The 103,007-nt window shown below is 48.9% G+C and overlaps 6 protein-coding genes and 1 long non-coding RNA gene across 9 annotated transcripts; 1 reads left to right on the top strand and 6 right to left on the bottom strand.

Annotated features, from left to right (window-relative positions):
* Positions 1-5,863: 5,863 nt before the first annotated feature.
* On the bottom strand, positions 5,864-13,130 carry LOC149443151 (uncharacterized). Its single transcript, XM_089655855.1, has 7 exons — positions 11,419-13,130; positions 10,415-10,585; positions 10,201-10,298; positions 9,894-10,112; positions 8,995-9,201; positions 8,740-8,878; positions 5,864-7,139 (listed from the first exon to the last, which is right to left on the bottom strand). Exons 2-7 carry the CDS (start codon positions 10,446-10,448, stop codon positions 5,893-5,895), a joined length of 1,944 nt encoding a protein of 647 aa, XP_089511981.1. The 5' UTR covers positions 10,449-10,585; positions 11,419-13,130; the 3' UTR covers positions 5,864-5,892.
* Positions 13,131-16,899: 3,769 nt separating this feature from the next.
* Positions 16,900-18,341, bottom strand: LOC149443150 (uncharacterized). Its single transcript, XM_089655889.1, has one exon. It carries the CDS (start codon positions 18,339-18,341, stop codon positions 17,196-17,198), a length of 1,146 nt encoding a protein of 381 aa, XP_089512015.1. The 3' UTR covers positions 16,900-17,195.
* Positions 18,342-18,479: 138 nt separating this feature from the next.
* On the bottom strand, positions 18,480-19,298 carry LOC149443149 (uncharacterized). Its single transcript, XM_089655901.1, has 3 exons — positions 19,070-19,298; positions 18,757-18,981; positions 18,480-18,633 (listed from the first exon to the last, which is right to left on the bottom strand). Exons 1-3 carry the CDS (start codon positions 19,202-19,204, stop codon positions 18,484-18,486), a joined length of 510 nt encoding a protein of 169 aa, XP_089512027.1. The 5' UTR covers positions 19,205-19,298; the 3' UTR covers positions 18,480-18,483.
* LOC149443148 (uncharacterized) lies at positions 19,243-21,136 on the bottom strand. The gene is made up of 3 exons (XR_016306699.1): positions 20,043-21,136; positions 19,668-19,808; positions 19,243-19,555 (listed from the first exon to the last, which is right to left on the bottom strand). It is a non-coding gene; the product is annotated as an uncharacterized LOC149443148 (long non-coding RNA).
* Positions 21,137-24,879: 3,743 nt separating this feature from the next.
* LOC149443146 (uncharacterized) lies at positions 24,880-78,166 on the bottom strand. The gene is made up of 11 exons (XM_089655803.1): positions 78,113-78,166; positions 75,950-76,120; positions 75,307-75,833; positions 75,045-75,183; positions 72,546-73,788; positions 28,454-28,605; positions 27,868-28,337; positions 27,582-27,788; positions 27,308-27,502; positions 27,069-27,204; positions 24,880-26,535 (listed from the first exon to the last, which is right to left on the bottom strand). The coding sequence occupies exons 2-11, from the start codon at positions 75,978-75,980 to the stop codon at positions 25,373-25,375; spliced, it is 4,263 nt and encodes a 1,420-aa protein (XP_089511929.1). The 5' UTR covers positions 75,981-76,120; positions 78,113-78,166; the 3' UTR covers positions 24,880-25,372.
* Positions 58,298-61,839, bottom strand: LOC149443147 (uncharacterized). The gene is made up of 4 exons (XM_089655887.1): positions 61,593-61,839; positions 61,277-61,476; positions 61,012-61,153; positions 58,298-60,820 (listed from the first exon to the last, which is right to left on the bottom strand). Exons 1-4 carry the CDS (start codon positions 61,675-61,677, stop codon positions 60,099-60,101), a joined length of 1,149 nt encoding a protein of 382 aa, XP_089512013.1. The 5' UTR covers positions 61,678-61,839; the 3' UTR covers positions 58,298-60,098.
* A 7,915-nt stretch (positions 78,167-86,081) lies between the features above and the next one.
* Positions 86,082-91,452, top strand: LOC149443145 (uncharacterized). 3 transcript variants are annotated; one of them, XM_089655860.1, is made up of 7 exons: positions 86,082-86,165; positions 86,969-87,092; positions 87,209-87,603; positions 87,680-87,895; positions 87,972-88,169; positions 88,265-88,403; positions 90,014-91,452. In XM_089655860.1, the coding sequence occupies exons 2-7, from the start codon at positions 87,008-87,010 to the stop codon at positions 90,916-90,918; spliced, it is 1,938 nt and encodes a 645-aa protein (XP_089511986.1). In that variant the 5' UTR covers positions 86,082-86,165; positions 86,969-87,007; the 3' UTR covers positions 90,919-91,452. The 3 variants fall into 3 exon arrangements, with proteins under 3 accessions (XP_089511986.1, XP_089511987.1, XP_089511985.1); XM_089655861.1 differs by having other exon boundaries at positions 86,876-87,092; positions 87,509-87,603; XM_089655859.1 differs by having other exon boundaries at positions 86,876-87,092.
* Positions 91,453-103,007: the final 11,555 nt, after the last annotated feature.

Below are 103,007 nucleotides of genomic sequence, written 5' to 3'. Positions count from 1 at the left end.
TTCCTGCCTACAGGGCACTTCTACCCCCTTCTTGCCTATCGGGCACTTATACCCCCTTCCTGCCTACCAGACACTTCTACCCCCTTCCTGCCTACAGGACACGGTCACCCCCTTCCTGCCTACCGGACACTTCTACCCCCTTCCTTCCTACAGGACACTGTCACCCCCTTCCTGCCTACAGGACACTGTCACCCCCCCTTCCTGCCTACAGGGCACTTCTACCCCCTTCCTATCGGGCACTGTCACCCCCTTCCTGCCTACAGGCCACTTCTACCCCCTTCCTGCCTACAGGCCACTTCTACCCCCTTCCTGCCTACAGGACACTTCTACCTCCTTCCTGTCTACCGGACACTTCTACCCCCTTCCTGCCTACCGGACACTTCTACCCCCTTGGTGCCTACAGGACACTGTCACCCCCTTCCTGCCTGCCATGCACTTCTACCCCCTTCCTGCCCACTGGACACTTCTACCCCCTTCCTGCCTACAGGACACTGTCACCCCCTTCCTGCCTGCCGGGCACTTCTACCCTCTTCCTGCCTGCCGGGCACTTCTACCCCCTTCCTGCCTACAGGACACTGTCACCCCCTTCCTGCCTACCGGACACTTCTACCCCCTTCCTGCCTACAGGGCACGTCTACCCCCTTCCTGCCTAGAGGACACTTCTACAGCCTTCCTGCCTACCGGGCACTTCTACCCCCTCCCTGCCTCCCGGGCACTTTTACCCCCTCCCTGTCTACCAGACACTTCTACCCCCTTCCTGCCTACCAGACACTTCTAAACCCTCCCTGCCTCCCGGGCACTTATATCCCTTTCCTGCCCAGGCCAATTCTCAGCTTTCAGCGCTGTCGCACTTTGAATGACAATTGCGCGGTCATGCAACACTGTACCCACATGCAATTTGTATCATTTTTTTCACACAAGTAGAGCTTTCTTTTGGTGGTATGTACTCCCCACTGAGGGTTTTATTTTCTGCAAAAAAATTGAGAAACAAAAAAGTTTTTCTTTGTTTCTATTATAAAATTTTGTAAACAGGTAATTTTTCTCCTTCACTGATGTGTGTTGATGAGGCTGCACTGATGGGCACTGATAGGCAGCACTCATGAGGTGGCACGGATAGGAAGCACTGATAGGCGGCACTGATGATGCTGCACTGACGACACTGGACATTGATGGGTGGCACTGCTGGGCACAAGTGGGTGGCACTGATGGGCACAGGTGGGTTGCATTGGTGGGCGGCATTGCTGGACACTGATTGGCAGCACTGATGGGAACTCATAGGCGACACTGAGGTGGCAGGGATAGGAAGCACTGATGATGCTGCACTGATAGGTGGCACTGACAACACTGCTGAACACTGATGGGTGGCACTGCTGAGCAACACTGATGGGTGGCACTGATGGGCACAGGTGGGCGGTGCTGATGAGGTGGCATGGATAGGCAGAACTGATAAGAGGCACTGATAGGAGGCACTGATGGGTGGTAATGACTGACGACACTGCTGGGTACAGGTGGGTGGCACTGCAGGGCACAGACGGGTGGCACTGATGGGTACAGGTGGGTGGTACTGATGATCAGTGCCAATCACTTCTGACAATTGCCAGTTCTCGGCAGTTCTCTCCTCATGCTGTGACAGTGCAAGGAAAGTGCAGCCGATAACCGGCAACTGTATGTACCCGGAGATCTCCTCTGTCATTGGACACGGCTGATCACATGGTGGGTGTTTACCGTATCTCGTGATCAGCTGTGTGCATAGGACACAGCAATCATCTGTGGCGCCGGGTGCACGCCGATGGGGGCGTGTTCTGGGAGAACGTCCATGGACTAGACAACCGCGCTGTAGCCGTCTTTTGGTCGGGAACTAGTCAATCTACGTTTGCAGTGGCAATTGTCGCTCTTCCCCCCCCACACTGTACACTTCCATATTACAGTCTTCATCATGTCCATGGATACGGGCTATCCTCTCTGCTGTGCTCAGTCTTGTGTCTCTTTCTGCCCCAAATGCCCAGTTGGCCAACTTCATCAAGACCAGATCCTTTGGCACAGCACCTTGGCGATTTCGTCTGTTATAGATCTCAAAGTCTGGAACTCGGGGCCCATGGACCTCAACAGGCCCCACTTTTATGGTGCGGGAGTGAGCTTCCTTTCCAGACGTAGTCTTATGCAGGCCATAGATGGGTCAAATCCCAAACTAATTTCCTTTCGAAAATCGGAAATTTAGTGCGTTTTCTAACCCGATGGCGCCACCATTGATTTCGAAGTTCAACCAACCAAGCCTTCAATTTCTCCTCGTGTTGCTACAGAAAAGAATTTTCATGGCCAAGAATTTTCTTTGTACCTCCAGGTCCCAGCTTTATATTTCTTGCACGGTTCTCCCATCGTTGATTCAAAATTCATTAATTTTCCAAAAATTTCCAACATGCCCGATCACTCAAATTTGATGGTCATATGAAAATTGCCCATTTCTGTGACCCACCAATGGTACGAAATTGGAAAAAAAATCACTCAAATTTGATGGTCGTACGAAAATCGGCCTTTTCTGTGACCCACCAATGGTGCGAAATTGGAACAAAAAGTCTTAGAAAACTCTTTCAGAATTCGACCCGTGTGTGGCCGGCTTTAGATTTCCTTGCCTAACCATTCCACCTTTCTGTGAATCATCCACTCTTTGGACTTCCATGTGAGCATCCAAATTTTCAGTCCTTTAATCCTTTCACGGCCAAGTTCGCCCGACGTATGGACCTCATGGTGAGGGGGGGAGGGCCTTACACACACTCATGTGTACATCTGACAAGCAGACTCATGCCGATTGCTTCCATTCACCCCCGATAATGCCCATACCTCCCCCATCATGTAGGCTTTGCCAAGCCCCATCTGTAGGCCCAGGACGGGCATAGTGGGTGCCGCCGGGCAGACACACGTGACCTGCCCTCCCCTTTTTGCTGCTGACCCAGAAGCAACATATAGAACATCACTTCTGGGTCCCCGTGTCACTACGGCTGGGAAAGAATCGAATGTGCATGCAAGACGTTCTCATTAAAAAGAGAACCTGTAACCAAAAAATCATCACATTGGAGTGATATTTCCAGCACTGGACCTCCTCCATAAAGCCAAACTGATGACCTATAGGGGGCTTTTAAAGCACAGGCATCAATCACAGGACCCGTGGGCCAAATCCGGCCCTCCAGGCCATTTCACGTGGCCCTTGCACCTGCAAGTACCCCCTTGTCTCTGCCCCCACCTTGTCTCAGCATTCGGCAGCAGAGAGGACAGTAGAACTCCTCTGCCAAATCCTGCACCTCTCAGTGCAGCTTCAGCACCCCCTCATCTCCGCCTCCCCTGGTCTCAGGATTCAGCAGACTCTGGTAAGGGCCTCCACTCCTTCTCTGGTCCTCCTCCAGACCCAGCACTTTATGCTTTCCACCTCTGCCCCCCAAAAAGGGTGCATGGGGATGTTAAGGAGGGTGTGGGATTCTTGACATTCTGATGTAATGGGGGGGTGGGGTACTCTGGACATCTAGTCTTACAGATACAACCAGCCCTTTGAGGGCCACCATAATGTTGATCCGGCCCGCCATGACACCCCTGCTTTAAAGCGTTGCCTATGGAAAATTTAGGGTATTGACGTTTGTTGCCATTTCACATTTAAGGTTTGACATGTTGGGTATCTATCTACTCGGTACAACCTCACCTTTTATATTTTACCCCCCCAAAAAATGGGTGTCCGCTGGACACAGCGGAACAACGATCGCTGTACAGGACCTCTGTGCGAGGTCCCGATCATGTGATCACTGATTGGCCAATCAGTAATCACATGAAGAGTAGTAAGCAAGATGTCACTTCCTGACATCATTGCTTACTACTTGTGAAAACTGTGAATGATCACCGAGATCACATGGTACAGGGCCATTCACAACAGCCTTGTACTATGTGACAAGCTGTGACCTATCACAGCTCACACAGTATTTCTCAATGGCTGCATTCTTGCAAATGAGAAATGATTGCTTTTACAGCCTTTATGGGTGTAAAACCAATCAGTTAAAAAAAAAAAAAAGTCTTCATCACCCCCCACAAGTAGAAGAGTGTCACTATGGTGACAGTGTGCTGCTAGGGTCACAGTATGTTAAAAAAAAAATATATATAAAAAAAAAAAAAAATGTAAAAAATGTTTTTAAATTATAATTTTTGGTTATGAACTAATTGGGTTTTTTTTTTTACTAAAAAGATAACTGAATACATTTTGGCCAAGATTTATGAAGAAAGATTATTTATTTGCAACATTTTATAAGAAAAACACTTTTTTTCAAAATTTTTGGACTTCCAGACCGGACACTTTACCCCCTTCCTGACCAGGGCAATGTTCAGCTTTCAGCGCTATCACACTTTGAATGACAATTGCGCAGTCATGCAACACTGTACCCAAATTAATTTTTTACCATTTTTTTGAGACAGATAAAGCTTTATTTTGGTGGTATTTATTCACCACTTGGATTTTTATTTTTTTTGCTATGTAATGAAAAAGTCCAAATATTTTGAACAAAAGTGTTTTTTTTTATAAAATTTTGCAAATAAATAATATTTCATCATACATTTTTGCCAAAATGTATTCCGTTATCTTTTTAGAAAAAAAACAAAAAAAGACAAATTAGTTTATAACCAAAAATTATAATTTTTAAACATTTTTTTTTACATTATTATTTTATTTTTTTATATTATTATTTTTTATTTATTTATTTTTTTACATACTGTCACCCTAGCAGTACAGTGTCACCATGGTGACACTGTACTACTTGTGGGGGTGATGAAGTTTTTTTTTTTTTTACTGATTGCTTTTATACCCATATAGGATGTAAAAGCAATCATTTCTCTTTCTCTCTGTGTGCATTCCTGCACTCATTGAGAAATACTGAGTGAGCTGTGATTGGTCACAGCTTGTCACATGGTACAAGGCTGTTGTGAATAGCCTTGTACCATGTGACCTCTGTGATCATTCACAGATTTCACACATAGTAAGCAATGATGTCACAAGTGACATCTTGCTTACTACTTTGCATGTGATCACTGATTGGCCAATCAGTGATCACATGATCGGGACCTCGTACAGAGGTCCCGTCCAACGATCGGTGTTTCACTGTGTCCGGATGACACAGCGGGCACCGGATCGCGGTGCTGCGCGCTCCCAGGGAGCGCGCACAAGCAGGGTGCGGGGAGGCCATTCATAAACGGCCACCCGACCCTGTACTGCCACCGTCCGGCCGTTTATATACAACGGCCGGTCGGGAAGTGGTTAATTTATATTGCAAAAAAAACAAAATTTAAATCCCAGTGGTGAATAAATACTACCAAAATAAAGTTTTATCTGTCTCAAAAAAATGCTAAAAATTTCATATGGGTACAGTGTTGCATGACCACGCAATTGTCATTCAAAGTGTGATAGCACTGAAAGCTGAAAATTGGCCTGGACTGGAAGGGGGGTGAAAGTGTCCAGACTGGAAGGGGGGGAAAGTGTCCGGACTGGAAAGGGGGTGAAAGTGTCCGGACTGGAAAGGGGGTGAAAGTGTCCGGACTGGAAAGGGGGTGAAAGTGTCCGGACTGGAAGGGGGAGAAAGTGTCCAGACTGGAAGTGGTTAGTAAAGAACACCCGACCTAATCAGCACTCCTGAATCCTGAAGATACGCCTACTGATACATTGTAACAAAACATATAAAACCATTGTATCAAAAAACAACAAGGAAGGAAGAAAAGAAAAAAGAGAGACAAAGTGGAATAAAAAGAGAAACAAAGTGGAATAAAAAGAGAAAAACTGGAATAAAAAGAGAAACTAAGAAAGAGAGAAAGGAATAGTGAATAAAAATTATGAACAAAATTATAAATATAAAAGTATTTTTTTTTATTTTACTCAGACCAGGAAAGTTCGTTCTCCTTGGTGTCCAATCTCAGATGACTGTAAACAGAGGACTTCTGGGGGTTACACTTCCGCCAATCAGAACAGGAATGTGGATCTACCTCCGTGTGCAACCTCACATGTGTGTTAAGACCGGACTTCGTTTGAAAACATTTATCGCATTTGGGACAGGAATACGGCTTCTCCCCGGTGTGTGATCTCAGGTGGCTGCGGAGGTTGGACTTCTCTGAAAAACGTTTCCCGCACTCAGGACAGGAATGCGGCTTTTCCCCCGTGTGCCATCTCAGATGGCTGTGAAGGTGCGAGTTCTCTGTAAAACGTTTCCCGCACTCAGGACAAGAGTATGGTTTCTCTCCCGTGTGCAATCTCCGATGATCAGAAAGAGAGCCCTTTTGTGAAAAACATTTCCCGCACTCAGGACAGGAATACGGCTTTAACCCAGTGTGGGACCTCTGATGTAAAATAAAAGGTGATTTTAGTGAGAACTTTTTCCCACACTCAGTACAGGAATACGGCTTCTCCCCCGTGTGCAATCTCTGATGCAAGGTGAGATTGGACTTCTGTGAAAAACATTTCCCGCACTCAGGACAGGAATATGGCCTCTCCCCTGTGTGAATTCTTTTATGTGCATCAAGAGTGGGTTTCAAACTGAAACATTTCCCACATTCAGGACAGGAATATGGCTTCTCACCTGTGTGAGATCTTTTATGTAGATTAAGACTAAATTTAGTGTGGAAACATTTCCCGCACTCAGTACATGAGTATTGTTTCTCACCTGTGTGAGATTTTTTATGCACACTAAGACTGCAGTTAAAACAGAAACACTTCCCGCACTCAGGACAGGAATATCGTTTCTCCCCCGTGTGTGATCTCTGATGTATGGAAAGGTTGGACTTATGTGAAAAACATTTCCTGCACTCAGGGCAGGAATACGGCTTCTCCCCCGTGTGAGATCTTTTATGCACATTAAGATTATATTTGAACCGGAAACTCTTCCCGCACTCAGTACAGGAGAACCTCTTCCCTATTGGAAGGCCGGCCCGGTCCTGCACAGTCTGAGGGTCCTCAGGATACGAGGAATCCGATGGTCCATCTACACTGGGTGGTGCCGGATGGACATTGGAGGGAGCCGGGTTTTCTCCTGGACTATACTGTGCGATGTCCTCATCTTCTACTTTCCAGTCTGGAGACAAAGTGAGACAATCCTCTGAAGTTTTCCTCATCTCCCGGCCATGGACTAAAATACAAAGACAAAGAGGATTACTAGACAGGAGCCACACCAGAGGTCAGAGAGTGAGGATGGGGGGAGGACAACGAAGAGGAAGACTGGACTCATCCTTAAGACCACCATCATTGGGGTATTGGCTCTTCCCACATCCTGAAGACCACCATCATTGGGGTATTGGCTCTTCCCCCATCCTGAAGACCACCATCATTGGGGTATTGGCTCCTCTCCCAACCTGATCCCGAAGACCACCATCATTGGGGTATTGGCTATGCCCCCTATTCTGAAGACCACTATCATTGGGGTATTGGCCCCTCCCCCATCCTGAAGACCACCATCATTGGGGTATTGGCTCCTCCTCCATTGTCACTTTTTGGTTGGAAGATGTGATCACATTATTATCACATGTAACAGTCTGTGCTCCAATCACATCATCCGATATAAAAGCTGGTAGGAAATGGGGGGAACAGAGGAAAAGACATATTATGTGTATATCAGAGTGCTGAGGTCAATGTGTATATATCGGAGTGGGGGGAGGGGGAGAACAGAAGTCAGGACCATGGAATGTACAACATGGAGTATATAGTGCAGGGGTCAGGAGTATGTAATGTACAACATGCAGTATATAATGCAGGGGTCAGGAGTATGTAATGTACAACATGGAGTATATAGTGCAGGGGTCAGGAGTATGTAATGTACAACATGCAGTATATAATGCAGGGGTCAGGAGTATGTAATGTACAACATGGAGTATATAGTGCAGGGGTCAGGAGTATGTAATATGCAATATAAATGATAAACTATCATCCATCTTGCTTGAGGTGATTGTAGCCATATTAGTGCACTTGCGACAGGAAAACATTAACGTCACCACTGACTATTAAACTCCAATATTATGACTCCTGGCCCCTGCACTTTATAATTGAGTCCTGTCTATGATACTTTTTTTTATTTGCACTAACATAGAAGCTCCAGGACAAGCTTTCGGGGTACGTCTGTACTGCTTGGACTTTGAAGAAGGTGAGAGACCCCAAAAGCTTGTCCAGAAAATTTTCCGTTAGTGCAAATAAAAAAAAAGTATCACAGACAGGACTCAATTATAAAGTGCAGGGGCCAGGAGTCATAATATTGGAGTTTAATAGTCAGTGGTGACGTTAATGTTTACCTGAGACAACCTGCAGAGGTCCCACCCCGCTGCCTCCCATCTCCTGAGACTGCACTCAGTGACTTGGGTCTGAGACTATACAGACATATCCCTCCACCCGGCATAGCCAGCACACAGAGCAAGGAACCCCGGGGGAATTACTATGTCAGAGATCTTGTTAGACCCGCGATGGGGCAGAAGGCCCAAGGTACATGCCCCGGGTGTCTACATTGAGGAACCCCTATGGTGAAAACCAATATTTTGCTGCCAGCTGAACCCCAGAATCTCCATAAATCCAGCCTAGAGACATAAATTGTGTCTGCAGCACAGAGAAGGAAGATTATCCGAGAGAAATCCAGGAATACAGGACGGGGAACACAGCTCAGGAAAGTGATATCACCCCACCCTACTCTGCACCAATCAGTGAGCAGTATGGGTGGAGGAATGGATTTCGTGTTCATGACCCACCTGTGATGAACTCTGTAGGAGTGTCCTCCTCTATAAATGTCCCCGTTATTCCATCCTCCTCCATAGACTGCTGATCATCCCTCACATACGCCTCTTCTTCTGATTTCACCTCAACTTTTATATCCATCAGATCTTCACCCTAAACCAAGAAAATTATAAAAATGATCATCTCTAAAAAAAAGAATCTCCTGATATTACATATTGTAAACAAAATCCACACATCTCCATGAGTCCTAGATGCTCCGTCCCACCAACCTTGTAACTGTGAGGGATGGTGTGATCTTCCTGTGTGGAATCCCGGGAATACAGAGGACGGGAACATCTCTCTGGTGGGTTCCTGGTATTAGGTGGCTCCATCATATCCTTGTGTCCTTCTGGAAACTCCTCCATCACTCCATACACCTCATCCTCCTCTTTATACTCTTCTTTAACATCAATATTATCATCCCCGAGGATTCCACTCTGAATATATAATAAAACATTCATTGTAACAAACATGCTGTGTATAAATCACAACCACCAGTGATTGTTCCTCATCTACCTGATGGTGGTGAGGGATGGTGTGACCTTCCTGTGTGGAATCCCGGGAATACATAGGACGGGGACATCTCTTTGTTGGGTTCCCATGGCTGGATCCACCTACCTGATGATGGTGAAGGTTGGTGTGACCTTCCTGTGTGCAATCCCGGGAATACAGAGGACGGGGACATCTCTCTGGTGGGTTCCCATGACTGGATACTCCAAAGACACAAACTATACACTGTACAGTTGAGGACTTTTGAATAAGCTATGGCCAAGTCTGTACTTGAGACAAACAGAAGACTTCAGCTTACAGACAGCAGTAGTAGCAGCAAACTAGAGCAGAGTCCCTTCTAATAGGAGATGCACAAAGCCCTTTGGAACTGCAGCCGGGGTCCCATTTAGCTAGACCCGCAGAGGACTCTCAAGCACCAGAGGTGTTTAAGCAGCACAGTGTCTCAAAGATCCTTTTCACAGGCCCAAGGACAGATGGCTGCCTTCCTCCATGATACCAGACCAAATCTTCAGTAGACAGCCCCTCAGTCAGTTATAGCAGGACCCAGGTCTCAGCATTCAGGCCCTCAAGAAGCAATCAAAAATCTCTCTGGTGGGTTCCCATGACTGGATCCACCTACCTGATGATGGTGAGGGATGGTGTGACCTTCCTGTGTGGAATCCTGGGAATACAGAGGACGGGGACATCTCTCTGGTGGGTTCTTGTAGCTGGATGACTCCACCATGGTGTCCTGGTACAGATCTTTGGGAATCTCTGACTCCTCCATCACTCCATCCTCATCATCCTCCTCTTTTATCTCCTCTTTGACCTCAACTGTAGAATCTCTCAGGTTTCCACTCTGAATATATAATAAAATTACATCAATGGTAACTGTGCAGATAATGTACAGATCCTAATGATACTATCAGTGATTGTTCCTCATCTACCGGATGATGGTGAGGGATGGTGGGATCTTCCTGTGTGGAATCCCGGGAATACAGAGGACGGGGACATCTCTCTGGTGGGTTCCCATGACTGGATCCATCTGTAGGAAACACACACACTGACTGAATCCATTGTTTCTATGTCTTTATCAGATGATGGGGGATCTAGGTGGATCCTCCGTACTGCTCTCTCCTTTCCAATAAAGTCTCCTCTTACCCGGTGATGTGAGGGGCGGCTGATTGTCCATCATGACGTCCTTGTAGAGGTCCTTGTGTCCTTCTAAATACTCCCACTCTAGAATCTTCTTCTTCTTTCTCTCTTCTATCAGGGAGGGAGGTGGAGGCAATGTGATGTCATATGATCTCTAGACTTCACAGGAGAAAAACTCTAGATTTAATACAAAAATTGGAAAAACATTAGGAGGAGGAGCTGTGAGGTCAGTGTGATGTCATAGGATTCTTTAACTCTGGTTGGAGGGACATTGGGAGGAGGAGCTCTGAGGACACATTCGTTTTCAGGACATTTACTACAAATGACATTTTTCTTCTTTCTTCCTATTGGAATCTTATAAAATAAAGACATTTATATTCCAACCCCCCTAAATATCCCCCCATCCCCCCTAAATAATCCCCCATCCCCCGCCACTAATACAAGTCATATAATGGGTCAGTATAGACTGAGGAGGTGAGAAGGCAATTGGTGGGAAAGGTGACATCTCCACAATGAGGAGAATGTTCCAGCCCCGGAAGTGGGGAATGTTCTGCCCCTGAAGGGGTTAATCTGGGTTCCCACACTATATATGTGTGTATCATCATCTGCTGGAGATAAAAGATGTCACAGTGACTATGGAGGGAGAGGACGGAAGCGACGGTGGAGGAAGAGGACGGAAGCGACGGTGGAGGAAGAGGACGGACGCGACGGTGGAGGAAGAGGACGGACGCGACGGTGGAGGAAGAGGATGGATGTGATGGTGGTTGAAGAGGACGGATGTGACGATGGATGAAGAGGACTGACATGACGGAGGGGTTACTGGGTGCAGGGGCAGACTGACCATTTGGGAACTCAGGCACTGCCGAGGGCCCTGGGTCAGTAGGGGGCCCCATGAGATGCCCCTGGTACCTTTTTCATAGGCTTTTTTGGGTGTGGGTGAGGACACAGGGGCCCCATGAGTTGTCAGTCTGCCCCTGACTGGGTGTAAATATAAAATATGATCTTATTACCTCCTCTGCTGCCACTTCCAGCAATGTCTCCTCTCTACCTCCTCCTGACTCACCGCTCACCCAGAAATTCCTATTTGTACCTAACATCACTTCCTGTCTGTCCCTGACATCACTTCCTGTCTTCCATAGAGACTTCCTGTCTGGGTAGAAGTGAGATTCCCACCTTGTGGAGCTCAGAGGAACTGCAGCCCCGAGAACCGTCTGGTAGTGTGACTTCGGCCTTATGCTGGGTGTGTATGGACTCTATGTGCTCATAGAGGGGTCACCTCCACTCTCACCAAGGGGGACAGAAATATATGACTGCCTAGTCCAGCCTTTCTCAGTCAGGGGTCCTCCAAAGGGTTCTAGGGGTTCCTCCAAAGGGTTCTAGGGGTTCCTTCAGCAATGAACAATTTCTGTCTCGGTAACAACTGACATCAATGATCTGTAAGGGGGGCAGTCTTCCCACTGATGACCATGTAAGAATGTCCTTCCCCCACTGACCACTGATATGAGGGTCCTTCTCCCATCGGTCACCAATGTAAGGGACCTCTACACTGACCACTGATATAAGGGGGTCCTTCTCCCATCGGTCACCAATGTAAGGGTCCGCTACACTGACCACTGATATAAGGGGTCCACTAGGGATGAGCCCCTAATTTAGTTGGTAGAAAGTAGAGATGAGTCAAACATTGGCTGTCCTGGCCCCCTTTTCGACAGGAGCCGAGCATCAGATAGAGAATATTAACAACAGTTCTATATATGAAGGCTTCCCGCTGTCACTTGTTCCTAGAGAAGTGGGAGGTCCTTGCACCCACGTAGTCCCTATGAACCACAGATGCCATTGGGAATTCATGCTACACAAGCAAAGTGGCTGAGGATAGCAGTGACATCACTGCCTAGCTATGGCCACCATTATAGGGCAATGATGTCACCACTCTTTCCACCATTTGTTTATGTAGACAATGCCAACTTGGTGGTACCACCAGGTACAATGCATCCTACATTCATTTGTGTGTGTGTGTGTGTGGGGGGGGGGAGGAGTAGTATCCGTGGGGTCCCTTAATAAAAAAGGAGGCTTCCAGATTCTGATAAGTTCCATTCCTGTAGACCCCCCTATCACCTGGGATTGTGGAGAACAAGCTCTTGTCCTCATTAACACTTGGGCAAGGGGCTCTTCTGGGGGGTCCCTTGCCTGAAGGTCCCAGTGGAAGGAGACTAGAAGGGGGATGAAAACTGCTGGACTGTGTGCTACTTTCTGGACAGTGGGACTGCTGGAACTTGCAGTTCCTTATTGGCTGTATCTACTGCCCTGTAGACTACTTCACCCTGAGGTTCCACAGTGCCAATCCATGCGCTACTTCTCCTTACCATGCACCTACTCCTCTCATAACGGCTGTCTGTGTGGTCCTGAAGCTGTGGCCAGGACATACTGCTCTGCAATTGGCCTGGGAAGGACCTGTGCCCTCTGTACTCTGGACCTCCTTTCCCTGGACACCCTATCTGGACCCCTTTGGCTGAGGCTGCCGTTGGCTGGTGAGTCATCTAAACTCTTACAGTGCCAGGATCTCTGCCCTCTGTGCTGGTCTTGCTGTGCCAGGATCTCTGCCTCTGTGCCGGACTTAAACTCTTGCTGTGCCAGGATCTCTGCCCTCTGTGCTGGACTGTACCTGGTCTGTATCCTAGCCTGCTGTGCTGGATCCCTGTCCTCTGTGCCGGACTTAAACTCTTGCAGTGCCAGGATCTCTGTATCACGTACCTGGTGATGGAGGCCAATGGAGAGAGGGCTTCCCTTGCGGCTAAGTTCCGGACTTCCCTGAGAGTGGGACAGCGGGAGTCAGGCCCAAAGTTGCACAGGTCGCCTGTAGGAGTGCTGGTTGGTGGTCCACTCAGAAGCACAGCTGGTGCAGGGAGATAGGTTTGCAGACAGGAGGCGCCCGTGCGTGGTATGCAAGCCCTTCAGGGATTTAGATGTTTACTGGGTAGTCGGTTCAAGCCAAGGTGAGGTACCAGGTGGGAATCAGAGCAGACGTAGTCAGATGGGATAGCCGAGGTCATACACAGAGGAGCGAGAGAGAGAATATCCGTAAGCCAAGCCGAAGGTCAGATCAGAGGTAAAGCAGAGTAGACAGGTCCAGCAGCAATCCGAGTTGGTAACAGGAAATCACAAGTCAGAGTCACAGGAAACAGGAACAGGGCACGGGGAACTAGAGATCATCCAGCAACTTAAGGAAGTTATGAGCCTCCTTATAAAGGCCGTCTGGCACCAAACTGAGGCTGATGTGTGCTTCTGCGGCCATGCAGAGTACTGGCAGAAATGCCAGACCTTCCAGAACTTCTGCCGTGGACAGGACCCTGATAGTGCCCCCCCCTAAAAAGCAGCCTCCGGATGCCCACCTGGGCTATCGTTTCAGGATACTTGGAATGAAAATCTTGGAGAAGCCTGGGGGCATGTATATTGCCTTTTGGTTCCCAGGAACTTTCTTCAGGTAGGTACCTCTTTCATCTGACCAGGTACTGGATTTGTCTTCCTCGCCTTCTGCAGTCCAGAATTGCTTCAACCTCGTATTCCGTCTCCTCCCTAACTGTTATCGGCAGAGGAGGTGGTTCTATTCTCCCTGGAAAAGGATCAGGAACAGCTGGCTTAAGTAGGGAGACATGGAGATCTGGGTGGATCTTGTATGATTCTGGAAGGAACAGCTCAAACGCCACTGGATTGATTTCCCTCTTGATCCGGAAAGGGCCAATGTACCTTGGACCCAACTTACGTGACGAGCACAGGAGTTTTAGATTGGCAGTTGATAGCCAAACTTTGTCTCCAATCTTCAGAGGAGGGTTTCCTCTCCATTTCCTGTCGTAGTGTTTCTTATAATCAGCCTGGGATTTCAGTATAGACTCTCGGAGAACTTTAGCATGGAGAGTCTGTCCTGCACTGCTGGTACCAAAGCTTCAGGAATGGTGTCAGGTATGGAGGAAGGGTGGAATAGATAATTGGCCCAAAATGGTGACTGGTTTGTAGCAGAATGGACTGAGTTGTAGGCAAATTCTGCCAATAGGAGTAGAGATGCCCAATCATCCTGAGAAAAAGCAGAAAAGCACCGTAAATATTGCTCCAACGTCTGGTTTGTTCGCTCCATTTGCCCGTTACTCTGGAGATGGTAGGCGGACGATAAGCAGAGTTTCACCTTCAGGGCCTTGCAGAGGGCTCTCCAGAACCTGGACGTAAACTGCATCCCTCAGTCTGAGACGATATTACTGGGCAGACCATGTAACCTGACAATCTCTTTGATGAAGGTTAGTATAGTCTCTGGTGCGGATGGAGTACCCACCATTGGTAAAAAGTGGGCCATCTTGGATAGCCGATCCACTACTACCAGAATGGTAGTAAACCCCTCCGAGAAAACGTTCAGGAGTAGGAACTCTGGGTTCCGGAGGTGGTAACACAATAGCAGGAGTGGTGGCAGGACACTGACTGGCAGGTGCAGCTACTGGGTTGGAACTGGTGGAGGGATCCTGGTCAGCAGAAGTAGAGAGGGAGTGAAGACGCCCTTCTAGCTGGAAATATCCTTACTGTAGATCCTTCACTGCTTGGGTAAGTGCCGTCATCTGTTGGCACAGGGCCTCTAGTGCGGAAGCACCTCTCTCGGCCTTGGACATACTGGCTGGATGATACTATCACGTACCTGGTGATGGAGGCCAATGGAGAGAGGGCTTCCCTTGCGGCTAAGTTCCGGACTCCCCTAAGAGTGGGACAGCAGGAGTCAGGCCCAAAGTTGCACAGGTCACCTGTAGGAGTGCTGGTTGGTGGTCCACTCAGAAGCACAGCTGGTGCACGGAGATAGGTCTGCAGACAGGAGGCGCCTGTACGTCGTATGCAAGCCCTTTCCGGGATTTAGATGTTTACTGGGTAGTCGGTTCAAGCCAAGGTCAGGTACCAGGTGGGAATCAGAGCAGACATAGTCAGGAGGGATAGCCGAGGTCATACACAGAGGAGCGAGAGAGAGAGTATCCGTAAGCCAAGCCGAGGTCAGATCAGGAGTAAAGCAGAGTAGACAGGTCCAGGAGCAAGCAGAGTCGGTAACAGGAAATCACAGGGAACAGGAACAGGGCACAGGGAGATAGAGATCATCCAGCAACTTGAGGAAGTGATGAGCCTCCTTATAAAGGCCGTCTGGCACCAAACTGAGGCTGATGTGTGCTTCTGCGGCCATGCAGAGTACTGGCAGAAATGCCAGATCTTCCAGAACTTCTGCCATGGACAGGACCCTGACACTCTGCCCTCTGTGCCGGATTTAAACTCTTGCAGTGCCAGGACCTCTGCCCCGTGTGCCGGAATGTACCTGGTCCGTAGCCTAGCCTGCTGTGCTGGATCCCTGCCCTCTGTGCTGGACTTAAACTCTTGCAGTGCCAGGATCTCTGCCCTCTGTGGTGGTCTTACTGTGAAACGATCTCTGCCCTCTGTGCTGGTCTTGCTGTGCCAGGATCTCTGCCTCCTGTGCTGGACTGTACCTGGTCCGTATCCTAGCCTGCAATGCTGGATCCTTGCCCTCTATACTGGACCTAAACGGTTGCTGTGCCAGGATCCCTGCCCCGTGTACTGGACTGTACCTGGTCTGTATCCTAGCCTACTGTGCTGGATCCCTGCCCTCTGTGCCGGACTTAACTCTTGCAGTGCCAGGATCCCTGCCCTCTGTGCCGGACTTAAACTCTTGCTGTGTCAGGATCTCTGCCCCATGTGCTGGACTGTACCTGGTCCATATCCTAGCCTGCTGTGCTTGATCTCTTCCCTCTGTGCCAATCTTAAACTCTTGCTGTGCCAGGATCTCTGCCCCATGTACTGGACTGTACCTGGTCCATATCCTAGCCTGCTGTGCTGGATCTCTGCACTCTGTGCCAAACTTAAACTCTTGCTGTGCCAGGACCTCTGCCCTCTGTGCTGGACTGTACCTGGTCTGTATCCCAGCCTGCTGTGCCAGGATCTCTGCCCTCTGTGCCGGACTTAAACTCTTGCAGTGCCAGGATCTCTGCCCTTTGTGCTGGTCTTGCAGTGCCAGGATCTCTGCCCCATGTGGTGGACTGTACCTGGTCCGTATCTAGCCTGCTGTGCTGGATCCCTGCCCCGTGTACTGGACTGTACCCCCCGTTTTGTCATACCGCGCTGTACTATATTACCGCCCTGTGTCCCTGGGCTTAGCCTTTGCTGTACCAGATTGTGGCCTGCTACCCACTGAGCATGGATTGTTGCCCTCTGACTCTGGACTAAGTCCCTGCTGTACTAGATTGCTGCTCTGTGCCTCTGGACTTATCCTTTGATGTGCCCTATTGCCCCTCCAGTGTTAGACTTATTGCCCCATGGCCTTCCCCTTATCTGACTCCCCAAGTCAAACTTCCTATCTGTAAATAAGTGTTCCCTGACATTTAAGGGTCTCTTCATACAAAAAAAATGTACAGACTTCTGTTTGTAAAATCTCCCACCACAAAATGAACTCTGCCAATGACAGGTGAGGACGCCATTTTTATTCTTCTCCTGCCATCAATGGCCAACCCGGTCCCACACTTCATCCACGTCTTTGGTGACCTCTGATCTCCTTATGAACTGTTTCTTCCATGATGAAGATCAGCCATGGAGTATATCTGAGGTGTATATCAGGGTGTGCTTCTTCCCCACATGAGAGCTGAGATGTCCAGCAACATTCATCTAGAAGACATTTCCCACACTCAAGGCACTAATACACCTCCAGGGTTGTGTGGGACCCATGCTGTACAGGAAGACAGGACTTCAGTGAGTAACATTTCCCTCAGTCAGACCAGGAAAGTTCGTTCTCCTCCGTGTCCAATCTCAGATGACTGTAAGCAGAGGACTTCTGGGGGTTACACTTCCAACTATCAGAACGGGGAAGTGGATCTGCCTCCGTGTGCAATCTCACATGTGCGTCAAGATCGGACTTAGTTTGAAAACATTTCCCACACTCAGGACAGGAATACAGTTTCTGCTGTGTGTGTGATCTCTGATGTTTGTAAAGATGTGGCTTCTGTGAAAAACATTTCCCGCACTCAGGACAGGAATACGGCTTTTCCCCCGTGTGAGATCTCTGATGTACAACAAAATGTGATTTTATTGAAAAACATTTCCCGCACTCAGGACAGGAATATGGCTTTTCCCCTGTGTGAGTCCTCTTATGTATGCAAAGATTGGACTTTTGTGAAAAATGTTTCCCGCACTCGGGACAAGAATACATCTTCTCACCAGTGTGAGATCGTTTATGCTCATTAAGACTGGATTTATAACGGAAGCATTTCCCGCACTCAGGACATGAGTAAGGCTTTTCTCCCATGTGAGATCTTTGATGTGTAATAAGAAGTGATTTCTGTACAAAACATTTTCCGCACTCAATACATAAATAAGGCTTCTCTCCCGTATGAAATCTCTGATGTATTGAAAGAGTGCACTTCCTTGTAAAACATTTCCCACACTCAGAACAGGAATATTTCTTCTCTCCCGTGTGAGTTCTCTGATGTACTGAAAGATGAGACTTCTGTGAAAAACATTTCCCACAATCAGAACAGGAATACGGCTTCTCCCCTGTGTGAGATCTTTTATGCAAAGTAAGATAATATTTGCAACGGAAACCCTTCCCGCACTCAGGACAAGAGAAGCTCTTCCCTGTTGGAAGGCCGGCCCGGTCCCGCACAGTCTGAGGTTCCTCAGGATATGAGGAATCCGATGGTCCATCTACACTGGGTGGTGCCGGATGGACATTCGAGGGAGCCGGGTTTTCTCCTGGACTATACTGTGTGATGTCCTCATCTTCTACTTTCCAGTCTGGAGACAAAGTGAGACAATCCTCGGAGGTTTTCCTCATCTCCCGGCCATGGACTAAAATACAAAGAGGATTACTAGACAGGAGCTGATTGGTTCCCCCAAGCCAGGACTCCACCCACATTAGGCAGCTTGGTCTCTGAGGAGCTTACAAGTTGAATGGCTCCTCCTGAGCTCCAGGCTCTTGTCAGACAGAGAGATCCAATGAGAACTTTATCATCTGGACCAATCAGTGAGCAGTATGGGTGGAGGAATGGATATAGTGTTCATGACCCACCTGTGCTGATCTCTGTAGGAGTGTCCTCCTCTATAAATGTCCCCGTTATTCCATCCTCCTCCATAGACTGCTGATCATCCCTCACATACGCCTCTTCTTCTGATTTCACCTCAAATTCTATATCGATTGGATCTCCACTCTACATCAAGAGAAGGAGAGAAAATATCATCTGTAAGATAGAAGATTTATTATTGTGACATCACATAGAAAATCCGCACATCGTCTCCATGAGTCCATGTTCTAGATTCTCCATCCTACCAACCTTGTAATAGTGAGGGATGATGTGACCTTCCTGTGTGGAATCCCGGGAATACAGAGGACGGGGATATCTCTCTGGGGGGTTCCTGTAGCTGGATGACTCCTTCATGGTGTCCTGGTACAGATCTTTGTCTTCCTTTAGAAGCTCTGACTCCTCCATCACCCCATCCTCCTCCTCCTCCTCTTTTATTTCTTTAACCCCAACTGCAGAATCTCTCAGGTTTCCACTCTGAATATATAATAAAATGACATCAATGGTAACAATGCAGATAATGTACAGATCCTAATGATACTATCAGTGACTGTTCCTCATCTACCTGATGATGGTGAGGGATGGTGTGACCTTCCTGTGTGGAATCCTGGGAATACAGAGGACGGGGACATCTCTCTGGTGGGTTTCTGGTATTAGGTGGCTCCATCATATTCTTGTTTCCTTTTGAAAACTCCTCCATCACTCCATACTCCTCATCCTCCTCTATATACTCTTCTTTAACATCAATATTATCATCCCCGAGGATTCCACTCTGTTACAATGAATGTATTATTAAATATTCAAACATGCCGTGTATAAATCACAACTACCAAGAATTGTCAACCACCTACCTGATGATGGTGAGGGATGGTGTGACCTTCCTGTGTGGAATCCCAGGAATACAGAGGACGGGGACATCTCTCTGGTGGGTTCCCATGACTGGATCCATCTACCTGATGATGGTGAGGGATGGTGTGACCTTCCTGTGTGGAATCCTGTGAATACAGAGGACGGGGACATCTCTCTGGTGGGTTCCCATGACTGGATCCATCTGTAGGAAACACACTGACTGAATCCATTGTTTCTATGTGTTTATCAGATGATGGGGGATCTAGGTGGAGCCTCCGTACTGCTCTCTCCTTTCCAATAAAGTCTCCTCTTACCCGGTGATGTGAGGGGCGGCTGATTGTCCATCATGACGTCCTTGTGTCCTTCTAAATACTCCCACTCCTCCATTGACTGGAATGGCCGGTACTTATTCTTCAGATGTGTCGATTTTCCACCAATCACCTTTTTAGCCTTTCCTAATGTATCATATAACTTCTATTAGGTGCGGGGGATGGGGGGTTCATGCAGATTTGGATATATTTGTCTTTATTTTACGAACTTAGAATACGATAAAAAAAATCTATTCCTCTATTTTATATATGTGTGTATCATCATCTGCTGGAAATAAAAGACAATACAGTTACTATGAAGGAAGATGATGGACATAACAGGGGATTACTGGGTGTAGATAGAAAATAGGATTTTATTACCTCCTCTGCTGCCACTTCCAGTGTCTCCACTCTACTTCCTCCCGACTCACCTTTCACCCAGAACTTTCTACTTATACCTGACATCACTTCCTGTCTTCCATAGAGACTTCCTGTCAAGTGAGATCCGCACCTTGTGGAGCTCATAGGAACTGCAGCCCCGAGAACCGTCTGGTAGTGTGACCCCGGCCTTGTGCTGGGTGTGTATGGACTGTATGTCCTCATAGAGGGGTCACCTCCACTCCCACCAAGGGGGACAGAAATACACTACATTGCCCCAAGTATTGGTCCGCCAGCCTTCCCACGCACATGACCTTTAATGGCCCCCCGTCTTAGTCCGTAGGGTTCAATATTGAGTTGGCCCAGCCCTTTCCCCATACATGACCTTTAATGGCCCCCCAGTCTTAGTCCGTAGGGTTCAATATTGGGTTGGCCCCGCCCTTTGCATCTATAACAGCTTCAACTCTTCTGGGAAGGCCGTCCACAAGGTTTAGGAGGGTGTCTATGGGAAGGTTGGACCATTCTTCCAGAACCACATTTGTCAGGTCAGGCATTGATGTCGGGGGAGGAGGCCTGGCTCGCAGTCTCCGCTCTAATTCATCCCAAAGGTGTTCTATGGGGTTGAGGTCAGGACTCTGTGCAGGCCAGTCAGGTTCCTCCACCCCAGGCTCCTCCATGTCTTTATGGACCTTGCTTTGTGCACTGGTGGGCAGTCATGTTGGAACAGGAAGGGGCCATCCCTAAACTCTTCCCACAAAGTTGGGGGCATGAAATTGTCCAAAATGTCGCCTTAAAAGTTCCCTTCACTGGAACTAGGGGGCCAAGCCCAACCCCTGAGGAACACCCCCATACCATAATCCCCCCTCCACCAAACTTTACACTTGGCACAATGCAGTCAGTCAAGTACCGTTCTTCTGGCCACCGCCAAACCCAAACATGTCCAAAAGGTCTAAAGGTTTTTGGGTTTCCTTCAGAAAGAATCCAGAAGAGAGGAGCACGAATAGTTCAACACCGCTTTATCAACAACTTTAAAAACACCAATTGGACGCTTACAGAACACCAAAGTATACAGTGAAAGAAATGCGTATTTGCTCCCCAGCTGATTTTGAATGTTTGCCCACTCACAAAGAAATGATCGGTCTAAAAATCATTCGCAAATGGAAGAAACACAAAACAAGTGTCAGTCTCCCTAGGTCTGGTGCACCATGCAAGATCTCACCTCGTGGAGTGTCAATGATCATGAGAACAGTGAGGAATCATCCCAGAACTACACGTGAGGATCTTGTCAATGATCTCCAGGCAACTTGGTGACCACAGTCACCAAGAAAACAATTGGTAACACGCTACGCCGACAAGGACTGAAATCCTGCAGTGCCCGCAAGGTCCCTCTGCTCAAGAAAGCACATGTCCAGGTCCGTCTGAAGTTTGCCACTGAACATCTGAATGATGCAGAGGAGGACTGGTTGGAAGTGTTGTGGTCAGATGAGACCAAAATCCAGCTCTTTGGCATAAACTCAACTTGCCGTGTTTGGAAGAGGAGGAATGCTGTCTATGACCCCAAGAACACCATCCCAACTGTCAAACGTGGTGGAAACATTCTGCTTTGGGGGTGTTTTTCTGCTAAGTTGACAGGACAACTGCACCACATCAAAGGGACGATGGACGGGGCAATGTACCATCAAATCTTGGGTGAGAACCTTCTTCCCTCAGCCAGGGCATTGAAAATGGGTCGTGGATGGATGTTCCAGCATGACAATAACCCAAAACACACGGCCAAGGGAACAAAGGAGTGGCTCAAGAAGAAGCACATGAAGGTCCTGGAGTGGCATAGCCAATCTCCAGACCTTAATCCGATTGAAAATCAGTGGAGGGAGCTGAAAGTTCGAGTTGCCAAACGTCAGGTACGAAAACCTTAATGACTTGGAGAGGATCTGCCAAGAGGAGTGGGCCAAAATCCCTCCTGAGATGTGTGCAAACCTGGGGGCCAACTCCAGGAAACGTCTGACCTCTGTGATTGCCAACAAGGGATTTGCCACCAAGTACTAAGTCATGTTTTGTGAAGGGGATCAAATCCTTATTTCCCTCATGAACATGCAGATCAGTCATCATTCGTTAGACATGCATTTCTGCTGAATGTGTTGTTGCTATTCTGTCTCTCAGTGTTACAATACATCGAACATTCGATTTTTAGACCGATCATTTCTTTGTGAGTGTGCGACCATTCAACATCAGCAGGGGAGCAAATACGCATTTCCTTCACTGTATTAAGGCTGTCAAGGTTTATTTGAAGATGTCTGCAGCACTCAGATTCATCATTCATTCTACTTGAGGGCCCTAGGAAGGGTCGGGCAGCTTCAAAGTCGACCATTGGACAGTAGACCTTTCATCCTTTTACATAATCCTGTGGCTTGAAGGGCGAGGCTGACCCTACTAGGCCTGTTGGGGTATGGCTGCCACCTTTTCTTTAAGCCAAACCCGAGCACTTCAGAGGTGAAAGGCAATTATTTTCCATTGTATACACCATACATATATTTTGGGATTTAATAACATTTCTAATCACATGGAGTTAATCACAAGACCCTCCCCCCCTTACATCAGAGTCCACAGAGCTCCCCCTTTACATTTGAATCCACAGAGTTCTCCCTTTGAATCCACGGAGGCCCGTTATAATCTGAATCTGCAGCATTCTCCTTTAGATCTGAATCTACATACTGTAGTTCCTTTACACTGTCCACAGAGCTCCCTCTTATAGTGTAAGTTGAAATTCTGCAGACTCAGATGTAAAAGGGGATCCCTGCAGACTCAGATGTAAGGGGGAACAATGCAGACTGATGTAAGGAGAAACCTGGGGACTCTGATTTAAGGGGAAACCCTGCAGACTCAGATGTAAGCGGAAACCCTGCAGACTCAGATGTAAAGGGGATCCCTGCAGACTCAGATGTAAGGGGGGAACAATGCAGACTCTGATATAAGGAGAATCCTGGGGACTCTGATTTAAGGGGGAACACTGCAGACTCTGATGTGAGAGGAAACCCTGCAGACTCAGATGTAAAGGGGATCCCTGCAGACTCTGATATAAGGAGAACCCTGCCGACTCTGATTTAAGAGGGAACACTGCAGACTCTGATGGGAGATGAAACACTGCAGACACAGATGTAAAGGGGATCCCTGCAGACTCAGATATAAGGGGGAACAATGCAGACTCTGATCTAAGAACTCTGGGGACTCTGATGTGAGAGGGAACCCTGCAGACTCAAATGTAAAGGGGATCCCTGCAGACTCAGATGTAAGGGGAAACAATGTAGACTCTGATCTAAGAACTCTGGGGACTCTGATGTGAGAGGGAACCCTGCAGACTCAAATGTAAAGGGGATCCCTGCAGACTCAGATGTAAGGGGGAACAATGTAGACTCTGATGTAAAAGGGAAATTTGATATAAGAGGTATCTGGTAACAAGAGCACCCACTTATATCAGAGTTCCCAGAATTTCCCTTTAAATCAGGGTTCCCAGAGTCCCCCTTACTTCTGGGTTTGCAGATTTATGGAACCCTGCAGACTCAGATGTAAAGGGGATCCCTGCAGACTCAGATGTAAGGGGGAAAAATGCAGATTTTGATTTAAGAACTCTGGGGACTCTGATTTAAGGGGGAACACTGCAGACTCTGATGTGAGACGGAACCCTGCAGACTCAGATGTAATTCCCCTTTAATCAGGGTTCCCACAGTCCCCCTTACTTCTGGGTTTGGAGATTTACCCCTTACATCTGAGTCTGCAGGATTCACCCTTACATCCGAGTCCGCAGGGTTCCATCTTACATCTGAGTCCGCAGGGATCCCCCTTACATCTGAGTCCGCAGGGTTCCATTTTACATTTGAATCTGCAGAATTTCCACTTACACTGTAAGGGGGAGCTCTGTGGATTTTAATGTAAAGGGAAACTCTGATGTAAGGGGTGGTCTGGGAACCCTGATTTTAAGGGGGGGGCTCTTATGAGAGAAGGAATTCTGTGAACTGAGTTGTAAAAGGGAACTGTGATGTAAGGGGGTCTCTGCTCACCAAAGTACCCCTTACATCTGAGTCCCTTCCATTGAGTCTCACACTCCCTCAGAGGCAGGAGAAAGGGGGGGAGGGGGGATTTTAGTCACATGCAGGGGATGGATGGTGAGCTCATGCACCTGAGGAAGGCTCAGGCATCGGCATCATTCTTGCAGCCACAGTACAGGTGCCAGCTACTGGGCTGTAAATTTCCCACCCACTCATCCCCTTTCTGAGGAACAGCACTGCTGGGGATTGGAGTGTGGGTGGGCAGACACAGGAGGAGAGGTGCAGGAGGAAGAGGTGCAGGAGCAGAGATACAGGAGGAAGAGGTGCAGGAGGAAAGGGTACAGGAGGAAGAGGTGCAGGAGGAAGAGGTACAGGAGGAAGAGGTGCAGGAGGAAGAGATACAGGAGGAGGTACAGGAGGAAGAGGTGCAGGAGGAAGAGGTAAAGGAGGAGAGGTACAAGAGGAAGAGGTGCAGGAGGAGGTGCAGGAGATAACAATTCTGGCCGTATTTTAATTGTCACAGCAATTTCCTATGATCGTCAGCTCCATCTAGTGGCCACTAGATTTCCCGCACTCAGGACAGGAATGCGGCTTCTCCCCGTGTGAGATCTTTTATGCTCATTAAGATGGGATAGTGTGGAAACATTTCCCGCGCTCAGGACAGCAGACACACCACCATATGATGTTATGGCTATTGGGCGATGCCAAGGATCACAGGAAATCAAAGCTCACATTTCTTGAACACATTTTCCACAAAGTGTCTGTGAAATCTCCCACCACAAAATGCACTCAGCCAATGACAGGTGAGGACGCCATTTTTATTCTTCTCCTGCCATCAATGGCCAACCAGGTCCCACACTTCATCCACGTCTTTGGTGACCTCTGACCTCCTTATGAACTGTTTCTTCCATGATGAAGATCAGCCATGGAATATATCGGAGGTGTATATCAGGGTGTGCTTCTTCCCCACATGAGAGCTGGGATGTCCAGCAACATTCATCTAGAAGACATTTCCGCACTCACGGCACTAATACACCTCCAGGGTTGTGTGGGACCCCAGGAAGACAGGACTTCAGTGAGGAACATTTCCCTCACTCAGGACAGGAACGTGGCTTCTCCCCCGTGTGAGATCTCTGATGTTTGGAAAGATGGGACTTCAGTGAAAAACATTTCCCGCACTCAGGACAGGAACATGGCTTCTCCCCCGTGTGGGATCTGTAATGTTTGGAAATACTCAACTTCTCTCAAAAACATTTCCCACGCTCAGGACTTCAGTGAGGAACATTTCTCTCAGTCAGACCAGGAAAGTTCGTTGTCCTTCGTGTCCAATCTCAGATGACTGTAAACAGAGGACTTCTGGGGGTTACACTTCCGCCAATCAGAACAGGAAAGTGGATCTGCCTCCGTTTTCAGTTTCACATGTGTGTTAAGTTCGAACTTAGATTGAAAAGATTTATCACATTTAGGACAGGAATACGGCTTCTTCCCCGTGTGCAATCTCTGATGATCAGAAAGAGCACCCTTCTGCGAAAAACATTTCCCGCACTCAGGACAGGAATACGGCTTTTCCCCCGTGTGAGTCCTCTGATGTACAACAAAATGTGATTTTAGTGAAAAACTTTTCCCGCACTCAGGACAGGAATACGGCTTTTCCCCCGTGTGAGATCTCTGATGCATGGAAAGATTGGACTTCTGTGAAAAACTTTTCCCGCACTCAGAACAACAATACGGCTTCTCACCTGTGTGAGTTCTTTTATGAGAATCAAGAGTGGTTTTCAAACTGAAACATTTCCCGCACTCAGGACAGGAATACGGCTTCTCCCCTGTGTGAGATCTTTTATGCTCATTAAGATGGGATACAGTGTGGAAACATTTCCCGCACTCAGGACAGGAATATGGCTTTTCCCCCGTGTGCAATGTCTTATGAGTATCAAAAGAGGTTTTGTGTGAAAAACATTTTCCGCAATCAGGACAGCAATACGGCTTCTCCCCCGTGTGAGTCCTCTGATGTGAAACAAAACGTGTTTTTAGTAAAAAACATTTTCCGCACTCAGCACAAATAAAAGGCTTTTCTCCCGTGTGAAATCTCTGATGTGTGGAAAGATTGGACTTATGTGAAAAACATTTCCCGCACTCAGGGCAGGAATACGGCTTCTCCCCCGTGTGAGATCTCTTATGAAGATCGAAAATGGATTTAAAACGGAAACATTTCCCGCACTCAGGACAGGAGAAGCTCTTCCCTGTTGGAAGGCCGGCCCGGTCCTGCACAGTCTGAGGTTCCTCAGGATACGAGGAATCCGATGGTCCATCTACACTGGGTGGTGCCGGATGGACATTCGAGGGAGCCGGGTTTTCTCCTGGACTATACTGTGTGATGTCCTCATCTTCTACTTTCCAGTCTGGAGACAAAGTGAGACAATCCTCGGAGGTTTTCCTCATCTCCCGGCCATGGACTAAAATACAAAGACAAAGAGGATTACTAGACAGGAACTGATTGGTTCCTGCAAACCAGGACTCCACCCACATCAGGAAGCTTGGTCTCTGAGGAGCTTACAATTCCACCCCAAAGGGAACTAGGAAATGGCTCCTCTGATCTCCTACCAGGTCATTTCTTTATTCATGGACCTTAGACAGAGAGTGAGGAAACAACCAGAACTGTCTTTTATAGGAGGGACAGTGATGAGGGGATTATAGGACGAGGGTCCCCACCCCCTCTATCACTCATCGCCATCTTCCCAACACAAGAAGTACTGCACTTCCTGATTTAGTCCATGATTTAGTCATGAACAGCGAGGCTGAGCCCCACCAGAGGTCAGAGAGCGAGGATGGGGGGAGGACAACCAGAGGTCAGATTATCCAAGAGGAATCCAGGAATACAGGACAGGGAACACAGCTCAGGAAAGTGATATTACCCCGCCCCCGCCCTACTCTGGACCAATCAGTGAGCAGTATGGGTGGAGGAAAGGATTTAGTGTTCATGACCCACCTGTGCTGATCTCTGTAGGTGTGTCCTCCTCTATAAATGTCCCCGTTATTCCATCCTCCTCCATAGACTGCTGATCATCCCTCACATACGCCTCTTCTGATTTCACTTCATATTCTATATCGATTGGATCTCCACTCTACATCAAGAGAAAGAGAGAGAATATCATCTGTAAAAAGCTCATATAAAAATACACACATCATCTCTACAAGTCTATGTTCTAGATGCTCCATCCCACCAACCTTGTAACAGTGAGGGATGGTGTGACCTTCCTGCGTGGACTCCCGAGAATACAGAGGACGGGGACATCTCTCTGGTGGGTTGCTGGTATTAGGTGGCTCCATCATATCCATGTGTCCTTCTGAAAGTTCCTCCATCACTCCATACTCCTCATCCTCCTCTTTAACATCAATATTATCATCCCCGAGGATTCCACTCTGAATATATAATAAAACATTCATTGTAATAAACATGCCGTGTATAAATCACAGCTACCAATAATTGTTCCTCATCTACCTGATGATGGTAAGGGATGGTGTGACCTTCCTGTGTGGAATCCTGGGAATACAGAGAACGGGGACATCTCTCTGGTGGGTTCCTGGTATTAGGTGGCTCTATCATATTCTTGTGTCCTTCTGAAAACTCCTCCATCACTCCATACTCCTCATCCTCCTCTTTATACTCTTCTTTAACATCAATATTATCTTCTCCAAGGATTCCACTCTGAATATATAATAAAAAATTCATTGTAACAAACATGCCGTGTATAAATCAGAACTACCAAGAATTGTCAACCACCTACCTGATGATGGTGAGGGAAGTTGTGACTTTCCTGTGTGGAATCCCGGGAATACAGAGGACGGTGACATCTCTCTGGTGGGTTCCTGTAGCTGGATGACTCCACCATGGTGTCCTGGTACAGATCTTTGTGTTCTTTTGGAATCTCTGACTCCTCCATCACCCCATCCTCTTCCTCCTCCTCTTTTATCTCTTCTTTAATATTGACCTGTGTGGAATCCTGGGAATCCAGAGGACATCTCTCTGGTGGGTTCCGATGACCAGATCCATCTACCTGATGATGGTGAGGGATGGTGTGACCTTCCTGTGTGGAATCCCGAGAATACAGAGGACGGGGACATCTCTCTGGTGGGTTCCGATGACTGGATCCATCTACCTGATGATGATGAGGGATGGTGTGACCTTCCTGTGTGGAATCCCAGGAATACAGAGGACGGGGACATCTCTCTGGTGGGTTCCCATGACTGGATCCATCTGTAGGAAACACACACACTGACTGAATCCATTGTTTCTATGTGTTTATCAGATGATGGGGGATCTAGGTGGATCCTCCGTACTGCTCTCTCCTTTCCAATAAAGTCTCCTCTTACCCGGTGATGTGAGGGGCGGCTGATTGTCCATCATGACTTCCTTGTAGAGGTCCTTGTGTCCTTCTAAATACTCCCACTCCTCCATGAACTGGAATGGCCGGTACGTGTTCTTCAGATGTGCTGCTTTTCCACCAATCACCTTTTTGCCTTTTTAGCATTTCCTAATGTATCATATAACTTCTATTAGGTGTGGGGGATGGGGGGTTCATGTAGATTTGGATACATTTGTCTTTATTTCGCAAACTTAGAATAGGATAAAAGAAACCTATTCCTCTATTTTATATATGTGTGTATCATCATCTGCTGGAGATAAAAGACGTCACAGTGACTATGGAGGAAGAGGACGGACGCGACGGTGGAGGAAGAGGACGGACGCGACGGTGGAGGAAGAGGACGGGCGCGACGGTGGAGGAAGAGGACGGGCGCGACGGTGGAGGAAGAGGACGGGCGCGACGGTGGAGGAAGAGGACGGGCGCGACGGTGGAGGAAGAGCACGGGCGCGACGGTGGAGGAAGAGGACGGGCGCGACGGTGGGGGAAGAGGACGGACGCGACGGTGGGGGAAGAGGACGGACGCGACGGTGGGGGAAGAGGACGGACGCGACGGTGGGGGAAGAGGACGGACGCGACGGTGGGGGAAGAGGACGGACGTGACAGTGGAGGGAGAGGACGGACGCGACGGTGGAGGGAGAGGACGGACGCGACGGTGGAGGGAGAGGACAGACATGTCAGGGGGGTTACGGGCTGTAAACAGAAAATCAGATCTTATTACCTCCTCTGCTGCCACTTCCAGCAATGTTTCCTCTCTACTTCCTCCCGACTCACCTCTCACCCAGAACTTCCTGTATGTACCTGACATCACTTCCTGTCTTCCATAGAGACTTCCTGTCAACAAATGAGATCACCAACTTGTGGAGCTCCAGAGAAGTGCAGCCCCGAGAACTGTCTGGTAGTGTGACCCCGGCCTTGTGCTGGGTGTGTATGGACTGTATGTCCTCATAGAGGGGTCACCTCCACTCCCACCAAGGGGGACAGAAATACACTATATTGCCCCAAGTATTGGTCCGCCAGCCTTCCCACGCACATGACCTTTAATGGCCCCCCAGTCTTAGTCCGTTGAGTTCAATATTGAGTTGGCCCCGCCCTTTGCAGCTATACCAGCTTCAACTCTTCTGGGAAGGCCGTCCACAAGGTTTAGGAGGGTGTCTATGGGAAGGTTGGACCATTCTTCCAGAAGCACATTTGTCAGGTCAGGCACTGATGTCGGGGGAGGAAGCCTGGCTCGCAATCTCCGCTCTAATTCATCCCAAAGGTGTTCTATGGGATTGAGGTCAGGACTCTGTGCAGGCCAGTCAAGTTCCTCCACCCCAAACTGGCTCCTCCATGTCTTTATGGACCTTGCTTTGTGCACTGGTACGCAGTCATGTTGTAACAGGAAGGGGCCATCCCCAAACTCTTTCCACTAAGTTGGGAGCATGAAATTGTCCAAAATGTTGCCGTAAGAGTTCCCTTCACTGGAACTAGGGGGCCAAGTCCAACCCCTGAAAAACAACCTCACACCATAATCCCCCTCCACCAAACTTTACACTTGGCACAATGCAGTCAAGCAAGTACTGTTCTCCTGGCCACCGCCAAACCCAGACACGTCCACGGGATTGCCAGACAGAGAAGCGTGATTGGTCCCTCCAGAGAACATGTCTCCTCTGCTCTAGAGTCCAGTGGCGGCGCGCTTTACACCACGGCATCCGACACTTTGCATTGCACATGGTGATGGAAGGCTTGGATGCAGCTGCTTGGCCATGGAAACCCATTTCATGAAGCTCTCTACGCACTGTTGTTTGGCTCATCTGAAGGCCACACCAGGTTTGGAGCTCTTTAGCTATTGACTCTGCAGACAGTTGGTGACTCATCTGGTGGTCATGAATGGACCCATAAATCAGGGAGAAATTGCCCTCAGTGGTTGGTATTATTTTCATATGGATTCAAATCTGGTAAGGGTCTTTGGAGAGGTAAGGTTTTTCAGTAGAGGTACAATAAAATGACAGAGTTGAAGGTACCGAAAGAGTCCTCCAATGATAGGGATTCCTTAAGGTCTTGAGACCATTGGGCACAGTTAGAAGGCAGTTCCTACATCTGGTGGTCATGAATGGACCCATAAATCAGGGAGAGATTGCCCTCAGTGGTTGCGTACGATTTGCATATGGATTCAAATCTGGTAAGGGTCTTTGGAGAGGTAAGGTTCTTCAGTAGAGGTACAATAAAATGACAAAGCTGAAGGTACCGAAAGAGTTCAGTAGTAGGAAGAGGGTAGTTTTCCCGGAATTGGGCAAATGTTCGCAACCCTTTCACTGTTAGCATTGTGAGAATTGTCTCGAAGCCCTGGGAAATCTACCAAGAAAAAGAAGGTTTGTCTGTCTTTTCTGGTGGAAAGAGGGGGCAGTCAAAGAATTGAAGAAGCGGTAGATGGGGAGACATTAGTCCCGTAGAGTATTTACAGGAATCCCACACCTTCAGTGTATGCATCAGGATTGGGTTTAATTGCTTCAGTCTAGTTATAGAGGGGAGCCAAGGGGGAGGAGTTATAGGAAATCGGATATCTACCATGACCCAAAGGGGCAAATCTGTACCAGCCAATAATTGGACCAATGGTGTTGTTTGGGCTGCCATATATTCGGGTTCCCCAATCCGCCACGTATTTTGGGCAGAAAATAATGTGGCGCGTCAGTCGTGGGTGGCCTGAGGCCCACACAAAATGTATTATTTGTCGTTGTGGGATTTGTAGGATATGAGAGGGTATCTGAATAGGTAGGACCCTAAAAGGGTAGAGTAGCTTCGAGAGGTAGGACATCTTGATGGCAAGGGTTTGACCAAACCATGATAGAGACATATTGTCCCAAGAGGAAAGCAGTGGTTAACCACTTGAGCTCCTGAGGATTTACCCCCCTTAATGACCAGGCCTCTTTTTGGTACTCGGCGCTGCACTAATTCAACTGATAATTGTGCGGTCATGCAATGCTGCACCCAAACGAAATTTACGTCCTTTTTTTCACACAAATAGAGCTTTCTTTTGGTGTAATTTGATCACCTGTGCGCTTTTTATTTTTCACGCTATAAACAAAAAAAGGCCAAAAATTTTGAAGAAAAACAATATTTTTTACTTTCAGCTATAAAAAATATATAGTAAACTCAAAGTTGGTTATCAATTTAGGCCAAAATGTATTCTGCTACATGTTTTTGGTAAAAAAAAATCCCAATAAGTGTATATTGATTGCTTTTTGTGGAAGTTATAGCATCTACAAACTATGGTATAAATCAGCAATGGGCAAACTACGGCCCGCGGCCCGTACACGGCCCCGCGGACCTTTTAATCCGGCCCGCGGAGCGTGGCAAACATTGGCTGTCAGGATGTAGGCGGGGCAGCGTGACGAACTCCTCTCCTCTCACAGTCCGCCCTGAAGACCGGAACGGCGCGGGAACACGGCGAGAGGAACGCGCGGAGCAAAGGTAAGTGAATTGACACAATATGGGGATGAATTACTATAGGGGGGATGAATTACTATAGGGGGGAATGAATTACTATAGGGGGGATGAATTACTATAGGGGGGATGAATTACTATATGGGAGATGAATTACTATAGGGGGGAATGAATTACTATAGGGGGGATGAATTACTATATGGGGGATGAATTACTATGCGGGATTAATTACTATGGGGGATGAATTACTATATGGGGGATTAATTACTATAGGGGGGATGAATTACTATATGGGGGATGAATTACTATGGGGGATGAATTACTATGGGGGATGAATTACTATATGGGGGATGAATTACTATGGGGGATGAATTACTATGGGGGATGAATTACTATATGGGGGATGAATTACTATGGGGGATGAATTACTATAGGGGGGATGAATTACTATAGGGGGGATGAATTACTATATGGGGGATGAATTACTATGGGGGATGAATTACTATATGGGGGATGAATTACTATGGGTGATGAATTACTATGGGGGATGAATTACTATGCTTACTATGGGGGAATATTACTATACTTACTATGGATGGCATGGTAGTGGCTGGGCCGGCCAGCAGCTAGTCTGGCCCCCGGGTCCAATATATGAACCCATTGCGGCCCTCAAGTCAAAACGTTTGCCCACCCCTGGTATAAATACTGCAATTTACACCATTTTTCTGCTATACAGCACTGCGCTAGTTTAACGGACAATTGCGTGATCATGCAATACGGTACATAAATGAAATTTACATCCTTTTTTCCCCACAAATTGAGCTTTCTTTCGGTGGTATTTGATCGCCTGTGCGGTTTTTATTTTTTGCGCTATAAAAAAAAGGCTGACAATTTTGAGGAAAAAAAAACAATATTTTGGACTTTTTGCTATAAAACATGTCCAGTAAAAAAAAATGCAAAAATCAAATTAAGTCATAAATTGCTGCCAAAATGCATTCTGCGACATGTCTTTGCTAAAAAAAATCCCAATACGTGTAAATTAATTGGTTTACGTGAAAGTTATAGCGTTTACAAATGGCGGGAAAGATACTGGAATTTTTAATTTTTATTTATACCAACAATGGCGCCGATCAGCGACATATGGCGGCAATCAGCGACATATGGTGGCGACCAGCGACTTATGGCAGGACTGCGGGACTGTGGCAGACATTTTGACACTGGGGGGGGGAACTGACTTGGGGTCACTGACATCCCCAGTGACACCAATACAGTGATCAGTGAAAAAAAAAACACTGAAACTGTACTAATGTCACTGGGGAGGAAGGGGTTAACATTTTTAGAACTTGCTGTGTAAGGGGAGTGTTTTACTAGGGGGCGGGGGTGTGTACTGGACGGGGGAGGGAGGGGGGAGCTGATGAGGGAGAGAAACTCTGCAGCTTCTCACAAGCTGTCAGAAAACTGACACAGAACAGGGCTGTGTGTAAACAATGCAGCCCTGCTCTGTGTCAGCGATCACCGTCAATCGCGGGAAAACGGCCGGTAAAAAACGGACGTGACTTGGCAGCTGACACCCGCTGCTGACACCCGCGGGACAGGTAGGGCGGGCGCGCGCCTCGCGGGCGCCCCCTACCTGTTTTGAAGGCAACCGTTTTAAAACGTGCTTTTGCCTATGAGTGCCGCCCTGCCGCCATTTATATGCGGTGGCTGGGCGGCAAGTGGTTAAATGTTGGCTCTATAGAGTGAATCGTATGTGGGTGTAAGAGGTACTCCCAGATAAGGGAGAGCTTTTGTCCATTGATATGGGAAGTGTGTTCGGAGATAATGTTTGTAATGTTTGTAATGGAACTGGACCCCGACTGCACTTGGGTATTTCCGTTAGACTCCCACTTTCCTGTCCGAAGACAGATCCACGGACACCACCGCTGGCCGTACAAGACAAGACAGCACCAGACTTGAAGGAAACCAGGAGATAAACTGCTTTATTTTAACACAGATACAAGATATATACACAGGGCGGGGCAATACATTTAGTAACAAGAGACACACAGCAGACACCCCCACCAAGCCAATACACAAACACATACATCCCATAATAGTTTGCTCCCAAGCAAGACACACAATAGAACAATGGGACAACCACATGACATTAAACAATGAACAACTCCCCACCCCACCTATACATGTCTACCAGGGCCGAACTGACAACTCATGGGGCTCCCGGGCAATAAGGGATCATGAGGCCCCTGTGTCCTTGCCCAAACTCAAAAAAGCCTATGAAAAAGTTACCAGGAGCATCTCATGGGGCCCCCTACTGACCCCGAGCCCTCGGGCAGTGCTCGAGTTTCCAAATGGTCAGTCCGCCCCTGATGTCTACTCAATAGCAGGACATTTCACCCTGTACCCCTAACAGGCACAGGGTGACTTACACATAAGAGGGATATGAGGAGCTGAGACAGGGGTCTCCCCACCTCTCCAAAGGGCGCTGTGTTCCATGGGCCCCCCACCCAAAGTGACTCCCGTCACATAGTTGTGTCGTTCAAGGTGAAAGATTTTTGGAGTTGACGTTCCCGCAAAGCACGCCAGGAGAGTTCTGAGATGTGGAAGTGAGGTATGTGGAGCTGTAAGGTATAGAAGAATGTCATCTGCAAAAAGCGCACTTATGACATACTCCTGCCAAATCTAAACCTGTGATATTAGGGTGAAGTCTGATGTGGACTGCCAAAGGTTCAAGTGCCAGTATAAAAAAGTCGGCGACAGTGGACAACCTTGGTGGGTGTCTCCTCTGGTGGGGAATGATGGGGATTCTACGCCCTGGTGACGGACAGTCACCGTTGGAAAAATGTAGATTGTAGCAATGCTATCACGTATCTGGTGACAGAGGCCAATGGAGAGAGGGCTTCTCTTGCGGCTAAGTTCCAGACTCCCCTGTAGGTGGGACAGCAGGAGTCTGGCCAAGAGTAGCACAGGTCGCCTGTGGGAGTGCTTGTTTGGTGGTCCACCCAGGAGCACGGCTGATGCACTGAGATAGGGTCTGCAGGCAGGGGCGCCTATGCGAGGTATGCAGGTCTTCCAGAGAACAGAGGATCACAGGATAACCAGTTCGAGCCAAGGTCGGGTGCCAGGTGGGGATCTGGGGATCGGAGCAGACATAGACAAAAGGGATGGCCGAGGTCATACACAGAGAGCAGGAGGGAAGATCCCTTAGCCAAGCCGGGGTCAGGTCGGGGTTAAACAGAGCAGACAGGTCCAAGAGCAAGCCGAGTCTTTAACAGGAAATCACAAGTCAGGATAGCAAGGGAATGAAGGTACTAGAGAGCCAGAGATCAACCAGCACCTGAGAGTAGTGCAGGGCTTCCTTATAAAGGCCGTTTGGTGCCAAATTGGAGCCGATGTGAACTTCTGCGGCCATGCAAGGTACTGGCAGGGGTGCCAGGTCTCCTAACACCTCTACTGAGGACAGAGCCCTGACAAATGCATTGCAGGGAGTCCTTACCTAACCCCCAGTGCTGTAAGGCTAGGCGGATATAGGTCCAGGACAACGTGACAAACGCTTTGTCCATATCTAATGACAAGAGCATACGTTCCTGAGAGTGTAGATGAGCATAATGGCGGCTTGGCGGCCTGGTACAAATCTTGCCTGATCTTTGTGAATCAGATTAGGTAGGACAGTGTTTAGTTGGGAAGCTAGGGTTCTCGTTAAAATCTTAATATCTACATTAAGTGGAGACATTGGGCGGTCGTTTGACCAGGTCTGGAGGTCTTTTCCCAGTTTAGAAATCATAACTATCTCCCTTTACATCTGAATCCACAGAGGTCCGCGTTTTAATCTGAATCCACAGTGTTCCCCTTTAGATCTGAATCTACATAGTTTCTTTACACTGTCCACAGAGCTCCCCCTTGTAGTGTAAGTTTAAATTCTGTAGATTCAGATGTAAGAGGGAACCCTGAGGTCTCAGATATAAGGGGGAACCCTGAGGATTCAGATGTAAGGGGGAACCTTGCAGACTCAGATGTAACGGGAAACCCTGCTGATTTAGATGTAAGGGGCAACCCTGCAGACCATGATATAAGGGAGAACACTGGGGACTCTGATGTAAGGGGGAACCCTGAGGATTCAGATGTGAGGGGAAACCCTGCAGACTTAGATGTAAGGGGCAACCTTGCAGACCATGATATAAGGGAGAACACTGGGGACTCTGATGTAAGGGGGAACCCTGAGGATTCAGATGTAAGGGGAAACCCTGCAGATTTAGATGTAAGGGGCAACCCTGCAGACCACGATATAAGGGAGAACACTGGGGACTCTCATGTAAGGGGGAACCCTGAGGATTCAGATGTAAAGGGAAACCTTGCTGACTTAGATGTAATACACCATGATATAAGGGAGAAGACTGGGGACTGTGATGTAAGGGGGAACCCTGAGGATTCAGATGTAAGGGGAAACCCTGCAGACTTAGATGTAAGGGGCAACCTTGCAGACCATGATATAAGGAAGAACACTGGGGACTCTGATTTAAGGGGGAACCCTGAGGATTCAGATGTAAAGGGAAACCCTGCTGACTTAGATGTAATGGGCAACCCTGCACACCATGATATAAGGGAGAACCCTGAGGATTCAGATGTAAGGGAAAACCCTGCAGACTTAGATGTAAGGGGCAACCTTGCAGACCATGATATAAGGAAGAACACTGGGGACTCTGATTTAAGGGGGAACACTGCAGACTCTGATATAAGAGAGAACTCTGATTTAAAAGGGAATGCTGAAGTGCAGACTCTGATGTAAAGGGGAACTCTAATGTAAGTGGGTCTCTGGTAACGAGTACTCCCACTTACATCAGAGTTCCAAGCACCAGGGTTCCCAGAGCCCCCCCTTACTTCTATGTTTGCAGATTTACCCCTTACATCTGAAACTGCATAGTTCCCCCTTACATCTGAGTCTGAAGAACTTCCATTGTAAAGGGGAGCTCTGTGGATTTTAATGTGAAGGGGAACTCTGATGTAAGGGGTGGTCTGATTTAAGGGGGGTTCTGATGAGAGAAGTAATTCTGTGAACTCTGTTGTAAAAGTGAACTCTGATGTAAGGGGGTCTCTGCTCACCAAAGCCCCACTTACATCAGAGTCCCTTACATTGAGCCTTACATTAGTGTATTCACTCAGAGGCAGGAGAAAGGGGGGCGGGACTTCAGTCATACGCAGCCCTAAGTTCTGCATAGCCAGGCAACACGCATTTTCCACACTTGCATCCAGTCAGTGAACAGTCCATGCTTGGTTCTTGGTATTTTATTAGGGGACATATCCTGGATGGGGTAACAGGGATTATGGGATGCCCAACTTGGCTGGATCGATGCACAGGGACATCCTTATCTTGAAAGCCATAAGTCTTTGCAGATCACTAGCAACAGCCCCTTACGGGCGATGAACTCACAGAAAAATCAGCTCCACTTGTCAACTACATGCAGAGATCTCTCCTCTCGCCCTGTAGAACTGCTCCCAGCTCCACAGCCTGCTCTGAAGATCTCACAGGACAAGGAGAACGGATGGAGCCCAGCGCTGTCCTTTGAGCTGATGTGCGCACTCGGTCTTCCTTGCTCCCACTGCTCCCAGGCCTTGATCCTGTTCATGCAGTACTGCTGAATAGACCCTCCTGAGCCAGCCCGAGTCCAGCCCCCCTAGACCTAAGCGACCCCTCCCAGGCCACCACCAGTCTCCTCAGCAATCCATCTTCCACTCGATTTCCCTATCCGGCCTGACTATCCCATATTTATGGGTTGGTCCTCCTCTCTATCAGGGCTTCCAAACCTTGAATTGGTTAGACTCCCATAAACATGCAGATTAGGGCTCCACCTCTTCCACCCACTGGCTTCTGGAAGGTTCCAGTGGTCCTCCAGAACCAGGTGAAGGCCAAAGAGTCCCAACCTGTTAAAGCCACCCAGCTTGACCTGCAGTAACCCAACCTTAATCACAGACTCACCCAGTTACCATGAGTCATACACAACAGACTATTCTAGTCAAGGGTGCTGCTACACATGCAGAATTTGCACTTACACTGTAAGTGCAAATTCAGTCTGATGTAAAGGGGAACTCTGATGTAAGGGAGTCTCTGCTCACCAAAGCACTCCTTACATCAGATTCCACAAAGCACCTGTCAGGATGTCGGGGACTAGGTTTGAACCCAGGACCTTAGCTGTGTCAGGGAGGGTCTCTTCTTGTTGAGCCACCTGGCATGCTGGACAGTTCCCTGAACAAATCCTTGGATGATCCTGTCTTGAATCTTCTTCTGTCTTGAACCTTGACCTCTTTGCTCCTCCTATTCACTTCCTGATTTAAGCCATGCCTCTGCACTTCCTGTTGTCAGATTATTGTGCTCCTCACAGTGTTTCTTCCCGCAGCCTTGAGCTACCACTATTACCACTTGGAATTGACTTCGGCTTGTGACCCCCGACAATGAAACTCTTCTCCTGCATCGACGTTGTGTCTTGGAAATTCGCTTTTAACGAATTTTTCCTTACCGTGAGTACTCGCAGTTGGATGCGCAGCAATCCCCCATAAAGCTGTGCGAATCTCGCTTACCACGACTGCAACTTAGCCCCACGATTCCTGCGCCTCCAACTGGGTTAGCTCTGTTGAGATGTGAGGAAATGGAGCTCCCTATACCTGGAAATGATCACACGACACTCTCAGGTTGCTGTTGGAATTCACATAGCGGAAGTTTTCATTCTCAGCCTCTGGTTTTATTACACACGCCCCCCACATGAGTCCGGTCAATCCCCTCCCACAGAACAATGCAATGGGGAGTGCCTATACACAGGATGTACATTCCGATTGGAGCATAGCCTTTCCTTTTATTTATCACCAGTCCTCCCCTCCCTCCATGAGCTCTGAGGAGAGCAGACTTCCCCCTTTACACCAGTCCTCCCCTCCCCCCCCCCATGCTCTGAGGAGAGCAGACTTCATGTCCTACTAGCTCCTAGTGATATGTAAATTCTCTGTACAAGCATCCCCTAGACTAAACATCAGTCTGTATCTGAATGGGCCCGATACGATCTTTATTAAAACACATCCATCCAGATACAGTTCAGGTCGGTAGTGGTTGTAGAGATATCCATTAGCCTACATGCGGAGTTCGCATTGCCTGGCGCCTAGACATACGAAGTCCATGTGGTACTGTGCTGCTGATATGTGGATACAGGCCCGCGGCCTACCGCCGGTGGCATTCGCATCGAATGCCGTGGCGGTATACACGCCGGTCTATAAGCGCAGATCTGCCATCTCATCCATTACCGAGCTGAGTACTGTAATACATACATTGCAAATGCGCATGGCCTAATTGCAGCCTTCAGAGCTTTAATTAAGCCACACGAGAGACATATGAATAATGCTACTATATGACACATTTAAAGTTCAACCAACAATACAAAATTTCCATGACAGTTGGCTTGTAACCCGACTACGAAACTCTTCTCCTGCATCGACGTTGGCTTGTGATTTGACTACAAAACTCTTCTCCTGCATCAACGTTGGCTTGTGACCTCAACTACGAAACTCTTCTCCTGTATCAAAGATAGGTCCAAAAAAGAATCTACCCTCTTTAAACAAATAGTCTACCTATATGTGCAACAACAAAATTTTCCCCATATACTTATATACTAACACAAAGTCATAAAGTCCAGTGTCTCAGTGATCCAAAACAAATAATAAAAGTCCAGTGTCTCGATAAAAAAGAAAATAGTAGAACTAAAAAAGATGTATTTCTCCTGTATCGACGTTGGCTTGTGACCTCAACTACAAAACTCTTCTCCTGCATCGATGTTGGCTTGTCACCCAACTACAAAACTCTTCTCTTGCATCGACATTGGCTTGTGACCAAACTACAAAACTCTTCTCCTGCATCGATGCTGGCTTGTGACCCCAACTACAAAACTCTTCTCTTGCATCGACATTGGCTTGTGACCAAACTACAAAACTCTTCTCCTGCATCGATGCTGGCTTGTGACCCCAACTACGAAACTCTTCTCCTGCATCGACATTGGCTTGTAACCCCCGACTTTGAAACTCTTCTCCTGCATTGATGTTGGCTTGTGACCCAACTACAAAACTCTTCTCCTGCATTGACATTGGCTTGTGACCTCAACTACGAAACTCTTCTCCTGTATCGATGTTGGCTTGTGACCCGACTACAAAACTCTTCTCCTGCATCGATGCTGGCTTGTGACCCCCAACTACGAAACTCTTCTCCTGTATCGATGTTGGCTTGTGACCCGACTACAAAACTCTTCTCCTGCATCGATGCTGGCTTGTGACCCCAACTACGAAACTCTTCTCCTGCATCGACGTTAGCTTGAAACCTGACTACAAAACTCTTCTCCTGCATCAACGTTGGCTTGTAACCCGACTACAAAACTCTTCTCCTGCATCGACATTGGCTTTTAACCCCAACTACAAAACTCTTCTCCTGCATCGACGTTGGCTTGAAACCCGACTACAAAACTCTTCTGTATCGACGCTGGCTTGTGACCCCAACTACGAGACTCTTCTCCTGCATAAACCTTGGCTAGTGACTCGGACACCGATCATTTCTCTAGTGGTTCAGACAGTTCAACCTCCTCAAAACTGTGAATGCTGCTTAGCCTGATGTTCTCGGACATTGGTCTCCGCTCTCTACAGCACTGCCAGGGATTGGAGTGTGGGAGGGCAGACACAGCAGGAGAGGTGTGGAAGGAGATCAAGAGCTTATCTTTTCTCTCCCATCCATGCGAGGAAGGGAGGGGGACTGGAACTGTACTGGGTCTGGCTTGCAACTGCAGCCAGCAACCCTGCTGGGGAGTCACAGTCTGGATAGAATCCCAGACAGGTGGCAACCCTATATAGGGGCCTCCTGGGTTGTCCATCATCAGGCATCAATGACTCAGGTCTGCAATGCTGTGCGAGGAGGGGGACTGAAAATGTGCTGGGTCTGGGCAATGTGAGATTTTCTCGGCTTGCAACTTCAGCCAGAAACCCTGCTGGGAAGTCACAGTCCGGACAGAATCCCAGACAGGTGGCAACCCTATGTAGGGTCCTCCTGGGTTGTCCATCATCAGGCCTCAATGACTCATGTCTGCAATGCCGTAACCTGGTCTTTGGTACATCCCTTTACAAGGTCTTATCAGGTGGACAAAAGGGCCACGGAGTATCCTGCTTTTGGCCTCCATGTTTTGTGGACTCTGGAGTAGTCTCCCTAGGCCCGATGGTGGCTTCTGGGTCTCCCTCCCCTCATGTGGTTCGCTCTGGGACATCCCAGGTAGTCACAATTTAAAGCCTGCTCTGTGTCCCCTGATGTACGATCAAAAAACCTGGATTTTTGTACTTCCCTGTGAAATCCACTCCTTGAAGTTTGTTGTGCTTGCACCGGTGTACACTATTTTAAGGCTTGACATGTTGGGTATCTATCTGCTCGGCCCAACCTCATCTTTTATCAGAAACATTAGGCAATATATTGCATTTTTGTACATTTAGTCTACTGTTTACCCTGATATAGCATTGTGCTAACACTATCTGTAACGGAACTGGACCCCAACTGCACTAGGGTATTTCCGTTAGACTCCCGCTTCCCTGTCCGAACACAGATCCACGGACACCACTCTTGAACGAAACCAGGAAATAGACTTCTTTATTTTTAACACAGACACAAGATATAAACATTCAAGGGAACAACCCACCTCCCTGCATATAGACACAGGGCGGGGCAATCCACATCTAGCAACCAGAGACACATCAGCAGACACCCCCCACCAAGCCAATACACAAACACATACATCCCATAATAGTTTGCTCCCAAGCAAGACACACAATAGAACAATGGAATACACCACATGGCAGTAAACAATGAACAACCCCCCCACACCCCACCTATACATGTCTACACAATATCAGGACATTCCACCCTGTACCCCTAACAGGCACAGGGTGACTTACACATAGGAGGGATATGAGGAGCTGAGACAGGAGTCTCCCCACCTCTCCAAAGTGAGCTGTGTTCCATGGGCCCCCCACCTAAAGTCACTCCCGTCACACCATCTGATATAAAAAAAATGAGAACTACCACCATTTTATTCTCCAGGGGCTTTTCTTTCATAAAATATAGGTTGGAGGGTTTTAACAAAAACATACCTGACAGAGGAGACTAAGGGGGTCTGTTTTTTTAAAAAATTGTTAGAAGAAAATGACAAACATTCTCCCAGGTGACACAAATTCTGGCCATATTTTAATTTACACGGTGATTTCCTATGATCATCAGCTCCATCTAGTGGCCATAATGCAGCAGAAATACCACAATACCACATTATGGCCATTGGGTGATGATCATAGGAAATCACAGCTCACGTTTGTTTTTCACAAAGTTTTTGTGAAATATCCCACCACAAAATGCCCTCAGCCAATGACAGGTCAGGACTCCATTTTTATTCTTCTTGTGCTATCAATGGCCAACCTGGTCCCACACTTCATCCACGTCTTTGGTGACCTCTGACCTCCTTATGAACTGTTTCTTCCATGATGAAGATCAGCCATAGAGTATATCTGAGGTGTATATCAGGGTGTGCTTATTCCCCACATGAGAGCTGGGATGTCCAGCAACATTCATCTAGAAGACATTTCCCATACTCAAGGCACTAATACACCTCCAGGGTTGTGTGGTGTGACAATTGTGCGCACAGAGACCTGGACACTGGCAGTCATTTTGTCTCCTGATCCTCCCTCCTCCCTTTTGAATGGAATGTGAGTCTGTAAGTGAACGGGGGTCAACAGTGCATATTCACAGCTGGATAAACTACAGGGATGTAAACCCCTAATTAGCCTGGTTCCAGAAGGTCTGCTGGAAAAACCACTTTCCTGTGCCTGGTCATAAAACCATAACTCAGTCAGTCATGACCTGTTGGGTCATTACAGCAGGGTGCCATAAAACATACATCCCACCTGAGTCATTTTTCATACAAATTCATAAACTTCAGCAGGAACTGAGCACATTGATATGAAGCATATATTCGGATAGGTCATTTTAATGAGTCACGTGACACCTTACATCCCTATGTAGCACCTACAAGAGGGTAGAAAGCAATTTCTTTTACCCGGAGTGGCAGGATATACTACAGCTTGGTATCTGTACTAGAGATGAGCGAAGTATTCAAAAATTCGATTCGGCTGATTCGGCGAATTCAAGGAATAAATTTGATTCGAGGCGAATATATTCGCTGCGAATTTAACTTATAAAAGGGTGTTTCTAGGCTTCAGAGAGCCTTTATATTAGTGCAGAACACTGTACCTTTAATTTAAATGCCCTTGGAGTCTGCTGGGGAAGAGAAATAATACTGTCAGTCAGTATGACATGCAGATGAGTGCCGTCGATCTTAGAATCACCGCACACTTCACTCATTTGGGCAGTCACGGGGCCAAAACCAGAGTGTGGAGCCACAGTGTGGCGGTGGAGGCAGCAGCAATGGGAGGCCATACAGCACCCTATGACAAAAATGGATCCCACCAGCAGTGTGAGGAGACCTGAAAGTGGCACATGGCAGAGTGTGGCGATGGAAACAGCAGCAATGGGAGGCCGTACAGGGACCCATGACACACTCTGGACCTGGCAGCAGCATGAGGAGGTGGTACAGGGGCCCATGACAGATTACGGGCCTGGCAGCAGCATGAGGAGTCGGTATGGGGGCCCATGGCAGATTACGGGCCTGGCAGCAGCAATGGGAGGCCATACAGCACCCTATGACAAAAATGGAACCCACCAGCAGTGTGAGGAGACCTGAAAGTGGCACATGGCAGAGTGTGGCGATGGAGACAGCAGCAATGGGAGGCCGTACAGGGACCCATGACACACTCTGGACCTGGCAGCAGCATGAGGAGGCGGTACGGGGGCCCATGGCAGATTACGGGCCTGGCAGCAGCAATGGGAGGCCCGTAATCTGCCAGCACCCTATGACAAAATGGAACCCACCAGCAGTGTGAGGAGACCTGAAAGTGGCACATGTTTGGGGCGGATTTAGTCAGTTGTGTCAGGAACTGGTGGTTTGAAATCCAGACTAATCCATGCCTGATTCATTTTCACAAACGTGAGTCTCTCCACACTTTGGGTGGACAGTCGTGTCCTCCACGGAGTTACAATACCTCCTGCCGCACTAAACACGCGCTCCGATGCCACGCTACTGGCCGTGCATGACAGCCTTTCAAGGGCAAATTCAGCTAGTTGGGGCCAAAGGTCAAGTTTCGTTGCCCAGTAGTCAAGGGGATTGTCTACCTCGGTTGGCAGGGTGCTGTCCAAGTAGGCCCAAGCCTGTTGTTTGAGGTCCTGCTCCAGGTCCACCTGATGCTGCTGCTGCTGCGGCTGGTTAGTAGTTTCCTCACTGCGCTGGTGAAGAAAGCTACTCATCATCGACTGCAGACTGTGGCAGCCGCTGTTGGTGGAGCTGCCACTGCTCCTACCACCCCACCCCTCCCCTGCTGCCATGCCATGGCAGCGGAACGCGAACGCACAGGGCCCACAGTGTCTGAGGATGGACGTTGGTGCAGAAAGGCAGAGACCAACTGACTACATAGGTGGTTTTTATAGTACTTTATTTTGGCCTCCCTCTCAGCAGGTGTGAAAAAGGCCACCATTTTTGAACGGTAGCGAGGGTCCAACAAGGTGGACAGCCAAAAGTCATCCCTCTGTCTGATGGTTATTATTCGGCTGTCGCTACGCAAGCAACCGAGCATGCTATGGGCCATTTGTGCCAAGGAATGCGAGGGACTCCCTGCCTCCATCTCCACAGCATACTGCCACGGTGCGTCTGGGTCCTCTGTCTCCTCCTCCTCCTCCTCTACCAGATGCTCCTGCTCCTCCACTCCTGTCCGCTGAGTGGAAAAACCACCCATTTCACTCAATAATTCCTGAGCACCAATGTCCTCCTCTACCTCCTCCTCTTCTTCCTGTCATGCCTCCACAGGGGTCATGTGGCGTTGAGATCTGTGCGCCACGTCTACCGCACCCTGACCAGCCATTGTTAACAGCATTTGTTCCAGGACGTGCAACAGAGGAATGACGTCGTTCATCACATAGTCCTGCCGACTCACGAATAGCGTGGCCTCCTCAAAGGGCCTGAGCAAGCGGCAGGTGTCACGCATGAGCTGCCAATGGCTGACATCTAAGTTACACAGGGGAGTACCTTTATCCGCTTGAAACATCAGGAAATCGGTGATGGCCTTTCGCTGTTCGTAAAGGCGGTCTAACATATGTAGGGTTGAATTACACCTTGTTGCAACGTCACAGCATGAGGAGTCGGTACGGGGGCCCATGGCAGATTACGGGCCTGGCAGCAGCAATGGGAGGCCCGTAATCTGCCAGCACCCTATGAAAAAATGGAACACACCAGCAGTGTGAGGAGACCTGAAAGTGGCACATGGCAGAGTGTGGCGATGGAGACAGCAGCAATGGGAGGCCGTACAGGGACCCATGAGAGACTCTGGACCTGGGAGCAGCATGAGGAGGCGGTACGGGGGCCCATGGCAGATTACGGGCCTGGCAGCAGCAATGGGAGGCCCGTAATCTGCCAGCACCCTATGACAAAATGGAACACACCAGCAGTGTGAGGAGACCTGAAAGTGGCACATGGCAGAGTGTGGCGATGGAGACAGCAGCAATGGGAGGCCGTACAGGGACCCATGAGAGACTCTGGACCTGGCAGCAGCATGAGGAGGCGATACGGGGGCCCATGGCAGATTACGGGCCTGGCAGCAGCAATGGGAGGCCCGTAATCTGCCAGCACCCTATGACAAAATGGAACACACCAGCAGTGTGAGGAGACCTGAAAGTGGCACATGGCAGAGTGTGGCGATGGAGACAGCAGCAATGGGAGGCCGTACAGGGACCCATGAGACACTGTGGACCTGGCAGCAGCATGAGGAGGCGGTACAGGGGCCCATGGCAGATTACGGGCCTGGTAGCAGCAATGGGAGGCCCGTAATCTGCCAGCACCCTATGACAAAATGGAACACACCAGCAGTGTGAGGAGACCTGAAAGTGGCACATGGCAGTGTGTGGCGATGGAGACAGCAGCAATGGGAGGCCGTACAGGGACCCATGAGACACTGTGTACCTGGCAGCAGCATGAGGAGGCGGTACAGGGGCCCATGGCAGATTACGGGCCTGGCAGCAGCAATGGGAGGCCCGTAATCTGCCAGCACCCTATGACAAAATGGAACACACCAGCAGTGTGAGGAGACCTGAAAGTGGCACATGGCAGAGTGTGGCGATGGAGACAGCAGCAATGGGAGGCCGTACAGGGACCCATGAGACACTGTGGACCTGGCAGCAGCATGAGGAGGCGGTACAGGGGCCCATGGCAGATTACGGGCCTGGCAGCAGCAATGGGAGGCCCGTAATCTGCCAGCACCCTATGACAAAATGGAACACACCAGCAGTGTGAGGAGACCTGAAAGTGGCACATGGCAGTGTGTGGCGATGGAGACAGCAGCAATGGGAGGCTGTACAGGGACCCATGAGAGACTCTGGACCTGGCAGCAGCATGAGGAGGCGGTACAGGGGCCCATGGCAGATTACAGGCCTGGCAGCAGCAATGGGAGGCCCGTAATCTGCCAGCACCCTATGACAAAATGGAACACACCAGCAGTGTGAGGAGACCTGAAAGTGGCACATGGCAGAGTGTGGCGATGGAGACAGCAGCAATGGGAGGCCGTACAGGGACCCATGAGACACTGTGGACCTGGCAGCAGCATGAGGAGGCGGTACAGGGGCCCATGGCAGATTACGGGCCTGGCAGCAGCAATGGGAGGCCCGTAATCTGCCAGCACCCTATGACAAAATGGAACACACCAGCAGTGTGAGGAGACCTGAAAGTGGCACATGGCAGAGTGTGGCGATGGAGACAGCAGCAATGGGAGGCCGTACAGGGACCCATGAGACACTCTGGACCTGGCAGCAGCATGAGGAGGCGGTACGGGGGCCCATGGCAGATTACGGGCCTGGCAGCAGCAATGGGAGGCCCGTAATCTGCCAGCACCCTATGACAAAATGGAACACACCAGCAGTGTGAGGAGACCTGAAAGTGGCACACGGCAGAGTGTGGCGATGGAGACAGCAGCAATGGGAGGCCGTACAGGGACCCATGAGACACTGTGGACCTGGCAGCAGCATGAGGAGGCGGTACAGGGGCCCATGGCAGATTACGGGCCTGGCAGCAGCAATGGGAGGCCCGTAATCTGCCAGCACCCTATGACAAAATGGAACACACCAGCAGTTTGAGGAGACCTGAAAGTGGCACATGGCAGAGTGTGGCGATGGAGACAGCAGCAATGGGAGGCCGTACAGGGACCCATGAGACACTGTGGACCTGGCAGCAGCATGAGGAGGCGGTACATGGGCCCATGGCAGATTACGGGCCTGGCAGCAGCAATGGGAGGCCCGTAATCTGCCAGCACCCTATGACAAAATGGAACACACCAGCAGTGTGAGGAGACCTGAAAGTGGCACATGGCAGAGTGTGGCGATGGAGACAGCAGCAATGGGAGGCCGTACAGGGACCCATGAGACACTGTGGACCTGGCAGCAGCATGAGGAGGCGGTACAGGGGCCCATGGCAGATTACAGGCCTGGCAGCAGCAATGGGAGGCCCGTAATCTGCCAGCACCCTATGACAAAATGGAACACACCAGCAGTGTGAGGAGACCTGAAAGTGGCACATGGCAGAGTGTGGCGATGGAGACAGCAGCAATGGGAGGCCGTACAGGGACCCATTAGACACTCTGGACCTGGCAGCAGCATGAGGAGGCGGTACGGGGGCCCATGGCAGATTACGGGCCTGGCAGCAGCAATGGGAGGCCCGTAATCTGCCAGCACCCTATGACAAAATGGAACACACCAGCAGTGTGAGGAGACCTGAAAGTGGCACATGGCAGAGTGTGGCGATGGAGACAGCAGCAATGGGAGGCCGTACAGGGACCCATGAGACACTGTGGACCTGGCAGCAGCATGAGGAGGCGGTACAGGGGCCCATGGCAGATTACGGGCCTGGCAGCAGCAATGGGAGGCCCGTAATCTGCCAGCACCCTATGACAAAATGGAACCCACCAGCAGTGTGAGGAGACCTGAAAGTGGCACATGGCAGAGTGTGGCGATGGAGACAGCAGCAATGGGAGGCCGTACAGGGACCCATGAGACACTGTGGACCTGGCAGCCGCATGAGGAGGCGGTACAGGGGCCCATGGCAGATTACAGGCCTGGCAGCAGCAATGGGAGGCCCGTAATCTGCCAGCACCCTATGACAAAATGGAACCCACCAGCAGTGTGAGGAGACCTGAAAGTGGCACATGGCAGAGTGTGGCGATGGAGACAGCAGCAATGGGAGGCCGTACAGGGACCCATGAGAGACTCTGGACCTGGCAGCAGCATGAGGAGGCGGTACAGGGGCCCATGGCAGATTACAGGCCTGGCAGCAGCAATGGGAGGCCCGTAATCTGCCAGCACCCTATGACAAAATGGAACACACCAGCAGTGTGAGGAGACCTGAAAGTGGCACATGGCAGAGTGTGGCGATGGAGACAGCAGCAATGGGAGGCCGTACAGGGACCCATGAGACACTGTGGACCTGGCAGCAGCATGAGGAGGCGGTACAGGGGCCCATGGCAGATTACGGGCCTGGCAGCAGCAATGGGAGGCCCGTAATCTGCCAGCACCCTATGACAAAATGGAACACACCAGCAGTGTGAGGAGACCTGAAAGTGGCACATGGCAGAGTGTGGCGATGGAGACAGCAGCAATGGGAGGCCGTACAGGGACCCATGAGAGACTCTGGACCTGGCAGCAGCATGAGGAGGCGGTACAGGGGCCCATGGCAGATTACAGGCCTGGCAGCAGCAATGGGAGGCCCGTAATCTGCCAGCACCCTATGACAAAATGGAAAACACCAGCAGTGTGAGGAGACCTGAAAGTGGCACATGGCAGAGTGTGGCGATGGAGACAGCAGCAATGGGAGGCCGTACAGGGACCCATGAGACACTGTGGACCTGGCAGCAGCATGAGGAGGCGGTACAGGGGCCCATGGCAGATTATGGGCCTGGCAGCAGCAATGGGAGGCCCGTAATCTGCCAGCACCCTATGACAAAATGGAACCCACCAGCAGTGTGAGGAGACCTGAAAGTGGCACATGGCAGAGTGTGGCGATGGAGACAGCAGCAATGGGAGGCCGTACAGTGACCCATGAGACACTGTGGACCTGGCAGCAGCATGAGGAGGCGGTACAGGGGCCCATGGCAGATTACGGGCCTGGCAGCAGCAATGGGAGGCCCGTAATCTGCCAGCACCCTATGACAAAATGGAACACACCAGCAGTGTGAGGAGACCTGAAAGTGGCACATGGCAGAGTGTGGCGATGGAGACAGCAGCAATGGGAGGCCGTACAGGGACCCATGAGACACTGTGGACCTGGCAGCAGCATGAGGAGGCAGTACAGGGGCCCATGGCAGATTACAGGCCTGGCAGCAGCAATGGGAGGCCCGTAATCTGCCAGCACCCTATGACAAAATGGAACCCACCAGCAGTGTGAGGAGACCTGAAAGTGGCACATGGCAGAGTGTGGCGATGGAGACAGCAGCAATGGGAGGCCGTACAGGGACCCATTAGACACTCTGGACCTGGCAGCAGCATGAGGAGGCGGTACGGGGGCCCATGGCAGATTACGGGCCTGGCAGCAGCAATGGGAGGTCCGTAATCTGCCAGCACCCTATGACAAAATGGAACACACCAGCAGTGTGAGGAGACCTGAAAGTGGCACATGGCAGAGTGTGGCGATGGAGACAGCAGCAATGGGAGGCCGTACAGGGACCCATTAGACACTCTGGACCTGGCAGCAGCATGAGGAGGCGGTACAGGGGCCCATGGCAGATTACGGGCCTGGCAACAGCAATGGGAGGCCCGTAATCTGCCAGCACCCTATGACAAAATGGAACACACCAGCAGTGTGAGGAGACCTGAAAGTGGCACATGGCAGAGTGTGGCGATGGAGACAGCAGCAATGGGAGGCCGTACAGGGACCCATGAGACACTGTGGACCTGGCAGCAGCATGAGGAGGCGGTACAGGGGCCCATGGCAGATTACGGGCCTGGCAGCAGCAATGGGAGGCCCGTAATCTGCCAGCACCCTATGACAAAATGGAACCCACCAGCAGTGTGAGGAGACCTGAAAGTGGCACATGGCAGAGTGTGGCGATGGAGACAGCAGCAATGGGAGGCCGTACAGTGACCCATGAGAGACTCTGGACCTGGCAGCAGCATGAGGAGGCGGTACGGGGGCCCATGGCAGATTACGGGCCTGGCAGCAGCAATGGGAGGCCCGTAATCTGCCAGCACCCTATGACAAAATGGAACACACCAGCAGTGTGAGGAGACCTGAAAGTGGCACATGTTTGGGGCATGATTCATGGCGGATTTAGTCAGTTGTGTCAGGAACTGGTGGTTTGAAATCCAGACTAATCCACGCCTGATTCATTTTCACAAACGTGAGTCTCTCCACACTTTGGGTGGACAGTCGTGTCCTCCGCGGAGTTACAATACCTCCTGCCGCACTAAACACGCGCTCCGATGCCACGCTACTGGCCGGGCATGACAGCCTTTCAAGGGCAAATTCAGCTAGTTGGGGCCAAAGGTCAAGTTTCGTTGCCCAGTAGTCAAGGGGATTGTCTACCTCGGTTGGCAGGGTGCTGTCCAAGTAGGCCCAAGCCTGTTGTTTGAGGTCCTGCTCCAGGTCCACCTGATGCTGCTGCTGCTGCGGCTGGTTAGTAGTTTCCTCACTGCGCTGGTGAAGAAAGCTACTCATCATCAACTGCAGACTGTGGCAGCCGCTGCTGGTGGAGCTGCCACTGCTCCTACCACCCCACTCCTCCCCTGCTGCCATGGCAGCGGAACGCGAGCGCACAGGGCCCACAGTGTCTGAGGATGGACGTTGGCGCAGAAAGGCAGAGACCAACTGACTACATAGATGGTTTTTATAGTACGTTATTTTGGCCTCCCTCTCAGCAGGTGTGAAAAAGGCCACCATTTTTGAACGGTAGCGAGGGTCCAACAAGGTGGACAGCCAAAAGTCATCCCTCTGTCTGATGGTTATTATTCGGCTGTCGCTACGCAAGCAACCGAGCATGCTATGGGCCATTTGTGCCAAGGAATGCGAGGGACTCCCTGCCTCCATCTCCACAGCATACTGCCACAGTGCGTCTGGGTCCTCTGTCGCCTCCTCCTCCTCCTCTACCAGATGCTCCTGCTCCTCCACTCCTGTCCGCTGAGTGGAAAAACCACCCATTTCACTCAATAATTCCTGAGCACCAATGTACTCCTCTACCTCCTCCTCTTCTTCCTGTCCTGCCCCCACAGGGGTCATGTGGCGTTGAGATCTGTGCGCCACGTCTACCGCACCCTGACCAGCCATTGTTAACAGCATTTGTTCCAGGACGTGCAACAGAGGAATGACGTCGTTCATCCCATAGTCCTGCCGACTCACGAATAGCGTGGCCTCCTCAAAGGGCCTGAGCAAGCGGCAGGTGTCACGCATGAGCTGCCAATGGCTGACATCGAAGTTACACAGGGGAGTACCTTTATCCGCTTGTAACATCAGGAAATCGGTGATGCCCTTTCGCTGTTCGTAAAGGCGGTCTAACATGTGTAGGGTTGAATTCCACCTTGTTGCAACATCGCAGATCAGGCGATGCTGTGGAATTCCGTTCTGCCGCTGCAGCTCAAGGAGGGTGTGCTTTGCGGTGTAGGAATGGCTGAAATGCATGCAAAGTTTACGTGACATTTTAAGGATGTCTTGCAGTGGGATGGTGGATTTTAGGAACCGCTTGACAACCAGATTGAACACGTGAGCCATGCATGGCGCATGGCACAACCTTCCTTGACGCAGACACCATGTTCTTTCCGTTGTCGGTCAACATGGTTCCGATTTTCAGTTTGCGCGGAGACAGCCATCTGTCGATTTCTCTGTTCATTACACTCAGAAGTTCCTCCCCTGTGTGACTACGTTCGCCAAGGCATACCAGGTGCAGCACAGCGTGACACCGTTGCGCCCTGCACATGTGATATGCCGGTCGGGTAATGGGACTTGGCACGGGGGTGGCGGCTGAGGACACGGCGGAAGAAGAGGTGGTAGAGGCGGACATCTTTGCCGGACCAAGGACGTGCAAACGTGGAGGCAAAAGCGGCGTGACCTGTCCAAGTTGCTGGTGCGGCTGTGCCGGCACCACGTTCACCCAGTGGGCCGTAAATGACATGTACTGTCCCTGACCGTAGTTACAGCTCCACACGTCGGCGCTGCCGTGCACTTTGGCAGAGACCGACATGCTCAAAGACTGGCCCACCATCTCTTCTACATGTGAATGCAGGGCTGGCACTGCCTTTTTGGCGAAGAAATGCCGGCTTGGCACTCTCCACAGCGGCGCGGCACAAGCCATCATTTCTCGGAAAGGTGCTGAGTCCACCACTTGGAAAGGGAGGGACTGCAGCACCAGCAACTTGGACAGGAGGACGTTCAGCTTCTGCACCGTCGGGTGCGTGCTCGCAAACTGTTGTCTCTTGGAAATGGATTCCAAGAAAGACTGCTGACGGAATCCGTGAAGAGGAGTAGCAGGAGAAGGAGCATCTGAACGAGCGGAAGATGCCAACGAGCGACAACTCCCCTCAGCAGAGGTGTTGGAGCCTTGACTGGCTGATAGAGGGCGATTGACGTCGGGTGACGGAGCAAGTAACGGAGCGGGTGATGGAGCGCGGGCTGGGGCAGGCAGAACCGCCGTATCTTTATCACGGTTTTCCCAGGCCACCAAATGGCGACGCTGCATATGCTGCCGCAACGCTGTAGTCCCAACATGGGCCCCCTGGCCACGCTTGACTTTCTGGCCACATAGTCGACATACGGCTACGTTTACTTCCTCGGGCGGCTTGACGAAAAATTGCCACACCGGCGAGTAGGAAACTTTGCCCCCGCTACTCCTCACTGGCTGACTGCTACTTCCTCCGTGCACACCGGCACCACTACTGGCCGTGGTGGTAGGCTGCAGTGGAGCTAGTGCTGTACTCCGTGGCCGTTTGCCTCCACTGACACTGCTGCGACCCTGCTGCCTCCGACTGTTTTGCTCGCTGCCAAGCTGGCACCCTCTTCTTCTGATGATGCGGAAGCAATAGCCTGATGACGACGAGGCTGCCAAGTGCGATCAGCCTCATCATCATCAATTAGGGTCTCCGCCTCACTACTAGCCCCCTCGGCTGCGTGTGGGTCAGGAGACAGACCTGTCTCTAGACCGGCTACCGAGCCACTCTCCTCGCCAGTACTTCTTCGCCTGGCTGCTGAAGAGGCGGATGTCTCCCCCCGTTCCTGACCGCCCTCTGTTAGCTCTTCCTCACTGTACAGTGGGGCTGAGCCCACAGCATGCGATACTTCGCTTGGTGAGGGAACACCAAAGGACAGGGGCAGGTAGAGGACACGTGATTTCAGTGGGCTTGCTCCCGGGCCATGCCAACTAACGGTTGTGTCTGACGTACCCACCGACCGTTGGCTGTAGGTGTCAGAGGTGACCTGGGAAGAGGAAGACGACCGAGCCAACCAATCGATGACGGCAGGGTTGTCGGTGGAGACACGACCGCTGGATGACACAGGGAGCACTGGCCTCTGGCTGCGACTAGTGCTGCCTCGACCCCTTCCTCTGCTGCCACGTCTGCTCGCTCCTAAAACATTGCCTCCTCTGCCACTCCTCTGCATGTTGTCTGACATACTCTTTAATTCAACGATTCTGTGTCCCTGAGTAACAATTCTGTGTCCCTCAGTAACAATTCTGTGTCTGTCCCTGAGTAACAATTCTGTGTCCCTGAGTAACAATTCTGTGTCCCTGAGTAACAATTCTGTGTCCCTCAGTAACAATTCTGTGTCCCTGAGTAACAATTCTTTGTCCCTCAGTAACAATTCTGTGTCCCTCAGTAACAATTCTGTGTCCCTGAGTAACAATTCTGTGTCCCTCAGTAACAATTCTGTGTCTGTCCCTGAGTAACAATTCTGTGTCCCTGAGTAACAATTCTGTGTCCCTGAGTAACAATTCTGTGTCCCTCAGTAACAATTCTGTGTCCCTCAGTAACAATTCTGTGTCTGTCCCTGAGTAACAATTCTGTGTCCCTGAGTAACAATTCTGTGTCCCTGAGTAACAATTCTGTGTCCCTCAGTAACAATTCTGTGTCCCTGAGTAACAATTCTTTGTCCCTCAGTAACAATTCTGTGTCCCTCAGTAACAATTCTGTGTCCCTGAGTAACAATTCTGTGTCCCTCAGTAACAATTCTGTGTCTGTCCCTGAGTAACAATTCTGTGTCCCTGAGTAACAATTCTGTGTCCCTCAGTAACAATTCTGTGTCCCTCAGTAACAATTCTGTGTCTGTCCCTGAGTAACAATTCTGTGTCCCTGAGTAACAATTCTGTGTCCCTCAGTAACAATTCTGTGTCCCTCAGTAACAATTCTGTGTCTGTCCCTGAGTAACAATTCTGTGTCCCTGAGTAACAATTCTGTGTCCCTCAGTAACAATTCTTTGTCTGTCCCTCAGTAACAATTCTGTGTCCCTGAGTAACAATTCTGTGTCCCTGAGTAACAATTCTGTGTCCCTCAGTAACAATTCTGTGTCTGTCCCTGAGTAACAATTCTGTGTCTGTCCCTGAGTAACAATTCTGTGTCTGTTCCTGAGTAACAATTCTGTGTCCCTCAGTAACAATTCTGTGTCTGTCCCTGAGTAACAATTCTGTGTCCCTGAGTAACAATTCTGTGTCCCTGAGTAACAATTATGTGTCCCTCAGTAACAATTCTGTCTCCCTCAGTAGCAATTCTGTGTCTGTCCCTGAGTAACAATTCTGTGTCCCTGAGTAACAATTCTGTGTCCCTGAGTAACAATTCTGTGTCCCTCAGTAACAATTCTGTGTCTGTCCCTGAGTAACAATTCTGTGTCCCTCAGTAACAATTCTGTGTCCCTCAGTAACAATTCTGTGTCCCTCAGTAACAATTCTGTGTCTGTCCCTGAGTAACAATTCTGTGTCCCTGAGTAACAATTCTGTGTCCCTCAGTAACAATTCTGTGTCTGTCCCTGAGTAACAATTCTGTGTCCCTCAGTAACAATTCTGTGTCCCTCAGTAACAATTCTGTGTCCCTCAGTAACAATTCTGTGCCTGTCCCTGAGTAACAATTCTGTGTTCCTGAGCAACAATTCTGTGTCCCTGAGTAACAATTCTGTGTCCCTCAGTAACAATTCTGTGTCCCTCAGTAACAATTCTGTGTCTGTCCGAGTAACAATTCTGTGTCTGTCCCTGAGTAACAATGCTGTGTCTGTCCCTGAGTAACAATTCTGTGTCCCTCAGTAACAATTCTGTGTCCCTCAGTAACAATTCTGTGTCTGTCCCTCAGTAACAATTCTGTGTCTGTCCCTGAGTAACAATTCTGTGTCTGTCCCTGAGTAACAATTCTGTGTCTGTCCCTGAGTAACAATTCTGTGTCCCTCAGTAACAATTCTGTGTCCCTCAGTAACAATTCTGTGTCTGTCCCTGAGTAACAATTCTGTGTCCCTGAGTAACAATTCTGTGTCCCTCAGTAACAATTCTGTGTCCCTCAGTAACAATTCTGTGTCTGTCCCTGAGTAACAATTTTGTGTCTGTCCCTGAGTAACAATTCTGTGTCTGTCCCTGAGTAACAATTCTGTGTCCCTGAGTAACAATTCTGTGTCCCTCAGTAACAATTCTGTGTCCCTCAGTAACAATTCTGTGTCTGTCCCTGAGTAACAATTCTGTGTCTGTCCCTGAGTAACAATTCTGTGTCTGTTCCTGAGTAACAATTCTGTGTCTGTCCCTGAGTAACAAATCTGTGTCCCTCAGTAACAATTCTGTGTCTCTCAGTAACAATTCTGTGTCTGTCCCTCAGTAACAATTCTGTGTCTGTCCCTGAGTAACAATTCTGTGTCTGTCCCTGAGTAACAATTCTGTGTCTGTCCCTGAGTAACAATTCTGTGTCCCTCAGTAACAATTCTGTGTCCCTCAGTAACAATTTTGTGTCCCTCAGTAACAATTCTGTGTCTGTCCCTGAGTAACAATTCTGTGTCTGTCCCTGAGTAACAATTCTGTGTCCCTAAGTAACGGTTCTGTGTCCCTAAGTAACGATTGTGTGTCCCTAAGTAACGGTTCTGTGTCCCTAAGTAACGGTTCTGTGTCCCTAAGTAACGGTTCTGTGTCCCTAAGTAACGATTGTGTGTCCCTAAGTAACGGTTCTGTGTCCCTAAGTAACGGTTCTGTGTCCCTAAGTAACGATTCTGTGTCCCTAAGTAACGATTCTGTGTCCCTAATACAGAGAGATCTGTCTCTCTTGAATGACCAGAGGCAAATGGAGAATTGTAAGATGGCCGCAATTTATAGCTCCACCATTACACAGTGCTGGCTGGCTGGCTGCTGATTGGCTAATGCGATCACATGTCATGAATGAATGCATTATGGGTCAGCGCGCCTTGTCTGCGCGCCTTCCCAGAGATCCCTGCTCCGTCGCCGCACATGTCGCCGCCATTTTTGGAAAAAGTTTGATTCGCGCATCCGAAGTCTGCTAATTTTCGGATTCGACGCGAATCGAAATTTTCCTAATATTCGAAACGAATTCCACTTCGCCGAGTTCGATTCGCTCATCTCTAATCTGTACGTTCGGAATATAATTCTACATATTAATCTGCCAGTTGCTAGGATGCTACCTGTACCTATTGAAGGTTATTGACCGTAGTATGAACTTGTAAGGGATTTGGTCATAACCTTGGTCACCGCCTAACACCCATCCGCAAATGAGGCAATTGGCTATTTGTTCTCAAAAGACACCACTTTGAGATAATAGAACAAGATTGACAGCCTGGAGAAAAGAGAGCTCTCCCTTTAACAACAATCAGGAACCACCTTGAGAGCCAAGGCAACCTTTTGTTCGGCAAATATATGTTGCGCTCCTAAATACTTCTCAATAAATACTAATTAAATTATTACCATTAAATTAATTCAAATTATGATACAAATAACTAATAAAAGTGTATAAATACCAAAAAATATTTAAATAGATAATTTCAACTAATCAATCTCCTCCAAATAAATATCAAATAATTCCACATGAAATACTCCTCTAAAAAAATATTTTACCAAGTGCTCATAAATCATCTATTAGTGACATGATGTACTTACTAATACCCTCAATTTCATTTATATTCATAATACCCTCATTTAATATAATAAAAATAGTAAACCAACTAATAACCCTCCACTAAAACGCATTTAAATGATCCCCCATAAATAAAGATAACCAAATGCTCATAAATAATTAGTAGTGATTAGTGTGAATCCAAATATCATCAAAATAATAGTACCATTGAATAAACAATTGTTTATATATAGTGACTTGGTGCTTGTTGTTCTTCAATTTGTGACTTTTGTGAATCCTTCAAATAGTGAAGATGTGCGCTCACCTCCTTTGATGCCTGCAATTAGGCTATACACGCTTTCGGTTCACTTTCCCTGGAACCTGCTGGACATATACTTTTGCTGGTAAAATTGGGAGATCCTTCCTTTAGGAGTAATGGATGTATCCTCTGGTGGCTGATTATCCCCCTCAGGGATTACACACTCCTTTTGTTATCTCAGACCTCCTAATTATCCTCTCCTTGTGTTACTCCGCATGCAGGAAGAAATAGAGGACATAGTGCTTTACCTTTTAAAACTTTTTATTCCCAACATCCAAGTATTAAACTCACATTAGACAGGTTTAAATAACGCAATATCCCATTGGAAATCCTCTGCTGGCCTCTGAGACGGCAGGTGTATGACTCAGAGGCCAGAGGGTTATTAGTTGGTTTACTATATTTAATATATTAAATGAGGGTATTATGAATATAAATGAAATTAAGGGTATTAGTAAGTACATCATGTCACTAATAGATGATTTATGAGCACTTGGTAAAATATTTTTTTAGAGGAGTATTTCATGTGGAATTATTTTGATATTTATTTGGAGGAGATTGATTAGTTGAAATTATCTATTTAAATATTTTTTGGTATTTATACACTTTTATTAGTTATTTGTATCATAATTTGAATTAATTTAATGGTAATAATTTAATTAGTATTTATTGAGAAGTATTTAGGAGCGCAACATATATTTGTAGATATTTCCAACACAGTTGTAGTTATGTGTTTCATGTTTGCGATCCTCTAGTAATTATCACACCTGTGGCTCGCAAGTCACTCTGAATCATCTAAACCTTTTGTTCAGGCAATTGGACTCTGCTCAAACGAAGGACTTTCAAAAGTATTCTGCCTTCTGAAACTTCTTTTATTTCTCTGTTGTTTTCTCTCTTTATATATATATTTGTTACATCTTTTTCCCGAAATATTTTAATTGCACCATTTTGAGCTTTTTAGTAATAAATCCTATTTTCTGAAAAGTGGTGAAACTGCCTCTAAAGCTTTTAATGCAAACTAAGAGAGTCCCTGTCTCTGAAGAGTGCTACTGTATGTGATAATCCTCTGAATATCCCTGCATGCGGCGACAGTGTGTAATAATCCTCTGAGTATCCCTGTCTGTGGTGACAGTGTGTAATAATCCTCTGAATATCCCTGTCTATGGTGACAGTGTGTGATAATCCTCTGAATATCCATCTGTGGTGACAGTGTGTAATAATCCTCTGAATACATCTGTCTGTGGTGACCGTGTGTAATAATCCTCTGAATATCCCTGTCTGTGGTGACAGTGTGTAATAATCCTCTGAATATCCCTGCCTGTGCTGACAGTGTGTAATAACCCTCTGAATATCCCTGTCTGTGGCGACAGTGTGTAATAATCCTCTGAATATCCCTGCCTGTGGTGATAGTGTGTAATAACCCTCTGAATATCCTTGTCTGTGGTGACAGTGTGTAATAATCCTCTGAATATCCCTGTCTGTGTTGACAGTATGTAATAATCCTCTGAAAATCCCTGTCTGTTGTGACAGTGTGTAATAATCCTCTGAATACATCTGTCTGTGGTGACAGTGTGTAATAATCCTCTGAATATCCCTGTCTGTGGTGACAGTATGTAATAATCCTCTGAATATCCCTGTCTGTAGTGAGAGTGTGTAATAATCCTCTGAATATCTCTGTCTGTGGTGACAGTGTGTAATAATCCTCTGAATACATCTGTTTGCGGTGACAGTCTGTAATAATCCTCTGAATATCCCTGTCTGTGGTGACAGTGTGTAATAATCCTCTCAATATCCCTGTCTGTGGTGACAGTGTGTAATAATCCTCTGAATATCCCTGTCTGTGGTGACAGTGTGTAATAATTCTCTGAATACATCTGTTTGCAGTGACAGTGTGTAAAAATCCTCTTAATTTCCCTGTCTGTTTTGACAGTGTTTAATAATCCTTTGAATACATCTGTCTGTGGTGACAGTGTTTAATAATCCTCTGAATACATCTTTTTGCGATGACAGTGTGTAATAATCCTCTGAATATCCTTGTCTGTGGTGACAGTGTATAATAATCCTCTGAATACATCTGTCTGTGGTGACAGTGTGCAATAATCCTCTGAATATCCCTGTCTGTGGTGACAGTGTGTAATAGTCCTCTGAATATCCCTGTCTGTGGTGAGCGTGTGTAATAATCCTCTGAATACCTCTGTCTGTGGTGACAGTGTGTAATAATCCTCAATATCCCTGTCTGGTGACAGTGTGTAATAATCCTCTGAATACATCTGTCTGTGGTGACAGTGTGTAATAACCCTCTGTATATCCCTGTCTGTGGTGACAGTGTGTAACAATCCTCTGAATATCCCTGTCTGTGGTGACAGTGTGTAATAATCCTCTGAATATCCCTGTCTGTGGTGACAGTGTGTGTTACAGACGCTTATATTAACAATCGCTCTCAGGCTGCTGGCACATAGATGGTGGGCCCACGAGCTGGAAAATCTTTGTGCAGGGCACAGCTGAGAGTGGCATTGTTACACAAGTGACAACGCGGTCTGAGATCGGCTGGTCCTTCGGTCACAGGTTGCTGAGAAGGGCTGGGGTCTGATGCCTCGCAACCGTCACATGTAGGACCCCTGATATCTAGAAAGATAGTGAGGAACATTTCCCTCAGTCAGACCAGGAAAGTTCGTTCTCCTCCGTGTCCAATCTCAGATGACTGTAAACAGAGGACTTTTGGCGGTTACACTTCCGCCAATCAGAACGGGGAAGTGGATCTGCCTCCGTTGGCAATGTCACATGTGCGTCAAGATCGGATTTATCGCATTTAGGACAGAAATACGGCTTCTTCCCCGTGTGCAATCTCTGATGATCGGAAAGATTGCCCTTGTGTGAAAAACATTTCCTGCACTCAGGACAGGAATACGGCTTTTCCCCCGTGTGAGTCCCCTGATATACAACAAATTGTGATTTTAGTGAAAAACATTTCCTGCACTCAGGACAGGAATACGGCTTTTCCCCCGTGTGAGATCTCTGATGTATGGAAAGATTGGACTTCTGTGAAAAACGTTTCCCGCATTGAGAACAAGAATACAGCTTCTCCCCCGTGTGAGTTCTTTTGTGCTCATTAAGATGGTATATTCGGCGGAAACGTTTCCCACACTCAGGACAGGAAAACCTCTTAACTTTTGGATGGACGGCCCGGTCCTGCACAGTCTGAGGTACTGCAGGATAAGAGAAATACAATGGTACATTGACAATACAGGGCAACACCAGAATGTACGAGGGAGATGGTTCTTCAGAATTCTGTGTGATGTCCTCATCTTCTACTTTCCAGTCTGGAGACAAAGTGAGACAATCCTCAGAGGTTTTCCTCGTCTCCCAGCCATGGACTAAAATACAAAGACAAAGAGGATTACTAGACAGGAGCTGATTGGTTCTCCCAAACCAGGACTTCGCCCATATCAGGCAGCTTGGTCTCTGAGGAGCGCACAATTCTACCCTCAAAGGAACTCGGAAATGGGTCAGTGACCAATCAGTGAGCAGTATGGGTGGAGGAAAGGATTTAGTGTTCATGACCCACCTGTACTGATCTCTGTAGGAGTGTCCTCCTCTATAAATGTCCCCGTTATTCCATCCTCCTCCATAGACTGCTGATCATCCCTCACATACGCCTCTTCTTCTTCTGATTTCACCTCAAATTCTATATCGATTGGATCTCCACTCTACATCAAGAGAAGGAGAGAAAATATCATCTGTAAGATAGAAGATTTATTATTGTGACATCACATAGAAAATCCGCACATCGTCTCCATGAGTCCATGTTCTAGATTCTCCGTCCCACCAACCTTGTAATAGTGAGGGATGGTGTGACCTTCCTGTGTGGAATCCCGGGAATACAGAGGACGGGGACATCTCTCTGGTGGGTTCCCATGACTGGATCCATCTACCTGATGATGATGAGGGATGGTGTGACCTTCCTGTGTGGTATCCCAGGAATACAGAGGACAGGGACATCTCTCTGGTGGGTTCCCATGATTGGATCCATCTGTAGGAAACACACACACTGACTGAATCCATTGTTTCTATGTGTTTATCAGATGATGGGGGATCTAGGTGGATCCTCTGCACTGCTCTCTTCTTTCCAATAAAGTCTCCTCTTACCCGGTGATGTGAGGGGCAGCTGATTGTCCATCATGACGTCCTTGTAGAGGTCCTTGTGTCCTTCTAAATACTCCCACTCCTGCATGGAACATTTTATTTTCCACCAATGACCTTTTTAGTATTTCCTAACGGAATATATAACTGTTATTAGGTGCGGGGGATGAGTCATCTAGATGTAGATTTGGATACATTTGTCTTTGTTATACTTGAGGTGATTGTAGCCGTATTAGTGCATTTGCGACAGAAACAATTGAGTACTGTCCGTGATACTTTTTTTATTTGCACTAACATACAATTTTGAGGACAAGCTTTCGGGGTATGTCCCCTTCTTCAAGGTCTAAGCAGTACTATTAAAAATCACAAAGTTTAAGCAGAATGTTAGAATGGATTGAGAGAAAAAAAAAAAAAAAAAAAAGGGCTACAGATAAGACACATCAAAAGTGAGGGGGGGAGGGGGGATACAACACTCACACAGAGGGGGTCAAGTTTTAGCTAATAGATAGTCATAAAGCTGTCGGATAGTGGTTGAGGAATCCCATGTCCAAATTAAGACCGTTATCTTTAGTGTCAAATAGAATTATCATTCTTAGTTCAAATGTTTTTCTTTCCTGGATGGATTTAAATTTTCCTTTCAGAACTAAAATATTGAGGTCTTCCATATTGTGGCCTGGTTGTGAGAAATGGTGTCCTACAGGTGTGCAGAGGTCATCTTCTTTATGTTCCTTGATGGTATGTCTGTGTAAATTCATCCGTGTTTGCAACCTCTGTCCTGTTTCACCAACATAAGATCCTTTGCTGCATTTTCTGCACTGGATAAGGTATACAACATTACTGGAGGTGCAGCTGTATGATCCGGAGATATTGAAGATCCCTTTTGAGTGTCTGACACTTTTTGGTGGATTGATTTGGTTGCACAGCTTGCAGCGTTTCTTATTGCAGGGTTTGCTTCCATTATTTGTGGCATCATAATCAGAAGGAAGTTTCCTACTGATTAGTTTATTTCTGAGGTTGGGGGGTTGTCTGAAAGCCAGTATTGGGGGTTGCTGGAATATTTCTTTCAGAGTTCCATCCTCTGTTATGATGGGTTGTAAATCTTTGATTATTTTTCTTATCCCTTCTAGTGCCGGGTTGTATGTAGTTACTAGAGGTACACGGTTGTTTGTTTTTTTCTCTTTGTACTGAAGCAGATTTTCCCTTCGGGTTCTCAAGGCTGTGTTTATGCTGGTGTTGATAGTTTTGTCCTTGTAACCTTTCTTATGGAAGGCGTCTGCTAGTGTCCCAAGATGTTTATCTCTGTCTCTTGGGTCAGAACATACTCGGTGGTATCTGATGGCCTGACTGTGTATGATGGCACGTTTCGTGTGTTGGGGGTGGAAGCTAGAACTGTGGAGGTAGTTGCATCTGTCAGTGGGTTTCCTGTATATTGAGGTGTGAAGCGTATCATCCCTGATGTATACTGTGGTGTCTAGGAAGTTGACATGTGTGTTTGAGTATTCCATTTTTAGTTTGATTGATGGATGAAAAGTGTTCATCAATGAGTAAAATTGTTTTAGATTTTCTTCACCTTCCGTCCATATGATGAAAATATCATCAATATAGCGAAAGTATCTGTATGGTTTTTGTTCCATGCTGTTCAGGAATTGTTCCTCCATGTCACCCCCTCTGTGTGAGTGTTGTATCCCCCCTCCCCCCCTCACTTTTGATGTGTCTTATCTGTAGCCCTTTTTTTTTTTTTTTTCTCTCAATCCATTCTAACATTCTGCTTAAACTTTGTGATTTTTAATAGTACTGCTTAGACCTTGAAGAAGGGGACATACCCCGAAAGCTTGTCCTCAAAATTGTATGTTAGTGCAAATAAAAAAAGTATCACGGACAGTACTCAATTGTTTCTGTCGCAAATGCACTAATACGGCTACAATCACCTCAAGCAAAATGGAAGATACTGCATATAGCTGCATAAAGAGGCAGTTAACCAACCTAATCACAAAGGAAACACAGATCAACAGTGATATTTTCTTTCTCTCAAGATGCAAAAAGAGGAATCTCATACCACAAGGCCTGCGGATTAAAAATCCTTGCGTAAATACAATCAACTCTCCTTATGCAGAAGGACTTTGCAGACGCACCAGTGAGAGATTAAGGAATCACCTCATTCACAAACTGTATGGAAAAAGGGTAACTATCAGGATACAGAAGCAGTCTTTGTTTGAAACCCTAACATCATTGGACCTACCAACATTAACCAAATCAAGAATGAATTGGAAACTTTACAAAGACAAACACAAAAACTTGCCATGAATGGGAAACAAAAAAAACTTCAGAAGCTGCACCAAGAGCAGACCTTTTGGATACAACCTAAACATAAAAGCAACCCAACATCTATACCTCTTACCATCAGTGACCTGGAATCTAATCGGGAATCCCAAGGTATCCCTTGTGTAAATGCTGACCCGACTGAAAATGTGGATATTACAGAGGAACTTGGAATCATCAACTTGTCAAATCATAAACTTTCTGAACCAGAATTAACTATCCTCTCCAAAGGCCTTACATTCTGCCCAACCACCAAATTGGATCATTTACAAGTATTGTCAGATATGGAGGATTTCTTCAGGAGACTAAGGCTCAAAGAATATTTCCACAATAATGAAAGGAATCCTAGGACAATGGAGTGCTACACAAAGAAAAAGAACAGCTGCTTCACACCTCCACAAGGACGCAACCCCAAACTGGACACCTATATTGATAGCTTCAGATTGCGAGCTACATCCCTGATATCCACCCAGCAAAAGAAAATTCTGTACAATCTTTCACCACTAGAGCGAAGGGCTATACACGATTTGTGCAACAATCAGGCCATCACCATCAAACCAGCGGACAAAGGGGGAGCAGTTGTTGTGATGGATACAAACAAATACATACAAGAAGGCCAGAGGCAGCTGGAAAATGCCATCTACTATAAAAAACTGGATCATGATCCAACCCAGGACTTTACAAAGCAATTAAAAGGTCTCATTAAAACACTTCCAGCCCACCTACATTCAGAACTTATAAATGCGATTCCGGATCATCCAGAAATCGGGGACTTCTACATGCTGCCCAAAGTCCACAAGCCAGGAAATCCAGGCAGACCCATCATAACAGGTATGAATACACTCACCGAACAAATCTCAGGCTTTGTAGAAAAAATTTTAAAACCGTTAGTCATGAATACTGCTAGTTTCCTGCAAGACACAACTGACTTTCTGAACAAGATCAACAACATCCAGCAATTACCATCTAATACACTTCTAGTGACTATGGATGTAGTATCCCTGTATAGTAATATCCCTCACAAGGATGGATTAGCTGCATGTCACAGATCCTTATCATCCTCACCAAACCACAAATACACTGCTGAGGATGTTACACAGCTCATTGAATTCATACTTACACACAACTACTTTGCTTTCAATAAGGACATCTATCTTCAATGTATGGGCACTGCGATGGGAAGTAAAATGGCACCCCAATATGCAAATTTATTTATGGCTGACATGGAGGAACAATTCCTGAACAGCATGGAACAAAAACCATACAGATACTTTCGCTATATTGATGATATTTTCATCATATGGACGGAAGGTGAAGAAAATCTAAAACAATTTTACTCATTGATGAACACTTTTCATCCATCAATCAAACTAAAAATGGAATACTCAAACACACAGGTCAACTTCCTAGACACCACAGTATACATCAGGGATGATACGCTTCACACCTCAATATACAGGAAACCCACTGACAGATGCAACTACCTCCACAGTTCTAGCTTCCACCCCCAACACACGAAACGTGCCATCATACACAGTCAGGCCATCAGATACCACCGAGTATGTTCTGACCCAAGAGACAGAGATAAACATCTTGGGACACTAGCAGACGCCTTCCATAAGAAAGGTTACAAGGACAAAACTATCAACACCAGCATAAACACAGCCTTGAGAACCCGAAGGGAAAATCTGCTTCAGTACAAAGAGAAAAAAACAAACAACCGTGTACCTCTAGTAACTACATACAACTCAGCACTAGAAGGGATAAGAAAAATAATCAAAGATTTACAACCCATCATAACAGAGGATGGAACTCTGAAAGAAATATTCCAGCAACCCCCAATACTGGCTTTCAGACAACCCCCCAACCTCAGAAATAAACTAATCAGTAGGAAACTTCCTTCTGATTATGATGCCACAAATAATGGAAGCAAACCCTGCAATAAGAAACGCTGCAAGCTGTGCAACCAAATCAATCCATCAAAAAGTGTCAGACACTCAAAAGGGATCTTCAATATCTCCGGATCATACAGCTGCACCTCCAGTAATGTTGTATACCTTATCCAGTGCAGAAAATGCAGCAAAGGATCTTATGTTGGTGAAACAGACATACCATCAAGGAACATAAAGAAGATGACCTCTGCACACCTGTAGGACACCATTTCTCACAACCAGGCCACAATATGGAAGACCTCAATATTTTAGTTCTGAAAGGAAAATTTAAATCCATCCAGGAAAGAAAAACATTTGAACTAAGAATGATAATTCTATTTGACACTAAAGATAACGGTCTTAATTTGGACATGGGATTCCTCAACCACTATCCGACAGCTTTATGACTATCTATTAGCTAAAACTTGACCCCCTCTGTGTGAGTGTTGTATCCCCCCTCCCCCCCTCACTTTTGATGTGTCTTATCTGTAGCCCTTTTTTTTTTTTTTCTCTCAATCCGTTCTAACATTCTGCTTAAACTTTGTGATTTTTAATAGTACTGCTTAGACCTTGAAGAAGGGGACATACCCCGAAAGCTTGTCCTCAAAATTGTCTGTTAGTGCAAATAAAAAAAGTATCACGGACAGTACTCAATTGTTCTTTGTTATACAAACTCTGATCAGGATGAAAAAACCTATTCCTTTATTATATATATATATATGTGTGTATCATCATTTGTTGGAGATAAAAAAAATCACGGTGACTATGCAGGAAGAGGACGGACGCGACGGCGCAGGAAGAGGACGGACGCGACGGCGGAGGAAGAGGACGGACGTGACGGCGGAGGAAGAGGACGGACGTGACGGGGGGGTTACTGGGTGTAAATATAAAATAAGATCTTATTACCTCCTCTGCTGCCACTTCCAGCAATGTCTCCTCTCTACTTCCTCACAACTCACCTCACCTGGAACTTCCTATTTTTACCTGACCTCACTTCCTGTCTGTCCCTGACATCATTTCCTGTCTGTCCCTGACATCACTTCCTGTCTTCCATAGAGACTTCCTGTCTGGGTAGAAGTGAGAGCACCACATTGTGGAGCTCAGAGGAACTGCAGCCCGAGAACCGTCTGGTAGCGTGACCCCGGCCTTGTGCTGGGTGTGTATGGACTGTATGTCCTCATAGAGGGGTCACCTCGACTCCCACCAAGGGGGACAGAATAAATGACTTCCTAGTCCAGCCTTCCTCAGTCAGGGGTCCTCCAAAGGGTTCTAGGGGTTCCTCCAAAGGGTTCTAGGAGTTCATCCAGATGTTTCTAAGGGTTCCTCCAAAGGGTTCTAGGAGTTCCTCCAAAGGTTTCTAGGGTTCCTCCAAAGGGTTCTAGGAGTTCCTCCAAAGGGTTCTAGGAGTTCCTCCACAGGGTTCTAGGGGTTCCTCCAAATGTTTCTCGGGTTCCTCCAAAGGTTTCTCGGGTTCCTCCAAGGGGTTTTAGGAGTTCCTCCAAAGGTTTTTAGGGGTTCCTCCACAGCGTTCTAGGGGTTCCTTCAGCAATTAACAATTTCTGTAAAAAATGGTGTCTGCAATGCTGAAACAAAACCTACTTACGTAAATTATTTATTTTTTTTATGTTGTGTCAGACTGATAACACTACACTGATAGGGGCTACACTGATGATTAGTGCCCTGATTGTCAGTGTAACTGTGTCCCGTCACAGGATCCCCAGTTACCGGCTCTCCTTTCCTCACACAGTGACAGCGCATGAGGAAAGGAGATGCCAATAACCGGCATTTGTTTACGTGATCAGCTGTGATTGGCCCTTTACCTCGATCTGTGATCAGCTGTGATTGGCCCTTTACCTCAATCTGTGATCAGCTGTGATTTACCCTTTACCTCGATCTGTGATCAGCTGTGTCCAAAGGAGTAATGGACTCCCTCAGGTCTACCTGCCCTCGGTCTATCCAATAAATACATGTGCCTCTACTATGGGGGCTCTCAAAATTTGTAGTTAGGAACTACAGAATATCGGGGTGCCGTGACGAGGTTCTGTAGCCTACGCATGTATTTGCAAATGTGTTCTAACTAAACCCGTTTTTACCGCATACTGTTAGACTGGGTAATTCGGTTAGTTTGCAGGTTGGTTGGCAAGGTGAGCTGGGAATTTTTCTCTTGTCATTTGACATGCGTCGCCCTTCCATGTGCTCCTTGCTGTGAAAGCCAGTTATAGACTGGGACAGCAGCCACTTGTGAAGGCCAGTTATAGACTGGGGCAGCGGCCGCTTGTGAAGGCCAGTTATAGACTGGGTGTCAGGGATCTCAAGGTCCGCCGCGGCGCACGGGTCTGTGCATGCGCGGAATACCAATGCGCACCAGCATGCGGGCGCTAGGACATAGGCGACCGCGGCAACAATCGCGGATGCACGCCTGGCACCAATGACAGCGCAGGGCGCACTATTTAAATCGACCCCTTGCAATGCTCAAATTGCCGTATGGTCTTGTTCCTGTTGTTCCTGCTCGTTTTGTTCCTGAGATTGCCTTGTTGCCGACTTAGCCTGACCCTGATTGCTGTTTACCGTCTCCTGCCCTGACCCTTGGCTCGTTTTGACTTCTCTTCTGCCTGTTCCTGATTATCTGACCTCTTGCTGCTGAACCTGGCCCGTGACCCGATTACTCTCTGCCTACTGCTCTGTACCGTTTCGCCTCTGCTGTTACCGACCTGGCCTGCCTGACTTCGCTATCTCTCCATGGTGTCATCCGTCCATCCATCCTGCACGGATCCATCCGCTGCTGCCCAGATCTGCTCTGCCCCTTCACAGCAGGCTCTTATCCGCTACGTGCCACTTTCATTTACCTCTACCGCAGATGGGTGTACTCGGGGGCCGCGACCGGGTCTCAGCCTGCTCCAAGTCCATCCCCACCATCAGGGGCTCTGGTGAATAAGCAGACTGAGGCTTAGACTCCATGCCCTGGGGAATCCCGGCCTGTGGATCTCTAGAGTCACTGCCAGTCGGTACCTGACACTGGGACAGCGGGCCACTTGTGAAGGTCGGTTATAGACTGGGGCAGTGGCCACTTGTGAAGGCCAGTTATAGACTGGGGCAGCGGCCACTTGTGGAGGCCAGTTATAGACTGGGGCAGCGGCCACTTGTGAAGGCCAGTTATAGACTGGGACAGCAGCCACTTGTGAAAGCCAGTTATAGACTGTGGCAGCGGCCACTTGTGAAGGCCAGTTATAGACTGCGGCAGCGGCCACTTGTGGAAGCCAGTTATAGACTGGGGCAGCGGCCACTTGTGAAGGCCAGTTATAGACTGGGACAGCAGCCACTTGTGAAGGCCAGTTATAGACTGGGACAGCGGTCACTTGTGAAGGCCAGTTATAGACTCCTACTCTCTAGCTCCGTGGTCTCCTCCTCCCACGCCCGACTGCAGGACTTCTCCAGAACTTCCCCCATCCTCTGGAACTCCCTACCCCAATCCATCAGACTGTCACCTACCCTCCTCACCTTCAGGCGCACCCTGAAAACCCATCTCTTCAGGCAAGCCTACCCCACCCTCACCTAACAGCCGTTCTCCTCCACTCCTCCTACCACTCCATCCCCCTCAGCCACTTCCTCCTGTACCTCTACCCCCTCCCTCCTAGATTGTAAGCTCGAAAGAGCAGGGCCCTCGAACCCCTCGTGTATTGTATTGTTACTGTATTGTCTCATGTACTGTCCCCCCACTTTAATGCACAGCGCTGAGCAAACCTTTTGGCGCTATATAAACACTGTATTATAATAATAATAATAGACTGGGGCAGCGGCCACTTGTGAAGGCCAATTATAGACTGGGGCAGTGGCCACTTGTGAAGGCCAGTTATAGACTGGGACAGCGGCCACTTGTGAAGGCCAGTTAAAGACTGGGGCAACGGTCACTTGTGAAGGCCAGTTATAGACTGGGGCAGCGGCCACTTGTGAAGGCCAGTTATAGACTGGGGCAGCAGACACTTGTGAAGAAGTGGTTAAATCCCCTTTCTTCCCCATTCTGATGCTCAGTTTAAACTTCAGCAAGTCGGCTTCATCACATCTAGATGCCTAAATGCATTGAGTTGCCGCCATGTGATTGGCTGATTATCAATTTGTGTTACCAAGCAATTGAACAGGTGGACCTAACAAAGTGGCCAGTGTGTAAGCTCTGTGAGAGGGCTGCAGACTATACATATTGTTTTAAGAGTTACAAGGGAGCCCCCTCCCCAGATCAACAGACTATATGAGGAGCAACGGCAAGATAGTATAGGACTTGGTGTCACCCTTGTTCCTAAAGAGGTAGCATTAGTACCTGAACAACTTTCACACAAGCATGCCACTTTTTCTATGTTTGTTCATTAATGATATTGGCTGCTGTGGCACCATGCGACCCAGTCCCAGATGCTTCTCCTAATGGCACACTAACTCCCAACATAGAAATTGGGAGAAAGCCTGCTTGTGGAATGGAGAACTATGCGCAGTGAAATGGAAGGACAAACATTTTCGCCCAATCTTCCATTCACGCAGACATGACAGTCCAAATTTGCACGGCATCTGGTGTCATTGCAAAGCTTCTCTGTGTCCACGAATATCATTTTTATATGGGAGGCGTAGAACTCAACAACCAGATGATGAAGCCGTATTTAGTGTACGCTGGTACAAAAAAAATGTGTATATTTTTTTTCACTTGACTGTATATAAGGGTTTTGTCATCGACAAAGCAACTGGAAAAACTGGTTCTTTCCTAAAATTTCAGGAAGAGATCACCACAGCCCTTTGGTATCCAGAAGAAGCTGTGGTCTAAAGCCCAAATCCAGATGCAGTGAGCCGGCTGCATGAGAGGCATCTTCCAGATGTCCTCTCGGGACCCTAACCCAAAGGTCAACCCACAAAAGATGTTGCGTCTACAGTAGATGTGGAATGAGGCGGGACGCCTCCTTTCCTGACTAGTGATGGGCCGAACACCCCCCAGTTTGGTTCACAGTAGAACATTCAAACAGATTAAAAGTTCAATGCAAACAACGAACCTAATGCAAGTCTAAGGATCTAGAACTTGTAAAAAAGTGCCCATTTTGAAGGTTTATATGCAAGGTATTGGCCAGAAAGGGGTATGGGGACTGCCCTGAAGGACACAAATCAGGGAAAATTCGTTTTTAAAAATACAATTTTTAACTACTTCAAGTCTGGACACTTTCACCCCCCCCTTCCAGTCCGGACACTTTCACCCCCCCTTCCAGTCCGGACACTTTCACCCCCCTTCCAGTCCGGACACTTTCCCCCCTTTCCAGTCCGGACACTCCCCCCCTTCCAGTCCAGACACTTTCCCCCCTCCCTTCCAGAACGGACACCTTCACCCCCTTCCAGTCCGGACACTTTCACCCCCTTCCAGTTTGGACGCTTTCACCCCCTTCCAGTCCGAATACTCCCCCCCCTTCCAGTCCAGACACTCCCCCCCCCTTCCAGTCCGGACACTTCCCCCCCTTTCCAGTCCGGACACTCCCCCCCCTTCCAGTCCAGACACCCCCCCCCCTTCCAATCCGGACACTTTCACCCCCTTCCAGTCCGGACACTCCCCCCCCTTCCAGTCCGGACACTTCCCCCCTTCCAGTCCAGACACTTTCCCCCCTCCCTTCCAGAACGGACACCTTCACCCCCTTCCAGTCCGGACACTTTCACCCCCTTCCAGTTTGGACGCTTTCACCCCCTTCCAGTCCGAATACTCCCCCCCCTTCCAGTCCAGACACTCCCCCCCCCTTCCAGTCCGGACACTTCCCCCCTTTCCAGTCCGGACACTCCCCCCCCTTCCAGTCCAGACACCCCCCCCCTTCCAATCCGGACAATTTCACCCCCTTCCAGTCCGGACACTCCCCCCCTTCCAGTCCGGACACTCCCCCCCCCCTTCCTGTTTGGACACTTCCCCCCCCCTTCCTGTTTGGACACTTCCCTCCCCCCTTCCAGTCCAGACACTTTCCCCCCCGCCCCCTTCCAGTCCGGACACTTCCCCCCCCCCCCCCTCCAGTCCGGACACTTTCCCCCCCTCCTTCCAGTCCGGACACTTTCCCCTCCTCCTTCCAGTCCGGACACTTTCCCCTCCTCCTTCCAGTCCGGACACTTTCCCCTCCTCCTTCCAGTCCGGACACTTTCCCCCCCTCCTTCCAGTCCGGACACTTTCACCCCCTCCTTCCAGTCCAGGCCAATTTTAAGCTTTCAGCGCTATCACACTTTGAATGACAATTGCACGGTCATGCAACACTGTATATATATTTCCATCTCTACAGAACAGAGAGTGCACTGTCCACATGTGTTTATCTGCTGCTCCTCCGCGAACAGAAAACCAAAACTTTATTGTTGAGACAGACATGACAGAGTTTACCATAGATGCAGCTACCACTTCATACACACTGCCCTCTACTGGTTGAAGAACATATGTTGCAAAATACACAAACACCAACCCAGTCCCACACTTCATCCACGTCTTTGGTGACCTCTGACCTCCTTATGAACGTTTTCTTCCATGATGAAGATCAGCCATGGAGTATATCTGAGGTGTATATCAGGGTGTGCTTCTTTTCCACATGACAGCTGGAATGTCCAGCAACATTCATCTAGAAGACATTTCCCGCACTCAAGGCACTATTACACCTCCAGGGTTGTGTGGGACCCCTGATGTACAGGAAGAAAGGACTTCAGGGAGGAACATTTCTCTCACTCGGGACAGGAACGTGGCTTCTCCCTCGTGTGAGATCTCTGATGTTTGTAGAGATGGGACTTCTGTGAAAAACATTTTCCGCACTCAGAACAGGAATATGGCTTCTCTCCCGAGTGACATCTCTGGTGTTTATAAAAACTGGACTTATCTGAAAAACATTTCCCGCACTCAAGACAGGAATATGGCTTCTCCCCCGTGTGCAACCTCTGGTGTTTGTTGAGACTGGACTTCACTGAAAAACATTTCCTGCACTCAGGACAGGAATATGGCTTCTCCCCTGTGTGACATCTCTGGTGTTTATAATAACTGGACTTATCTGAAAAACATTTCCCGCACTCAAGACAGGAATACGGCTTCTCCCCAGTGTGCAACCTTTGATGTTTGTTAACACTGGACTTCTGTGAAAAACATTTCCCGCACTTAGGACAAGAATACGGCTTCTCCCCTGTGTGCAATCTCTGGTGTGTGCACAGATTGAACTTCTTTGAAAAACATTTCCCGCACTCAGGACAGGAGTATGGCTTCTCCCCCGTGTGCAATCTCTGGTGTTTATAAAAACTGAACTTATCTGAAAAACATTTCCCACACTCAGGACAAGAAAACGGCTTCTCCTCCTTATGAGATATCCGATGGCTGTTGAAACTGGATATGTTTGAAAAACATTTCCCACACTCAGGGCAAGAATATGGCTTCTCTCCTGTGTGAATTCTTTTATGCTTATTAAGGCGGGATTTAAAATGGAAACATTTCCCGCAGTCAGGACAGGAATACGGTTTCTCACTTGTGTGAATTCTTTTATGCACATTAAGATGGGATTTAAAATGGAAACATTTCCCACACTCAGGACAGGAATGTGCCTTCTCATCTGAGTGAATTCTTTTATGCACATTAAGACGTGATTTAAAATGGAAACATTTCCCGCACTCAGGACAGGAATGTGGCTTCTCCTCCGTGTGAGTTATTTTATGTACATTAAGTCGGGATTTATAATGGAACCTCTTCCCGCACTCAGTGCAGGAGAACCTCTTCTCTGTTGGAAGGCCAGCCTGGTCCCGCACAGTATGAGGTTCCTCAGGAGACGAGGAATCCGATGGTCCATCTACACTGGGTGGTGCCGGATGGACATTGGAGGGAGCCGGGTTTTCTCCAGGACTATACTGTGTGATGTCCTCATCTTCTACTTTCCAGTCTGGAGACAAAGTGAGACAATCCTCTGAGGTTTTCCTCATCTCCCGGCCATGGCCTAAAATACAAAGACAAAGAGGATTACTAGACAGGAGCCCCACCAGAGGTCAGAGAGTGAGGATGGGAGAAGGACAACCAAGAGGAAGACTGGACTCATCCTGAAGACCACCATCATTGGGGTATTGGCCCCTCCCCGATCCTGAAGACCACCATCATTGGGGTATTGGCCCCTCCCCCATCCTGAAGACCACCATCATTGGGGTATTGGCTCCTCCCCCATCCTGAAGACCACTATCATTGGGGTATTGGCTCCTCTCCCATCCTGACCCTGAAGACCACCATCATTGGGGTATTGGCTCCTCCCCCATCCTGAACACCACCATCATTGGGATATTGGCTCCTCTCCCATCCTGACCCTGAAGACTACCATCATTGGGGTATTGGCTCCTCCCCCATCCTGAAGACTACCATCATTGGGTTATTGGCTCCTCCCCAATTATCACTTTCTGGTTGGAGGATGTGATCACATTATTATCACCATGTAATAGTCTGTGCTCCAATCACATCATCCGATATAAAATGTCCAGCTGGTAGGAAATGGGGGGAACAGAGAAGACATATTATGTGTATATATAGGAGTGGGGGGAGGGGGGTAGAGCAGAAGTCAGGAGTATGTAATGTACAACATGAAGATATAGTGCAGGGGTCAGGAGTATGTAATGTACAACATGCAGTATATAGTGCAGGGGTCAGGAGTATGTAATGTACAACATGCAGTATATAGTGCAGGGGTCAGGAGTGTGTAATGTTCAATAATCAGTGGTGACTTAATGTTTACTGTAGGCAACCTGCAGAGGTCCCACCCCGCTGCCTCCCGACTCCTGAGACTGCACTCAGTGACTTGGGTCTGAGACTATACAGACATATCCCTCCACCCGGCACAGCCAGGAAACTACAGAGCAAGTAACCCCGGGGGAATTGCTATGTTAGAGATCTCGTTAGACCCGGGCATGGGAATAAAGGCCCAAGACACATGCCCCGGGTGTCTACATTGAGGAACCCCTATGGTGAAAACCAACATTTTGCTGCCAGCTGAACCCCAGAATATCCATAAATCCAGTCTAGAGAAATAAATTGTGTCTGCAGCACAGAGAAGGAAGATTATCCAAAAGAAATCCAGGAATACAGGACGGGGAACACAGCTCAGGAAAGGGACCAGGGTATTACAGGCTGATATCAACCAGTCCCCGTCCTACTCTGGACCAATCAGTGAGCAGTATGGGTGGAGGAATGGATTTAGTGTTCATGACCCACCTGTGCTGATCTCTGTAGGAGTGTCCTCCTCTATAAGTGTCCCCGTTATTCCATCCTCCTCCATAGACTGCTGATCATCCCTAACAAACGCCTCTACTTCTGATTTCACCTCAAATTCTATATCGATTGGATCTCCACTCTACATCAAGAGAAGGAGAGAAAATAACATCTATAAGATAGAAGATTTATGATTGTGACATCAAATGAAAATAAAAAATATCATCTCCACAAGTCCATGTTCTAGATTCTTCATCCCACCAACCTTATAACAGTGAGGGATGGTGTGACCTTCCTGTGTGGAATCCCAGGAATACAGAGGACGGGGACATCTCTCTGGTGGGTTCCTGGTATTAGGTGGCTCCATCATATCCTTATGTCCTTCTGAAAACTCCACTATCACTCCATACTCCTCATCCTCCTCTTTATACTCTTCTTTAACATCAATATTATTATTCCCGAGTGTGGAATCCCGGGAATACAGAGGATGGGGACATCTCTCTGGTGGGTTCCTGTAGCTGGATGACTCCACCATGGTGTCCTGGTACAGATCTTTGTGTCCTTCTGGAATCTCTGACTCCTTCATCACCCCATCCTCATCATCCTCCTTTTTTATTCCTTCTTTACCTTCAACTTTACAATCTCTCATCTCATCACATCTCTCTGGTGGGTTCCCATGACTGGATCCATCTACCTGATGATGGTGAGGGACGGTGTGACCTTCCTGTGTGCAATCCCAGGAATACAGAGGACGGGGACATCTCTCTGGTGGGTTACCATGACTGGATCCATCTGTAGAAAACACACACACTGACTGAATCCATTGTTTCTATGTGTTTATCAGATGATGGGGGATCTAGGTGGATCCTCCGTACTGCTCTCTCCTTTCCAATAAAGTCTCCTCTTACCCGGTGATGTGAGGGGTGGCTGATTGTCCATCGTGACGTCCTTGTAGAGGTCCTTGTGTCCTTCTAAATACTCCCACTCTAGAATCTTCTTCTTCTTTCTCTCTTCTATCAGGGAGGGAGGTGGAGGCAATGTGATGTCAGATGATCTCCAGACTTCACAGGAGGAAAACTCTGGATTTGAACACAAATAGTAAAATCAAATGACATTCCCAGAATCCTCCTCACCTCACCGGTCAGGTTTCCATTTTACTCCATTTTCCCTGAAGATGGGGAGAATTTGGGAGGAGGAGCTGTGAGGTCAGTGTGGTGTCATAGGATTCCCTGACTCTGGATGGAGGGACATTGGGAGGAGGAGCTGTGAGGTCAGTGTGATGTCATAGGATTCCCTGACTCTGGATGGAGGGACATTGGGAGGAGGAGCTGTGAGGTCAGTGTGATGTCATAGGATTCCCTGACTCTGGATGGAGGGATATTGGGAGGAGGAGCTGTGAGGTCAGTGTGATGTCATAGGATTCTCTGACTCTGGTTGGCGTTCCATTAGGAAGAGGAGCTGTGAGGTCAGTGTGATGTCATAATATCCTCTGTCTCCAATTGGAGGGACATTGGGAGGAGGAGCTGTGAGGTCAGTGTGATGTCATAGGATTCTCTGACCCTGGTTGGAGGACATTGAGAGGAGGAGCTGTGGGGGCGCTCTGTGAGGTTTCTGTACACAGAATCATTTCTCCCGAGTGCGTCCCACCTCTCCTAGTCTGGAAGATGAACGTTGTCTTTGGGCTTTGCCAGGAAACATGGTATTCCTATGATCTCCGTGTACTCCGGAGACTTTACTCATCAAATTTTAGGGTGAAACTCTGAGACTGGAATCATTGTGAAAATTTTACCTCCCTCAATCTTCTGCTTCTAACCTCTGGAGATATATCCCCAAACCCCGGGCCTCCATCATTTAACTGTGCCCAACTCTCCCATCACCCCATTTATTTTCTATTCCTCTTCTTCCAAAAACCAGCTTCCCCTTCTTTTTTGACCTTTGGAACGTCCACTCTGTCCATGACCTCTTTATCACTAACTACATGCTGTTACTGAAACCTGTCTTCATGAACCTGACACTGCTTCTTCCGCTTCCCTCTGCCATGATGACCTTCTCTGGACTCTGTCCCCCAGACCCAATGGATGGAAGGGAGGTGGAGTGTGAGTCCTTCTAGCCCCACACAGTACCTTTCAGGTACTTCACTCACCTCCCTCTCTTCATTTAATGCACATAGCATTCGTCTATTTTTTCAAGAATTGCTGTGATCTACCAGTCTTATAAACCTTCCTTGATGACTTCTCTGCCAGGCTACCCTACTTTCTCTCCCCACAATAAGTCTCGGAGACTTCAACATTCCTGTTAATATGGATACTCCTGCTACTTCTAAGTCTAACCTCCTCTTTTGACCTAAAGCAATGTACACAACTTTCTACTCATTCTGATGGCAACACCCTTCACCTTGTTTTCTCCCACCTATGCATTCCGTGCAACCGCATGACGGTGGAGGAAGAGGACAGGCGGTCGTGACGGTGGAGGAAGAGGACAGACGGTAGTGACGGTGGAGGAAGAGGACAGACGGTCGTGACGGTGGAGGAAGAGGACAGACGGTCGTGACGGTGGAGGAAGAGGACAGACGGTCGTGACGGTGGAGGAAGAGGACAGACGGTCGTGACGGTGGAGGAAGAGGACAGACGGTCGTGACGGTGGAGGAAGAGGACAGACGGTCGTGACGGTGGAGGAAGAGGACACACGGACGTGACGGTGGAGGAAGAGGACACACGGACGTGACGGTGGAGGAAGAGGACACACGGACGTGACGGTGGAGGAAGAGGACACACGGACGTGACGGTGGAGGAAGAGGACGGGACGGTGGAGGGAGAGGACGGGACATGACGATGGAGGAAGAGGACAGACGTTACGGTGGAGGGAGAGGATGGACGTTACGGAGGAGGAAGAGGATGGACGTGATGATGAAGAGGACAGATGTGACAATGGAGGAAGAGGACAGATGGACATGACCATGGAGGAAGAGGACGGACATGACGATGGAGGAAGAGGACGGACGTGACGATGGAGGAAGAGGACAGACATGACCGGGGGTTACTGGGTGTAGATAGAAAATAAAATTGTATTACCTCCTCTGCTCTACTTCGTACCTCATGGAACTTCCTGTCTATAGCTGACATCACTTCCTATATATATATATATATATATATATACCTGACATCACTTCCTGTCTGTATCTGACAATACTTCCTGTCTTCCATAGAGACTTCCTGTCTGGTTTGAAGTGAGATCCCACCTTGTGGAGTTCAGAGGAACTGCAGCCCCCAGAACCGTCTGGTATTATTATTATTATTATACAGTATTTATAAAGCGCCAATAGTTCGCTCAGCGCTGTACATTACAGAGGAGGACAGAACATGTGACAGAACAATACCAATACAATGCAAAACATGAGGGGATTGAGGGCCCTGCTCTTTCGAGCTTACAATCTAGGAGGGAGGGGATGGTGGCACAGGAGGAGATAGCTGTGGGGGATGGAGTGGTAGGAAGAGTGAAGGAGGTCGGCAAGTTAGCAGGAGGTGGGGTAGGCTTCCCTGAAGAGATGGGTTTTCAGGGTGCCCCTAAAGGAGAGGAGAGTAGGTGATAATCTGATGGGTTGGGGCAGGGAGTTCCAGAGGATGGGTTACACCCTGGAGAAGTCCTGGAGGCGGGCATGGGAGGAGGAGACCAGGGAACTAGAGAGAAGGAGGTCTTGTGAGGAGCGGAGTGTGCATGCTGGGCGGTACTTGGATATTAGGTCAGTGATGTAGTTCGGGGCAGTATGGTGGACAGCTTTGTACGTCAGCGTTAGGATTTTGAATTTGATCCGTTGCGCAATCGGAAGCCAGTGGAGGGATTGGCAGAGGGGGGTGGCGGAGACAGAGCGGTTGGAAAGGTGAATGAGTCTGGCAGCCGTATTCAGGATCGACTGAAGCGGGGATAGCAAGCGGCGAGGCAGGCCAGTGAGGAGGGAGTTGCAGTAGTCTAGTCGTGATATGATGAGGGAGTGGATGAGCTGTTTAGTGGTGTCTGGGGTTAGGAACGTGCGGATTTTGGCGATGTTGCGGAGGTGGAGTCTGCACGAGTTTGTTAAAGATTGGACTTGGGGCTGAAAGGATAGGTTGGAGTCCAGAATGACACCAAGTACTCTGGCCTGCAGGGCGGGTTTGATGGTAGCGTTGTTGGATGTGACGGAGAAGTCAATGGGGGGTGGTGTCCGGGCTGGGGGGAAGACAAGGGAGAGATAGATTTGTGTGTCGTCGGCATAGAGGTGGTAGTTGAAGCCGTGAGAGTGTATGAGTTGGCCAAGGGAGGAGGTATAGATGGAGAAGAGAAGGGGCCCGAGGACAGAGCCTTGAGGGACCCCAACAGAGAGAGGGAGTGAGGGGGAGGTGGTAGCATTATAGGTAACGCTGAAGGAGCGTTGTGACAGGTAGGATGAGAGCCAGGAGAGAGCAGAATCTCTAAGGCCGAGGGAGTGTAGTTTTTTGAGGAGGAGGGGGTGGTCGACTGTGTCGAAGGCCGCAGAGAGGTCAAGGAGTAGGAGCACTGAATAGTGGCCATTAGCTTTGGCGGTTAGCAGGTCATTGGAGAGTTTGAGTAAGGCAGTTTCGGTGGAGTGTAGGGGACGGAAGCCGGACTGTAGGGGATCGAGGAGGTTGTTGTCGTTGAGGTGAGAGCATAGGCGGGTGTAGACTAGGCGCTCGAGGAGTTTAGATGTAAATGGGAGCAGGGAGATGGGTCTGAGGTTGTTCGGGTCATTGGGGTCCAGGGAGGGCTTTTTAGTATGGGGGTGATGTGTGCATGTTTCAGAGGGGAGGGGAACGTGCCGGAGGAGAGGGAGAGATTGAAGATGTGGGTGAGGGAGCGTAGGATGGAGGGGGAGGGAGGTCGTAGGAGTTGTGAGGGGATAGGGTCGAGGGGGCAGGTGGTGAGGCAGGCATCAGAGAGGATCTTGGAGACTTCCTCGATGGTAGTAAGGTCAAAGGTGCGGAGTGTTGGGGGAGCTTCAGTATGAGGAATGTAGGGTGAGGTGGAAGTGGAGGTCAGAGCAGTGGTGGGACCGTGGGAGAGGGGTGATGAGGGGGTAGCTGAGTGAGGGTGAAGGGGGTTGGAGAGAGTTTGAGCAGCGACGAAGTCCCTGTGGGTTATGTCGAGGGGGAGGGGGGATGAGGGGTTAGCTGAGTGAGGGTGAAGGGGGTTGGAGAGAGTTTGAGCAGCGACGAAGTCCCTGCGGGTTATGTCGAGGGGGAGGGGGGATGAGGGGGTAGCTGTGTGAGAGGGGACGGGTTGAGAGGGCGTGTGAGTTGCGGCGATGTCCTTGCGAATTGTGTCAATCTTGTTTTTGAAGTGATTGGCAATCTCAAGGGCAGTGAGTGAGGTGCTGGGTGGAGGTGGGGGTGGCAAGAGTAGAGAGTTGAAGGTGGAGAAGAGTCGGCGAGGATTGGAGGAGAGGGCCTTGATGAGGGTCAGGAAGTAGGCTTGTTTGGCTGCGTGGAGGGAGGTGTAGGTGTTGAAGGCAGATTTGTAGCGGGTGAAGGCTTGTTGGGATTTGGTTTTGCGCCATAGTCGCTCCAGGGCACGACTGTGTCGTTTGAGGGTTTTGGTGTGATCAGTCTGCCAGGGCTGGAGCGGTCAGAGTCTGATGTTGCGTGTGGTTAAAGGAGCTAGTGAGTCAAGGGCTGTTGAGAGCGCGTTGTTGTAGGCGGTCATAGCCAAGTCAGGGCAGGACAGGGGGAGGATGCGGTCGTGGAGTTGATCAGCTGCAGAGTGGAGGGAGGCAGGGTTAAGGTTGCGGAGGTTACGGCTGGTAGTAGTGTGACATTTGGAGGGGTAGGCGTTGGAGGACGAGGAGATAGAGAAGGTGATCAGGTTGTGGTCAGAGAGAGGGAAGGGGGTGTTAGTGAGGTTGTGGGGAGTGCTGCGGTTGGAGAAGACGAGATCAAGGATATTACTGTCGGAGTGGGTGAATCTTTCTCCTACCTCCACTCTTAACTCAAAAACGCATTGACTCCTGCTGCCTTCCTCCTGGGTAAATGCATCTTTCTCCTACCTCCACTCTTAACTCAAAAACGCATTGACTCCTGCTGCCTTCCTCCTGGGTAAATGCATCTTTCTCCTACCTCCACTCTTAACTCAAAAACGCATTGACTCCTGCTGCCTTCCTCCTGGGTAAATGCATCTTTCTCCTACCTCCACTCTTAACTCAAAAACTGAGTTTTTGACTCAAAAAAGAGTGGAGGTAGGAGAAAAATGCATTTACCCAGGAGGAAGGCAGCAGGAGTCAATGCGTTTTTGAGTTAAGAGTGGAGGTAGGAGAAAGATGCGGTAGTGTGACCTGGCCTTGTACTGGGTGTGAATGGACTGTATGTCCTCATAGATGTGTAGCACTACCCTCGCAAAGACCAATTAGTTTAACAGTTTTTTTCCCAAACAGTACAGAGGCCGCCAGTCACCCAAGCAACAGTTCATTCACTCTGGCTGCAATAAACAGTCTAGGGGTTCATCTTTTCGGAATGTATTACTTGTAGAACTTGGGGTTTGGGATACTCCAAAACAGTTGGCAACATTAAAGTATAACTAAATGTAGCAGGCTCCTTGTACAAGAGGATTCAGAAGGAATCACATGTTCAGCAGTCAGTCCTTCCTCTCTCTCCCCTATTTGTAAAGCCTGGGCATTCTGCCAAGTTCATGACTCATCCACTACACAGCAAAGAACGTTGGGAAGGGGAGGAAGCAGGAAGTGAAGGGGAGAACAGAGAGACACGAGGCTGGAGAAAAGACAGGGACATGTGGAGCCCGTCCCAGGAGAGGAGGAGGCACTACAGCACTCAGCGCGGATAGAGGGACCCTGCTGTGTGTTCAGAGTCTGGTGAGCTGTCCCACTGGAGAGAGTAAGACACACCATTTACACTTTGCATATAGACTGGGACATCCGCACCCCACTGCTGGGATCTCACCCATCCGGGGCCCTGTGCAAGCCACAGATCCCTCTACCTGCTTTGCCCCTCACCACCAGTGTAATTGAGACTGTCTGCCCTGGGGACTGACACATACTGGGAGATTGCATCCTGCGACTGCTCCTGGTCTTGGGGTGCTTTGTGTTGCGTTTAGACACTGAGGTTGGACCCTCTCAGCCCAGAAACCTAGTGAAATCGGATGTAACCCACACCAGCTGAAACTCCAAAGAAGCCTTCAGCTGCTATTTACTTCATTGTAAGGACTAAATGTGCACCAACTAGAGCTCCACCGTTACAAGGACTGAAGTGGGGGAATCTGGCTTAGTAGCTTTATTAGAGGTACCTCTTTATTGCATTCTGTTCTGACTCTGAGGTGATTTTTTTGGCTAACGCCCCTCAGAAGCAGAATCATACACCGGTGTGGGTAATACATTTCATTGATAGAGTATAAGTAAGTTTATTTGTTGATATCAGTTGTATTTTGCTTAAAGTGCGACTCTGCCATCCGGAGACTCTTGGCTGTGAAGCCCTCTAGTGGCAGACCAAATTTACTGCATTGCATAAAAGAAGAAAAGTAAGTTGTGAAGTTGAAAGGGGAACCCCACCCCTCTACACTGCATTTCATTCTCCATAAAATTGTTCTTGTTTCATTTAACCCTGTGTCAGCAAATTTCTTGGCGGGGCATATGCTATTCATTACCAGTTGTGCCAGAGGGATTGGGTTTGCTTAGGGTTGGATCTATTGAGCGCAGGACCCATAATATATTCCAGCTTGTCCCAAGGGGCAGTGCTACATAAAGGTAAAACTTTTTTTGGGAGTTTTGGAGTGGAGATGGATTAGACCACCTTCCAGTCTCCTCCAAACCCCTCCCAGTGAGTCAGATAATCCTTCTCTACACTGATTTTCTCAGATGAAGTCCTGCATCTAGCTTCAGATCACTCCCAGGTCTCAGCTCTGCATCAGAGGAGACCTCTCAGAACAGCAGCACAATCTACAGACTTACCTTAGAGGGGCCCTTATAAGCCCACCAAGGCTTGGAACTCTCATCCCTTGAGAAGGACAATCTCTCCAGGGCTCCAGACTGTTTATCAGCTTCCCAGACACCATCTGGGCACACCTCCCCAGGGATTGGCAAGGTACTCCGCAATATTAAGGCTGGTTATTTGAATTTTCTCTACGTAAGCTCTGGAAACTTCTCCCGGAGTCAGGGGGAAGCAATCAAACTCCTGACCTGTGCCACCCCCGAACAGACCAGAGCAAACGATCACTGCTCCATTGACTACAGAAGGAGCCAAAAACTAAAGCAGCCTAACTAGGAGGTTGCTACAAATTCTCTCTGGAAGTTCTGGAGACACTCAACTTTGAGGGTTCTCTCCTAAATACCCGGCAGTTGATGCAAATCTCTCAGGATCGCCCAGAGACTCCCAACTAAAATTGCCACCTGGCCAGTAACAGCACTTCCTACGGATATTTCCAGCTCTTTGTGACTTAGTGGTTAGCATGTTGAGCTTGCAGCACTGGGGTTGTTGGTTTGAAACTGAGTCAGGACACTATCTGCATGAAGTTGGCATGCTCTACCTGTACTTGCATGGGCTTCCTTCTACGCTCCAAAGACATTCTGGTCAGTTAACTGGATCCTGTATAAAATGGCATACTTATGTGTATGCCTGTGAGCTATGGACCTTAGAGTGTAAGCTCCTTGAAGGCAGGGACAATATGTGAATGAAGAATACGTGAAGCGCTGAGTAAATTGACGGCATTCATTTAAGTGCCCGAAATAAATAATAAGAATTTTCTGGACAGCATGTCAGTTACAAGATGCCATTCAACTGGAGCTGCCCCAGATAGTCACATCGTTTACATGATGATTTGTGCCCAGAGAAACCTCCTATTGAGGCATTTATGTGTATGGATCTGCCTTCAGACTGTTCCTCTTCTCATTGAGAGTGTCCTTGGCAGTGGCTGCACATTGGTTCCATCCTGGATCTTTCCTGAGAGTTGATCTACATTGGCTGCACCCTGGACTTATCCTGGGAGTGGCTCCCCATTGGCTGTATCCCAGACCTTTCCTGGGAGTGGTTGTACAGTGACTGTACCCTGGAGCTTTCCTGGGAGTGGTTCCACACTGGTTGAACCATGGACCTTTCCTGGGAGTGGCTCCACATTGGCTGCACCTTGGACCTTTCCTGGGAGTGGTTCCACATTGGCTGCAGCCTGAACCTTTCCTGGGAGTGGTTCCACATTGGCTGCACCCTGGACCTTTCCTGGGAGTGGCTCCACATTGGCTGTACCCTGAACCTTTCCTGGGAGTGGTTCTACATTGACTACACCCTGGACCTTTCCTGGGAGTGTCTTCACATTGGCTGCACCCTGGACCTTTCCTGGGGGTGGCTCCAAATTTGCTACACCCTGGACCTTTCCTAGGAGTGGTTCCACATTGGCTGCACCCTGGACCTTTCCTAGGAGTGGTTCCACATTGGCTGCACGCTGGACCTTTCTTGGCAGTAGCTCCACATTAGCTGTACCATGGACCTTTCCTGTGAGTGGCTCCACATTGGCTGCACCCTGGACCTTTCCTGGGTGTGTCTCCACATTGACTGCACCCTGGACCATTCCTGGAAGTGGTTCCACATTGGCTGCACTCTGGACCTTTCTTGGGAGTGGTTTCACATTGGCAGTGGCTGAATGAGAAAAACATGGTGGTGGAACACAGTCCTACCTACTGACTTCTCTTTTCTCTCACTGCCTTGTATGTGCTTAGTTAGTGCCAACTGTAACGTATTAACGGCCCACAGTCCCAGCCTCTGGGGAGAGAAATAGATTACTGATCGAGATGAGCAGAGGAATTGAGGCATCCTATTCTGTCAAGACCAAACCCAAGTTATGCCACTTACAGTAGCTCCGAAGCTTTGGTCCAGCTAACCGACCCAGCTGTCAAGCCCAGACTCCGTTAGCTCACCTAGTTGTCAAGCCCAGGCCTAGCTAACCCACTCAGGTTTTCAGCCCAAGCCCAGCTAGCCCACTAAACTGTCAAGCTCAGCATCCAGCTAGTCCACCCAGCAGTCAAGCTTAGACCCACCTAGCCTACTTAGCTTTTCATCTCAGATCCAACTAGCCCACTCTGCTGTCAAGCTCAGACCCAGCAAGCCCACCCAACTGCTCAGTCCAGTTCCAGATAGCCCATTTACTTGTCATGCCCAGGCTCAGATAGCCCACTCAGCCTTCAAGCTCACACCTATCTAGCACCTTGGTCAAATTCAGACCACGTTAGCCCACCCTGCTGTAAAGCCGAGGTCCAGTTAGCCCACTCAGCTGTCAAGCTCTGGTCCAGCAAGCCCATCCAACTGTCCAGTCCAGTACTAGCTAGCCAACTCAGCTTTCCAGCCCAGGCCAACTATCTTATTCAGTTCTCCTGCTCAGGTCCAGCTAGCCCACTCAAAAGTCAAGACCAGGCCTTGGTAATGGTCAAGCAATTGCCTGCCATGCTTATAGCATACCATTAACACTTCCTGGGGAATCACCTTTGATATAGTTGTACACTGCAATCATACCCTGCCTCAGAGCTTTTTATCCGTGGTGAATATGTGTAATCTAAGTCTCCATACTGTGTATGTATATAAATATTACACCCCCTTAGCCCAGGTGTGTTAGAGTATATAGTGCTACGTGTAGAATTGCGGGCACAGGAATCGGGGACCCAAGAAACAGCACATACTCCGGTGGTAAGTGCTACATTTGACTGAATGGAGGTGTCACAAATCTTTCAAAGCCACATGGGAAGGTTTCCAACAAGTATCAAGCACATTTCTTCTAAGCAGTGCTACAAAAAGACAAATTATAACTAAATTGGCTATCAGTTTTGTTGAAAAATCATAGATGCCTCAATTCCTCTGCTTATCTTGATCAGTATTATATTTCTGTTCCCCTTGGTGGGAGTGGAGGTGACCCCTCTATGAGGACATACAGTCCATACACACCCAGCACAAGGCCGGGGTCACACTACCAGACGGTTCTCGGGGGTGCAGTTCCTCTGAGCTCCACAAGAGGTGATATCATTTCTACCCAGACAGAAAGTCTCTATGGTAAACAGGAAGTGATGTCAGGTATAAATAGGAAGTTTTGAGTGAATGGCTCCTTGGAAGAAGTAGAGAGGAGACGTTACTGGAAGTGGCAGCAGAGGAGGTAATAAGATTTTCTATTTACACCCAGTAACCCCCCCATCATGTCTGTCCTCTTCCTCCATTATCATGTACGTCCTCTTCCTCCATTATCATGTACGTCCTCTTCCTCCATTGTCGTGTACATCCTCTTCCTCCATTGTCGTGTACGTCCTCTTCCTCCATGGTCACGTCCGTCTTCTTCCTCCAGTGTCACGTCCGTCCTCTTCCTCCAGTGTCACGTCCGTCCTCTTCCTCCAGTGTCACGTCCGTCCTCTTCCTCCATCGTCAGGTCCGTCCTCTTCCTCCATAGTCACTGTGATGTCTTTTATCTCCAGCAGATGATACACACATATATAGTGTGGGAACCCAGATTAACCCCTTCAGGGGCAGAACATTCTCCAAATTACGCCCTGTAAGTGGGGGAATGGTCTGCCCCTGAAGGGGTTAATCTGGGTTCCCACACTATATGTGTGTGTATCATCATCTGCTGGAGATAAAAGACATCACAGTGACTATGGAGGAAGAGGACGGACCTGACGATGGAGGAAGAGGAGGGACGTGACTGTGGAGGAAGAAGACGGAATATTCTCTTCATTTTGGAGATGTGTCACCTTCTCACCAATCACCTTCTCACCTCATCAGTCTATACTAACTGACTATACCATATTACGGGATGAGGGTTTTATTTAAAGGCGGCTTTATAATGCATTTGTTTGTATTTAATGAGTTTAGGAATAATGAGGAGGAAATAACTATTTCTGATGTCTGAGAAGGTTCAACCCAACGGATGTGTCTGGATGGTGACTGTATCATTGTGTGTGTCAGGTTCCTATAAGGTGTCAGGATGTCACTGTCTATTTCTCCATGGAGGAGTGGGAGTATTTAGAAGGACACAAGGACCTCTACAAGGACGTCATGATGGACAATCAGCCGCCCCTCACATCACCAGGTAAGAGGAGACTTTATTGGAAAGGAGAGAGCAGTACGGACTCTCCACCTAGATCCCTCATCATCTGATAAACACATAGAAACAATGGATTCAGTCAGTGTGTGTGTTTCCTACAGATGGATCCAGTCATGGGAACCCACCAGAGAGATGTCCCCGTCCTCTGTATTCCCGGGATTCCACACAGGAAGGTCACACCATCCCTCACCATCATCAGGTAGATGGATCCAGTCATGGGAACCCACCAGAGAGATGTCCTCTGTATTCCTGGGATTCCACACAGGAAGGTCACACCATTCCTCACCATCATCAGGTAGATGGATCCAGTCATGGGAACCCACCAGAGAGATGTCCCCTTCCTCTGTATTCCAGGGATTCCACACAGGAAGGTCACACCATCCCCCACCATTATCAGGTAGATGGATCCAGTCATGGGAACCCACCAGAGAGATGTCCCCATCCTCTGTATTCCCGGGATTCCACACAGGAAGGTCACACCGTCCCTCACCATCAGGTAGGTGATTGACAATCACTGGGCGTTGGGAATTATACACAAATATGTCTGTTACAATGATTTTCTTATTTTATAGAATAGAAACCTTGGGGAATGTAATATTGTTATTAAAAAAGAGATAAAAGAGGAAGATGAAGTTATTGAGGAGTCAAAGATTCCAGAACACAATGATCTGTACCAGGACACCATGGTGGAGTCATCCAGCTACAGGAACCCACCAGAGAGATGTCCCCGTCCTCTGTATTCTTGGGATTCTGCACAGGAAGGTCACACCATCCCTCACCATCATCAGGTAGGTGAGGAACAATTATTAGTAGTTATGATTTATACACAGCATGTTTGTTACAATGAATGTTTTTATTATTCAGACTGGAATCCTTGGGGATGGTAATATTGGTATTAAAGAAGAGTATAAAGAGGAGGATGAGGAGTATGGAGTGATGGAGGAGTTTTCTAAAGGACACAAGGATATGATGGAGCCACCTAATACCAGGAACCCACCAGAGAGATGTCCTTGTCCTCTGTATTCCTGGGATTCCACACAGGAAGGTCACAGTTATGGTCAGGTTGGTGGGATGGAGTATCTATAACATGAAAATAACTTGTGGAAATGATGTGTGGACCCTAAAGGATGATATTTTCTCTCCATCTCTTGGTTTAGGGTGAAGATCTGACAGATATAAAAGTTGAGGTGAAATCAGAAGAAGAGGCGTATGTGAGGGATGATCAGCAGTCTATGGAGGAGGATGGAATAACGGGGACATTTATAGAGGAGGACACTCCTACAGAGATCAGCACAGGTGGGTCATGAACACTAAATCCATTCCTCCACCCATACTGCTCACTGATTGGTCCAGAGTATTCTGCGTTTTCCTGGGCTTTTCCTGGTTCTGCCATCCACCTTGTGTCACATGTAAAAGTAGGAAGGCTGATCCTAAGGGAGAGATGTGACTGTATTGGAAAGGGCAGAAAAGTCCACCTTCGAAGAACGAACACCAACCCACGAGTACCCCGGGCAGGAAACTACCTCTTGGGGACTTATCCAGGTATGGACTGCTACGTGGAAAAGTAGGCCTGAGCTGTCTGGGGACTAGTTCATAAGAGTGGTGGAGGGATATGTCTGTATAGTCTCAGACCCAAGTCACTGAGTGCAGTCTCAGGAGATGGGAGGCAGCGGGGTGGGACCTCTGCAGGTTGTCTCCAGTATCTATTTAAGCTACTAAACACCAATATTATGAGTTTTCACTCTTCTACTCTATAATTTATATTGAATAGTACATACTCCTGACCCCTGCACTGTATACTCCATGTTGAACATTACATACTCCTGACCCCTGCACTGTATACTCCATGTTGTACATTACATACTCCTGACCTCTGCACTGTATGTTCCATGTTGTACACTACATACTCCTGCCCCCTGCACTATATACTCCATGTTGTACATTACATACTCCTGACCCCTGCACTGTATACTCCATGTTGTACATTACATAATTCTGATACTATATAGTCCTCACTGCTGTATTTCATGTTCATGTTGAACATTATTAGGACTTGACCTCAGCACTCTGATATACACATAATATGTCTTCTCCTCTGTTCTCCCCATTTCCTACCAGCTGGACATTTTATATCGGATGATGTGATTGGAGCACAGACTGTTACATGGTGATAATAATGTGATCACATCCTCCAACCAGAAAGTGATAATGAGGGAGGAGCCAATAACCCAATAATGGTGGTCTTCAGGATGGGGAAAGGAGTCAATAGCCCAGTGATGGTGGTCTTCAGGATGGGGGATGAGCCAATACCCCAATGATGGTGGTCTTCAGGATGGGGGATGAGCCAATACCCCAATGATGGTGGTCTTCAGGATGGGGGATGAGCCAATACCCTTATGATGGTGGTCTTCAGAATGGGGGATGAGCCAATACACCAGTGATGGTGGTCTTCAGGATGGGGGATGAGCAAATACATCAATGATGGTGGTCTTCAGGATCAGTCCAGGTTCCGCTTGGTTGTTCTCCCCCCATCCTCACCTTTGACCTCTGGTGGGGCTCTGCCCCGCTGTTCTTCATGACTAAATCATGGACTAAATCGGGAAGTGCAGTGCTTCTTGTGTTGGGAAGATGGCGATGAGTGATAGAGGGGGTGGGGACCCACGTCCTATAATCCCCTCCTCGCTGTCCCTCCTATAAAAGACAGTTCTGGTTGTTTCCTCACTCTCTGACTAAGGTCCATGAGTAAAGAAATGATCTGGTAGGAGATAAGAGGAGCCATTTCCTAGTTCCTTTGAGGGTGGAATTGTAAGCTCCTCAGAGACCAAGCTGCCTGATGTGGGCAGAGTCCTGGTTCGGGGGAACCAATCAGCTCCTGTCTAGTAATCCTCTTTGTCTTTGTATTTTAGTCCATGCCTGGGAGATGAGGAAAACCTCCGAGAATTGTCTCACTTTGTCTCCAGCCTGGAAAGTAGAAGATGAGGACATCACACAGTATAGTCCAGGAGAAAACCTGGCTCCCTCCAATGTCCATCTGGCACCACCCAGTGTAGATGGACCATCGGATTTCTCGTATCCTGAGGAACCTCAGACTGTGCGGGACCGGGCCGGCCTTCCAACAGGGAAGAGCTTCTCCTGTCCTGAGTGCGGGAAATGTTTCCGGTTTAAATATAAATTTAATGAGCATAAAAAATATCACACAGGTGAGAAGTCGTATTCCTGCACCGATTGTGGGAAATGTTTCTATACTATATGCCGTCTTAATGAGCATAAACGATTTCACACGGGTGAGAAGGCGTATTCCTGTCCTGAGTGCGGGAAATGTTTCCATTTTAAATCCGGTCTTGATGTTCATAAAAGATCTCACACGGGCGAGAAGCCGTATTCCTGTCCTAAGTGCGGGAAATGTTTTTCAAGGAAGTGTAATCTTTACACACATCAGAGATATCACACAGGGGAGAAGCTACATTCGTGTCCTGAGTGCGGGAAATGTTTTGTACAAAAATCAGACCTTGTGGCACATCAGAGATTGCACACAGGTGAAAAGCCATATTCCTGTCCCGAGTGCGGGAAATGTTTCTCACAGAAGTCCAGTCTTTCCCAACATCAGAAATTGCACACAGGGGAAAAGCCCTATTCCTGTGTGGAGTGCGGGAAATGTTTTTCATTTAAATCCTATCTTAACAAACATCAGAGATTGCACACTTTGCCTCGTTCCTGTCCTGAGTACGGGAATGGTCACTCACAGAAGTCCTCTGCTTACAGTCATCTGAGATTGGACACAAAGGAGAACGAACTTTCCTGGTCTGACTGAGGGAAATGTTCCTCACTGAAGTCCTGTCTTCCTGGTCATCAGGGGTCCCACACAACTCTGGAGGTGTATTAGTGCCTTGAGTGCGGTAAATGTCTTTTAGATGAATGTTGCTGGACATCCCAACTCTCATGTGGGGAAGAAGCACACCCTGATATACACCTCAGATATACTCCATAGCTGATCTTCATCATGGAAGAAACAGTTGATAAGGAGGTCAGAGGTCATCAAAGACATGGATGAAGTGTGGGACCGAGTTGGCTATTGGTAGAAGGAGAAGAATAAAAATAGCGTCCTGACCTGTCATTGGCTGAACCTTTTAAAAAATTGTTCTGCAACAAAACGCACGGTTCTTTGTTCCCATGTGTTTGGTGCCGGCAAAAGGTGCATAGGGGTGCCACTAGGAATAACGTCACACCGCATGCCTGAAAATGGGCCAAAGTGTCATTGTACATTGCAGGAACACATGCAGAGCACAAAGGTCCACCTAGTGTAAGAGAGAGAGGAAGCTAAGGGGGTCTGAAGTGAAGATGGGAAGTCAGGGGGGGTCTGAGGAGGAGGGGAGGATCGGGGGTCTGAGGAGAAGATGGGGGGGTCTGAGGAGGAGGTGAGGAGCAGGGGTCTGAGGAGAAGATGGGGAAGGTCTGAGGAGGAGGGAAGGATGGGGTGGTCTGAGGAGAAGATGGGAAGTCAGGGGGTCTGAGGAGGAGGGGAGGATCGGGGGTCTGAGAAGAAGATGGGGGAGACTGAGGAGGAGGGGAGGATCGGGGGACTGAGGAGAAGATGGGGGAGGATTGGGGGTCTGAGGAGAAGATGGGGGAGGTCTGAGGAGGAGGGGAGGATCGGGGGTCCGAGAAGATGGGGGGGTCTGAGGAGGAGGGAAGGATGGGGTGGTCTGAGGAGAAGATGGGAAGTCGGGGGGGTTCTGAGGAGGAGGGGAAGATCTGGGGGGTCTGAGGAGGAGGGAAGGATGGGGGGGGGGCTGGAGAGAAGATGGGAAGTCTGGGGGGGGGGGTCTAAGGAGGGGAGAATCTAGGGTCTCAGATATGGGGGGTATAAGGAGGAGAGGGGAGGTCGGGGGGGTTTGAGAAGAGGGGGGGTCTGAGGGGCATCTGAAAAGGGTGGGGACCCGAGGAGGGGGAAATCTGGGGGTCTGAGGAGGAGAGGGGAAGTCTGCGAGGGAATTGAAGAGGAAGGGTCTGAGAAGCTTAAGGGAGGTCAGTGGGGGGTGCATGAGGAGAAGAGAGGAGGGCTGGGGTGGGGGGGTCTGAGTAGGAGAGAGGAGGACTGGGGAGAGTATGAGGAAGTCTGGTGGGGAGGGTCTGAGGAGCAGGGGAGGGCTGAGGAGGAGAGAGGAGATCTGGGGAGGGTTGGAGGTGGAGGGGGCTGAAGAGGAGAGGGGAGGTCTCAGGAGGAGAGGGGGGCTGGGGGGTGTCTGAGGAGGAGAGAGGAGTTCGGGGGAGAGTATGAGGAGGCTAGAGGAGGTCTGTTGGGGAGGGTTGGAGGTGGAGGGGGGCTGAAGAGGAGAGGGGAGGGCTGAGGAGGACAGAGGGGGTCTGGGAGGGGGGTGTCTGAGGAGGAGAGAGGAGGTCTGGTGGGGAGGGTTGGAGGTGGAGGGGGGCTAAAAAGGAGAGGGGAGGTCTAAGGAGGAGAGGAGGCCTGGGGGGGTGTCTGAGGAGAGAGGAGGTCTGGGGAGAGTATGAGGAGAATAGAGGAGGTCTGGTGGGGAGGATCAGCGGTGGAAGGGGGCTGAAGAGGAGAGAAGAGAGGTCTGAAATGGAGAGAGGAGGTCTGGGTTGGAGGGGTCTGAGGAGGAGAGAAGAGGTCTGGGGAGAGTATGAGGAGGAGGACTGGGGTGGGGGGGTCTGGGGAGAGTATGAGGAGGTCTGGTGGGGAGGGGCGGAGATAGAGGGGGCTGAAGAGAAGAGGGGAGCTTTGAGGAAGGGCAGAGGGAATCTCTGGGGCTGAATTGTCTTTCCTGTACTCGCAGATCTGGAATTTGAAGGCAGCTTCTTCCCCGGTCCAGTCATGTGATATGCCACATGATGAAGGGAGAGAGAAAGAAGAGCTGTCTGTCCTCACTCCTCCTCAGTGCTGTGCTGAGACTGAGATGAGTTCTCAGTCTCAGCACCGGCTCTCTATGGCCACCTACAGGCTGGACGGTTACTGTTCCTGACAGGAGGTGTCACTCCTGTCAGTGAGGAGCAGGATGAGCTGCCACATTACCAGCATGCCCCCCCCCCTTCAGAATGGCACCCAGGGCAAGTGCCCACTGACGTCCAGCCTTGTCCCGATCCTAGACATTGAAGAACATAAATTAATAAACCAATCATTGATTTAAAATGAAAAATACTGCATGTGGCCATCAGATGACATCTAATAGACCTAGCATTGTTATTACCAGGCTGCAGCTATGTGGAGTTCTAAGGTTTAGAGTGTGACCACAGCAGAGTGATCCCATCTAGCCCACATTAACTCAGGCCTTGTGATTGATAATGGAGTTATGATGAAGAACTTTCTGGGGATTTTTATTTACTAATAAAGGACAAATGTTTGATTATCAGAATTTATGGGTGAATTCCTTTTATACATGCACCAATGTAAGGGACCACTACACTGACCACTGATATAAGGGAGTCCTTCTCCCATCGGTCCCACTTCTGGTCAGGAATGGCCTTGGTGTAAGTCAGGGCTCCAGGTATGACCAGAGGTGTGTGGACCGACACAGGGAAACACAGACTTCAGGTATAGCGTGTAACACAATATAATTTATTAAAGACAACACAAACATAAACGCAGTGCAAACAATCAAACTCAACACTTACATAAATATGTACAACCAGGTGCAATAAACCTTAAACTAATAGGTACCAGTGCAGTCAGGGCTGGAGAGGTGGAGCGGTCAGGCAGACCGAGCCCACAGCACGGATTTCCTCTGGGCGCGGGGTCTAACTCCCAGCCTGCTATTCACCAGGGCCCCTGATGGTGGGGATGGACTTGGTGCAGACTGGAACCAGGTCGCGACCCCTGAGTGCTGTGGTAGAGAGTACTGGCAGGGGAGTGCAGGAACGGAGTCTGATGGGAAGAGGCAGACAGACTTACTAGAGGTGATCCATGCGGGATGGATCGTCGGGTGAAGTAAGCGTAGTCACACAGGCCGGGTCGGTATCGTGCGGGCAGCGTGGTACAGGAGGAGCAAGCAGAGAATGGTCGGGGTCACAAGCCAGGTTCAGCAGGTAGCGGGCAGCACGGTACCGAGGATCAGGCAGAAGGATAATCAGACAAGCCAGGGGTTCAACAGGAGACGGTCAGCAGAGGTCAGGGTCAGCAGCAAAGCAGGAACACAGGATACCAGGTACAGGGGCTCATGGGAAACATACACCAAGGCCCAGATCACTGGCCTGGTCATTCCTTAAATACACCTCCTGCAATCAGCCCAGGTGTTGGCTGACTACAGGAGTGAGCTTCTGGCTGCTGAAAGCACCCGCTGGTCAGCCCTGGTACTGCAGCCCACACGGCAGGTGAGTCCCACTACCAGTGCTGAGTCCATTCCTGACAGGACCGCTACACTGACCACTGATATAAGGGGGTCCTTCTCCCATCGGTCACCAATGTAAGGGACCACTACACTGACCACTGATATAAGGGGGTCCTTCTCCCATCGGTCACTAGTGTTAAGGACCACTACACTGACCACTGATATAAGGGGGTCCTTCTCCCATCGGTCACCAATGTAAGGGACCACTACACTGACCACTGATATAAGGGGGTTCTTCTCCCATCGGTCACCAATGTAAGGGACCACTACACTGACCACTGATATAAGGGGGTCACCAATCCAGGCAGCAACATGGTCAGCACAGCCAAAGTACTGGTCCTGGCAGTAGGCAGGAACATGGTCCATAAACAGGCCAGAGTCAGTATGCAGAGGTGTTGTCTGTTCAGGCGGCAGGCAGAGACATGATCAATTAAAAGGCCAGGGTCAGTTGGCAGCAGACAGAAATATCAGGCATAGGGCCTCAGTTAGGTAAGACCTGGACACAAGGGTAGAGGCTTCTTCCCACCCAAATCTCTTCGAAGCCCCCAGACCCTAATCTGGGAGTTACAAAACCCAGAGAAAACCAAAAACGTAGTTCTCTGCATTCAGAAAAACTACTCTGAAGCCCCTCACATACGTGAGACCCCTGGGCTATCTTGAATCCCACCACTACAGTAGCAGGGCAAAAGATCAGGCACAAAATGTGGTCAATTAACAGTCCAAGGCCAGTTCATGTGGAAGGCAGAAATATGGTTGTTACACAATCTAGGTGGCAGGCAGAAGCAGTGTCTATAAACAGGCCAAGGATCCGTTCAGGTGACAGGCAGAGGCGTGGTTGAATAAAAGTCCAGGGTCAGTTCAGGTGGCAGGCAGAGGCGTGGTCGTATAAAAGTCCAGGGTCAGTTCAGGTGGCAGACAGAGGCGTGGTCGAATAAAAGTCCAGGGTCAGTTCAGGTGGCAGACAGAGGCGTGATCGTATAAAAGTCCAGGGTCAGTTCAGGTGGCAGGCAGAGGCGTGGTTGTATAAAAGTCCACGGTCTGTTCAGGTCGCAGGCAGAGGCGTGATCGAATAAAAGTCCAGGGTCAGTTCAGGTGGCAGACAGAGGCGTGGTCGTATAAAAGTCCAGGGTCAGTTCAGGTGGCAGACAGAGGCGTGGTCAAATAAAAGTCCAGAGTCCGTTCAGGTGGCAGACAGAGGCTTGGTCATATAAATGTCCAGGGTCCGTTCAGGTGGCAAGCAGAGGCGTGGTCGAATAAAAGTCCAGGGTCAGTTCAGGTGGCAGACAGAGGCTTGGTCAAATAAAAGTCCAGGGTCCATTCAGGTGGCAGGCAGAGGCGTGGTCAAATAAAAGTCCAGGGTCAGTTCAGGTGGCAGGCAGAAGCGTGGTCAAATAAAAGTTCAGGGTCAGTTCAGGTGGCAGACAGAGGCGTGGTCGAATAAAAGTCCAGGGTCCGTTCAGGTGGCAGGCAGAGGCATGGTCGTATAAAAGTCCAGGGTCCGTTCAGGAGCAGGCAGAGGCATGATGTGTGTGAAGAAAAATGGTCAGATACATGGAAGCGGCAAGAATCCAGAACTACGTTCACCATACTTCACTATGTATGGTGATGGTGGAGGAATTCTCCTGTGCAGAGACCTGGTTGGGAAGGACACTGGGGACAACAATAAATAGTGTCCCCTCTGGAGCACACCCTACTTTTTTTTTACGTTTGTGGCCCGTTTCTCTGGGAGAGACTTTATCGGGAAAATGGCGTTGGTGGAGTCTGCTCACTGTATCTGGGTGAATGCTTTCTGGTGGGGGCCTTCTTGGTACACAAAGGCACTGATGATTTCCTCTTGGCACTGTAGAAAGGGTCCGGGTCTTTCAGGAGATAATATACTAATTATACTCAGCACTACTCCCTTAGGAGTTGCTGAGTTTTTGGGTTCCTCTATAGTTCTACACAGCCAGGCAACAGACATTTTCTTCAGACCTTGCACACTGGGGACAGTAAACAGTCCTTGAGCTTGTTTTTTTTAAGTTTTATTAAGGGGTATCTACCCTGGATGGGGTTGAGGGGTGTAAGGGATGCCCAAGGAACTGTGAACTTGAGGACAAACTCCATGGTTTAAAAATCTCTTCTTGGAGAGCTCTTCAGCCCTCCTGGTGTATCACCCCAGACCCCAGATGAATTTTCCCCTTCATCCAGCTGCCTGAGGGAATCCCTGGGCAAGGGGACCCCAGAAGCTGCCACAGTAGTAAAGTAGCCCCAGATGAGGAGCTAGTTGGGTTTGCTACCTGACTGCCCTCTCCCCTTATCCGGCCCATGGGGTGCATGATTGCTCACTCAGTTCTCTCCTGTAAGCTTGTGGGTTGGTGGCTGCCTTCAGGCCTTATGCTGGGCTGGCTTCTTCCCAGGCTGTCCTCTCTCAGGGGACGGTGAGGCAGAGAGATCCTCCTTCCCTGCTCCTGCCTGCAGGTAGGCTCCTCCTTGGGCCACTTCCCAGGCTCCACACTCCACCCTTCTCACATCATGTTCCACCTGACACTGACCACCTCCTGATCAGGCTCTTCCCATACCACTGGGCTGGCTTCTTCCCAGGCTGTCCTCTCTCAGGGGACAGTGGGGCAGAGAGATCCTCCTTCCCTGCTCCTGCCTGCAGGTAGGCTCCTCCTTGGGCCACCTCCCAGGCTCCACACTCCATCCTTCTCACATCATCTTCGACACTGACCACCTCCTGATCAGGCTTTTCCCATACCACTGGGCTGGCTTCTTCCCAGGCTGTCCTCTCTCAGGGGACAGTGGGGCCGAGAGATCCTCCTTCCCTGCTCCTGCCTGCAGGTAGGCTCCTCCTTGGGCCACCTCCCAGGCTCCACACTCCATCCTTCTCACATCATCTTCCACCTGACACTGACCACCTCCTGATCAAGCTCTTCCCATACCACTGGGCTGGCTTCTTCCCAGGCTGTCCTCTCCCAGGGGACAGTGGGGCCGAGAGATCCTTCTTCCCAGCTCCTGCCTGCAGGTAGGCCCCTCCTTGGGCCATTTCCCAGGCTCTACACCCCAGCCTTCTCACATCATCTTCCACCTGACACTGACCACCTCCTGATCAGGCTCTTCCCATACCACTGGGCTAGTTTCTTCCCAGGCTGTCCTCTCTCAAGGGACGGTGAGGCCGAGAGATCATTCTTTCCAGCTCCTGCCTGCAGGTAGGCCCCTCCTTGGGCCACCTCCCAGGCTCCACACTCCATCCTTCTCACATCATCTTCCACTTGACCACCTCCTGATCAGGCTCTTCCATACTTAATCCCTTTGCGCTGGCGCCTCCTGGCCCTTTAAGAGTTTCAGAAGCTGGGGTTTTAGGGTCATGTGACTGCTGTGATTCGCTGTCACATGATCAGAAAAGGTCCCGATCCCAAGGGGAGATTGGGACCTTTCCGTGAGTCACGGACAAACGTTCTGGGAGCTCTCTCAGTCCATATGCATTTTCTAATTGAACGCATCTGGCGTCAAGGCCCAGATGCTGAGAGGCTGCATATTTGTGTGCACTCAGCATCTAGGGGTTAAGGGCAGTCCTGACCCCATACCATGCCTCCTGCTTGGGGATTGTTCAGAGTCCCTTGAGTATGCATATCAGCCCTTCCTCACCCCCACCCACTGCCTTCTAGAAACTTCTCTAGCTTCTCCATACTTATGGGCTGTCCTGACCCCATGGCAAGCCTCCTGCTTGGGGATTGCTCGGAGTCCCTTGGGTATGCAGATCAGCCCCTCCTCACCCCCACCCACTGCCTTCTAGAAACTTCTCAAGTTTCCAGAGCAGGGGTAGGTATCAGGGAACTGACCTACTAACTATATATATTGCCAAATTGAAAAGATAAATGGAGACTTGCTTGTACCACTGGCAAGTTCTTCTTGTTGCAAGATAGGGATGGATCATCTGATCGTTAAAATCGTCTCTCCCCATGTACTCGTGTACAAATGTGGACTTCTGGACTGGACCATTCCTTCTGTGGATTTCCACAGAGGCGTCGTTGTGGATTAAGGACAGCATACATACATCTTGTTTGTCCCTCCACTTCATAGCCAATACTTATCCACTCCACAATCTGTCCAACCCCCCTCTAATTTAGCTTTGTATTTACCATCCTTTGAGGGAAGCCCTTGCTATTAGCTCTCACTGTGCCTTACTGTAGTGTTTAAGTAAAGATGACAGAAAACGGGCAAGCTGGTACAATAATTATCAATGTGTAGATGATTTCCTTTTTCGAGGAGTGGGAATACAAAGACTCAAATTACTTTTCCATTTGTTCCAATATAGTCTGGGCACTCATGGGGACGCAGTCGGGTCTCCTTTCCTTCGTACAAGTGGAAGGCATAGGTGCACCCCATGGCTCTGCCACTTGTACAGTTCCACCCATATCCGTTCCTTTTACTAGGGATGAAGTCCTTGATACCCAGCCGGCCGGTGAAGTGGACAAGTGACTCCACGCAGATGGTTTTGTCCGGGATGTATAGTTGGGAGAAAAAACTAAGAAGTGGCCAAATTTGCTAAAGTTTATTACATGCAGGGTCATTTCGGGGAGGGCTCCGGGTGTTATCACTGAAATGGAGGAACCGTATGACCATAAAATAGCGTGTTCATGGCATAACTGACGAGTCAATGGGCATGTGATTGATGGGGGTTGGGTGGACCAGTAACACCGTAACCAGTGTTGTATTTAAGTTTTGTACTGCCCTAGGCAACACAAAAATTTGGACGACTTTCGCCTACACCAACCCCCCACCCTCTCTGAGTGAGCCTGAAACCGACCAACACCTGCCCCCCGGCCGAGAGAGCCTTCCACTAACACCAAACACCTGCCCCAGCCAAGAGAGCCTTCCACTACCCTACTACCACGGCCCCCATACACCCACCACCATCCCCCCCAGCCAAGAGAGCCTTCCACTGCCCTACTACTACGGCCCCCATACACCCACCACCATTCCCCCCTGGCCGAGAGAGCCTTCCACTACCCTACTACCATGGCCCCCATACACCCACCACCATCCCCCCCAGCCGAGAGGGCCTTCCACTACCCTGCTACCATGGCCCCCATACACCCACCACCATCCCCCCCCGGCCGAGAGAGCCTTCCACTACCCTACTACCACGGCCACCATACACCCACCACCACCCCCCCCCCCGGCCAAGAGAGCCTTCCACTACCCTACTACCACGGTCCCCATACACCCACCACCACCGGCCGAGAGAGCCTTCCACTACCCTACTACCACGGCCCCCATACACCCCCCCCCGGGCTGAGAGAGCCTTTTACTACCCTACTACCACAGCCCCCATACACCCCCCCCCCACCCAGAGAGCCTTCCACTACCCTACTACCACGGCCCCCATACACACGCCACCACCTCCCTCTCCCCTGGCGTGAGAAAGAAAGACACTCACCTTCATCCCCAGGAATGAAAGGTGGGCTCTGCATACACCTTCAAGCAGCCCGCAGCCTCTCTTGAACCCCACCTGATCCCCATGCTGTGTGTGTTTCTTCTTCATGGGGATGGCGCTGCCCCTTTGAAAAATGCCGCCCTAGGCAAACACCTTGTTTGCCTTGCGGTAAATACGCCACTGACCGTAACTTTTTTTTGGTCAGTTCCATAATAAATTTGAGGCCCCAAAAAGATGTTGAACTCCTCCACTGTTAATGGTTTCCATTCATAGGGACGTGCAAATTATGAAGTTGGATTGTTGGCTATAAAATGTCGGTCATAAATGTGACGCTGATCCACGATGGAACTTGATAAGTCACTGATGAAAACGAAATTTTAAAAAAATCAATGGGGGCAAAATTTCCTGTGTTGTTCTGGACACCAGGCTGTGAAGTAAAATGGGGGGGATATTAGCTGCCCCTGAGTTAGGGGGAAGCCATGCAGGGTTTTCCAGGGCATATGGAAGGCTGGCATGGGCCCTAACCCTTTGGGGCTGACATGGCACCCCAGTAGTACCCGGCCTTTCATGCAAAGGTATTCTACTACTGGTGGTTGCCACTGCAATACTGGTGGTAGCCTGCTCCTCACCAGAACACCTTCGTTTGGTGGGCGCCCTTTTCCTCCTCCTCTGATTCTGTTACAGATCCACTGCTTAAAATCGGTCAGTATTCAGAATCAGAGAGAGTTGCCCACTGCTCTTGTTGGTCATACTTGGGATTTGGTATGCCTCCTCACCAGTAATTATTTTTTTTAGATATAGTGGTGACTGTGAGCTGTGGGGACACACTGCTGTGATGGGTGCTGATGGGCACTGGTCAGACTGAACTGATGGGCACTAGTGAGGCTGCACTGAATGGTGCTGATGGGCACTGGTCAGACTGAACTGATGGGCACTGGTGAGGCTGCACTGAATGGTGCTGATGGGCACTGGTCAGACTGAACTGATGGGCACTGGTGAGGCTGTACTGATGGGCACTGGTCAGACTGAACTGATCGGCACTGGTGAGGCTGCACTGATGGGTGCTGATGGGCACTGGTCAGACTGAACTGATGGACACTAGTGAGGCTGCACTGATGGGTGCTGATGGGCACTGGTCAGACTGAACTGATGGACACTAGTGAGGCTGCACTGATGGGGCTGTTCTGATGGGTGCTGATGAGGCTGTTCTGATGGGTGCTGATGGACACTGTTTAGACTGAATTGATGGTCACTAGTGAGGCTGCACTGATGGGCACTGGTCAGACTGAACTAATGGATACTGGTGAGGCTGCACTGATGGGTGCTGATGGGCATTGGTCCGACTGAACTGGTGGGTGCTGATGGGCACTAATCAGACTGAACTGATGGGCACTGGTGAGGCTGTACTGATGGGTGCTGATGGGCACTGGTCAGATTGAACTGATGGGCACTAGTGAGGCTGCACTGATGAGGCTGTTCGGATGGGTGCTGATGAGGCTGTTCTGATGGGCACTGGTAAGACTGAACTGATGAGCACTGGTGAGGCTGCACTCATGGGTGCTGATGGGCACCTATCAGGCTGCACTAATGGGCACTGATGAGGTTACACGAGGTGCACTGCGGCTGCACTGATGGAGCTCCACTGATAGGACGGCACTGATATGCAATGATAAGCAGCACTGGTGAGGCAGTACTGATGGGCACTGTGAAATATACTCATAGTCCTGGCACAGATCAGTCTCCTTCCCTCACACGTGGTCTCTGTGTGAGAGAAGGAGACCTGTCAACCCTCTGATGACCCTGCTTTGTTTACATTTGTGATTGGGCACAGCATTCACGGGGTAAGGGCCCCCTGTGATTGGCCCTTTACCGCGATCTGTGATGCGCTTTGTCCAAGGCACACAGCGATCACAGATAGTTCCTGAAGCTTGTTCTCGGGAAGACATCCATGGACGCCCTCCCGGAACGAGAGAGCCGCGCTGTAGCCTTCTTTCGGCTATGAAGTCTATAAAATGGAAAATACTGCATTTGGTCATTGAATGGCGCTATGTCCGATGCTACTTAGTGCCATTTAATGGCCAAATGCAATATTTTCTATGTTAAACCAGTGGTTGGTTCGACGCTGTTGGTTGAACTAACTTTTGTCCTTCGATGTCTGCTGTACTCATCAGAGCATGAAAACGATCTCCGTTATGGAATTTGTATGAAACCATGCCTGACAGAGGAAAGTAAGTTGAACAACAAACTGAAATAATCCAGTTGCATAAGTGTGCACACCCTTACACTGATCCTTTGGTGAAGACCCTTTTGATGTGATTCCGGCACTCAGTCTTTTTGGGGAGAAGTCTATCCTGACTAGGCAATATTTGGCCGCTCTTCCAAATCCATCCGATGGTGAGGGCATCTCCTGTGCACAACCCTCTTTAGATCGCCCCACAGATTGTCCATCGGATTCAGGTCTGGGCTCCGGCTGGGCCATTCCAGAACTTTCCTCTCCTTCTGGTGAAGCCATTCCTTTGTGGATTTGGATGGACTCTTTGGGTCGTTGTCATGCTGGAAGATGAAGTTCCTCTTGATGTTCAGCTTTCTAGCAGAAGCCCGAACGTTTTGTGCCGATATTGACCGGGATTTGCACCTGTTCATAATTCCCTCTACCTGGACTAAGGCCCCAGTCCCAGCTGAAGAAAAACATCCCAAAAGCACGATGCTGCCACCACCATGCTTCACGTGGGTATGGTGTTCTTTTGGTGATGGACAGTGTTGTTTTTGGCGCTAAACATATTATTTGGAATTATGGCCAAAAAGTCCATCCTTGGTTCCATCATACCAGAACACATTTCCCCACATGCTTCTGGGAGACTTCAGATGTGTTTTTGCAGAATGTAGCCGGGCTTGGATGTTGTTCTTGGTAAGAAAAGGCTTCCGTCTTCCACTCCACCCCATAGCCCAGACATATGAAGAACACGGAGATTGGTGTCACATGGACCACACAGCCAGGACTTGCCAGATGTTCCTGCAGCTTCTTTCATGTTGCTGTAAGCATCTTGGCCGCCTCCCAGACCAGTTTTCTTCTCGTCTTTTCAACCATTTTGGAGGGATGTCCAGTTCTTGGTGATGTCACTGTTGGTGATGTCA

This window comes from Staurois parvus, unplaced genomic scaffold (assembly GCF_062004578.1).
Source record: "Staurois parvus isolate SC_StPar_1 unplaced genomic scaffold, SC_StPar_1.0 ptg000874l, whole genome shotgun sequence".
Lineage (NCBI taxonomy): Eukaryota > Metazoa > Chordata > Amphibia > Anura > Ranidae > Staurois > Staurois parvus.
The sequence above is the reverse complement of the archived record's forward strand: the minus strand, read 5'-3'. Positions and strand labels throughout refer to the sequence as shown.

Coding starts and splice junctions, on each gene's coding strand:
- LOC149443151 (XM_089655855.1), bottom strand. CDS start 10,448: ATGATGGACAATCAGCCGCCCCTCACATCACCGG. Junction 10,299..10,414: donor GCCGCCCCTCACATCACCGG/GTAAGAGGAGAC, acceptor TGTTTCCTACAG/ATGGATCCAGTCATGGGAAC. Junction 9,202..9,893: donor CCATCCCTCACCATCATCAG/GTAGGTGGATCC, acceptor TTATATATTCAG/AGTGGAATCCTCGGGGATGA.
- LOC149443150 (XM_089655889.1), bottom strand. CDS start 18,341: ATGTGGGTGGAGTCCTGGCTTGGGGGAACCAATCAGCTCCTGTCTAGT.
- LOC149443149 (XM_089655901.1), bottom strand. CDS start 19,204: ATGGAGGAGTTTTCAAAAGGAAACAAGAATATGATGGAGCCACCTAAT. Junction 18,982..19,069: donor CCATCCCTCACCATCATCAG/GTAGATGAGGAA, acceptor TTATATATTCAG/AGTGGAAACCTGAGAGATTC. Junction 18,634..18,756: donor TCATCCCTCACTATTACAAG/GTTGGTAGGATG, acceptor CTCTTGATGTAG/AGTGGAGATCCAATCGATAT.
- LOC149443147 (XM_089655887.1), bottom strand. CDS start 61,677: ATGCAGGAGTGGGAGTATTTAGAAGGACACAAGGACCTCTACAAGGAC. Junction 61,154..61,276: donor CCATCCCTCACTATTACAAG/GTTGGTGGGACG, acceptor CTCTTGATGTAG/AGTGGAGATCCAATCGATAT. Junction 60,821..61,011: donor TCCTACAGAGATCAGTACAG/GTGGGTCATGAA, acceptor TTTGTATTTTAG/TCCATGGCTGGGAGACGAGG.
- LOC149443146 (XM_089655803.1), bottom strand. CDS start 75,980: ATGGACAATCAGCCACCCCTCACATCACCGG. Junction 73,789..75,044: donor TCCTACAGAGATCAGCACAG/GTGGGTCATGAA, acceptor TTTGTATTTTAG/GCCATGGCCGGGAGATGAGG. Junction 28,606..72,545: donor AAGCCACGTTCCTGTCCCGA/GTGAGAGAAATG, acceptor TAGGAAATGCTA/AAAAGGCAAAAAGGTGATTG.
- LOC149443145 (XM_089655860.1), top strand. CDS start 87,008: ATGGAGGAGTGGGAGTATTTAGAAGGACACAAGGACCTCTACAAGGAC. Junction 87,604..87,679: donor ACACCGTCCCTCACCATCAG/GTAGGTGATTGA, acceptor CTTATTTTATAG/AATAGAAACCTTGGGGAATG. Junction 88,404..90,013: donor TCCTACAGAGATCAGCACAG/GTGGGTCATGAA, acceptor TTTGTATTTTAG/TCCATGCCTGGGAGATGAGG.